General features: G+C 45.1%; 1 protein-coding gene and 1 long non-coding RNA gene across 2 annotated transcripts; one reads left to right on the forward strand and one right to left on the reverse strand.

The window, feature by feature from the left end:
- STK35 (serine/threonine kinase 35) lies at positions 17205-59293 on the reverse strand. The gene is made up of 4 exons (XM_018057448.1): positions 58574-59293; positions 57382-57982; positions 45364-46113; positions 17205-21672 (listed from the first exon to the last, which is right to left on the reverse strand). The coding sequence occupies exons 1-3, from the start codon at positions 58877-58879 to the stop codon at positions 45401-45403; spliced, it is 1620 nt and encodes a 539-aa protein (XP_017912937.1). The 5' UTR covers positions 58880-59293; the 3' UTR covers positions 17205-21672; positions 45364-45400.
- LOC108637399 lies at positions 57648-98346 on the forward strand. Its single transcript, XR_001919029.1, has 3 exons — positions 57648-57718; positions 84294-84484; positions 98256-98346. It is a non-coding gene; the product is annotated as an uncharacterized LOC108637399 (long non-coding RNA).

The following is a 143400-nucleotide window of genomic DNA, read 5'->3' on the forward strand; positions in this document are numbered from 1 at the left end:
ATGTGTGGGGCAGCAAGTCAGCTAATACCTGGCAAGTGCTGAGGCAGAGACTGGCTCCTCGCCCTGGGGGTGGGAAGAGGATGGGCGGGAGAGGGCGTTGGCTCCACTGCAGCACCAGCCTCCCACCTACCCAGACACCCCATTCAGAGCCTGGGCACTTGCTGCTCCCCTCCCCAGCCACCCACCCGGCTCGCCCCTCACTCCAGCCGGGCCTCTGCTCAACGATCACCTCTGCACGGAACCTGTCCTGCTGCCCTGACCCCTCCACCTCATTGTTCTGATTGCTCTCCTTCCCAGCACTCACTCCTGCTGCCTGCTTGTGTTTGTTCATTTATATCTGTCTCCCTGAGCTGGGCTCTAAGAGCCAAGAAGGCAGATGAGGGTGGGATGCACAGATGACTCTGGTCCCCAGCTGCTGACCTTGGCCTGGTTTGGAGTGGCCCTCGCTCTGAGAGGGAGCCTGGCCCTTGACGTGTGTGCATGGTGCTATGAGGCCAGTCACCACTACCATTCCCTAGTAGCAGAAGAGGATGACAAGGCTGGCCTGGGTCACACTGTGGGCAATAGAAGCCTGAGCCTGGGCTGTGCCTCACCCAGCAGCTCAGGCTGTGAGCCCCAGTGCAGGAAAAGTCAGTGGGCAGACAGGCAGAGTCTCAAGTGAGGCCTGCAGCCCAGAAGTATGTGGGCAGGGGTTATAGGCGACCTCTCAGCATCCCCACTGCCCAGGTTGGGCGAGGCCGGGGACATACCAGTGCCCCAGTTCCTCCCATGCCCCGGGTGTCTGTGCAGCCTCCCTTCAGGGCCAGTGGGCACAGTGAATGGGCGGTGGGGCCTGTCGAGGCGATTAGGGAGCACAAAGCTGAAGGGTTGGCAGCTCGGGATGTGGCTGGGGAAGCTTCTCCAGGCAAATGCATAACAAAGGCCCTGCCTGCCCCTCTCGCTCTGCCTGGTGCCAGATTACGTAATGTGTTGATGCCGCAGGTGGCACCCACCCAACCCTCTGAGAATTCTGCCTACACCCAGGAGATGGGTCTCAGGAGGGTACCCAGCTGGCCCAACAGGCATGGACACATTCGCACACACACGCCACTGTCCAAAGGGAAGCAGGGACTGGCTTTGGCATCAGTGACTCCAGAAGTCTTTATTGAGCACATGCTCTGTCGCAGGCACCCTTCTAAGTGCTGAGAATACAGCAGTGACGGGACAGACAAACTGACTGCCCTGCGGACGTGGCATTATGGTGGGAGAGATGGGCAAAAACAGGACAGATGGCAGGTGAGGTGGTGAGAAGTGCTCCGGAGAAAGACAAGACAAAGCCAGATGGGAGGGGAGCGGAGGGAGGACCCTGGGAGCTGGCCCAGAGTGGAGAGGGGAGACATTCCCAGAGAGAAACCGTGCAAAGCCCTGAGGGGGCGTGGCCCTGCTGTGTGTTCTCAAAACCGCCCAGAGGCTGGTGGGACTGGAGCAGTGTGAGTGAGGCCAGGAGGAGAAGAGACTGGCAGTGTGGGGATGGTGGTAGACCCAGGGCCTGTGTGCCACGGTAGGACCTGAGCTGGCACGCAGGGTTTCTGAGGGCGAGCTGGGCTGTAGGCACACGATTTCCCAACTACGAGAACTGGTGGTCTGGCACCTCTTGAGGCCATGGCCGGGGCCGGAGACGACATCCTCAGCCACTGGGCTGCTTCTCCACACCTGCCCCCTTCCTGAGACCTACCCAGGCTTTATTCTGAGCTCCACAGGGGGTGAGGGGCTCCAGGAGTACAGGGGCAGCAAGAGGAGCTGAGCAGGAAGTGACAAGTACCCTGCCACCAGTGGCCCAGGCCGGACAAGCCAGGTGGGGCTATGGCTGAGAAGAGAAAGAATTGCCAGGGACTCCTGGTGCTCAGAGGTCTGTGCCCTAAGCTGGCTCGCCCAGCTGGAAAGACCCCTCTGGGCCAGCTACCCCTAACCTGCCCATTCTCCTTCAACTTTTAACTCTAGCTTCAACTTTACACTGACAGAAAAGTTAAGAAACATGCTACAAACACCCATATACCCTTCAGCTAAACTCACCAGTTGTTAGTATTTGCCGCAGTGCACACACTCTCTCTCCACCTCCCCTCTTTGCTTCCCTTTCTTCTTCCTTCTCTCCTTGAAGGGGGCTGAGGACAACTAGGATGGAGGTACATAGAAGGAGCTATCATACCATTTCACCTCTAAATACTTCAGCGTGTACCCATGTATGGCCCAGAAACAAGGGCATTCTTCTGTACAACCAAAACACCAAACACCAAAATAACCAAAATATTTCATGTTCTTACAATACATTGACACCATCCATTGTTAACAATAAAATCAGCATGTATAATAACTTCATAGAGCCCAATTCTGAATTCCCCAAATGTCTTTGATAATATCCTTTATAGCTGTTTTATTTGGACTTTTTTTCAATCCTAGATTCCATCAAGATTAGGAACATCACTTGCTTGTTTAGCCCCTTTAGCGCCTGACCTAGAACGGATCCTGTCCACTTCAACTCCCACGCTGCCTATTTTTTCTTTCATGACGTTGATAGTTTTAAAGAGACAGCCCAGTTGTCACGTTGAATGTCTCTCCATTTGAGTGCATCTGATTGTTTCCTCGTGATTAGATTCGGGTGGCACATTTTGGGCAATAACACTACAGAGGTGAGGTCGTGTCCTCCCCAGCACGTTATGTAAGGATAGAGTCACGCCAGTTGTCCTGTCAACAGTGATGTTAAATGTAGATCTCTGCACTTTAAACTTAATTTTCCACTTTGTAAACAATTAACCTGGGTAATGGATGATGATATTTGATACTGTGAATCTCCTGTGCAAATTTTCCCCAAATTTTCACCCAATGATTTCAGCAGCTATCGATATCTCGCCTGAATAAATTATTGCACTGGTGGCTGCAACATGGGAATTTTCCTATATTGGAGTATAATTGCTTTACAGTGTTAATTTCTGCTGTACAACTAAGTGAATCAGCTAGATATATACATATATCCCCTCTCTCGGACTTCCCTCCACCCTGATCATCCTGTCCATGTAAGTCAGCACAAAGCACCGAGCTGAGCTATTGCTCTTTGTACATTTTTCTGTAAAGAAAAGTGTTCCTCTCCTTCTTCTCCTCTCCCTCTTTTCAAACAACATTTTGTAGTATTACCCCACATTTATGGATCCTTTTATTATTACTACTGTTCAATGTATTAAAAATCCAGTACCATCATTGTTCTTTTTGATGTTCAAATTGTTCCAAGTTTGACCTGTGGGAGTCCTTTCAAGCTGACTCTTATATCCCCCAACTTCTTTAAATAGCAATTTTATTGAGGCATAGTTGACACAGAGTAAATTGTACATATTCAAAATGTGCAATATAATAATTGCTGATGTATGTACACAGCCATGAAACCATGTTTATAGTCAAGATAGAGAGTGCATACACCACTCCCAAAGCCACCTGCTGCAGCCCCATTTTCATTTCATAGCCATCCCTCCAGCCCTCCACCATCCCCAGGCAACCACTGATCCTGCTTTCAATTCCTATTGCTGAGTTTGCATTATCTAGAGCTTTATAGATCCTTTGGGTAATAGAAAAAGCAAGAGAGTCCCAGAAAAACATCTACTTCTGCTTTATTGATTACGCCAAAGCCTTTGACTGTGGATCACAACAAACTGTGGAAAATTCTGAAAGAGATGGGAATACCAGACCACCTTATTTGCCTCCTGGGGAAGCTGTATGTAGGTCAAGAAGTAACAGTTAGAACTGGACAAGGAACAACGGACTGGTTCCAAATTGGGGAAGGAGTAAGTCAAGGCTCTATATGGTCACTATGTATATTTAACTTATATGCAGAGTACATCATGTGAAATGCAGGGCTGGATGAAGCACAAGCTGGAGTTAAGATTGCTGGGAGAAACATTAATAACCTTAGATAAGCAGGTGACACCACCCTTATGGCAGAAAGCGAAGAACTAAAGAGCCTCTTGATGACGGTGAAAGGGGAGATGAAAAAGCTGGCTGAAAGCTCAACATTCAAAAAATGAAGATCATGGCATCCGATCCCATCACTTCATGGGAAATAGATGGGGAAACAGTGGAAACTGTCAGACTTTATATTTTGGGGCTCCAAAATCACTGCAGATGGTGATTGCAGCCATGAAATTAAAAGACACTTACTCCTTGGAAGGAAAGTTATGACCAACTTAGACAGCATATTCAAAAGCAGAGACAATACTTTGCCAACAAATGTCCATCTAGTCAAGGCTATGGTTTTTCCAGTGGTCATGTATGGATGTGAGAGTTGGACTATAAAGAAAGCTGAGCGCCAAAGAATTGATGCTTTTGAACTGTGGTGTTGGAGAAGACTCTTGAGAGGAGTCCCTTGGACTGCAAGGAGATCCAACCAGTCCATCCTAAAGGAGATCAGTCCTGGGTGTTCATTGGAGGGACTGATGCTGAAGCTGAAACTCCAATACTTTGGCCATTTCATGCGAAGAGTTGACTCATTGGAAAAGACTCTGATGCTGGGAGGGATTGGGGGCAGGAGGAGAAGGGGATGACAGAGGATGAGATGGCTGGATGGCATCACTGACTCGATGGACATGATTTTGAGTGAACTCTGGGAGTTGGTGATGAACAGGGAGGCCTGGCGCGCTGTGATTCATGGGGTCGCAAAGAGTCGGACATGACTGAGTGACTGAACTGAACTGAACTGAAAATCAGTGTAGATGGTGACTGCAGCCATGAAATTAAAAAACTCTTGCTCCCTGGAAGAAAAGCTCTGACAAACCTAGACAGCATATTAAAAAGCAGAGACATTACTTTGCCAAAAATGTCCATCTAGTCAAAGCTTTAGTTTTTCCAGTAGTCATGTACGAATGTGAGACTTGGAACATAAAGAAAGCTGAGGGCTGAAGAACTGATGCTTTTGAACTGTGGTGTTGAGAAGACTCTTAAGAGTCCCTTGGACTGCAAAGAGATCCAACCAATCTATCCTAAAGGAGATCAGCCCTGGGTGTTCATTGGAAGGACTGATGTTGAAGCTGAAACTCCAAACCTTTGGCCACCTGATGCAAAGAACCGACTCATTGGAAAAGACCCTGATGCTGGGAAAGATTGAAGGCAGGAGGAGAAGGGGACAACAGAGGATGAGATGGTTGGATGGTATCACTGACTCGATGGACATGAGTTTGAGCAAGCTCTGGGAGAAGGTGAAGGACAGGGAAGCCTGGCATGCTGCAGTCCGTGGGGCTGCAAAGAGTCAGCCACAATTGAGAGACTGAACTGAACTGAGAGCTTTATATATGAGAAATAAAATACTGCCTGCCATATCAGAAAACAAAGAATGTTGCAGCCATTGAGCCATCACATTACAGCTGCCCAAGTGGTGAGCCCTGAGGGAACTCAGAATGGAGACAAACAGGGGCTGCCCACTGCCACGCCCATCTGGCAGTCAGCCACAGAGGCCACCCCAAGTGGTGCACCCAGAGGAAACTCAGGATGACAGCCCCAGACAGCTGAGATGAAAGTGAAAGTCGCTCAGTCATGTCCGACTCTTTGCGACCCCACGGACGATACAGTCCATGGAATTCTCCAGGCCAGAATACTGGAGTGAGTAGCCTTTCCCTTCTCCAGGAGATCTTTTCAACCCGGGGGCTGAACCCAGGTCTCCCACTTTGCAGGCAGATTCTTTACCAGCTAAGCCACGAGGGATACTGCAGTGGGTAGCCTAACCCTTCTCCAGGGGATCTTTCCGACCCAGGAATCAACCCAGGGTCTCCTGAATTGCAGGCTGATTCTTTACCAACTGAGGTATCAGGGAAGAACTGAGGTGTACATCAAAGGAGTGATTTCAGCGAGCCCAGGCTGTTGTATCTACTCATACACAAAAAAGCACTACATCCCTTAACTTGAGATGTCTGTTTTCTCTTATTAAACAGTAATTCTTTGATGTTCCTGCTACCTGGTCTTTTGTTGAAAAAACTTCTGTATCTCCCAACTCCTCACCTAGCCTCTCCGGAACAGTTTTCTCAGTGTTATCTGAGATGCTGGGTCCTGGGCTTAAGTCTTCAGAAAGTCTGCCAAATAAAATGTAACTCTCATCTTTTAGGTTGTGTATTTTTTCAATCCACATTATATAGAAAATCACTCTTTTGAATGACTTAAAAAAAATGTCTGGTTGTTTTTATGTCTAGTTCCTTTTACTCAGCATGGTACTAGGAGATTCATCCATGTTATTGTGTGTATTGAATTCATTCGTTTTTGTTGCTGAGTAGAACCCCATTGCGTGGATATATCAAAATTTGCTTATCTGTAAGTTGATAATGTTGATGGGGATTTGGGTTATTTCCAGTTTGTGGCTATTACAAATAAAACGTTTATGAACATTCACTTATGTCTGTCTTCGTACAGACATGTATTTCTTCTTCTCTTGGGTAAATATCCAGGAGTGGAATAGCTTAATCTTATAGGAAGTTTATGTTTAATTCTTAAGTAACTATCAAAAGCATTTCCAAGGAGGTGATACCATTTTCCATTCCTTTCAGCAGTGTATACGACTTCCAGTTCCTCCACATACCCACCGAGATGGCTATGGTCAGGCTTTAATTTTAGCCACTGTGTTAGATGTGTAGTGATTATCTCATTGGACTTTTATTAATGACAAGTGATGTTGTGTATCTTTTCATGTGCTATTTGTCACTTATTTTCTCTTGTTAAATGTCTTTTCAAATCTCTGGCCAATTTTTTATTAGACTGTTCGCTTTCTTATTGTTCAGTTTTGAGAGTTCTTAAAATATTCCAGATACCAGTCCTTTATTAAATATATGCTTTGTAAAAATTTTCTCCCCAGTCTGTTTTGTCTTCTTTCTCTTGTGTCTCTTAAAATACAGAAGTTTTATCTTTTGATATAGTTCAATTCATCCATTTGGTCTTCTATGAATTGCACTTTTGGAGGCATTTTTTTTTTAATTGGAGGATAATTGCTTTACAATATTGTGTTGGCTCTTGCCGTACAATAACCCAAATCAGCCATAAATATACTTATACCCCTCCCTCTTGAGCCTCCCTCCGACCCCTCCATTCCACCCCTCTAGGTCATCGCAGAACGCAGGCTGAGCTCCCTGTGTCATACAGCAACTTTCCACTAGCTTTCTATTTTACACATGGTAGTGTATAGGTTTTAATGCTACTTTCCCAATTCATCTCACTCTCTACTTTCCCCTCTGGGTCCATACGCCCATGGACTTGTAGCAGTCAGCCACAGCAGCCACCCCCAGTCTCTATTCCTGTCCTGCAAATAGGTTCATCAGTACCATTTTTCTAGATTCTGTGTATAGTTGGTGGCATGTCTTTTAAGAGATATTTCCCTAGCCTACTGTAGATCACAAAGATATTCCTGTTTTCTACCAGAATTTTTATCATTTCATATTTCACCTTTAAGGTTATGATTTATTTCGAGTTAAATTTTGTACATAGTGTGAGGAATACATGGAAGTTTTTTTTCAATTTGTTTTTGATGTTTATCCAGTTCTTCCAGCACCATTTGTTTAAAAGGCTATCCTTTCTCCATGGCACTGACTTCATAACTTTGTCAGAAATCAGTTGTTCAAATATGTGTGGGTCTATGTTTGGACTCTATTCTGTTAATACTTATCTACATGTCTGTTTTTTTACCAGTACCATACTGTTCTGATTACTGTAGCTTCATAATAATTCTTGAAATCACATAGTGTTAGCCTTCTAACTTTGTTTTTTGTCAAATCTCTTTAGACCATTTTATGTCTTTCCATATGAATTTTAAAATCAGCTTGTCAGTTTCTATAGAGAATTCTGCTGGGATTTTTATTGGAATTGCCTTGAATCTATAAATCAATGTGGGGCAAATTGCCATCTTAATATTGAGTGCTTGACCCATGTGCCAACCAATACAGTTGAGTCTCTTTATTCCCAGTAGTTATTGTCTATACAATCTCCATGAACACTAAATTGGTGAATCTGAGCCATTGCTCCCAGGGGAAATACAGGGTTAGGTCCTGTGAGTGTCTAATCACATTTTTGTCAACTGATCAATAAGTAAACTTGCTGTATGTGTGTTTCTGTTAAAAGATGTCTTTTGTCATATCTTCTGATGATTTATTAACAATGAATTCACAGCCAACATTATAACTCAGGCCTGAATGAAGTTTATCTGACATAGCAAGTTTTTGCAAAAAGGCACCTCCCAGACTTCTTGCACAGAAAAGCACCAGACAGCCTTTCCCCACTATGCGTGGGGGATTATTTTAAAATTACCAACAAAAAGTACAAATGGGAAAACATAGCTTCATATAGGCTGTGAAAAGGACAGTTATTGAGGGTCTGCAACAAGAAGGCAGAGCGTCACCTCGTTGACCTCAGCTGGGAACATGCATGTCATGCAGTCCTGGGCAGCCTGCAAATCTGCAGCAGCACTGGCCCACTGACGTGGAGTCACAAATGAACTTACTGAACATGTGAATCCGCAAATGTAGAATCTACACATACAGAAAAGCGGCGTATATCTCTCCACTTGTAGATCTTCTTTCATTTCTTTCGGCAATGTTTTCTAGAGTTCACTGTACAAGTCTTTCTTGTGTTTTATCCCTAAGTCATTCATATTTTTTGATGATGCTGTAGACGGCATACTTTTCTATTTCAATTTTCAATTATTCATTGCTAGTATACAGAAATACAATTGATTGTTGTATATCGACCTTGTATCCTGGAACTTTGCTAAACTCAATTTTAGATTCCATTGGATTTTCTATATACATGTCACATGCTAATTAAGAGTTTTACTTCTTTCTAATCTTATGCCTTTTTTTTTTTTTAAGTTTTAAAGAACCTCTTTGCACTGACTAAAAACTCCAGTACAGTGTTGAATGGTAAGAGTGGATATCTTTTCTTGTTCTGATCTTAGGGGGAAAGCAATCTGTCCTGTACCATTAAGAATGATGTTAGTGGCAGTTTTTTCATAAATTCCCAAGGAAGGACAAACTTGGATGGTGTTTAGACAGTGTTGGAAAAGGTGTAGTTCAGTCACCAGAGAGCAGAGAAGTTTGATGGTTTAGCCAGCTGGAGCTGGTCTGAAATTTCTGGGCAAGTCATAGGCATCGCTCCAGAGTGGATACATGTGGGGGAAGGGAAAAGTCAAGCTGCTCGGCCGTGTCTGACTCTTTGTGACCCCATGGCCTATACAGTCCATAGAATTCTCCAGGCCAGAATACTGGAGTGGGTAGCCTTTCCCCCCTCCAGGGGATCTTCCCAACTCAGGAATCGAACCCAGGTCTCTGTATTGCAGGCAGATTCTTTACCAGCTGAGTCACCAGGGAAGCCCAAGAAGACTGGAGTGGGTAAAAGCCTATCCCTTCTCCAGCAGATCTTCCTGACCCAGGATTTGAATGGGGTGGACATCAGGCCTTTAGCCAACAGTATCATGGGCCGTGGGAGACTGGGCACCAGCAGGGCAGATGGCCTTCGGACCACCTGGGCTGTACATAGGCTTGTGGAAGGGCCACTACTGGGTCTGTAAAATCCAGGCCAGAGGCAAATGTGCACAGACCATGAAGGGGCCGTGGTTTCAAGAGGGCTCTGGACAGGATATCGATGGGCCGAGGCTGCAGTCACATGCGGACTGCATTCTGTGCCCTCGGCTGGAGTTGGAATTCACCTCCTGCCCTGAGCTGGGAATTGTAGGAAGACTTTTCCTCCTGCCATGTCCCTGCAGAGTCTTCTACTGAGAGCTTAAATTCACGGTAACCTTAAAAGAGAAGTACTTAAAGGAATTCTGTTGCTTACCATAGAGCACATACTGAAGGAACATTTAGAACCGAGAGGCAATCAATTAATACCTGACAAAGGTGGTCAGAGCTCACTGTTTTAACCACTCCCCGAAGCTGGCTGTGAGGGTGTGTGACAGTCTCAAGAATAGGGTTGGGTGGAGAGAAATGGTCATAGAAACTGCCCTGGGAATTGAGTCTGGAGTCCTGAGAAAAGGAAACTGGCAAAGCTCTGAGGTGAAGGCAAACTAGCTCTGCTCCACAGCATCCACGGCTGATCACCTTTTGTCCTCAGATTACTGCTTATCTGATAACCTAGGAAAACAGAGGATTACTTTTCTGTGTTGGAATTGGGTGACCTTGTCCCCTGGGTCCTGTCCACAGGCCTGACTGCCTGCCTAGAACTATGAGACACAGACATGGACAGGCTGCATCCCACCTGGGTCTGGGGCCAACCCTAAGTCTCTTAGCCCTTTGGATCCATCTTGCCTGGACCAAAGTTCTCAGAATATGTCCTCTGTGCACCCCTCCCCTGACCCCACACCTCTGCCTAGCCACCGTCAGGACAGTCAGTGTGGTGCACAGTTGGAGGCACAGGAACATCCCTGTGATGAGGGAATCAGGTTGAGATGGATTTCATCTTTGAATCTGCAGTGCCCAGCAGAGTGGCTGTTCAATGAATGATCTGATCTAGGCAGCAGGAAGGAAGCCAAGTAGGTGCTGAGGCGCTTCACGACCCACTCAAGAGATCCCAGTGCTTCTTATTCAGTGTTCAAAGAACTTTATTTGTATTAATTCATTGAACTCTCAGAATAATCTTGCGATGGTGTTTATTATATTCTCTAACTTAAAGGTGAAGGCAATGAAGCTCAGAGAGGTTAAGTAAGTTGCCCAGGATCACACAGGAAGTGGCAGACCTGGGACTCTACCCAGAAAGCATATTTCAGACCCCATTCTTAATTATCATAAAATACTGCCTCTTCAGCCATTTCTTCTCTATTCTCAGTCCCAGAATAGCAGTGGATACGTAACTATTGACTAAATACCCAGCACTGGATAGTTCCCCTGATTACACCACACAGGTGGCCACTCTCCCAGCTCTGAATAAGGTGCCCTGTATCTCTTCTGGCTAATTTGTTTTTTCTCTTCTTTTTGAACCCAGATCTGCAGCACTGTTATTGATAATGATAATGTGTGTGTGTGTTTGTGTGTGTGTTAGTCGCTCACTCGGTCTGACTCTTTGCAACCCCATGGACTGTAACCCACCAAGCTCCCCTGTCTGTGGAATTCTCCAGGTAAGAATACTGGAGTGGGTTGCCATTTCCTTCTCCAGAAGATCTTCCCCATCCTGGGACTGAACCCATGTCTCTTATGTCTCCTGCACTGCAGGTGAATTCTTTACCATCTGAGCCACCAAGGAAGCCCAATAATGATAATACCTTACCTTTATTAGATGAGCCAGAGGCATCCTCAGTACTTGCCTACCCAGGACCCAGTATTCCCTCAACCTTAGTGACAGGTCCACTGCCTGCCTCTTGTCCCAGCCTCCTTGGCAGCAGATGTGGCCCTGTGCTAAGTTGCCAAGTCAGGGAGATGTAAGTCGTGACGTGGGACTTCAGGGAAGCCTCCAGAGAAGGAAGGGCGAGCTCTTTTCCTCCCTCCCTCTTTGCTATCTCTTGGGATGAGGAGACAATGCCTGAAGCTCCAGCCAGCTTCCTGGACTGGAAAGTGACCTTAAAGATGAACCTGACTGGGAAGCTACTTGTGGAAGGTGTTGCAGCAGGAAGTCAACAGGAGACGGGAACCCTAATGACTTCATATCATCAGCACCATAGCCCTGGACTGCACATCCCCCGTTGTTTGTTTCAGCTGCCTGGGGTCTCCTGTTTAGGCAGCCATACTGAAACCTCTGAGACACAGGTGCAGCTGTCACCTCCAGTTACTCATGGGGAAATTGAGTCCTTAAGGAGGCAGAGCCAGCTGGTTTGAACTAGCCGGTCTCATGGCAGGGCCTGTGTGCAGCCCCAAGAACTACAGGTGCCTCCCAGCAGAACGCTAAATGCTCATCAAACTGGGTAAACACTAGCTGGAGGGCGGCGGGGCTTTGCCAACATGGGGAGCAGGAATTTGAGGGCTTTGGCAGTGGCTTTGGTCTGCTGGCGGGGGGTGGGGGGAACTGTTCTCTGTGTTCTCACCACATTTGAGTTGTCTGAGCTGGGGGCCTGCAGCATTTTGGCAGGGTATCCAGACCATGGTTATTAAATTCCTCATATTCTGATCTGCCCTCAAGGAACCAGTAGACCAAGCAGAAGCAATTATTGGAGTCTTTTGCAAGAGGGAAGTGATTCTGGCCCCATGTGAAACAGGATGGGATGGCTAAAGTGCCTGGACAGGGAATTAGGATCTAAGAGCTGCAAAGATACTCTTGTTTAGCATCTCTCAAAGTGGGCTTCAAAGCATTTTCCCAGAACACTGGTGTCAGGAGATGTTATCGGCATTCGATGCGGAAGCACTGATGATCTGCGAAGCTTGAGAAACAGGACTTCTCAGAGCCTTTACGATGCATTAGGACATGGAGGGGAGCATTGCTTACTGGCATTTGAACTTTGAGCCCCCTCCCTTTTTTTCTGAGAGGCACCTTAGAGGATGTTTCTCCTCTTTAAAAAATATTATCAATATATATTATTTATGGCTAATTTACTGCATGCCAGGCACTATACTACGGAGTATACATGCACTATCATTAATCCTCAGAAAAATCTATGAAATGGGTAATAATACTATTGCCATTTTAGAGATGAGAAAACAGAGGCTCAGAGAATGATACATCATGGTCACAAGACTGTCAGCGCTAAAGTGATTATCCTAATGTTTCTGTTTGGCTCCAGAATCCACCATACTATTCAACCCAGAGAGGAGAGAATTGGCCACATCCTGCTGCTGGCAAGAGGCCACGCTGGATGTGGGTGCAGGTTTCTGGACTCCTGTTCCAATTGTATTTCATACTTTTCTAGATTCGAGAACATATGTTCATCGCTCACTCTCCTTTTCTCCACACCCAGAGCTGCAGTCAACAGACCAGCTAGTGATGAAGCAGAGCCTCTGGGCCTGGTTCTCCCCCATCACCCTACATGACCTCTCACTCACCCTTGTGGACATAACACGTGACCCAGGGACACAAGTCTGAGCTGGACCCATCAGTTCCAGGCCATGCAGTCTGCTGCATGTCCAGCTGTAGACTGCTCTGGATATGCGGTTTTACATTTTTAAATAGTTGAAGAAAAATAATATTTTGTGACACTGTAGTGGAAATCATGTGAAATCCAAATTTCAGTGTCCATGACCAAAGTCTGATTGATTCAGAGCCACACTCACCTGATTACATACTGTGTGTGGCTGCTTGTGCAGGAAGATGGTGAAGCTGAGTGGCAGTGATAGGGCCCAGGGCCTGCAAAGCCTAAAGTATTTACCTCTTGGCCTTTGACAGAAAAAGCTTAAGATTAAATTAGTATCCACAACTGGTGATTCCTTCTCAAATAGCGTTTTTTCCCCCTACTTCTCAGGCCCTGGTGGGAATGGGTGGACTGTGACTAAACCTCAGGAGCAGACAGGAGTTGCAGGCCAAGCCACAAGGGTGGCCAGGCTCAGGAGCCTTGGTTCATGTGCTGGGGCCTGCCCTACCCTGCAGGCCCCTGAGCAGGTTCCTCCCATGGGGCCATGTTCCTGCAGGTACAATGTGCCCTCATCCATCTACTTCATAAACATGTGCATGCTAAGTTGCTTCTGTCATGTCCCACTCTTTCTGACCCCATGGACTGTGTAGCCCACCAGGCTCCTCTGTCTATGGGTTCTCCAGGCAAGAATACTGGAGTGGGTTGCCATGCCCTCCTCCAGGGGATCTTCCTGACCCAGGGTTCGAACTTACGTCTCTTACGTCTCTTGCATTGGGGTTACCACTAGTGCCACTTGGGAAGCCTAATAAACATGTAGTGAACACCAACTATGGGCCGTGTTGGGTCCTGTTTAATGTATTTATATACATTCACACACACGCTTGTAATATTATACATGTGTGTAACACATAAAACTTTCTGCTAGTGGTTAAGTTCTATAAGGAAAAAGCAAGCAGGTTAAAGGGCTTGAGATAGTGATGGGGTTTTTCTTTAGATAAGGGGACCAGGAGAGCTCTCTCAAGGGCATGAGCAGAGACCTAACTAGAGCAATGAAGCGATGCCTTCCAGGCAGCAGGAATAGCAAGTTAAAGGCCTTGAAATGGAAATGTCCTGTGTGTGCTTCTAGAGCAGTGAGGCTGAGATGGCTAGACAGGAGAGCCTGAGGGGTGCTGGTAGCAAAAGGGTCTAGGGAGGATGATGGAGAAGGGCCTGACAGGCCAAGGAGAGGGTCTGGGTGATCTCATGAGTGCAGTGGGAGCTCAGAGGGTTTGTGCCATGACCTATTTTGATGATTTAAAGGGAAATCTGCCGTGCAAAGGCTGGATCAAGCAGTGGGTCTCAATGCCACAATCTCTCCTTTGGGTCCTCAGGGTGGGATATGATGCAAAGACCTCCTGGGTAGCAGGAAGATGCTGCAACTCTCCAAGATGAAAGGCTAACAAAGGCTGGGTGCTCTGCCCGCTGCAGCCTGTCAGGGCACTGCGGGCTGGGGACTGCAGTGTGGCCTGGAGAGACCTGTGGGCTTGGGTCAGACCACAGGTTGGACCAAGTGTGGCATCAGGCCTTACCTCGTCCAGCATGTCTCCACCACAAACACTCCATAGCCCCAGAATGTCCATCTGTCTCAGGCCAGGCATGCCACGACGCACCTGTCTTCTCTAAGTCCTTCCTCCCCTGGATGTGAGGCTCCTGGCCCACAGGCCCCACTTGGTTCACAAGCAACAAGCTGGTGGCTGGAGCATCTATTTACCGAATGACTGAGCCAGAGGCTGGAGTTGGAGGGACATGTGGAAGCAGGGCAGAAGGGGATGGGCAGTGCGGGCGTGGATGTGAGACCTCTCCTTCATGGGTGAAGGGCACCCAGATCCACCCCCTCCAGAGACCCCATGTCCTAGTGGTGTGCCCAGGTTCAGCACTCACACCCACACCCGACACACAGTGAGCCTCTCAAAGCCCCTCCACTTTGATCCTAGTTCTAATGAACCCACAGTGCCTGGGAGATGGGTAGAGAAAGAAATGCTCTGGAGTGACCACCATGAAAACTTTCAGGCTTGCCAACTCTCACATGAAGGGGATGTTTACTACTTTGCAGATGAGAAAGTCAAGTCAGAAAGGTGATCTGCCTCAGGGTCAAGGAGCCAACAAACAGCAGAGCCAGTTAGTGTTCTCTGAACTCTGGCCCCCATGCCTGCTGCAGCAGTGACTGGATAGGAATCTAAAGTAGCTATTCACTATTCTCCCTTGTCCGCCGTTAGCAGTATAGGGGTGTAGACATCTCTTAACACCCAAGATGACTGCGAAATAGACAGTAACAAGTGTGGGAAAGGAAGTGGAGAAAGTGAAACCCTCTGATATCACTGGTGGGAATGTAAAATGGTGCACCTTCTTTTTAAAAAACTGATTTAGTGTTGTGTTAGTACATCCTTTTGGAGAACAGTTAGGCAGATCCTCAAAAACCGTGCTGTTACCACTGGGTGCAGTCTACTGCCAGATGTGTATGTGCCCAAGAGTATTAAAAACACAGGTCCATGTAAAAACCTTGTACACGAATCTTCATTGTATCATTATGTGTAATAGCCAAGATACTGGAAACACTCCAAACGTCAACCAATTGGTGAGTGGATAGATAAAATCTAAAATGTGGTATTTCCATACCATGGAATACTATGGAGCAATAAAGAGGAAGGAAACCCCGGTATATGCAAATAACAGGGATGAGCCTTGAAAACATTATGAAGTGAAACAAGCCAGACACAAGAGGCCACCTAATACATGATCCTATTTATATGGAATATCCAGAGAGGCAAATCCACAGACACAAAGGCAGACTGGTGGTTGCCTAGGGCTGGAGGGGGTGTGTGTGTGTGTGGTGGTGGTGGGGGGCAGTGTGAGGAGTGTGCTTGGAAAGGATGACAGCAGGTGGGTATGGGTTTCTTCTTCGAGGTGATAAAAATGTTCTGAAATTAAGAGGTGATGGCTGCATAACTGAATATACTAAAAACCACAGCCATGTACCCTTCAAAAGGGTGAATTATCTCAGTAGTTATTTAAAACAAAAACAAAAACAGAACGCTTGAGGGTTCTTCTTCAAGCTCCAGGGTAAGCACAGAAGTGTCCTTTGCTAGAAGCTTCATCCCCAGCAGCTGCTGGACACCAAGGCTTGGGCCTGGAATGCAGCCCGCTCACTTTCAGATTAGGTGGGGAGCCTGTCTTATCTCTTCCTCTAAACCCACATTCCAGAGTCCTGACTCTGTCCTGCAGCTCTGTGACTCCTGGGCTTACCAGATCTCCTCAGGAAAAGTCTGAGTGGTGGGTCCCATATCACACACCAATTCTTTCCAGATTTTTAAGCTTTACAGACACTGCAGTACCAGGAGTCAGGGTCCGGAGTTCAACAGACTCCCAGAGAATCCCAACTCTGTCTCTTTGGGAAAAGGAAACTATAGAACCATTTTTTGAGAGCCTTCTAAATGCCAGGCCCAGGACTATGTTCTTACGGAGCCCTTAGCTGCTCTGAAGGTAGTTTATCACCACTGTCACTGAAGAGGAAGGGACACGCAGCCCGGCTGACACCTGTCCCAGCCAACACATGGCATGTGGCTTTTCCTGTTCACCAAGCATTCAGCCCGCAGCCTGGATTTCTCTGGGCTTTAGTTTTCTCAACAGAGGGGCACACACACCATGCTGGTAACCAAGCACCTGACTTTTAATGCCAGTCCTCACTCTTTGTGGAACGGCTCTTTGCTGGCCAGGCAGAAGGCGATGGGCTGTATGCTCATTCTCCCCTTCCCCAGAACTGCCAAGGCCAACCAATGCTCTCCACATAGGGGTGCTACCCCCACAGGGCTGTTCTGCCCTGCTCCTCTGAGTGGCCAGCTCCCAGCTGAGCTTTCCAAGAAAGTCCTCTTCCCCTTGTAGCCAGGGTTGGGAGACTCCTCTCATTTCTACACTAAAAGTTCCTAGGGGCAGAACTTGCGGAATCACAGAGCTGGGGCTGGAAGGAAGGGCCTCTTGATGTCTGGGCAGCTGGCAAAGCCTCGGATCCCTGGGGAGAGAACAGCAAGCCTGGTGTGGCTTCTGGGCCCATGTGTGGAGTGGGAGGAGGACCACTCAAGGCCACCAGGCATTTTCTCACCAAGCAGCCGAGCATCCTTTTCTCTTGCTGCTCACCCACCAGGACCCACACAAGCTCCTCTGCACAGGAGATGACAAAACCACAAAGCACACCTTTTCAAATCACATATGGCTTCTTTGACCCCATCAAATAACTTTATTCACACAAACGTCCCTTAATTTACAAAGCCTCAGTCATTCATACACATTAGGGGGATCCACAGTGTTCAAGGAACTTAAATATAATGTATCATACCAACCCAAGTAAACCAAGTACAAAAAATATTCATATATAAAGTTGTTCACACGTAGGTCCTAGATTACCAGCTTCTGTGCAAAAAAAAAAAAAAAAAAAGAAAACAAAGAAAATAGATTAACTAGTCTTTGAAACTAACCTTGTGCCTGGGTTAAAACCTCCCTTGCACCCAAGCTGGCCCCACACGAATGTAAATCACTCCAACATCCTCCCTGCTCTGATGGAAAGAGGCACCTGGAGAACAAAGGCTTCTTTAAAACGTCCCTAAATGGACTCCCTTCCTCCTGAGGCCTCTCAGGGAAAAAGATGCAGGGGTCTCCTTCCTGTTCACCTCCCAATCTTAGGGACTCCGGGAGCCACTGGCAGTGGACTCAGCCCTCGACTATGCATGCTGACATTAGCCAACCTCATGACACATCCTGGTGCTCCACTCCCAACGCCTTCTCTCCAGATGGCTTGGCCATTGAAGCCTGGCAGGGCAGGATCGGAAATGGCCCACACTGCCCCTAAGGCTGCGCCTCAGCCCCAAGCCAGGGGTCTGGAGCCTGGAGCCACACAACTCAGCTCTTCTCAGGTCACCAGATCTTAGAGACTCCAGCAGCTGGGCCCCCTGCCCAGGCCCAGGATGGGGAAGGGGCAAGAACCTAAAAACCCCACTGAGAGGCACAGCCCAGACAGGCAGGGAGAGGTCGGCACAGAGGAGCAAAGGTGGGCGTGCACTTGGTGGGCAGGTCTGGGAGCCTGGGCAGCAGGAGCAGAGAGTTAGGGGGTGGAGGCCTGATCCTACCTCTCCAAGCTTCCTAAGGATAACCTGAGGCTGAAACCCAGATATCCATCCAAGTTAGAGCTGTCTTCTAAAAAGGTAAACAGCAACAGCAGAAAGAGAAAGAAGATTCCCACAATGTCTGCTCTTTTCCTTTTTTTAGAAAAGGGCTCAAGCAAAAAAAAAAAAAAAAAAAAAATCTTATTGCTCCAAACACTGGTTTTCTAGGAAATAACTGATATGTTAAAGAGAGAGATCTTGGAGGAAGGGAATGAGAGGCGGGGAATGAAGGCTGTGAGGAAGGTGGCAAGTGGTCTTAGCACCGCAGGGTCAGGGGCAGAGGGGTTGTGGGGCCTGTGCCCCGGCCCGGCCCCCTGCCTTAATTCGCTCTGGGGTCACCATGGGCAGTGCCACAAAGGAGGCCAGGAGCCGTACAGAGAGTCAAATCTCCACCCAGCAACGGGCACGTTTCTCCTCCAGCTGTAAACACGTTATTTCTTAAGTAAACATTGAATACACTCCCTCAGAAAGACAACCACGGGGGCACGAATCACAGCGGGTTAGGGGAAAGAATTCCGCTTTTGACCCAGTGCCTCTGGATGAGAGGAGGCTAAGGTCCGTGGCCTTAGTCCCCATGCCCAGGAGGGGGTCAGATGGAGCTGGCCTTGAAGGCCTAGAAGAAAGAGACACACATCCTCCTGGCTGGAGGGAAGAGGCGGGGACCTGCTGGGGAGGAGGGCAGAGCACACACCCATCTGCAGCACAGCTCTGCCCTTGGCGAAGCTGCTAGTGGTGCCCTGTGGTGGGTGGGGGACACATGGCTGGCTACAGCTCTGAGGAAGGGATGGGGAGGTTGCGGGGAAGCCATCCTCCCATGTGGCTATCTGTGTGCGGGAGTGAGTTTAAGGGACAGATGGACACGGATAGGGAGACAGAAGCCATGTACTAAGCCAGACGGCCTGGCGGAGAGGGCAATGGAATAAGGCACTATGATCTGTCTTGTCGATTCCTCTCACTGAGGGAGAATGACGCTCAGATCCTCCCTCCAAAGGCTCTCCTTTCCACCGATCCCAGGAGAACAACCGACTGTTATTTTAAGGACTGGAGATTTCTACAACTTGCACAGGACTAATAAACTGGTGGTGCTGAGATGATGTGCCCCAGGGCAGCTGCCAAGCCCGAGACCCAGGTGAAAAGGCAGGAAGAGACAGGTGGCTGACCCCAGCGAGAAGAGATGCAGAGCGGCGGAGGGACGGGCAACTACCCAGGGAGAGCCAGCCTTGACTTCGGGCTGCCTTCCACTGGCTGCTGGGTGCCCGAGGCAGATGAAGTGGAGAGCGGGGGAAGGGGAAAGACAGGCACTTGGGGCTAACAAGCTGGGCCTCAGGAGCTAGGGAAGGAGGTCCTGCCACCAAGCGAGGATGGGCTTGGAGTCCTGCAAGACAAAGGTACGTGGACGCTGCTACCTGACCAAGGCCACCCACCTCACCCAAAAGGAATGGCCACCTGGGACCTTACTCAGAGCGAAGACACCTGGGGAGGGCAGAAGGGAAAGATAAGCAAAAGGTAAATATCCGGTTAGACTTGAACCCTCACTAGGATTTCAGAGTGTGGGCTATGGCCAGGGAGAGGTGGGGGTGCCGAGTCTAGGGACTGCTTCCCCATGTGCTCGTGGACAGACAGCTGCCCCCAAGGGAGGGCAGGGAGGTGGGGTGGAGAAGGGGGCACTGACTGCAATTAGGGGATGCGCTCTTCCAGCTGCAGCTCAGCATATCCCCAGGGGAGTGAGGGGCCTGGTCACCACCTGCCTCCTTGCCGGATCCTGCTAACCACAGCCAGCCAGCCATCTGCCCAGGAGGAGGAAGAAGCCTTGAGAAAAGGCGGAAAGAATGTGAGCAAACATACTGCTGAGTTTGCAAATCTGGGCTGATGCTGTGCTGGTCTCTTCCAAACTCCCAGGGTGGAAGGACTGTGGCTCTGGGGGGAAGCCCCCCTTGGTCACATACCAACTTAAAATGCCCTCCAACATCTCCACCTATCCATTCTACACTGGTTTAGAGAAAACAACAACAAAGATAAACACAAAAGAAGAATTCCTTTTCCCTTCCTCGCCTTGCTGTTCTGGGGTGAGAAGCCTGTGGAGCAGCTGAAGGGGCTTCTGGGTACGGGGCAAGAGGAACAGCTCTCCTCCTGGCAAGGGAAGAGGACATGCCTCTTCAAAAGACACGCCTCTTCCAAAGCCTCTTCAAGAGGGAGGCTGCGAGAGCGTCGATGGAGAGCAGAAGAAAGGCTATACAGACACTGGAGGTGGGGTCGGAAGTCACAGCCACCAAGCCCACAGACACCTGATGGCTGTGGTCCACCCGCTCAGCCAGGTCCATCCTTTCCCATCAGACACATTTACATGGAGGGCGGGCACCTAACAGGAAGTCTCTGCGGGGAGGGAGACGACGCTCGGTATTGTCACCATATATGACAGCACGGGCCTGGCTCACAGGGCACCCGCTGCACTGTGAGGAGATAACAGCCGGTTTAGGACACCCTGTTCTTACAGCAATGCTCACAACTGGGTCGCAGGGAGCTCTGACACCCTGGACATCTGGCGGCCACATCGGGGTAGATGATGATCCTGGAGGCAGGAGGTGGTAGGTGCTGACTTCACAGGAGTGACAGATGCCCGCTGAAGACCCTGCTGTATCCTAGGCAGAGGTTTGGCACGACATTTTTTCCCAGGGAATCATCATCTGGGAGGAAGATCACTGACAGAAAGGTAGGCTTGTAGAGCTGGGTTGGGCTGGCAGCTCAATTACCGGGGAGTAAGCGATGGTCACCTTCTGGCCCTCCCCCGTCAGAACCCCCTGGTTATGAAGGGCAGTAGTAAGTCCTGGTGTGACTCTGGATTTCCAACCGCTTAAAGAAGACAAACTCCAAAGAGGGATCTTCTTTCTTGAGTTCTCCTGGCCAAGCTCGGGTCTTCCCCTCCTAGGTGGTTCTTGGCCTCTGATCATCTCCAAGGCCCAAGGGCCAACCAGGAGCAGCCCACCAGGGAGTCCAGCAGTTCCTGCACCTGGTGGGGAGGCGGCACAGAGGCCTCCTTCTGTCCTTATGCCCCCTGATCCAGGAGAGGTCCCCAAATTCTCCACGGAGGGGTAGGCCTTCTCTGGGGAAGTGAGGTGTTATAAGCAGAACTAAGAGATGGGTAAAAGAAAGAAGACAGGGAAAATAAAGGACAAAAACAAAATACCTCCCTAACCCCTTGTAAAAATTAAAAGTGAAATTTATACATATGCTTTGTCCATATTGAGTTTCTTTAAAGAAAGTGGTGCCTGTCCACAGCATAACTTCCTGCTCTTCTGAAGTCTTAATCGTTTAAATTAAAAAAAAAAAAGGGGGGGTGGGACAAAAAAATAAAGCAAAAGTAAGAGGAAGGGGAAAACCCAAATGAAAGCTTCACATTGCTGGAGACCCGGCTGTCAGGAGATCACCAACCGGCCAAGCCACCACCTGTGCCCTCTGCTGAATTCTGTGCGAGACACGATGAGACTGTGGGTCCCGAGGGTCAACCTGAAAGACAGAAGGCAGGGAGAGTGGACGTGGGTCAGTAGGTGTGGGTGCCCTCCAAGCTCCAGATGCCTCCCTAGGTGCCAACACCCAACCCAGATGAATTCAGGAGCTGTGCAGGGGCGGGGTGCGGGAGTTGGTTTCACTCTCGGGAGTGAATCCAGCCTCACTACAGCCACCAGGTCCCGGACACACTACCCCCACCTTTCCAGATCAGCTGTGATGCAGGCTAAGCATCACACGTTGGGTCGCCTCACTGCCTGAGGGGCAGGCTCCGGCTGGAAATCCACATGTGAGGCCCTGGCTACAAATATGAGCCCCTCTCTCCTGGCTTCCCCACCCTGTCCAGAGAAGATGAACAGCATCCTAGTCATCTGTCCCTGAACCGTGGCAGCCAAGATCCCTCATCCCCCCCACCCCCTCCTTCCCTCTGTGACTAATCAGGCTGCCCTGAACGTTCACAGCAACCCTCTCATCCCATTTCAGAGACAAGAAAAGTGAGGCTCAGGGCTCTGAGAACCTGCACTAGGCTACCCGCCCGGGTCATAAGGAAGGCCAGAGTCCCACAGGCAGCGGCAGTGTTTGTCTCCCAGCCACCCGCTGGGCCCTGTGCTCAGGACACTGCCGTGCTTAGGAAGGAGGCTGGAGCCAGAACTGCAGCCCAGTCCACAGGCTCTGCCACTTGACTGTGAGCAAATCTGAGTCGTCTGGTTCTTTGGTCTGGTCACTGTACCACATCACAGGTTATTACAAGATCCAAATAAACTAATACATGGAAAGCTTACAACAGTGCCTAGCCGTACTATTACTACCTATCTGGGAATGGCAAGACCAGAGGCCTATGCTTCAGGAACCTGTTCTAGGGGAGGCCTAGAATACAACACCCTGCAGAGACTATCTCTGGGCGATCCCCACCCTGCCCAGTGCTACTTTCCCAGTCTGAGCCTTAAAAGAGCTAAGCATAGCCTAAGCCTGGCAGGCAGGCCACCCAGGTCAGTAGTGTTCCGTGGCAACCCATGGTCTCATCAGTTTTAAGTGCCCATTTGAACGACCGAATCAGACCAGCCTTACCCAGGGTGCTTGACTCCTCCACTGGCTTCAAGGCTCCATGAGCTGCTGCAGTCTGACAACACGGCGTGCCATCCCAGCCCCACCGCCTCCCCCCGTTACCTGACATCTGTACACTCAGAGCACACTGTAATCCTCAGGTCCCGGGGAGATGCCTGGCTAGTCCTCACTGGAGGCGGCAGGATATGGTGATATTGGACAATTTACTTCTCCAGGTCGGCCTTCCTTTCCTCTTCTGTGAAATGGGGGCTCTTTTTTGAGGTTTGAGTGGAATAACGACTGTGAAGTACCTGGCCTATGGCAGGACCCGACTCCTTGACGAGCCCATCCTCTCCCGGCCATGTGCCCCCAGCCAGAAATTACGAATGTGTCAGGCTTAAGAGGCCATGGCCCTCGGCCACTGAACCATCCTTACTGCCTCCAGCCAGGCGAACCACGGCAAGGACACGCATGCCACTGGAAGAGTATGACAAAGCCTTCTAGAAAGCAATTTGGCAACGTTTTCAGAGCTTCAAATGTATTTAGACCCTATAATTCCACTTCTGGAAATCAAATTTAACTGAATATACTAAATATGAAAAAGCCTTTATGAATAAAGATGTCCACAGAAGCAGTATTTAAATTGAAGCAATAACCGCAAATCCAAAAATGAGAGATGGAAGCAAACGATCCATCTATGCAATGACACATTACAGAGGAAATGAGAAAACTGTGTGGCATTCTAAACAAAGTGTGGCAGAAGCATTTCCATGGGTTAAGTGGGAAGAAAAAGGCTACGAAGTTCTATAATGCACAGTGTGATCACAGCTACGTAAAAGACAAAAACCTCCAAGTATAAGAAATCTGGCAAGAAAACACATCAAAATACACCGAAACGCACTTGTCATGGGTGGATTTTCCTCTTCCTCCTCTCTCCCTCTGTATTTTTGATACTGAGTACACATCACACTGTCACACTGTACTTTTTAGTGGGAAAAACCATGTCCTTGGATGAATAAGAAAGATCCCTGGGAAAGGTCCCTAGAGTAGTGAGGGATCCCGGAGCCCAGACCCAGGCTCTTCTCTGAGCTCCTCCACACACCGTGGATGGTGGAGAACCTTCCACACCTTCAAATGAGAGACCAGACTGTGGGACCCTTCCTCCATTGCACAGGGGAGGCGTGACCTGAGGTCCCTGTGTGGAGTCAAGTGAGAATGGATGATAAAGGCACTGGAGAAGTATCTGATCTCGGAAGGAGACGCTGGGACCTCTCCACCCCAGCCTTCTTTTCTGCTGCTTCTGTTGCTTTGCCTATTAATCCCCCTCAACAAACCTCCACTGGTGGGTCTTGAAGGCCAGTTTTTGACTTGGAAAAACATAGTCATCACGAGCACATCCTGGGATGGTCCTGCAGCCATCCCCAGTTCTAGCTCCACTCAGCAGGCCGAGTGCCTTCTCCCTGCTGCTGCCAGTAGATGAAGCAGAGCAACCAGAAGATGGGGGAGGGAAGGCTTAGGGGGAACTTCACCATCTAAGACATTAAGCCCTTGTGAGATACAAGAAAGGCCTGGGAAGCGGTATGGTCATGCTGACACAATCTTTGGAATCAGTGATGTCCTTTTCAACACTGCTCTCCTCCCTCCCCTGGCTGGACCCAAGCTGAGGACAACCTCAAATGGATGACCGTCAGTCACAACAGGAAGGTGGCCCACAGCAGCTGAAAAGCAGTGCCGGCAGGGAAATTCAGAAGCCAGAAGTCTCTTTTACATAAGAAACTAGCAGAACACAGTGTGCCTGAAGAAGGTCAAACCATGTGCCCAGCACTTTGTGAGAGTGCCGGCGACACCGGCATAATGACTGCTGTAACCGCTGGGTCCCTTGCCAGGACACGGCTGACATTTCCACAGGCTCCTCCATGCTCCCTCCAGCTTTGGCACTGGCCCTCCTGGTAGGACATCTCAGGACAATCCACAGGTCTGCCTGCTTCTGCCCACTGGGCAGGGACAAGAAAAATATGACCCTTTCTTCCAGAGAGAATGCTGGCTTTGCATTCTTCTCCATCTCCCATGAGAGAAGGTGTACCTTCCCCAGGGAGCCCATGGCTGCAACCTCCCTGGAAGAGAGCAGGGGTGGGGTTCCCTACAGCCTGGAGTGGGAAGAGCTCAGACCACATGGGTTGAGGTAAAGCAGCAGCAGGCCCTCCCGGAACAGGAATGGTTTGGCCCCAGCCAGGAGCAGCCCAGAGGTGGGCCCTCGGCATTCCTCCTAGCAGGTGCCACACCTCCGCTCCGAGTGCCTGGTTCTCGGCATCAGTCACGGCTTGCCTTGGCCGTTTCAGCTGGAACACTGACTTCTGACCATAGCAGAGCCCTCCGAGTAGGCGAAGCCACCCCCCTGAGCACAGTGGAAACTGGTGACGTGGCCGGCCTGCAGGTGAGGTGCCAATGGCAGTGTACGCCCGTCTCCCACCTGCCTGATGAGCTCACCTGTGAGGAGTTAACAAGGCTACAGACCCAGAGACGGGACCACCTGCCCCACAGCAGAGCAGCAGGACCAGCCCTCAGCCCCTCTTCTCCAGCCTCACAGCCCAGAGCCTTTCTGCTACGAGCCTCCTTTTAGTGCTTCCGGAGCTGGCTCCATCAGTGGCTCTAACAGTCTGTATTTGAGATGTCTCCTGGGGGTAAGGGGCCCAGGAAGGTGATGGCAAATTCTTCCCTTTTTTATGTTAGCTCTAGAACTAAGTTCCCCCAGCACATCCGACTTCCTTATTTCTCTATAATGATCGTAACAGCAATCGCTTGGTCAGCATTGATTATGTACCAGGCATGTTCTATGTAGGCCACTTTCATAGGTAACAACTTAGTAAGGCTGTCAACCCTCTTACACTGCTTCCCACTCACTGGACACACATGTTTTACATCTATTGCCTCTTCTCACTCAACCACCATACTACATGGGAGCTGTTGTGGCCCCAGTTTCAGAGACAGGGAAATGAAAGTTCAGAGAGAAGACCTGCATGGCTAATAAGTGGCGGAGAAAAGGGTTGAACCTAGGTCTGTCTCACTCCAAAGCTCCTGCTTTTTATTACATGTGGAATCCCTCCCTAGAGAGACAAGAAGAGCTTAAGTAGAGTTTAAACGCCATTTAATCCCTTCACCTATAAACAGATTCACTCAGAAAAGGCTTGTGGAAGGCTTGGCTGAAGTACCTCTGCATGGGTCTGAGGTCCAGAGCACAAAGGGGATGTGGTGCCAGCCAGGCAGCGAGCAGCCTTCTGACAGGCTTCTCTGCCAGCCAAGCAGTTGTCTGGTCTGTCCAAGGAAGTTGAGGAACCAAACTGCTCCCATGAAGGCCATCAGCAGGCTGGAGAACAAAAGCTGGGTAAAGGAGAGATGGGAGCAGGCAGCCATGGGGCTGGGGACAGAACGGGCTCACACAGCCAATGCCCTCCCCTAGTCCTCAGCTCACAGACTGGGAACAGCCGGGTAAACAGACGATTACCCTTTATCCTAAAAGGTATGGCCTTCCTACTTTGGTCAAAATGTCACTTCTTTGATGAAATGATAATGAAAAGTTAAGTGGGAGTGGTTAAAAAAGTTGTCTTCCATCTCCTACCTCCACTTCTCAGCTTTTAAACTCTACTCTCCTTCAAAACATCTAAGTCTGGCAATCACAGGATTGAAAACTATCTGGGAGCCACAGCTACACTTTCACTCGGCACTTTCACCTTAGTCACTTACATTATCCAAATCTTTTTTTCCCTCCTAACAAACGGGGAAGCTATTTGCCCTCTGCGGTCAGCTGTGAGGGGTGAGTGGGGCATGCCCCCAGCAGTGGGGCATGGAGGAAGCTCTCTACCTTATTAGTTATCTTTCTCTCTATAACTCATCTGGAGTCAAAGCTTAATTTGGGAACTTTCTATGTTTTCAAAACGGAGATTTAAGAATAAGGGCAGGCAGGGTGGTGGTTGAGGGGGTGGGGGCTAGCTTTCCATGGCCACGCCTTTGCCCCAAGGGCAGCCAGATGGTGGCAAAGGTATCCTCAGCACCTTTCAACCTGCTCAGGCCTAAAGGTGGATTTTTGAAGTCCAGGGACCTAGAAATCTGAAACACAAGAGTCCTTGCTCTGGGCTGCTAAGGTGAGCGGGGAACACTGAGCCACAGTCCTCACAATACTCTACAGACACATCTATCCATGAAAAAGGCTCTCCCTACAGACGAGGGATTTTAGTCTCAAGAGGTTACATACCAAGTTGTAAAAGGTGAAACGGTTGGTGAAGGGTGGTTGTTGTTCAGTTGCTCAGTTGTGTCCAACTCTTTGTGACCCCATGGACAGCAGCACGCCAGGCTTCCCTGTCCTCCACCATTCCCAGAGTTTGATCAAACTCATGTCCATCGAGTCGGTGAGGCCACCCAACCATCTCATCCTCTGTCATCCCCTTCTCCTCCTGCCTTTAATCTTCCCCAGTATCAGGGTCTTTTCCAATGTGTTAGCTCTTCCATTAGGTAGCCAAAGTGTTGGAGCTTCAGCTTCAGCATCAGTCCTTGCAATGAATACTGAGTTGATCTCCTCTAGGGTTGACTGGTTTGATCTTCTTTCTAGCTAAGGGACTCTCAAGAGTCTTCTCCAGCACCAAGGTTCGAAGGCATCAGTTCTTCGGTGCTCAGTCTTTATTAATGGCCAGCTCTCACACCCGTCCATGACTCCTGGAAAACCGCAGCTTTGACTGTATGGACCTTCGTAGGGAAAGTAATGGCTCTGCTTTTTAATATGCTGTCTAGGTTTGTCATTGCATTTCTTTCAAGGAACAAGCATCTTTTAATCTCATGGCTCCAGTCACTGTCCACAGTGATTCTGGAGCCCAAGAAAATAAAGTCTGTCACTGCTTCCATTTTCTCCCCATCTATTTGCCACGAAGTGATGGGACCGGATGCCATGATCTTCATTTTTTGAACACTGAGTTTTAAGCCAGGCTTTTCACTCTCCTCTTTCACTTTCATCAAGAGGCTCTTTAGTTCCTCTTCGCTTTCTGCCAGACGGGTGGTGTCATCTGTGTATCTAAGGTTATTGATATTTCCTCTGGCAATCTTGATTCCAGCTTGTGCTTCATCCAGCCCAGCATTTCGCATGATGTACTCTGCATATAAGTTAATAAGCAGGGTAACAATATACAGCCTTGACATACTCCTTTCCCATTTTTGAACCAGTGTGTTGTTCCATGTCCAGTCCTAATTGTTTTTTCTTGACCTGCACACAGGCTTCGCAGGAGGCAGGTAAGGTGGTCTGGTATTCCCATCTTTTTAAGAATTTTTCACAGTTGGTTGTGATCTACATAGTCAAAGGCTTTAATGTAGTCAATGAAGCAGAAGTAGATGTTTTTCTGGAATTCTCTAGCTTTTTCTATGATCCAATAGATGCTGGCAATTTGATCTCTGGTTCCTCTGCCTTTTCTAAATCCATCTGCAAGTTCTCAGTTCACGTACTATTGAAGCCTAGCCTGAAGGATTGTGAGCACTTTGCTAGTGTGTGAAGTGAGTGCAACTGTGCAGTAGTTTGAGCATTCTTTGGCATTGCCCTTCTTTGGGACTGGAGAGAAAACTTACCTTTTCCAGTCCTGTGACCAATGCTGAGTTTTCCAAAACTTGCTGGCATATTGAGTGCAGCACTTTAACAGAATCACCTTTTAGGATTTGAAATAAAATCCAAAAAGATGTAAAGGGTTGACTGGGATTCAAATAGAAACTCTGGTTCTCTCTATTCCTCTCTGCCTCTCATGTATTTATCAGAAAATAGTCACCTGACTGGCATACTCAAATCGTGGTGTCATTGATCCAAGAATTCACCCTTACCTAAGCTCTCCCAACGTCCTAGCTGGTGGTCTTAGCACTGCAGTTAATGATGTTTGTGAAAAAACTAGACATCGTGCAAGGCCTGATATGCAAAGCTTCCTTTTGTTCAGGCAAAGGACCATGTAGGAATTATCTCCATTTTATGGATAAGCGCATCGAGGTTCAGGTTATTCATTTCCAGCATATCATTCTGGGGAAGCTCAGAGGCAGGGTAATCTCAGGGTCACAGAGGGCTAGCCTCTCGTTCTAAGCAGGATTAGCTTCGAAATGAGTCATTTTCATTTGTTTTACATACTAGACAGCTGGCTTTTCATTAAAGATATCAACATGCCAGCCCTGGCAGGGGTGGGGGGGCAGGTGGGTGGAATGGGGCGGGGGCAGATGGGGGGCTGTCAGCGGCTCTAGGACTACTGTCTAATCTGTCAGAGGGACTGAGGCCAGGGAGCCAAGCTTTCTGGCGTATCACTTCTCTAAGGCTTGGCTAAGCCAACAGTGGTGCTCAGCATAGAGCAAATGCAGGGACGACTGTGCTGTGGACACCTCACTGCACAGCATATGAGGTCCTATTGTCAGGGTAGAAGAAAATGAAGCAGACACTACAAATGGGATAACAATGTCTCCAGGTACCCAGAAAGGGCACGGTGTCAAGGAAAGGGAGAGTTCAGAGAGCACCGAAGCCTACCCAGCAGGAGCTTCACAGCAGGTTTAGACAACCTGGAAGGCCTTGGTGCTGGGCTCTGTGGTCTCTGAGTCCTGACCAGGGGACCAAAACAAGGCAGAAGCCCAGCAGCGGGTCCCCAGTGTGGCAGGAGCACCGTTCACAGAGCACAGGTTACAGAATGGCACAGTTAGCGCTCTGTCAAGGGCCTGGGGTTTAGAGTAGAAAGATCTGAAGTTTGCACCCCAGCTCAGTCAAGTCTCAGTTTTCTCAGCTGACAATGCGGAAACGTCTACTTTGCAGGTGTGAAGCCCTGTGATGGGCTCGGTGAGACACACACGAGATACCTAATCAAGCCTCAGAGACATCCCCCAAACCAACACCTCTCATCCACTCAGGCAAAAACTCCAGACAAGACGGACTGGCCTCGTGTCAGTCTTCTCTGGAGGCAACAGCGTCTGTCCTGCTCTGACGGTCCATCTTCCTTTGGGCCTCAAGAACGGCAGGTCTGGTTGCGCTGCTCCCGGCCCTGCCCCTTGCTGTCAGCTCAGATGGCGCCTGCCTCCTCCAGGAAGCAGTCCCAGGGGCCCAGCCACCTCAGGGACTCTTCTCTGTTCTCTGGTGAGCAGGCACAGGATGACCAGAGAGAACCCCCAATAACCACGCTCCACATCTTCTCATCACAGCTAACAACAAGCTTCCTGGGGGACAGGGACAGTCCCGTGCTTCCCTGGAGCCTCTCAGGTTGCCAAGTGCAAAAGGAGCTGGAATACTGCATGACTGATAGGAACTGGGAGTTAGCACATGGCAATAAAAAATTAATTTACGAGCTTCATGGAACCATTCATTCAACACGACAGGAGTTTAACATAAAAATATGGCTTTGAAACCCCTGCCTCTGGTTGAGTTCTGACTGAACATCCAGCAAGCCAGGTGCTGGCCACCTCTCCATACTCCAGTGGCTGCAAAGGGACAAGCTGGGGTTTGGCTGGTGCTGTTTTTCTCCCATGCTACACTGTGCTCCCCCAGTCTGGTACCCCCACACCCTCAGAACCAAGTGAGAGAAATGGGCACACGGGGAGGAAGGGCTTTCCTGACATAACAGCCTGTCAGTGACAGAACCAGGAGGCTCCTCCATGACTACCCCTCTTACTGACTTCGCCACAGAACGCCGGTTCTCATGGGGAAGACGACAGCCCAGTCTGCAAACCAGTCTGCTTCAACTGAGAGGGAGCTTGAAACCTGGCTGTGGCTAGCTGGAGCAGCCTGGCTTCAGAGAATGTCCCCCGTCTAAGTCAGTCATGGTAAAGGGTTAATGAGAAGGACCGGAAGACTTGGATTTGGCCTCAACTCTGCAGATTTCCTAGATCTTAAAGTTCCACTGTAGCCTTCTTCCAGGCCCAGCCATCTGCCAAAAAATGTCCATAAGTCCCCTTAGCTCACGCGGCTCCAGGGGCTGGGGGTTCATCCCTAGCGCTCCCATTCTCCACACTGGGAGGACATGGATGGTGGACACAAGGCGGCGGGACAGGGCAGCCCCGTGAGGAACTAAGCAGCAGCCCCTGTGCAGCCAGAGGTCTTCACTTTGCCTGAGAAACCATCCCTCCCATTTTCACATCCTCCTCACCTACTGACGCACATCCAGTGCAAGTGCCCCGTGAGTTCTCGAAAGGCAGACTGTCACCCAGGCTGTGACAGCACAAACGCAACCGGAGGTGTGTACCCCCATGTGGCGGTCTATGGAGACACTGACCCGCCTGGTGGCCAGAGTACAGGGGGAACCTGGCTCCCAGGCTCATCAAACACCCCCTACTCTTTTCTCGGGACACAGTTTCTCCATGTGCTGAGGGGCTTGGGAACAGGGGTCCTTCTAACCTCAAGAATGGGCAGAAATCCTCCTGAAGGCACAGGACACATCTCAATGCATGTGCTGCTGCTAAGTCGCTTCAGTCGTGTCCGACTCTGTGTGACCCCATAGATGGCAGCCCACCAGGCTCCCCCGTCCCTGGGATTCTCCAGGCAAGAACACTGGCGTGGGTTGCCATTTCCTTCTCCAATGCACGAAAGTGAAAAGTGAAAGTGAAGTCGCTCAGTTGTGTCCGACTCTCAGCAACCTCATGGACTGCAGCCTTCTAGGCTTCTCTGTCCATGGGATTTTCCAGGCAAGAGTACTGCAGTGGGGTGCCACTGCCTTCTCCACAATGTATGTGAGTCACGTCAATTTTTCTGGGGAAATATCCTCAACATGCAGAGTCTGAGGAGTCCAGGACCCAAGGAGTACTGAGCTTTGCAGGCTCCGTTTCCACTGAGGAAACCCTCTAGCTAGAAGGCAGCATGGGGGCATCTCAGGCAAAGGAGGACTGGGCACTGTGCGCTGGGGGTCAGGGTCGGGGGGCAACTCCAGCTTCTACACCGGGGCCCCTCCACACAGAGCGGTGGGATGGCGAGGCCCGTCTCCTACAGGCTTTCAAGTGGAACCCAAGATGCCCTTGAAGGGGACAAATGTCACTAAGAGGAGGTGGGCTCTACGCATGCCAGCTGAGCTCAAGCAGTGCCCCACGCAGCACAAGGGCCCATGCTCTCATGGCAGCAGTGGCAGGCCCAGTATACAGCCGGGCACGGCTACAGGGGGACAAGAGTGAGCAGAGCTTAAAGCCAGGGTGGTGTGTGCATGCGACACAAGGCGTCGTCATCTCAAGAACACCCCGAATTCAGGCAGGGCAGCCAACAGCACCGCGCAACTGCAGCACGGAGCCTCGTTCCTGTTACAGCAGTGTCTGTGGTGTGGCCACTGCTGACCGGCTCAATACTGTCTTAAACCTTCTCACTCCCTGAAGCATGCTGATAGTATTTATAAGTTTGCCAAATGTACGAAAAGAAGAACCATGGGGCAAGACCTAAGAGTCTGCGATTTGGAGGTCTCTAGGGATCTGCATGTAGTCATTCACCTGGGTCTGAGGACGCAGATCCAATTAAACCCAGTCTTTTTGGCCTGGAGAAGTCACTGGGCTGTCAGGGTCTGGGGGTTGGGGATTTCCCTAAACCAGCTCAGGTGGTGAACAGGTCCAGGTGGAACTCATTCCAGACAAACTAAGGGGGAACTTTTTTGTCTCCAGAAACAGGCCTGGTAATTGGCAGTCAGCTAGGGAGATACCCCAATTCCGCCCCCCTCAACTTATTAAATAAGTGAGAGGATGAAATGAAAGCTGCCGACAGCCTCAATTGGCCCCTAAAGAGACTGGGGTTCAGCTGTGGCTGCTGTGATTAGCAGAGAAAGGGCTCAGGGGAGAGGGTGGGCTCCCGGGAGAGTTCTCCTCACCTCTTGGGCCCTTAGCCAGGAAGAAGATGTCTAAGGAGCTGTCAGAGCTACAGGGGAGAGGAGGCTCACCATATGGGGATGGAACAATTTGTGGTTGTGAAAATCACAGCTCAAACAAGGTCATACCCAGAGTGGTCTGGGCCAAAGGAGACCATATGGACTCTGGTTACAGCAAGAAGTCTGAAGCCCAGTGTGTCGAGAGGAACTCACGAGGGGCACTTGCTAAAGGCTTGGCACTCTCTTAGGGAAAAGAAGGGCACTGCAAATTGTTAGTGAGAAATGAAGCAAAAACGAATGATTAGCCTAAGAGATTTGGCAAAAACAAACAGAACGAGGAACTATACAGAGGCAGCCACCACTTACTGAACTCCTGCTGTGAGCGAGGAACTGCACTGGGCCCTTTGTTTCTTGTGCATTTAGTCCTCCCAACAGTATACAGTAAGCATCAGTGTTCAACGGGCATCATTTAATGGGTAAGGAAACAGGGGCCTAGAGAAGTTAGGTGACTTGCCCAAAGCACTTCATTGGTAAGAGACAGAGCTGTGATTCAAACCTAGGTGTATCAGCGTATCAGATTCAAAAGCAAAAACGGGAGCGCAGGGTCTCTGCTCGCAGGGCAGGCCTCGTACCTTCTGAAGACAGGCACTTTTGGGTGCAGCATCCCATCTCCCTCTCTATCTCTGCGACAGACTCATCTGTCAAAACCTGAGCAGTGCACACCACTGCCACCTTTCCTGCAGGATGAGGTTGACTCTCCTTAGACTAACATTCAAGGCTCCTGGCAAACTGGTGTTACTTTCCTCTCCAACTTGAGCCTCTGCATGGACCAACCCAAAGATCTGCCCCTTCCACAGATCCCCAGTGGTCTGTCTTTGCTCACACTCCTGCTCAGAAGACCTTGCCTGCTCTCCTTTCTCCAAGGGCCACCTGAAGTCACACATTCTACTGTTGCCACTACTTCAACAAAAAGCCAGCACATGGTCCTCTGAGTTCCTGGGAGCTATGAGACACCACTGTGTTGCCACATCTTTGGAAATCCGATGGAAAAGAGCATGGCTGCCCAAGCTGTAACCTGGAGCTGGCGGGCACTAGCCATGTGCCCTGTGGGAGAAGGGTGGACACAGCACCTAGGAAGCCACCCATGTGAGGATTTAACAAGACAGTAAACGGGGAGGGGATGAATCCGGCAAACAGCCTGTGCTCAGTAAGTTTAGGTGAGAGGAGGCGCTCCCTGGCACCTCCCCCACCATGCCTGACAGATGATAAAGGCTCCAGGCTGCAGCAGGCCTGACGCTATACAGAAACAAACACAGTGCATATAAGAACCACCACCAAGCTGCAAAAGCTCTGCTTAAGCATTTGCTAAACAAGTGCAAAAAAGGACTCAGGCTCTCGTGGGTTCCAGAAAGGAGATCTGTGGAAGGCAGGTGGGGCCATTCTCCACCCCAAGGCCTATAAAGAGTTCAAACCAAGGTGTGACAGGACAGCTGAAGGGCCGAACTTAAGTGCCACCCCTCTGCTTCTGGTATTTGCACTTAGAAGCCTGAAGGCAACAGACTAGACTTTCTCTCTTCACCTCCTTCCTCAGTATTCCGTTCCTTAACTCCCAATACAAAGTATTGCCCGGTTTACAAATCGGGTGGCTCCCAAAATCAATTTCATAGCCAACAATCATGATTCTGATGTACAACTATCAAAAAAAGGAAAAAAGTGATGCCAGAGCTAGAAAGATGCTCTTTGTCAGAACAACCAGCCTACCCATGTGACAGGACACTGCACAAGTTTTCAGCTCTAAAAAGCAAAAATCAATACAAAAACAAAATGCTGTCTTCTTGAGACATAATTACAGCAGAGTGAAAATGCAAATAAAGACCCAGAAGAGCCAGACCCATCAGTCAACTAATCAGAAGCTGATTACAAAGAGGAAGAATACAATATAGCAAGACTCAGTCATCAAATAAAGGCTGTGAAGGGGACCCTGGGTCTATGGAGGTCACCTTGAGCCCAAAAGGTGTTTCATTTTCAGTGTTTTTTTGGGCAGGGGGCGGAGAGGGGGACAAGAACCTGCACACATTCTGAGATACTTCTCTGTTACTGTATTATGCATGCCAAGAGCTGGTATGAAAGAACAGCAGGACTCGACAGCTGTGGAGTACCTACTGCATGCCCAGCACCCCTAGGCTAGTTTTACATGAATTTTTCAATTTACTCCTCCTGAAAAACCTATGGGCAAGTGCTGGCAACCTCACTTTATAAGTGAGGACTCCCAGACTCAGATGTCTAAGGTTTAGATGGACTGAGGCCAGGAAAAATTTTCATCTCCACGGCCCATGCCAGGCACACAGCAGGTGCTTAATACATGCCTGTGGAACAAGTAAGTGCAATTTCCTAGTCTGGTTCAAAGCTATGTCTAAGATTCCACTCAAGAGACAGAAGCCTGTCTCCAACCCCATCACTTCTCCCTGTCCTGCGCCTGCTGGCCCTCAACTTCCCCTTCCTCTTCTAAGAGCAACCTCCTGTCCCACAGTGGCCTCACATGATCTGTTATTCCCCCGAAGGACTCTCGCTCACTGTTACTATGGCGTAGAAGCCCATTTTCCCAGGGTCTGGGAAGCCTGAGGAAAAGTTCAATTGCTTTCCTTCCCCCTCTCTGACAGAAGGCCACAGGGCCTCACCTCAGTCCCAAGACACACGCACAAGGAAGAAACTGTGCCAGAATCTGGAGTCCCCCTCCTAGGACTTCACCCACTGTGGAGCTCTGAACATCCCGGGGCTGAGGCAGGAGGGGAAAGGGGGCTGGGCCGAGTGGTCCTTTCATACTACTGGTTTTCTGGATGAGGCATCCAGGACCCACTGTGTGTGACCTGTCCAAAGTCCCACGCTAGGTAAGTATATTAGACAGAGCCCGACTGGAACCCAGCAGCCCCTCCTAGTTCTCAGGCCTCCATCCAAGCTTCCTGTGGGGCCATGGCGGGGGTGGGGAGGAGGAGCAGGGAGGTGTCACAGGATAGATTCTGGGTCTGTTAAGCAGAAAACTTCTTAGCCCCAACACTCTCAGTTCCTGCCACTGAACTCTACCTGGGCCGTGCAGAATGAGGCTGTGGATTCTGAAGATGCACCTGGGTCTGCCTACGCTGTTACTACTGTAACGGCATTTCATTTCATCTCAGTGAAATTCTAAAGAGTAGGTGGGAAACTGGAGTTCTGGGGACTGCTGTCCTCCTGCTATAGGGCTTCCTAAACATCAGGCTGGAGTGATGTACTTCTGAAGGCTCTCTGTGATACGCCTGGTAGGTGCCCGTGCCCCGAGATGCTCAGGGTGGGGGGACGGAGGATGATCCCTGGATCACCTCAGTGGTGACATCTGGATTTCAGGTTAGGCAACTGGCCTAAACTCCCAAGCAACTTTTTTTTTTTTTTGCAGGGGGAAGGTAAAAGTCACCCTGTTGTTTGGTCTTGGGTGTGGTATATTCACACTCATTTCTGCTGTCCCATACAAACCAACGATTCCATCCAAACATTCATCACATCCAAGCCTGCAATCTGGTTACTAACAACAAATAAGTCTTTGGCTGTGACTTCCAGCTCTCCTTACGTCTGGTACAAGGCTGGGCTGGGCTGGAAAGGCCATGCATTCTGCCAAGATCTGACAGCCCTCCCCTCTTTCTGTCCATGCCTTAGCTCTGCCCTAGACTGGAACTCTCTGGGAAGACATGTCTTAGACATGTCTGAAAAAAGCAGAAAGGAAAAACACAAAAGGGTGCTGTACACGATATTTAAGAGCTTCCTTTTTGCAAAAGGATGGAAGTAAACACAGACTGAGTCAACTGGCTCACATCATCTGTGACTCTTCCATTGGAATAGAAGGTTAATACCAAAATCCAACATGATATACCATATACCCCGCCTGCTTTCCACTACTTCTCCAGGGCCAGGTCTCAGAATGACAAAAAGCCAAGGTTATCTACCATTCATAAGATTACCTGCCCAGGCCCCACATCTGGCTCCTCTGTGCAGTCTGGGGAAATAGAAGCATTTTCATCTTCCTCATTATGCCCTAAGGGGTGCCTGGGTGGCTCTAATCCATTCCTCCCGAGTCCCCAGACATCACTTTCTTTTACAAAGAAACAAAATACAGAATTCTGACCTGTGTATGATGCAGGCTGAGTTATAGCTTTCCCCTGGCACCTCTAACTGAAAGTGAAATTCCTTTAAAGTTAGGAAATTCATTGCAGTATTTTATGGTATTGATTTATTTTAAACTCAGCTGGCAGTTTTAAGGCCTGCCATGCCTCTGAATCCTAGAAATGCTGGAGGAGGTCTCCATTTCCTTTGATTCTGTAAAATCATAGAAGACTCACTAGCGGAAGTGAAAAGAGGGGCTGAGAGCTTAAATGCTACTGCCCTAGTTTATCAAGACAGACCTTGGGCATTCTCTCCAGGCCCTGGTCACGAAAGCCCCTCCAGTTGGGGATTTCACTACAACAGTCCTCTCCCCCCTCACCAGCCAAGTTCCTATACTCAACAAGGCCACCGTGTGCCAGGGCGAGTTTCAGACAAACCCTGAGATGTGATCACCTCACTTACCACCTGGCTTACAAAGTGCCCCTAAACCTGCCTTCAAGAACCAGCCCAAGGCACCACCTTCTCCAGCAAGCTTTCCCTTCACTCTCTGCAGGCTTCCTATATTTCTCCCCAGCCACGCCTACTACAATTAAGTTGTTCTCAAGTCCGTGGAGAACTTGGGAGTCGTAGAGGACAACAGCGGGGTCTATGCTATCAAGACCACTGCTAGGCAAGTGTCTGCCGTAAGAGGGCTCTTGCTCACCAATCTGACTTGGCCTCAGAATCACTCAACACAGGGCTGCAGACAGCTGGATCAACAACAGGGACGAAATTCATGAAAGCCCTCCACTCTGGTCAGTAAAGGAGCTGGAAGATGGGTCAGGGAGAAACCCAGCAACCCCTGCCATTTTGCTTTAGATCCTCATCAACCTTTACTTAAGCTCACTCAGAATGGGCTTCTTCCAGGCCCCGGGGATCAGAGACAGCAGGATGCCTGTGTCATGTCAGAGCCCTTCCCTGTCCTGGTGTGTGGACTGTCCTGTCCCCGCGGTGCCTGTGCTCTCCTGCTGCCCCACCTGGGGTGTGCTTTGGGCCCCCTGCTTTCCAATTTTAACCTCTGTCTGCTTGTGTGGCTTCTGCCTACCCTTGCCTGGCCCCTGGTTATACGGGCGCCTCACCATCCCAGTCTTGCCTCGCCTGCCTATGTTTGAGGCTGTGTCACGGTGACGGAAGAGGAATCAACACACAGGTGACCTCACCTGAAGGAGGGGGTGGCCCTGCTGCAGTGTGCTGTGCCAAGACCGTCGGACTATGAAGGATGCCCACGGGCAGCGCTGACACTAATACCTGGGGGCCTCTCGTGTGGAGCTGACAGGACAGGGACCCAGCATCTGCCTCAAAATAGAAACACACCAACGATGCTTTGAAAGAGACTCTAGGAGGCAGGATGGAACAGTGGAATTTCCAGTCAGGTACCTGGTTTCAAATCCTGACTCTCAGAACTGTGGTGAGTTCTCAGCTTCCTCATCTGCAGAATGATGGCAGAGAACAGAATAGTTGCCCAGATGATGTGATAAATAAGATACTGTAGGTGAAGTGCTTAATTCAGGGCTGGCGATAAAAGGACGGGGCCTCTGCCCTGCACAAGTCAGAGGGCCCCTGGAAAAAAAGCTTTTATAACCAGGAGCTGCTATTGCTGGGGGAGTATCTGTGTCCCTGGGCTAAGAGGAAATGGGAGCTGAAAGGACCTCAACCATCAGGAGCTTGGCTCACAGCTGGAGGATTATAAGATTTATTTTGATTTGCCCAAAGGGATGCTGCCTAGCCTAGGAGGAGCCAAGGATGCCAGGGAGGAGGAGAAAGTGAGCAACAACAGCCCTGGGGCAGGCCTGTCCCCTCATGGATGCTTTGATGTCCTGCAGAGCTTCAAGGGACAGATTATCCTTGGGGGCAACCAATCCCGTTACATAACAGACAGCTCAGCTTCTCATGTTGATACAGCAGGAGCAACAGACAGAGAGGGCAACAGCAGGGGCAAAAGCTGGCACCCAGGGAGCGGCCTGGCCTTACTACCACCAGCCTTCCCCAACTGAAACTCCCAGAAAACACCAGCAGACAGACCCAGAGCAAGGGACAGCCTGCACACTGCATACTGGCAGTACCTGGTCCTTCAGTGAACACCAAGCTTGATGTTCCCGAGAAAAAGAGAAACAAACCACATCCCTCTGCTCTCACAGCTCTGTAAAGGCTAGTGAGACAGGGCAGAACAAGGCTGGGGCCCCCACTGATAGACAGGGACTCAAAAGAGGCTCAGCAGTTCCAGTTCTGCTTGGGTCTAAGATTAACAGTCACTGTCTAAATACCCTTGCCTCCATCTCTCTACTTTAACTAAAGCTTCCATTCTTTCCAAGGGCCTAATCATCTACTTCAACTTCCCTGGTGGCTCAGATGGTAAAGCATCTGCCTACAATGTGGGAGAGAGCCGGGTTCGATCCCTGGGTCGGGAAGGTCCCCTGGAGAAGGCAATGGCAACCCACTCCAGTATTCTTGCCTGGAGAATCCCATGGACAGAGGAGCCTGGCGGACTACAGTCCATGGGGTTACAAAGAGTAGGACATGACTGAAGAGACTTAGCACACGCACACATCACTTCAAGAAATTAGGCTCAATTTCTTTCTGATGTGGAGCAGCCACCAAGACAGCATATGGTACAAAGAACGTTTTCTATGACCCCTCAGATCTACCAACATCTGAGCTCCTTCCTCAGGCCTGAACTGCCCACACAACGTCATTCAAGGCCCTGGCTTCAAAAGGCCCTAGTCACTGAGGTCTGTGTAACAGACAGCAACTTGGCCGTGAATGCAGAGTCTCTTATCCCTCAACACCCTCCCTGGTAACATGTGGGCAGTGGCACCTGGAACATCAGTTTGGCTGGCTTCCTGCTTTCGGTAAGGCTTTTGGCTGGCTGGTAGGCACCATTAGGAATTATTAAATATTTTCAAAAAGTGACAAATAAGGGAGTAGTAGGGCCCATCATTGAATAACCTTTAAAAAATAGATACATTTTTCTGGAACAAGCTGTTAAACCGAGTTGCCTTGATTATAGTTGGTAATCCCCAGAAGCAAGGCAACTGAAGGCCACTGTCTTCAGAGAAAAGACAATGCTTCCACCTCAAGCCCAAGCGGGTATCTAAAACTTTACCGTTTAGTATTTCATTTAGACAGTTTACACAAGGCACTTTCACAGCCTCTTGCAATTCCCCCAACAGCCTCACTCAGATAAATATGATCTACTCCATTTCACAGACGATAAAACCCAGAGAGGTAAATAACTTGCCTGAGGTCACACAGCCTAAAAAGCACAGATGGGACTCAACTCTAGACAATCCACGAGGCAACACTCCTTTAAGAGGAATCCCGTGTTTCCAATCCAAAGTGCATTTCCATTCAAGCTTTGCAAAACACCGAAACCATTTAGCCCCAATTTAAACACTACTCTGAAATCTACAGTCCTAGATTGCTGAGGCATTCTTTCATCATGCGGATACTCGGGACAACTGGGTTTCCTTTATGCAGCTAGAATGTGATCCGTGACCACAGGCATGGTACGAAAGCTGGCCAGGAATCAGGTCACACAAGTTCTGCCCATTCATTTGGAACTCTGAATAATTTCTTCTAAGTCTCTCCTACTTCTCAGCTCCCCATCATGGTAACAGGAAGAGGCATCAAAATGTGGTCTGCTGCTTGGCAACACATGGAGACAAAACTTTTCAGTTATCTGTCTTTTTCACTTTCATTCTAAGTGTATGGTGAAGTTTTCCAGAAGTTACACGAAGAGTGATGTAGCACCAGGGTACACAGCGGAAGCAAATGAGAATTCAGCTGACTATCAGAGCAGATGCTGATTTGCAAAAACATAAAACAATGCCACCCTACTGACTAAACATGGGCTTTCCCCAGTGGCTCATAAAGAATAAAGAATCTGCCTGCGATACAGGAGATGCAGGTTCTATCCCTGGGTTGGGAAGATCCTCTGAAGAAAAGGCAACCCACTCCAGTATTCTCGACTGGGAAATCCCATGCACAGAGGAGCCTGGTGGGCTACCGTCCATGGGGTCACCAAAGTTGGACAGAATTTAGCAACTGAACAACTCACTAAATGTTTTTGGAAAGTTGTTTTTCATAAATTATGTGCAATAGCATGGAACTAAATTATTCATTTGAAAGAAACATTTAAAACATCCTTGGCCATCTCCACACTTGTACTTCTAGACCATTCTCTCCCTTGAACTTCAGACTCCTCCACCTGCCTACTCAACTTCTGTACTTGGATTCTGAACAGGCATTCCAAACTTTGATGACCAAGACCTAAATTCCTCCAGCCAAACCTGTTCTTCCCCATCTCATTTGATCCTCTCTATGCTTCCAATGGTTTACAAAGCCAAGAACTTAGAGTCATCCTTAATTCCTTTCTCTCACATCTTATGTTCAATCTAGCATGAAATCCTATCGGTTGACTTCAAAATTCACCCCAAATCCAATCATTATCTTCCCTCCACTGTTCAAAGCCATCTTTATCTCTCACCTGTGTTATCAGAGTAACCTCCCATCCTATCCCCTCACTTGCCCCCTCCAGTTTACTTTTAGCACAGTAGTTACAGTGATCCTTTCAAAAGATCAGATATCACACAGCTGAAAACACATCAATGACCTTTCATCTTACTGAAGATTGAAAGCCAAAATCTTTACAGTGGCCTACAATGTCTCTTCTGTCGTTCAGTCTGAGTCTTTGTGACCCCACTGCTGCTGCTAACTCGCTTCAGTCGTGTCCAACTCTGTGCAACCCCATAGACGGACTTCCGCCAGGCTCCCCCCGTCCCTGGGATTCTCCAGGTAAGAACACTGTGACCCCACAGACTGCAACAAACCAGGCTTCCCTGTCCTGGAGCATGCTCAAACTCATGCCCATTGAGTCGGTGATGCCATCCAATCATCTCATCCTCTGTTGTCCCCTTCTCTTCTTGCCTTCAATCTTTTCCAGCATCAGGGTCTTTTCTAATGAGTTGGCGCTTCACTTCAGGTGGCCAAGGAGTTGGAGCTTCAGCTTCAATCCTTCCAGTGAATATTCAGGGTTGATTTCTTTAGGATTGACTGGTTTGATCTCCTTGTAGTCCAAGCACTCTCAGTTGACTCCTAATTACCTCTCTAGCTTCTTTTCCTATACTCATGTCCCTGATCACTCTGTCTAGCCTTCAAGCTGTTATAATGGTTACTGCCTCTGAGATTTTCTTCCTCCAGAAATCCTACTACCTCACTCCCTCAACTTCTTCTAACCTTTGATCAAAAGTCACCATCTTTAAGGAGACCCACCCCGATCTCTTCCACTTAGAAGTACACCCCCATCCCTCACCTCTCTGCATTCTAATTTCACTTATCTTGGTCTATACCACCACCATCCCCCACCCTGCCCTGCCAACCCATAGCTAACAGTTATGTTTGTTCATCTCTCCAGGAAATATAAGTTCTACAGTTGCAAGAATTTGTTGGTTTTGTTTACAAATTATCTTCTGTGTCTGAAATAGTCCCTGGCAAATAGTTTCTCAATAAATATGTTGAATGAATATACAGAACTAGTTTCTCCATCTATACATAAAGCTTGATTGGCAGAAAGGGGAGTTTAGACTCCACAGATCCTCCCAGCCCAAGCCTCTGATTCTCTAACCAGCCAGACACTCATTTATACCACAAGTGATTTGAACCTTTGGCACAACAAGGTTCAGCTCCCGGTCACAAAGACTTGGGCCCTGAATTCGGGCCAAATTCTAAGTGTTCAGCTGGAACAGAGCAGGACAGGCGCCACTGACCAACCCCTGTCCTCATTAGCTGTCAAGAGTGTGGGACACTTGGCCATACCAGGTTCCCAATCTCTTCTCAAGGTCACTTATTTCTCCTACCTGAAACAGTACTCCTATTATAGCTTTAACTTTGCCCTGCAACACAGCACAGATCCCAAGGGTGGGTGTCCAAATGGGAGCCACAATTTCAACTAGTTAGGACAACCCCATAACCCTAACCCAAATTCAGGTCCCTTTTCCAATGATGACCTTCTTCGTACCCCAGGGCAAACTTGAATTCTAAGAAGTTTTTTAAAAGTAGAAAAGATGAGATGGGAATTGTCAGCATGAAATACAATTAAAATACTGTCCAGCCAACTCTTTTTAGGCTTGAACATGGTACTACCCCAAACCTAGCTTTAAGAATGCTGTTCTCTTACTGGGCAGTAGGAGAAAGTGGCCTGGCACCTGGAAGATAATAAATGTTTGTGGAATGGAAGAATTAAACCTGGAGTGACTCATTTGAGACGTTCACTGACTCAGCATTAACCAACTCCAACCAGAAATCTAAGGGTGACCAAGGGAAAGCAGGGACTAAGAACCCACCCAGGTAAGGGAGAGTTCTGTGCCCCAGGTGCTGAAGCTCCTTGCTCATGACCACAGGGATCGGCTTCTACTACCTATCACCTCCTCTCAAGGCTTCAGCAAAATCTAAGACTAGCTTATTTTCAGCTTGCCATCTTGATACTAAGAAAAAAAGGAGCTGGGGAGGAGGGGGCATGAGGAAGACATCGCTGTTGCTGTTTAGTTGCTAAATAGTGTCTGACGCTTTTTGCAGCCGCCCATGGACTGTAACCCACCAGGCTCTTCTCTGACCATGGGCTTTCCCAGGCAGGAATACTGGAGTGGGCTGCCATTTCCTTCTCCAAGGGGATCTTCCCGACCCAGGGTTCGCACCTGCATCTCCTGCATCGGCAGGCGGGCTCTGTACCACTGAGTCGCCAAGGAAGCCCCTATTTTTAAATTAGTAGGATCTTGGGTAAATGACTTAACCTTCTGCAGGGCTGCAAATATGAAACAAAACAGTACATGTGAAAATACCTAGCATTCGAGGTGATCAATGTCCTTTTCTTTTCCCTTTAAGGAAAATAAATCTAATCTGACCAATACACTAGCCAGCAAGTGCATCAATCCCCCAGTATTTATTATTTCCACACTGGCCAGCTGCCTTGCTAATTCTGCCCCAAAGATCCAGGGCATTTCTCTACCCTCAGTGCTATCCATTTAGGTTCAACATCTTCTTACTAGTATGAATCAAACAATTGGTCCAACTGGTCCTCTAAACTCCAGTTCAAACCAGCATGCACAGGCTGAAGTTGTTAATGCACTGTTCTGCTCCAGCTTATAGATGGCTCCCAAATGCCTACTAAGTCAAGGTCAGATTCCAGGGTCCCATATTTCATCTTATTTCTAACCTTTTTTTCCTTTGCTCACATCTCAGACTCTGGTCCAACTGAACTACCACTGCTGTTCCTGGTATACACCTTCGTATGCTTTTACCTCAGCTCTATTCACGCTCTTGCAGGTCCTCCTCAACTACTACCTGTCTTCATCTTTCACTACCCCAAACTGCTAGGCTGCCGCTGGCTTCAGCTCCCTTGCAGAGACTAGGCCTTCTACCCGAACACTCCCTGCTGCTTCCAGTTCCCTACTCTTGTTTCTGGGCACCATTCTCTGGAAGGTCAATTTCCTTACATTGTAAAGCAACTATGATAAATAATGATTTAATGATTCTCTCCTTGACTAAGCTGCAGAAGTCCCAAGGATGGGGCATGTTTCTGATTTTGCTTATTATCATTTTTCCAAAGCCTAGCATAGTACTTGACAAATTAAAGTCCACCACCAATCTGTTAAATAAGCAAAGATTTCTCTATAAGAATTCACTCACCCACTGTTTATAGTATCTAAAATGGAGAAACCATCTGCTATCTGAAGGGGGAGAATAATTAATTATGGCACCTATAATGGAACATCAATTATTTTCCAGTAGTCATGTATGGATGTGAGAGTTGGACTATAAAGAAAGCTGAGTGCTGAAGGATTGATGCTTTCGAACTGTGGTATTGGAGAAGACTCTTGAGAGTCCCTTGGACTGCAAGGATATCAAACCAGTCAATCCTAAAGGAAATCAGTCCTGAATATTCATTGGAAGGACTGAAGCTGAAGCTCCAATACTCTGGGCACCTGACATGAAGAACTGACTCATTGGAAAAGACCCTGATGCTGGGAAAGATTGACGGCAGGAGGACAAGAGGATGAGATGGTTGGACGGCATAACCAACTAGATGGACATGAGTCTGAGGAAGCTCTGGGATTTGGTGATGGGTAGGGAAGCCTGGTGTGCTGCAGTCCATGGGGTTGCAAAGAGTCGGACACGACTGACTGAACTGAACGGAACTGATGCTTTCAAGGAATGACCTGGGGAAATGTGCAGGTTAGAACTGAATGGAAGAACAGGAAACTAAACCTAAAACAGCATGATCTAAACTACACAGAACTGGATGTGCACCTAGAAGGATACAAATTGGGGACAGTGTTTATTCTGAAAAAAATTGTCTGTACTTTCGCACATTTTCTATAGTAAGCATTTATTGAGAAAAAGTGTTTCTAAAAATCTTAAGAGACTCAGTTCAAATGCAGTGTCCACTCAAAACTTCTCTAGACTTTCTAATTTGTACCCAAATAATCCCATGCCTCCTCATCGAGACTTGGGAGGAACATGTGGTAACGAGCACTTCGTTTCTCTTCCACCCTGCATTTCCCCCAACTCCATCCCCAAGTCCCCTCCCATCCCGGGGCCAAGTCTGAGGAATCCAGCAGTCCAGGAAGTGCACATGCAGAGCAAACAGAGGGACACTCACCTAGTTGAAAAACACCCAAGATGCTTTGCCCTGAATTTTAAGCAGCACATGTGACCTGGTCCATTCTGGTTTCAAGTTCAAAGGCATCAGGCCGGTCCTGTGGGTTAGCAGCTAACATATCTTTCAAGAGCTGCTTGATCCCCTCAGACATGGAAGTCCTGCGTTTCTGGGGGATGTGCAACTCCATCTTTGGGTTTTCTAGCAGCGCCTCACCAACAGGGACGATCTCAGTCCCCTGTTTGATATAGGTCCCCAGGAGCTCCTTCTTGGTCTCAGAGTCAATGAAAGTGATTCTTTCTATCATTGCCCAGATGATAATGCCCAGGGCAAAGATGTCAGCCTTGGCTGTGTAGTGTCCCTCCCAGACTTCAGGGGCCATGTAGAAGTCTGAGCCACAGGCTGAGGACAGCCAGTATTTATTCACATTCACATTTTTGTTGTCTGGATTGCCCTCTTTACCTCGGGGGGCCAGACCAGCACAGACCTTGCTTAGTCCAAAGTCTGCCACCTTGAGGATGGGCGTGCCAGACCGCTCTGTGATGAGGATGTTGTCTGGCTTTAGGTCCCTGTGCACGATGTGGTTTTTGTGCAGGAAGGCAATGGCGCTTGTGAGCTGCAGCATGAAGCTCTTGTTGGTGGCTGGGTCCGGCCTCCGGGATAGGACATACTGATTCAGGTCTCCACCTTCACAGAACTCCATGACAAACCAGAGATAGCAGGGTTCCTCAGCATAACCCAGGATCCTTTCTCCTAAATCAAGGGAAGACCAGAAAGAGCCTGAGTGAGATGGACGCAGTCACACCACTTACGGACTACAGAGATGCGGCACGTGGGAGAAGGAACGATGGTGCTGACGACTGCTTCGATCCAGGAGGACCGGCAAAACTGGCGCGGAGCTAACTGCACTAGAAGACCCACCTCCACTCACTCAGGGGAGTCAAGGGACAGCATGAGAAGGGAGCCCGGGCTCACCGCTCTTCAGCCAGGAGGAGCGCGCCCTGCCCAGTTTCCGCTTCTGCGTCTTTACCTGCCAGTGGCCGTGTGTGAGACACAGTACCAATGCAGGCACCTGACATTCCATTTAAAATTTACCAGCACCGCAGAAGGAAAACAATAGCCCCATCTAATGAAATGAACCCAAGGCTCACGGAGACTTAAGAGTTCACGGGCTCAAATCTATGACTGCAGAGCCATTGTGTTTCATTATACTGTGTCCAAATAGGTAGCACACTTCCCAGGGCTGCTGCTGCGATGAGTGAAAACATGTGAGAAGACCGTCAAATGTCTGTTACCCCGTGAGAGGCCAAAGACCTTGCCTCCATCCCTCCCTGCTTTGTACAGGATTCTCGTCGTCGACGTATCTAGAATGGCACTACAATTTTATTTCAGCCATCTTTCACTCAGTGTGTTCTGGTAGCTCCCCCAACACCAGTTAGATACGTGATAGGCCCATCTCTATGAAGTTTAGTTTGAAGAAGAGAACAGATCTTTACAACAGCAAGCATCGTAAGTTGTGCATCGGCATCAAGGTCAAGTTTTATGAACAATGAAGAGCGGGCAGGAATCACCAGATCTAAAAAAGTCCAAAGGGGCAGGACTTGAGTGACCCTAAGAGACAGGCAGTGAATCAGCAGGGGACAGCCAGATGGGAACTCTAGGCTGAGATGGGATGGATAATGAAGCCCAGGAACAAAAGGACCAGAGAGGTGTCAAGAGGAAGTCTGAAGTGGGTATAAGATACAATCAAGTTGTGTGGGCTTGAAACTCTAGCTCTGCCTTCTCCAGAAAGTCTTTCCTTTTGAAGCACAGAAACTGCAGGAAAGCTGGTGACTGGCACCCAAACAAATCCCAATATCCTTTATAAAGCAATAACTGTTCACGGAAACCTTGGCAGGAAGCTATCTGACGACTGCAAGAGCCCAAATAGCTTGAGCCCAAATAGCTTGAGCCTAAGTAGGCAGGTGTCTCATCCTGCTGATGAGGCTGGGCCTGCCCTGGGTGGTCACACGGATCTTTCATGACAAGTCCTCTGACCCCTAACACAATGTCTTCATTCTACCAAAAATGAAGGCTGCACCCCATCACACAAGTCTCTGCCAGAAGGTTCCTTTTACCATTTACTTTATTACAAGGAGAACAGGTGACTCAGATGAGACCCCACTAAGCCCCCAAATCACCAAGGCACACAGTCAACAAAAAGCCAGTGGTTTGGGAATTTCAGGTTGATGCAAGAAGTGACTAGATGCACAAGGCAAATGCTTTAGGTTTTTGACCATCATCTGACAACCACATTGCCCCTGTAATTATATAATGTGTTTATATTGCTCACAATCAAAAGCAATACAGGTAGAACCAGTTTAGGGCAGATGGTTTTTAAAAAAAAAAAACAAAAAACAAAAAACCCAGTTGTTTCCCGTCTCCTAATCCTCTTTCTAGGTCATCAGCTCTAGCGGGTTGAGGCTCTATCTAAAAAGACTGCAAAATAAAGCAATGATTTGAGCCCCGATCAATCTAGACTTCAGAGTAAAGATCCATAAAAAGGAGACCACGAAATGTTTGCTGATGGTAGAGCCAGAAAGGAAACTATTAAAAAGCCATCAGATTCCTTCTGCAAAGGCCACATCAGAAAACAGTGAGACTTCTGGTGGGGTAACAGAGGGCGGGGATGATTATTTTATATACAAAGTTGGTAACTATGGCAACTGAAGTAAAAAGAAAACAACTCTACAAAAATGACTACATAACTGTTAAGTTCAGGTTATGAGAATCCAGGCAAAGAAAAAAAAAAGGTGAAAAAGTGCCCTCAGTTAGTGAGTGGGTGGGTGGGTGGAGACACCCAAGACTGAGGGACTTGCTCTGGAGAATAAGCTAAGGTCAGGAGACACCTGAGGAGGGGGCTCTGTGTTAAGATGCCAGTGCTGGACAGGAGGCAGACACATCAGTGAGCGTGACGGAATGGAAGGTGGGGGGACATGGCAACATGTCCCAGGGACAAAAAGCACTTCTCTGCACAGGCAAGGGCCTTGGGCTTATTTTATGAGAAGCTGCAGCATATGTTTTCATGCAGGAATCCTGGCTGCCCACAAAAACTGGGAGAGGCATGTCAGAATTCTGGTCCCTTCCTTCAGGCAGATTGCCTCCCTAGACCTCTTTTCAGTGACCTCGCATCACAGCAAGGTAGAGGGAGGGCACTGGACGCACTGGGTGCATTTCTGTCGAGAAGCCAGCAGGAGAACAGTGAGAGAGGGCCAGAAGTCAGGTCCAGGTTTAGACCCCAATTCTGCTCCGTGGTTTACTGGGTGACTTTGAGACCGAGTATGATGGGAAGTTGGCTAGAACGTGGGGTGAGTCCCTGAACCCCTCAGCCTCCATCTTCTCATCCATTTCATGAGAATGACACGCCACATATTCCTGAGGGAAGCCACAGTCAGCAGAGCTTACGGTGCTTTGGGGGAATCCCATCCTTGCCATCCCCTACACCATCATTCCCAGCGGACCTCAGCCAAGGCCCAGCAAGTCACTGATTTCAGTACTCCCAAGTGCGGGAGGCCAGAGAATTCACCTCTCACATGTTAGGCAAAGATGAAACAGAGACCAGAAAATGAAAGTGGGTGATTACATCACATTTCTCAGGCTGTAACAGCTAAAACTCACATGCTACCTAGAGCAGGCCACTTTCACAGGCATTTTATTACCTTCTCCAAGTCCAGTGGCCAGAAGACCACAAGATAAACTCTGTACTTCAAAACATAACCTGTGCCACCGTTCACAGAGATATAATTAACAACAACAAAATTAAGCAGGTGTCTCACATCTCATTACTCATGGGCATAAGTAGTGTTGAAATCGTCCGACAAAATGGGCTCTATCGAGAAACTTGAGGCCAGCAGACTTGGCATAGGGATGAATCAATATGAGCGATGGAAAGGCTGGCACTTCCTGGAAAGGGATACAAAATACCCAGAATTTTATAAGCCTGTTTCCAAGCATCCTCCAGAACTTAAGACTTTTTTAAAAAAATTGAAATATAGTTGATTTACAATATATGCCAATCTCTGCTATATAGCAAAGTGACTCAGTTATACACATACATTATTTTAATATTCTTTTCCATTATAGTTTATCATAGGATACTGAATATAATTCCCTGTTCTATACAGTAGGAACTTGTTTATCCATCCTACATATAATAATTTATTTACATCTGCTATGCTCTAGTATAAGCACATGGTCATACTAGAGTACCACCTGCTTCTCTGACACTAGAGATGTGATAAGTGGCAGTCTCTGCCCTTATGAAGGCTTCCAGTCCCTAGAAGCAGAATGACTGCAGCTATGTGAATACAGAACAGGAGGCAGTCCTGCCTGAGGAGTAGGGTAAGGTGGTTAGGATAAGAGAAAGGCAGGCTGACAGTATAAGTGGCTCACGTATTGTGTCTCCCAGGATGAAGAGAGTGAGCGCACTCAGCTCAGGGGGCTGCATACTTGCAGCGAGGGACCCACGTTACTGGGGTAATCACAGAAGAAATGTGGTAGGAGACGGGGAGAAATGAGGCTGGAGATGTCCTGGAGTCAAGTCAAAAGAAACGGCGTCTGGCAGACAAAGAATGTGAACTCTAAGAAACGGCAAGTGACTAAAAGTCCTTGAAGTACTTTAGAAAAATAAGCTGCTTATTGAAATTAAGAAGTCACTAATGTTAAGTAAGGCATACCATTTAGGCAAGACATCCAAGCTGACAACACTCTGGCTTGCCACTTAGTGCTGATTTCAGAGATGTCAACACGTGGAAGAACACATCTGAGAACCAGGTTCCCTCTGGAGGCAGGAGTTAGAAATGGAAGACAGACTCGTGGCCAAGAGACGCGTCAAAAGACGCGAGAGCAAGGGAGGAGGCAAGAAGGGGATGGGAAAGGTCTTGGAGATGTAGAATCAACAAAACTTAGCAATGTATCACGTGTCTGTCCCATGTGGCAGGAAGGAAGAAGGCAATCCTCTCCTCACTCCAAACTCACTCTACTCACACGACCCTTCCACAAGTGAGGAAACAGAGGCTACGGCCTCCCTGCAGTCTCACAGAGGCAGACCTGAGAGCCTCCACAGCCTGGGGTTCTAACTGTGATGCTTTCCTGCCACCTCTTGCTGCCAGCAGGAGAAGTTAACACCTGGATGTTCCATTTCCCACTTGGATGCAGCTCCTTAAGTACTCTTATGTATGCCCTACAAGGAGTTTAATATTCATCAAGGCCAATCACACAACATGCTGATGCATTTTTCATAAAGGATTAATTGTGATTTTGATAAGTGTGCTGAGATAATTCAGCAATATTCATCACAAGTCTTCAAAATGCTCAGTCAATGTGACATAAAAATCCCATTCCCGGAATTTAAGAGAACCAAAAAGACAAAACAAAAACCTACCAGCATCAAAAAAGCAGCACACCAAGCACTCACACACGCAGCGCTGATCTCCACCCAGCACAGTCAAGCGGGCAGGCAGAACGGCCGTCCACGAGTACGCAACCGTTAGTAATGGCCTTGCCAGCTTAGCTGAATGCTCACAGGGTCATGCTTCACTCAACAAAATTTACTTAGCCAACAGAGAAAGGTCACGTGACACATCACAAGCATAGCTAATGTGAAATAGGAAATAAGGCACAAAATTTTTAAGTTACGTTCAAAAAACATTATAAAGGAAGCCAGAATTGAGGTTTGAAAATTTGTTATAACCATAGCCATCCCTATTTTGTATTAAATAAAAAATTTAATATATAACTTTTAACCGAAGAAGTGGTTGAGAAGATCAGTCCCAAGAAGATACCAAAGACGAGGACCACCCAGCACGTTCTCCCAAGATGAGCTCATAGACCAAGCCCTGGTCCCGGCCTCAATGACTTTGACCTGTGTCACTATAAAGAGGCTGGGTCCAGTGTCAACACCACAGGCTGTGTTCAATTCAAAGTACTTCATTAATCAAATGTCACTGTGCACTAGAGAACAGACCCCCTCCGAGTGGCTGCCAGAGCAAGATACAGTGTCCAACAGAGGCCATGAGGCCAACGTTGAAGTCTCTGGCCCAGTGGCCCCCCTGGGGCCAAATCACCCACTCTGACACTTTCATGGCTATGTCACCCTAGGCCAACTTCTAAAAAAGACCCCATGAATGGTTCATTTCTCATAAACTTGGAAGACACGTACCCCAATAGGCTGGAATAAGGCTTAATTGTGACACAGAAAGCATCTTGCAAGGTGCCTGGACACCAGAGCAGATAACTATCCAATGTTAATCATGGTAATGTGTCATAAAGAAGGATAGTCATAAAGCAGCAGGTCAAGAACTGGGAAGAACATCTGGATATAAACCTAGACCCTGACCCTACACCGCTACAAGTTACTACTAGTATAACAAGTTACTCAAGCAATGCTACAACACTGTAAGTTACTCAGCTTGATGGATCTTGATTTTCTTGTGTGTAAAACTAGGTAACAGAAACTCTAACCTAAAGAGGAAAGGATTAAATAAGAGGATGAACCATGAAAATCTAAGGTTAGTTATTAGGACTTGGAACATTCCAGAGATCTTGTTAAAAATGCAGATCCCACTGGCCAGGCAGATGGGCCAGGGCAGTCCTGGTTGTTTCTCTCTCCATGTGCAATGGGCCTTGCCAGGCCGACTTCTGATTTGCCCTTTAATAACTCACCCTTCCCTCCGCTCAACTTAGTCCACATTCCTGCCAGCTGTCCCCCTAGAGCGCCTCTCACAGGCTGCAGCCAAGTATCACCAGCTGTGCTGTGCCCGTCTGATTCCTCCCTTAGACTGGGCACCACCGTGAAACAAGGCCAAGTCTCTGAGCTCCCATGATGTACCTCACACACACTGAGTAGGTGATCAATAACTGGGTGAAATAAATCAAGATGAGAGCTGTTAGATGAAAAGGCGTAAAACAGAAATAACACAACGTTCTAGTATAGGGCCTGCAGAATATGTAGATTAAGACAACTAAGCAAGCATCCAGAATTTGTGAGCCCATGAGGAGGGCCACTGGTTAAATACCACTGAAAGCCAAGTTCAAGTTGAAAATAAACTGATGTTCTATTGGGACCCTAAGCTCTCCTTGACAGTTTATTTATGCCATAAAAGGCCCAACCCAACACGATCCCAATTAATCAAAGCTCTCAAGTAAGGGCTGCTTCTATCTCCTGGGGCTGGCATCTAAAACCCCCACTGCACAGAAGGAAGGCAGTCTGCCAGTAGCAAGAGAAAATAAAAGTCTGTGTGGCTGTCCCAAGACAATCAAGGGAACAGAAGGGAAGTAGAGGGTCCCTCGCAGCTGAGACATAGGGGAGGCACCAGCAGAAATAAGCAGTGCCACGAGTACTGGTTAGTACAGAATCTAGAATACACAGTGGTCATTAGTTTGTGAGTAAAGTATCATTACACCCATTTAACCACCAAGAGAAATAGGAGAGCTCAGACATAAGCCACCTGTCTCAAAGTGCAGCACAGCTTTGCGAAGGAAATCAGGCTTGATCCAAAACGCCAGGGCTTTGAGCCTGACTTGGCTATCTGCTTAGCTGCTTTATATCGGGCAATCTCACTAACCTCAGTGCCTCAACTGTCCTACCTGTAAAATAGGGATAATCACAGTATACACTTCAAAAGGTACTTGTGAGGACTAAATCAGTTAACTGGTAAGCCTTCAGAACAGCTCTGGGCACACAGCAATCAGTGAGGTTTAGCGTTTTGTTGAACAGGGTGAAAAACTGGGACTAACAACCTCTGACAATGCCAATGTTCTAATGTATCCCATTTATTTCCAGGGCCCCTAATGCCGCCTTTTTATCTCTGTCAGGGTAGCCAAAGATTACCAGTCAGCTCTCCGCCTCTACCTGGGGGACTCGCTATACTCTGAGGCCCCAAAGCTGCAGTAGAGAATTCAGAGTTGCTTTCTAGGGGCCTGGAAGGGGGGCAACCCAGCTCTGAACCCAAGGTTTCCCTGGGTTCTCAACACCTGAGAGGAGTCTGCAGGCCGACAACATATCCACTAAGATCCTGGGCCCTCCCCACACTGGCTCCCCCTCAGCTTACTGAGGTCCACCTCCTTCCCTTGCTTCCTCAGGCCTCTCTGCTCCCAGAGGGAACCTCTACTATTTTCCAGGAAACCCACCACTTGTGACTTTTCACCTTTCACCCTTAAGAGTAAGATCTTATAGGGAAGTCTTCTGCATGCCTCGTGGAGGAAACTGCATAGCTTTCTCTAGAATAATATGTGGCTCACAGTCATCACTAGGCATCAGTGTGCAGACAAGACTACCTCCCAGGGACCAAGATTCTCACCCACCTGAAGACCCTCAAGGTATCTCGAGTACAATAAACATCAAATAATCAGTCAAACGGAACAAGTTTTACCAAGCTGGGATAAGCTAGGTTCCTAGCTTTTCCAAACTTCTAATTATTCAGTTTTATGAATCTTGAGGGTTTGTCCTGGATTTTCTTTTTGTTCCTTTTTGTTGTTATTTCTTAGAAGGATCAGTGTGTACCTTAGAGTATCAGAATTTCTGAGTTTGGCAGTGAGCTCAGGTTTGGTTGACATCTTTTAAGTGGCAGTAACCTTAAATTTAGTTTTAGGTGCAAAAGACAGGGTGCTTTGGCAATGAAAACAAGGGGATAAAAAGCAAACTGTAAACTCCTTTTTAACGAAAAGTTCTTAAAAGCTAAACAAAGCCACCAACCCATCAACCAAATAATTTACGAGACTATTGTTTTTTTTTTTTTTTAAAGAAAAAGCCTGACAGACTGGTTTGAATACTACCACTCACTCACTTGGGGTAAGTCCTGTCCCTTTTCTGGGCTTCAGTTTCCTCCCCTGTGAAACAGAAGGCCAGATGAGACATCTAGGACGGCTCACTACTGACTGTCAAACTTCTGTTCTCTATATAATGCTCTGGGTAGGACCTTTTGGTCTATATTCAGAGGGAAAAGAAGGACATAAAACACAGAAGTCTGCCAAAGTTGGATAAGATGAAGAACTGTATTAAGAAGTCCTCTACCCCTTTTCTGACACTGGTTTATTCATACATAACTTTTAAAAACTATAGAAATGTCTTCGGGTAGAGTTGACACTGAAGTAGGGCTCGGGGACAGGGACGAACCAGTCTCTATTCAGCTGAATTATGAAATAAAATTCACTTTCTCTCTACCTATCCATGTGTTCTCAGGCTGGCTCCCTTCTTTCAAAGCCCACCTTCCCTGCTACCTCCTGGTTCTCATTCTTGCTAATTTGCACAACACAGTACAGAGCGGTTGTTAATGAGCCAACCTGCCTTTTCCTCCTGTGACCCTGATTGGCCTTTGAGTTTTCTACAGCTTCTCAAACTTTTCAAATTAAGTTCCCTTGGGGCTAAGAATTGTGCTTTTTTTTCTTCCCCCCTCTGCAAATACCACTATACGGACCTCAGTAAGTTTGTGGGTTTGGTTCATTGAGACTTTAAGGGAGATTAACACTTTTTAGTCTGTTATTTATTCTAAATTACAGGAGACTGGTCAAGAGGCGACCGCAAAGGACATTCTGTTTACAGACAGAGCTGAACCAGATTATCTGCAAACTGAAGCAATCTGCCCCAGGGTATATCAGGACTGCTAAATTTTGGAAGCTGAAGTCAGGGAAACTTAATTTGGGGTAATCTGGATACTTACTGTTCTCCACTTTAATACTGACAGTAAAAAACACGCGTATTAACTGCTTGTTAAATTAACACTCTGAGCATCAGCCTATAAGCAGAGGCAATATACACTGCCTTTACTGTTCTTTCCCTGGGCCCAGAACATTAACTGACCCATAGCAGAGGCTCATATATTTAAGACTTCAAATAACTGAAAGAGATGCATTAAGTGTGTGGCCTAAAGCAAAATATTTCATTTCTTTTAGGTCTCCGTTTTAGTCACAAAGGGAGGAAGAAACTATCACTGTTTCTGTCAACTTGGCGCCACAGACAACACAGGAAAGAGAAGGTGTTCCACAGTCCAGTTTGGGAAACTTGTACAGAAACTTTGTGAATCCTGAAGGGGATGACACTGGAAGGCTCACAATGTAGCCTGAACTTAACTGAAGCAGCGACTCTGGAGCACTTGTGGACATTCCCAGGCTGCGCGGCAACCCTATGACAGAGGAACCCTCACCCTATGAATAAAGGACTGCTCCCCACAGATTCGAAACAACTTGTCCCATGTTTCATGCAGTCAGCTTAGACAAGAGATGTCTAAAAGCAAATCTAAACCCCAAAGCCCATGCTAGGCTGCCACTGTTTACTGTGGAGTTGACAAATTCTACAAGCGAGGGAAAAAACAGTACTTGTAGGGAGACAAAGCCAAGACTTCCAACCCATGTTGAAGTTTCAAGACTGACATAGGGGACCCTTTGGCAATGCAAATTGCTACATCCCAAGGAGTGGTGTAAGATGAAGTCCAGACCATTCATTAACCACAGAGAAGACAATTTAAGAGTGAACTGAAGAGCTTGTAGGATACAGGGAAACTGGAAGAATCTCCTGGAAAGGCTTTTCAAAACAAATAGATTCACCATGGAGAGAGGGTGGGCTTTTCAGGACAGATGGGGCAGAGATGGGCATAAAAAGTGGAAGCCTATTTTGAAAAAGGACCCCAGGTGATATTGAGCATGTTCTCAATCCACTATCAAACTGATCTGAAGTGGGCCAAGAAGTTCTCTTGAGACGGGCCTTGCAGAATCTTGAGATCAGGCAAAAGCTCCAAACAAAATGCACTAGCTGACTCCACCCTACCCCAGACCCTATCCATCCTTACTAAGGTCAGATCTAGTGCATCTTCAGGGGAGAAGAGGAAATTGTTACCCCTCTTAAAAGGATTGAGACCTTGAATCAAGACAAATCTGGGATCACATCCCTTAAGCTATGAAAAATTGTAAAGAAAACAGGAGGACAACCCTACATCCCTTACAAGCTGATTAACCTTCATCAACTTACCTTCAAGTTCATCTCTAATCCTTAGTTTCTCTGTTTATAGAAAGAGGAGAGGATTTACTTTTAAAGTTATTACCTCCAGTCACTGTAAGAGATCTAGGGCAGAGCTGGGGCTCAGATTAGCAACCTCTCCCGAGAACACTCCTCAGGCCTTCCTAGCCCACTGGCTAGGAAGAGACCCCCAGCTACTTGTAGTCTGAACAAGACACGTGAGCACTCAGGACGCACACACCCCCTGACTGCAGTTAAAACCCCCAAACGAGGACTTGCCTTCCCCAGGACTGCAAAACCCCTTTGCCTCACTAAGCCCTACCTTTTCTAGAAATAAAACCACTTACAAGTCAGCCTCAGAAAGTTAAGAACGTGTAAAACAAGAGGAAAAAGATATTCGATGTTGTTGTGTGACAGTTCTGGCCCACCTGTGGGGTTATTATGCTGCGGGTCCCAAGAGGACCTAGCCTAAAAACTATCAGTCAGCTTGAGTGCCCTGGGGAAGAAGAGCTGGGGGGGTCTCAGAGGAAAAAGACGAACCAGAGTCTGCAGGGTGGAGCCTGATGGTTCGGGAATTTTTGGAACCAGACAAGGAGTGGGTGTGGGTGGGTCCGGCTGAGTTTTTTCCTTTCTGTTTGCTTTGGGAGGGAAAGAGAAGGGCCCAAGCCTGTGAGGGGGCTCGGGAGTTCTTCCACTAACTCTGAGCCCAACCCCCTCCACTTCCAAATCCGACCTTCAAAGTGCTAGACGTTTCATAATAATGGCTCACTTAAGGAGCACTAGTACCACAATGGTTAGCACTTAATGAGCCCTTGTTATGAAAATACCAGCTAACATTAGGGCTGGGAACTGATTCCGGATCGGGAGAGGGGAGGGCGGACTTTTTGCCTGGCGCAGAAAGGAGGGTGTGTCGGGTCCAGGGTTGACAGGACTGGGACTAGATTCTAGGGGTCCAGGGGTCAGTTCGGGTCTGGCCACCAGACTCTTGGGCCCAGGCCCGGCGTGGCCAGGGCGGCCCTCGGCGCTCCTACCTTTAAGCGAGGTCTCCACCAGGCGCAGGTAAAGCTGCGAGCTCTTGTTGCCGTGGCTCATGCGCTGGGCGAGCCCGTTGCGCTGCAGGACGCACTCTTCAAACTGCACGACATTCTGGTGGCGCCGCTTGAGGCTGGTCAGGGCCCAGAATTCGGCCAGCGCCAGCTCCACGTTCTCGGGGGCGTCGCAGCGGATCTTCTTGACCGCCACCCGGGCCCCGCTGCGCCCGGCCACTGCCTCGTACACCACGCCGTAGCTGCCGCGCCCGATCTCCGCCAACAGGCTGTAGCGCGGCCGCGCCGACCCGCCGCCGCCCTCCGGCCGCCGCCGCGCCAGGTAGGCCTCGCCCGGGGCCTCAGCCGCCACCGGATCCATGGCCTGGGCCGCCGCCGCCGGCCTCAGCTTCGCGCTGAGCGCCCGCGGCACTGGGCTTCGCCTTTTCCGCTCGGGGCTTTGTGTACCTCTGCGAGCGCCGTCCTCCTCCCCCGTTTCCATGGCTGCGGGCGGCGGGGGGAGCAGCAACGGCGCTGCCCGGGACCCCCCTGCCTCATCCCTCCGTCCGGCCCCGGGACGCGGAAGAGCGGGACCTTGGATTGTGACCTGCGGGCGAAAAAGTCGGTTAAACGACTAGGCCGAGGCGGGGAGGCCTGGAGCGTAAGCCTCAGGGCGTCCCACCTCCTCCTCCGGCCGTTGCGGCCCCTTTAAGACGGAAGCCACGGCTGCAGAGCGAACGGGGGAGGGGAGGGGAAAGCGGGAAAGACGAAACCACGGGGCACTGGCTTAGAGGGGGGAGCCGGAGAAAAGAGCAAAAAGTCCCCGCCTTTTCAGTTAATTTATCGTGTAGCAGTACGAAAAACAAGGACCCTCAGTTTCCATGACTGATGAAAATCGCCTTCAGAAGCAATTCAGACTGTAGAAATCTTTTTCCGCTGCTTGGCTCCCTCTGGGATGCCCCTCCCCGCGTCCCGCCCTGAGTTCTCCCGGGTGTAAACAGTCCATTGAATTAAGCCCGAGCAGAGCCCTGCGGACCGACCCAAGTCCCGCCGGACTGCGGGTGTAAGGGGTTGGCCTAAAAGTTCGGCGTCCCTGAGCGCGCCCAACCTGGGGCCCAACTGCCCTCACAGACGCCCGAGGCGGCAGCCGTAGTTCCAGCTTCGGTGCTAGCTTTTACGCCGCGGACAGCGCGCTTACCTGGCCGGCGCCCTTCCACTTCCGGGCAGCGCGTTTCCCTCCTAAGGCCCCCGGCTGGGGATGGTCCGCCCCGGGACAGGGCTGCCTCGGGTACGGAGCCGCGCGGGAGGCCGCGGCCCGAGTCGGGCGGGCGACGGCGCCTGCTACTGCACGAGTGACGGCAGCAGTGCTCTCGGGGGACAGCTGGGCGTCCGGGCTCCCGCGGCTCTCCACGTGTTCGCGCCAGCTGAGCCCTTTACGTAACCTTTTTATATAAGCCGCACGTCCGGCCCTCAGTCGGGCCAGCGAAGGCTCCTGGTGGCCCATCCCCCGGAAGGCCGGTTGAGTGCTGCGCCGCCGGCGTCTTGCCAGGGTCGGCCGACCAGCCGCAGCCCGGCGCACCCACGCAGGGCGGGGGCCCAATCACAGGCGAGAACACCCAACCAACAAAAAATAGGCGCCAAATTCCCGCGATTCGGCTATGGCCTCTAGTTTTCGCAGCCGCCTGTGCACCGCAACCTCCTCTCTTCGCCCGCGCCGCGAGAAGAGCTGCACGCAGTAGGCCCTAATAAATACTGATTGGTCGATTGGATTGGTCGGTTTAATTGATTCATGGGTCTTGCCTGGGAACCGCCCGGACTGGGTTGGACTCCATACCCTGTCTCCCTACTAAACCTGTTGATCTTGGGCAAACCATTGCCTCCACTTGGAGCCTCAGTTTCTTCTTCTGCAAAATGGGTAGACTGGTCCTTACCTCCCAGGATTGATAGTCCCAAATTAAATACGTATATTTTATATAAAATGTTAATATGTAAATATTTAGATGTAAATAGAAAGTGGCTAATTGGGTGCAGGGCTGAGAGCGCTGAATGTAAGCTCCGTTTAGGCAGGAATTTTAAAATATCTTGTTCACTGCTGCTGCTGCTGCTAAGTCACTTCAGTCGTGTCCGACCCTGTGTGACCCCATAGACGGCAGCCCACCAGGCTCCCCCGTCCCTAGGATTCTCCAGGCAAAACACTGGAGTGGTTTGCCATTTCCTTCTCCAATGCATGAAAGTGAAAAGTCAAAGGGAAGTCGCTCAGTCGTGTCCGACTCTGTGCGATCCCATAGATGGCAGCCCACCAGGCTCCCCCGTCCCTGGGATTCTCCAGACAAGAACACTGGAGTGGGTATCAAATCATATGGGTGTCTGCAAATTAGTTAACACACTTTCTTGTGTCTCTCCTCCTTATCTGTAAAATGGGAAGAGCAGTATGTGAGAATTCACTGAGTTTAGAAGGTTAAAGCACTTAGGACAGGGCCTTCACACACATTAAATGTTAGGTATTATTAAATAAATTCATACACAGAATCATTTTTACAATGTAAGTGTGATAGATGAAAAGAATGAGCTAAAGAGTGCCAGGGGGCTGGGGACAGGCCACTTTTGTTGGTGTGATCACTAAAATAAATTTTGGGGGTAAAATGTCAAATTTATAGATAAATTTCAAGCATGGTAAAGATTCTCATACCTTTTTTAACCAGGATAATAGTTTGCTATATTTTACTACATTTGCACTGTCGTATTCTCTTGTGTATTTGTGTATGTATTATATATAGACGTGGGTGTACTTCCCCCCCACCACTACTTTATGTTTCAGACATCGTGCCTCTTTAATCCCGAATACGTCTGTGTGTATTTCCTAAGAACATGAATCTTGTCTTGCAAAACCTTGGTACAACTATCAAAATCAAGAATTTTGACAATAACACAATTTTTAATACATCTTCCATACTTAAATGTTGCCCCTTGTCCCAATAATATAGCTATTGTCATGATCCAATCAGGATCACATATTTACGTTTAGTTGTCATGCCTCTTTGGTGGTGGTGGTTTAGTTGCTAAGTCGTATTAGACTCTTTGTAACCTGCATGGACTGTAGCCTGCCGGGCTCTTCTGACCATGGGGATTCTCCAGGCAAAAACTGGAGTGGGTTGCCATTTCCTCCTCCTGTGGATCTTCCCGACCCAGGGATCGAACCTGAGTCTCTAACATTGCTGGCAGATTACCACTGAGCCACCAGGGATTCCCCATGCCTCTTCAGTTTCTTCAGAAAAGCAGTTAATTACTCAGCTTTTCTTTGTCTTTGTGACCTTAACGTTTTTGAAGAGTACTGGTGAGTTATTTTCTAGATGTCCTCTAAATTTAGATATGTCTGATCTTTTCTCATGATCAGAATCAGGTTATGCATTTTTGGTAGGAATGGCACCAAAAGAAGTCGAGTCCTCCGTGGACCATATTAGGAGGCACATGACGTCGTTTTATCCCAGAACTGATGATGTCCACTTTGATCACTTGGTCAGGTGACGTCATTTTATCCCAGTACTGGTGACGTCCACTTTGATCACTTGGTCAGGTGACGTCGTTTTATCCCAGAACTGGTGATGTCCACTTTGATCACTTGGTCAGGTGACGTCGTTTTATCCCAGTACTGGTGACGTCCACTTTGATCCGTTGGTCCTTCACTGGAAAGTTACTGTTTCCCCTTCTTGGTTATTAAGTATCTCATGGGAAGATACCCTGAGACTATCTTGCTCTGCCTCAGACCCTCACCCAGCTTTTTACATTCATTGAGGATTCTTGTCCGGGTCAGTTTTTCCAATGATCACAAATTGGTGGTGGGAGAGCCTCTGGTTTAGTTTGCTAGGGCTGCCATAACAAAATACCACTGACTGGGTAGCTTAATAAATTTATTTTCTCACAGTTGTGGATACTGGAAGTCCAAGATCAAAGTGTTGGCATTTTGGCTTCTCCTGAAACCTCTGTCCTTAGTTTGTAGCTGCTGCCTTCTGGCTGTAAGGCCTAAGACCATCCCTCTGTGTTGGTTATCTTTCCCTCCTCTAGAAAGGACACAGTCATACTGCGTTTGGGCCTACCCTAACTAGCTCATTTAGCTTAATCACCCCATTAAAGACTTTATCTCCGAATATTCTAAGGTACTGGGGGATTGTGAATTCCATGGTGAAGTACAGGGAAACCTGGCATGCTGCAGTCCATGGGGTCACAAAGAGTTGGACACGACTGAATGACTGAACAACGAAGGTACTGGGAGACTGTAAATTCCACACGTGAGTTTGGCAAGGGTGTGGAGGGAGAGTGACACGATTAAGTCTTTGACAGTGACATGAACTGGAACCTCAAGGTAGCTGTGCTGGTGGAAAGGCATTTCAGGAAGAGGGAATAAGTACAGAAGCTGTGAGACAGGAACATGACTGATGTCAAATGTAAGTCAGTGGGTGAGAATGTGAAATGGTACAACCACTTGGGAGATAAAAGTTTAGCAGTTTCTTATATTTACACTGTAGCCCAGTAAGAATTCATTATTACACTTACATAAGAGTGTTTATAGTGGCTTTTTCTTTAAGAGTCCCAAACTGGAAAACACTCCAATGTTCAACAATATTTGAATGAATAACCGGATTGTTGTATTCTTGTACCAAGAAATGCTGTTCATTGGGTGCAAAAAAGGAATCAAATATTGATGCAACAACATGGCTGAACCAAAATAATTATGCCAAGTGAAAGAAGTCAGGTACAAAAGCGTATATACTGGATACCTCTATATATAATTCTTGAAAATGCAAACTAATTTATGGTGACTAAGAAAGCAGATTAGTGGTTGGGGTAGGGAGGAGGAGATGGAATATAAAGGGACTTGATAAACTTTTTGAGGGGGTGGATATGTTCGTGACCATGAAATTATCTTACTATACTTTCAAGAGGGGAATATGTAAAAAAAAAAAAAAAAAAAAAACTGTCCGCTTTAAATAAGTGCAGTTTTTGTACATCAAGTTTACACCTTTACCTAAATAAAGCTACTTTATAAATGGGGGCGGAGGGGAAGAGTACATACTGTGTAATTCCATTAATGTAAACACAAGCCGCACTGATCTATGGTAGCAGAAATCATATCAGTGGTCATCTTTGGGTGGGAATTGACTGCTTAGGGGCACAAGGGGATTTTCTGGGTGATGGAGTTTTACTGTATGTAAATTACATTGCAGTAAAGTTGATTTGAAAGATGAGAAAACAAACCATACTGTGCCACCATGAACACCCATATCTTTACTTAGAGCTTCTTTTTCATTAAATAATTTATTATTATTTTAAAAATTATTTTATTTTTGGCTGCACTGGTTCCTTGTTGCTCCCGGCAGGCTTTCTCTGGCTGCGGCACACAGGCGTCTCACTGCACTGGCTTCTCCTGTTGCAGAGCGTGGGCTCTGGGGCATGCTGGCTTCAGTGGTTGCAATATGTGGGCTCAGTAGTTGTGTTGCCCAGGCTAGGTTGCCCTGCAGCATGTGGAATCTTCCTGGGCCAGGGACCGAACCTGAGTCCCCTGCATTGGCTGGCAAATTCTTAGCCACTGGACCGCCAGAAAAGTCCTGCCTGGAGTTTCTAAGGGCAGACGGCGGCATCGCGCTCAGGCACAGCTCTGGCTCCACTCCCGTCCTCACTGGCCTCGTGTTGAACAAGCCCGGGGGAGTCGTCCTTCCTGTAGTTTTCCTACCCGAACTTTAGGAGAGATCAGACCTGAAGCTCTGGGAGAACCGTAATGAGCGTGTAAACTCTTTTTCATGCTGTGAGAAGGGCCAGGCTACTTGAAAAATTGTTGATGGCTTGATGTTTTTTCCCTGCACTTTGGTTTAAGTTACAGAAATAACCTATTCTTATTATTATGACCAATAGCCAATATGTATTAAAGTTTTCTGTCCAGCACAGAAATTAACAGAGAATTCTCATGCCCATCCTGCGAGGTAGTTACTGTCATTAGCCCCATTTTACAGGTGAAGAGACTGAGAGAGGAGTTTGATTAACTGGGATTTGAACTGACACCTCAGGCTCTTCACACCACCTTACCCTGCTCGGCCTCCCCACAGTAAGCATTTACTTGAACAATTATGGCAAACCTTCTTTCACGCCTTTCTCTGTCGACAAACAGCCCTACCTCCAGTTCCCTGGAGCCTCGCACAGTGCCAGATATGACTAGAGCTCAATATTTAGTGACAGAAGAGACGAAAGAAAAGGGAGGCGAAGCAGGGAGGCTTTAGGTCCTTCCAGTAGAACCCTGCCTTTGAGGGTTTGACATAGAAAGTAAGACATAGTGGGATTATGTGATTCCAAATAACATTAGCCTTACAAAGGACAATAAAGCCGGTGAAGGAAGAGCAAAGGGTGGTGTAGGTTCTATGTTAGAATGGAGGGTTCAGGAAAGGAATTGACGATTGAGCAGAGCCTAGTAGAAGCGAAAGAATCAGCCAAATGCATGCTGACTAGAAGAACGTTCTGTGTCAGGGGGAAGAGCAGGTGCAAAGGCCCTGAGACTGTAGCAGGTGAAGAGGCTGGTGTGACTGGAGCACGGGAATAGAGAAGAGTAGTGGGAAGCAGGATGATGATGCTCCCTTCTCATCACTGGTACTTCAGGGGGCGAGAATACCCAAGGGGCAGCTGACCCTGGGTTGGTGGGGAGTGATTCTGTGAGAAGAGCATTAGGCTCTGGCCTGAGAAGGAAAGGTTGGGTGAGTGGAGAAGTGTAGAAGGGATGGAAGCTGACAGAAGGCTGAGGCTGCTCCAGTGGGCTGTGTGAGAGGGTAGTGAGAATGAAGAGAAAGCTTGGGGGTTGAGGGTTGGGGGCAGGAGGTGGCAGGGGGCCATGGTGGAGAATTATCTGAAATAACAATTTTAACAGGGCAGCTCAGGGGGGTTCCTAAGGGGGGAGAAGCTGATACAGGGTATGGGAGGGGACCGTGGAGGTGCTGAAGGACAGAAGCTTGAGGTGGATGCCTCAGGTAGACGGTGTACTCTGAGCCGGGGACACTGGGAAGAGCTGGGGGGAAGGCTATGTTGTTGGCTTGAATTCCCCTCCCTTGACAGAACTGTATTTCTGAGGCTCCAGGAGCTCTGTCTCCAAGAAAAACTGGAGCCTGTCATGCTTTCTAACTAGTCTCTCGAAACTACAGGGAGAGACGGTTGACTCCGTTTTATGAATGGGAAGACAGAGCCTCAGAAGCTATCACATCACAAACAAGCTGAATGGCTGAAATCTGATACCCAGCAGCTTTGTGTTTTGGTATCCAAACTCTTAGTTAGTTAGTTCAGTTGCTCAGTCCTGTCCAACTCTTTGCCCCCCATGGACTGTAGCATACTAGGCTTCCCTGCCCATCACCAACTCTTGGAACTTACTCAAACTCATGTCTATCGAGTTGCTGATGCCATCCAACCATCTCATCCTCTATCATCCCCTTCTCCCCCTGCCTGCAATCTTTCTCAGCATCAGGGTCTTTTCTAATGAGTCGGCTCTTCGCATCAGGTAGCCCAGGTATTGGAGCTTCACCTTTAGAGTCAGTCCTTCCAGTGAATATTCAGGGTTGATTTCCTTTAGGATTGACTGGTTTGATCTGCTTGCAGTCCAGGGGACTCTCAAGAGTCCCTTCTCTAACACCACACTTCGAAAGCATCAATTCTTTGGCACTCAGCTTTCCTTATAGTCCAACTCTCACATCCATATATGAATACTGGAAAAACCATGGCTTTGACTAAACAGACCTTTGTAGGCAGAGTAACGTCTCTGGTTTTTAATATGCTGTCTAGGTTGGTCAAAGCTTTTCTTCTAAAGAGCAAGAGTCTTTTAATTTCATGGCTGTAGTCACCATCTGCAGTGATTTTGGAGCCCAAGAAAATAAAGGCTGTCACTGTTTCCATCTAAACTCTTAACTGTTATACAAACCAAGGTTCTCCAGCTTGAGTGCACCTCAGTATCACCTAGATTGTTGGGCCCCACCCCCAGAGCCGCTAACCAGTGAGTCCTAGATTGGGCTTGATTATTTACATCTCACTGGTCCCAGGTGATGCTGATGTTGATGTTGCTGGCCCAGGAGCCACACTTCGAAAACTAATGCACACGCTAGACTGCCCCTGGACTGAGCACAACAATGATACAGTTGTAGAGGACTGGAGTTCTGGCAGAGAATCGGGATGGATTGGGGCTATTACATTGAAAACTTAAGCAAATAAGTCACGAGGTGATTATTGAAGCCAAGAAAATAAAAACAATTTTTAAGGAAAAAATTGTAATCATCATAAACTATAACACTCAGCTGGAAATAATATTACATTGTCATTATAGTGTAAAAACAGTACATTGATTTAACCAGAAATTATGATATAATTATTTGGGGAAAATTGGAGTGGGAGCATGTGTATGTGCGAGAGTGTGTGTGTGTGTGTGTGTGTGTGTGGAGAGAAAGAGAAAAACTGTATCCTTATTCTTTATAGCTGTAAGAAATAGGAAAAGTCTAAAATTTTAAAATCTTAGCATGACACCATAATCAGGTATAAAGAAGTAAGTGGGCATTTCCCAGGTGGCAGGTGGATACCCTGCAATGCAGGGGACTTGGGTTTGATCCCTGGTCAGGCAACTAAGATTCCACATGCCACGGGGCAACTAAGCCGAGCACTGAAACTATTGAGCCCACGCACCTTGACTCGAGAGTGTGTGCACCTCAACAAAAGATACTACCCCCAAGCACCACAACTAAGACCTAACGCAGCTCCTCGCCTCCAGAAAGTAACCACAGAATGAGTTGTTGCTTCATAGAATGGGTCTCAGTGGCGAGAAAGGGATTTTTGTTTTGAGCCTTGTAGTACTATCTAGGAGAAGGCGATGGCACCCCACTCCAGTACTCTTGCCTGGAAAATCCCATGGATGGAGGAGCCTGGTAGGCTGCAGTCCATGGGGTCGCTAAGAGTTGGACACGACTGAGCGACTTCCCTTTGACTTTTCACTTTCATGCATTGGAGAAGGAAATGGCAGCCCACTCCAGTGTTCTTGCCTGGAGAATCCCAGGGATGGGGGAGCCTGGTGGGCTGTGGTCTACGGGGTTGCACAGACTCAGATACGACTGAAGCAACTTAGCAGCAGCAGCAGTACTATCTAACTTGTAGCGGTAACTGACTCTTAAACATTATATATATATATTTATTACCAAGATTAAAATTGAAATTAAAAATAAAAGAGGATTTAGCCATCACTGAAACAGCCTGTCAGCTTGGTGGCGCTGTTCAGCTTCTGGCCACAATACCCACCTCTTGTCCTTGAATTGCCTAGAAGCATCTGGAGGGCTACAAGCAGTAAGTATCCAAATCACACCCTGGGGACACTACACTGGAGACTTTACATCCAGTGAGACTCAACAGAGGAGGCCTCTTGTCTATTTATTAAGGACCTGAGTCAGAAAACAAAGATGGAAGCAGATACAGCCACTCTGTTTCCCAAACTTAATGGATTGTTCTCATTTCAAATGTTCTTCCTATCAGCCACTTCAGTGCTCAGATTTTCCACTTCTCTCTTTTGGGAATGGCATAGAAATTCTTTGTTCAGCTCTCATCTGAGTATTTGCTGCAGAAAATTTGCTGTTAATTTCTCAGGAGTTGTTTTTGATTCTTCGAAGGTAAAGGAATACAATGAGCTAGCAGGGCAAAGTCCTTGATTCTATAACTACTATGGGACATTCAAAATAAACTATTGAGGAGTCTAGTTGAAATGTACATGACTGGAAGGCAGCAAAGTACACAAAATGATCAAAGTGTGAGGCATACAGACTTTTAGAAAGGGAATTTGAAAATTCATTGTTTATTAATATATTTAAAAATTCATACACTTTGATCCAGGGATTTCATTTCTAGGATTTATCCTATAGAAATACATGCCCACGCATGGAAAAGTATGTATGCTACAAGGATTTTTATTCTGGTCATTTGTAATAGTAAAATATTAGAAATATTCAAGGGCCAGAGACAGGGAATTAGTTACATATAGCCACACATTTGAATATAATGTAGCCCAAAATGAAGGAGTTATCTCCTGTATGCTACCACAGAATAAGAATTCACAACAAATAGCTGAACAATTTCAAATCCTAAAAGATGATGCTGTGAAAGTGCTGCACTCAATATGCCAGCAAATTTGGAAAACACAGCAGTGGCCACAGGACTGGAAAAGGTCAGTTTCCATTCCAATCCCAAAGAAAGGAGATGCCAAGGAATGTTCAAACTACTGCACAATTGCACTCATCTCATACACTAGCAAAGTAATGCTTAAAATTCTCCAAGCCAGGCTTCAATAGTACATGAACTGAGAACTTCCAGATGTTCAAGCTGGATTTTGAAAAGGCAGAAGAACCAGAGATCAAATTGCCAACATCCAGTGGATCATAGCAAAAGCAAGAGAGTTCCAGAAAACCATCTCAGTTCAGTTCAGTTCAGGCAGTCAGTCGTGTCCGACTCTTTGCGACCCCATGAATCGCAGCATGCCAGGCCTCCCTGTCCATCACCATCTCCCGGAGTTCACTCAGACTCACGTCCATCAAGTCCGTGATGCCATCCAGCCATCTCATCCTCTGTCATTCCCTTCTCCTCCTGCCCCCAATCCCTCCCAGCATCAGAGTCTTTTCCAATGAGTCAACTCTTCGCATGAGGTGGCCGGAGTACTGGAGCTTCAGCTTTAGCATCATTCCTTCCGAAGAAATCCCAGGGCTGATCTCCTTCAGAACGGACTGGTTGGACCTCCTTGCAGTCCAAGGGACTCTCAAGAGTCTTCTCCAACACCACAGTTCAAACGCATCAATTCTTCGGCGCTCAGCCTTCTTCACAGTCCAACGCACATCCATACATGACCACAGGAAAAACCATAGCCTTGACTAGACGGACCTTTGTCGGCAAAGTAATGTCTCTGCTTTTGAATATGCTATCTAGGTTGGTCATAACTTTTCTTCCAAGGAGTAAGCGTCTTTTAATTTCATGGCTGCAGTCACCATCTGCAGTGATTTTGAAGCCCCCCAAAATAAAGTCTGACACTGTTTCCACTGTTTCCCCATCTATTTCCCATGAAGTGATGGGACCAGATGCCATGATCTTTGTTTTCTGAATGTTGAGCTTTAAGCCAACTTTTTCGCTCTCCTCTTTCACTTTCATCAAGAGGCTTTTTAGCTCCTCTTCACTTTCTGCCATAAGGGTGGTGTCATCTGCATGTCTGAGGTTATTGATATTTCTCCCGGCAATCTTGATTCCAGCTTGTGTTTCTTCCAGTCCATCTACTTCTGCTTTTATTGACTATGTCAAAGCCTTTGACTGTGTGGTCCACAACAAACTGTGAAACATTCTTCAAGAGGTGGAAATACCAGACCACCTTCCCTGCCTCCTGAGAAACCTGTATGCAGGTCAAGAAGCAACAGTTAGAACAGGAAGTGGAACAACAGACTGGTTCCAAATTGGGAAAGGAGTATGTCAAGGCTGTGTATTGTCACTCTGCTTATTTAACTTATATGCAGAGTACATCATGCAAAACGCTGGGCTGGATAAAGCATGAGCTGGAATCAATACTGCTAGGAGAAATATCAGTAACCTCAGACGTGCAGATAACACCACCCTTATGGCAGAAAGTGAAGAGGAACTAAAGAGCCTCTTGATGAAAGTGAAAGAAGAGTGAAAAAGCTGACTTAAAACTCAACATTCAGAAAACAAAGATCATGGCATCTGGTCCCATCACTTCATGCTAAATAAATGGGGGAATAATGGAAACAGTAAGAGACTATTTTTCTTGGGCTGCAAAATCACTGCAGATGGTGACTGCAGCCATGAAATTAAAAGACACTTGCTCCTTGGAAGAAAATTCTATGACCAACCTAGACATTATATCAAAGACACATTACTTTGCCTATGAAGGTCCGTCTAATCAAAGCTATGGTTTTTCCAGTAGTCATGTATGGATGTTGGATGATAAAGAAAGTTGAGTGCTAAAGAATTGATGCTTTTGAAATGTGGTATTGGAGGAGACTCTTGAGAGTCCCTTGGACTGCAAGGAGATCCAAGCAGTCAATCCTAAAGGAAATCAACCCTGAATATTCACTGGATGGACTGATGCTGAAGCTGAAGCTCCAGTACTTGGGCCACCTGATGTGAAGAACTGACTCACCTGATGAAGGGAAAGATTGAAGGCAGGAGGAGAAGGGGGCGACAGAGGATGAGATGGTTAGATGGCATCACCGACTCGATGGACATGAGTTTGAGTAAGCTCTGGGAGTTGGTGATGGACAGGGAGGCCTGGTGTGCTGCGGTCCATGGGGTCGCAAAGAGTTGGACAGGACTGAGCAGTTGAACTGAACATAGAAGAAAAGTCAGTCAGTCGTGTCTGACTCTTTGCGACCCCTTGCACTATACAGTCCATGGAATTCTCCAGGCCAGAATACTTGAGTGGGTAGACTTTCCCTTCTCCAGAGGATCTTCCCATCCCAGGGATAGAACCCAGGTCTCCCGCATTGCAGGCAGATTCTTTACCAACTGAGCTATCAGGAAACTGAACATATTGTTACATAAAATGCAAATATAAACTGGAAACTAACATAACCTCAAATTTTGTGAAATATATATACATAGCTTCTAGCCTTCACTGAGTTGTTTCTCTGTATTTGGGACTGTCCTAGGTGCTATAAATAAATACTAAATAAATAAGTACTAATTTATTCCAATACACCTATAGGTTTTTTCATTATTATCTCCATTTTCCATAGAAACTGAGGCTCAGAGAGGTTAGGTTACTTTCTCAAAGCCATAGCACTACGAAGTGATGGAGCTTGGTTTCAAACTGAGGTATATCTGATTCCAAAGCTGGTGGTACTTATATGTACTCATGTTAGTTTCTACATACATAAAGGAAACATTTGGATAAATAATACTCTACATGCCAAAAAGAATTCTCTCTAGGTGATTCTTTCAACATTTCTGTATTGTTTGAAGTTTTTATGTATTTAATCTTTGGTATTAGTTTTTAAGTACTTTTTGGTAGATATAAAAAGAAATAAAATTCAGTTTATAAGAATGTGCAATAATGTAGACTGCACTTCCTTGCTCACTTGCTTAGTGAGTATTGATTAAGCTCCTACTGTCTGCTGGATTAGGGACTGAGATGAATGAAACCCAGTTCCTGTCATAGCGGAACATAGGATCTCGGGAGGACCAGAAAGAAGCACTGGGTCCTCAGTCTTTTCCGGCTGTATTGCACTGTGACTTTCCTGGAGACTTTGGTTGGCCAGAGAGAAATGAGGTTGCGGCATTGGTATCAACATTCAAAATGTTGCCTCTTTCAACTTACGTTACCAGGTACTGTGCAGAGACCTGAGCATAATACACTTTTAAGATCTCGTTATGAATAAGACACACTTTCTGCTGGCAGAATCTGGTATTGTGAGGAAAACTATTTTTCTAAATAGTTACAGTTCCCCACTGGTGAAAATAATAATAACTAACACTTAAGAAGTACTCACTAGGCACTGGTTCATATGCATTTTTAAGTGTTTTTTTAAAAATTGTAGAAGTATAGTTGATTTACAATGTTGTGCTAATTTCTGTTGCATAGCCCAGTGACTCAGTTATATCTGCATTCTATTTTGTAGTCTTTTACACTATGGTTTGTCCCATGACACTGAATATAGTTCTCTGTAGGACCTATAGTTCCCAGCAGGACCTTGTTGTCCATCCATTTTATATGTAATAACTTGCACCTATACTCCATACTCCCCATGCATTTCTTACATATACTAATTTGTTGAATTCTTAACCCTCTGAGATACTGTCTTTATCTCTATTTTACGGATGAGGAAACTAAGGCAGAAAGAGTTTAGGCAACTTGCCCAAGATCACACAACTAAGAAATTCCACTGAAGACCAGGAAATTCCAATTCAGGTAGATGCTTAGAAGTGCACAACTAAAGAACCCAATGTGTGGGAGAATAATCATGATAAAAAAAAATTGTATTAACAACCCTAACAGTACCTGTCACAACCACACAGAGCTTTGTGAGTTTTAAGTGCTTGTGAATACATGTCTCCATGATAGGTGATCCCCAATATAAAATGACCCTCCGATTTTTCACAATGAGAAGTTTGCAAAAAAGAAAATATTTGGAGGCCCATCTTGAATGTATAAATTCTTAAATTATCAAATGTCTAATATTTATTATTTTAGGTACATGTTTTAAATATTGTTAATATACTTAAATGTTGTTTAAATATATTATATATTAATGACTAATATATTAATTTAGAAATACTGTTTTTTCCCCCTAATCTGACACTTTACAAAACATCTTTATTGCATCTCATCCTGTGCATCTTTGACCTCATATCTTTCTTACCCCTGGAATAGGAAATAGCAACCCACTCCAGTATTCTTACCTGGAAAATTTCATGGGCAGATGGTTTCTGAATCACCCAACTCACTTTCTAGATGACATACATTTCACTCCTATATAATTTGTTATCCAGAACTTTCTGAGCTTTATATGATGTTGTCACTGAGATATTTTATACTTAAAGTCCCAGTTCACTTAATCTTAGGACAGTATTGTTTTTTTGTGTGTGTCTTTTTGGTTTATATTTGTGATCACAACATCCTTTTTAAAGTCCTCTTTATGAGGCTTGCATCTTTGCTAAGTCATTTCAGTCATGTCCGACTCTGTGTGACCCCATAGACGGCAGCCCACTAGGGTTACCCCCGTCCTTGGGATTCTCCAGGCAGGAAAACTGGAGTGGGTTGCCATTTCCTTCTCCAATGCATGCAAGTGAAAAGTGAAAGTGAAGTCACTCAGTTGTGTCCTACTCTTAGTGAACCCATGGACTGCAGCCCACCAGGCTCCTCCATCCATGGGATTTTCCAGGCAAGAGTACCAGAGTGGGTTGCATTGCCTTCTCCAGTATAATGACTACATCTGTGTCAAAAACTTTTTTAAACCCCTTTGTCAGGTGACTTCTGTAAATTGGTCTTTTGCAAACAACACTTTGTTGTTTAAAGTAATTGAAGAGGGACTTCCTTGATGGTCCAATGGCTGAGACTTGCTGGTCAGGGAAATAGCTCCCACCTGCCACAGAGTTCGCATGCTGCAGCTAAAGATTCTGCATGCCACAACTAAGGCCTGGTGAAGCTGAACAAACAAATACATAGGAAATAACTTAAAAAAATAGTAATTGAGATAGTCTAGGTAATACAAAAGGCTCTGTGAGGCTTTGTAAAAACTGAAATACAAAACAATTCGCACTTTCGTCTGAGGGATAGTTTATGGGGAAAACCACCTGCCTTATATCCAGGTGTAGACCACACATTAACCTTATCTCTTAAACTTGGCGCACTTGCCTGTACAAATCTGTACAATGGGCCCTATCCTCACATAACACATGGGTAATCTGAGACTCAGAGGTGAGGTGACTTGCCCGAGACAGCTCACAAATGGCAGAACTGGAACACAACTCAAACCAGAGTCTGTCTGATCCTCTCACTCACCCTCTCCCATTAAAGCCACTGGGGGGAAAAAAAAATAAAGCCACCGGGAGAGTTTCTAAACCAACTTCCTAATTTAGATGGCTGGCCCTGGTAAGAATGTGGGGCTGTTTTGACAGAATACTAACACTGATTTATTTATTGTTCTCTTATTGCCTTATGTTTGTATAGCTGTGTGCAGTATTTCATAAAGAGAATGGCAAAGCAATTTGCGAATATAAAACCCAGATGCTTAATTTTAATTTCTGGGTTTCTGTTTCAAATTTAGTGCAAGGCAGGTTGTTTATACTGTAAGTAAATGCCCTAGTGTCTATAAAGATCCCTGGAAGCTGCTCTTAGGTCCTGAAATGGTTTATTTGCTTACATTTGTTTTGTTGTTGTAAACTAATCACTTCAGGTATAAAGTGGGAAGAGTCAATGGTGCCTGGTTTGGGGGTGCAAGTTCCCCTACAAGGCTGTGCTGGAGCTGTTTCCTCAAGGCTCATGAGAGCTGTTCGTGCACATCTCTCCCAAGCTCTGCTCAGTGACGTCAGGGTGGCAGCTGGAAATCAGCCAGGGGGAGTATTTACACCGTGGAAATTAGTAAAACTTACAAAGGAAGTCCTTCCATTCCCCCTCTGCCCCTTCCCCAAATGATTTAACCTCCCTGTATATGTGAATAGTAAGAGTACTTTCTTTCCAGGTTTTCTGAAGATTTAGTGAAATAAAACATGGCAATGCTTCTATGTTTATTTATTTAGATAAATAATGCATATGCAGGGTTGAAATAATCAAACAAAAAAGGTTACAGTGAAAAGTAAGTTTCCTTCCCAACCTGGACTTCCATTCCAATTCCTATCCTGAGAGGCAGACTGTTTCTTGAAATCCTTTCAGAAATGTACTCTGCATTTATAAGCATATAGTGAAAAAGGAAAGTGAAGTCGCTGAGTTGTGTTCAGCTCTTTGCAACCCTATGGACTGTAGCCTACCAGGTTCCTCCATCCATGGAATTTTCCAGGCAAGAGTACTGGAGTGGGTTGCCATTTCTTTCTCTAGGGGATCTTCCCAACCCAGCGATCGAACCCAGGTCTCCTGCATTGCAGGCAGATGCTTTACCATCTGAGCCACCAGGGAAGTCCATAAGCATATAGGTATACAAATGTAGATCTACAAGCCAGTTTAGAAAATCACAGACAGAGACAAAACATATGTCTCAGTGTGTGTGTTCTGCCCCTTGACACTCACACTGAGACATATATTTTATCTCTGTCTATCTGTGATTATTCTAAACTGGCTTCTAAGATCTGTGGGTTTTTTTTTTTAATTATTTTTTTATTTGGGGCTTCACTGCTGCTCCGGCTTTTCTATAGTTTCGTTGAGGAGGGGAGACGACTCTCTAATTGCAGTGCGTGAGCTTCTAGTTGCAGTGGCTCCTCTTGTTTCAGCTCACGGGCTCTAGACCACAGGATCAGTAGTTATGGCACACAGGCTTAGATGCCGCATGGCTTGTGGGGTCTTCCCAGAGCAGGGATTGAACCCATGTCTCCTGCATTGATAGGCGGATTCTTTATCACTGAGCCACCAGGGAAGCCCTAACTTGTTATTATTAAGGGCTGCCATTATTCCATTTTTAGATGCACCATGGGTTATTTAACCAACCTTCTGTGGGTGATATTCAGATTGTTTCCCATCTCTTGCCAGTACGATGAGCATTGAATAACCTGTCTTTTGAACATAAACATGAGTGTATCTATATGCTCAATTCCTGGAAATGGAACCATTGGGTCAAAGAATGTAGGCATTTAGAATTCTGGTTTGATTGTCAACTGCCTTTCAAGAGTTATACTGATTTTCTCTCCGACCTATGGGATAGGTGAGTGCGAATCCCTACACCCTCGGGACATTGTCCAACTATTTAATCTGTCTCATCTGGCAACCTGGGTACATAAATGGTCCTCATTATTATTATTGATGAAAAAACTTCGGTGTGGGATTGGCACCTGGGCACTGGAGCTCCATGAACTCTGTTTTGCAGGCTCTTTATCATCTCCATTTTTCTTAAATGAAATTTCTCAGGAACATTAAGGATCAAGAGGGTGAGAAGCTCTAGTGTGCTGGGAAGTTCTGGTACAGTTTGTTCCCTGTCACTGTAACAGAATCAGCTTTCTGAAATACAGACTTGCTCTTCTTGCTTTTCTCTCTAAACTTACCGTGGCTCCACATTTACCAAAGTTCTTGAACCAGCAGTGCCAGCATCCCCTTGAACTGGTTGGAAATGTACATTTTCAGACACCTTTGCAGACCTACTAAATCAGACACTCTCGAAGAGGGGCTAAGCTCCAACAACGGTGATGCTGCTGTGAGCTCAAGTTTGAAACCCCTGACTTACAGAATGAAGTGGCCCCTTTCCAACTTGTGACTCAAACCTACCTTTCCTACTGTGTTTCCTTCTCTGTCCTACAACTTCTAAACACACCTAGTTATTGGCTTCTCAAACCTCCCTCCACTTTCTCACCTCTGTGCTTGTGGCAGGAACCTCTAGTTGTCTCCCAATTTCTTATATAGTAATAGACGCTTGCATTTTAAAATTGCATTTCCCAGCCTCCCTTGCAACTATGCTTTGGCAAATGGGAAGTAAAGTGTGCAACTTCTGAATTGTGCCTTCAGAAGGAAGGAGCATGCCTAGCCTTCGGGTTGTGCACTCAAACTGGCTGACTTGATGGTTCTGAACCACAAAACAGATGAGGGCCAGGCCTCAGGTGTTGGGGGCATCAGGAGGGATAGGCCTGGGTCCCTGATTCTGTGGGGTCACTATTGGGGCCAGAGGACCACGTAAGCCTAGACTGTGATGACAGAAAGAGATAGACTTTCATTTTACTTACAACACTGTTCCCTGAGGTTGGCTTGATCACCGTTGACCATCTTCCCTAATACAGTGCTTTCTGGTGTGCCGTTCCTCCACCTGCCTGGCAACAGTCTTCTTTTTCCTTTCAAGGACACAATCCACCTCTCTCCTGGATCCTATGAGAGGTGATTTCTCCTCACCAGGAACTCGTTTCACTTCAGAGTCCCTGTTCCCAGCCACTGTGGAATCAAATCATTTCCCTACTAGAGCAGGGGCTTCTTGAAGTGGGGGCAAGTGTCATCATCCAAAACTATCCCACCATCTAACTGAGTGTCCGCAAAGCAGATACCAAAAAACATTTTTTAGAGGCAGTTTTAAGCCAGCCTCTGCCTTTTCTACGTTCCCTGATAAACTGTGCTTTGGTGAATACCTTGAATGAAACTGAGAATAATTGGCAGCCTGGTGACTAGAAGCTGTCTTCCTCTCCCCAGAGCAGCTGTGTGGTCACTGAGGATGCTGGGGGGCGGGGGCGGGGATGGTGACCTAGGGAGTCAGGGGCACGAGGGGAAGAAAGAAGTCAAGAGAGAAGTGTTTACTGTGTCTCTGCATGGCCCATTTAGCCATTTCCTCACCATGCTTGGGCTAAGCGGCGTGGAGAGACCTCAAGTTCAAGACTGTGACAAACTGACACTGCGAGACCTTTCTCAAAAGGCCAATCAGTCATTGCAGACCCAGGTTTCATGCTCCGGGAGCCAACTGATTTCTCGGAGAAACGTTTGTTCCTTGGGGGCAAGCTACACCAGAACATGCTGACCTTTACTCTGACTCAGCTGAACGTCTGAAGTAGTACACTGTCAACCAGATTGGTGATATCTGTCCCCTGCCCCCTCCTCTCTCCTTCCCCGCCTGTCTTCCCCACCCCCTCATCCCCCGCCCTGCAGGGTTAACAAATTGTTACCATTCCATTGGTTCATCAAACAGTCATTCAGTGCCAGCCTTGTGCCAGTCGCCATTGGATTCATCAAACAGTCGTTCAGTGTCAGCCTTGTGCCAGTCGCCGTGCAAGGCGCTTGGACACAGAGATGAAGATGTTCTCTGACCCTCACTCCGTGCAGGAACACATGTGTCACACAAGGGCAGGGGTTTCTCAGCTGTGGTCCCTGAGACCCTTTTAGGGGATCTGTATTATTTTCATAAGGACACTGACTCTGTTTGCCCCTTTTACTCTCAATTTTCCATGTGTGTACAGTGGAATTTTTCAGAAGCTGCATGATGTGCGATATCACAGCATATAGAAATGGACATGAGAATCCAGTTGTCTCTGAAGTCAGACTTTTAAGTGGTTTGTCAGCTTGTAAAATATGGTCATTCTTCTCAATATTTTTGAAAATAGACTTGTTTTTTACAAGAATGTTTTGTTATGTATTTATACATTTTAAATTTATGCATATTATTGTTTCAAAGATAAGTCACTAAATAAGTACTGTTAAATATCCCCATTTTAATTTCAAATTTGGTAATATAGCCTAAATAGTGCTTCCCTGGTGGCTCAGACAGTAAAGAATCTGCCTGCAATGTAGGAGACCTAGGTTGGATCCCTGGGTTGGGAAAATCCCCTGGAGGAGGAAATGGCAACCCACTCCAGTATTCTTGCCTGGAGAATCCCCATGGACAGAGAAACCTGGCGGGCTACAGTCCACAGGGTCACACAAAGTCAGACACGATTAAGCACAGCAGAGCAGAGCCTAAATAAACAAAAGTCTCTTATGGCCTTCAGTTCTTTTTTTAAACTTTTCATTTTGAGATCATTGTAGGTTCACATGCAATCACAAGGAATAATATGGCGAGATCTGAGTACCCTTCCTCCAGTTTCCCTGAATGGTAATGTCTTGCATAACTTTAGTACAATATCACAAACGGGAAACTGGCCCCTGCACTGACCTTTTCCAGATTTCACCCATTTTCCTTGTATTTGAGAGCGTGTTCAGTATTGTGCGGCTCTATCATGTGTGTAGGTTTGTGTGATCACCCCCAGAGGCAAGATACAGAACGGTTCCGTGACAGGGTGCCTCAGTGCCCTTTTGCAGACACAGCCACCTCCTTCCCTCCCCTCCCTAACCCCCATTCTCCCACTCTATAATTTTGTCAGTTCAAGAATATTATACAAGTGGAATAATTCATTTACATTATGTAACATTTCGAGGTTGGGCTTCTCGGTATAATTCCTTTGCAACCTATTCATGTTGTTGCAAGTGTTAATAGTGTGTTTCCTGCTACAGCTTAGGACTGTTCCAGGCACAGATGTGCCACTGTTTGTTTAATTGTTCTACATTAGGGTTCTTTCTGATTTCTGGCTAGTATGAATAAAGTTGCTTTGTGAATAAAGTCACTTTATTATGAATAAAGTCACTTTATTATGAATAAAGTCACTTTATTATGAATAAAGTACCTGAATGTTCATAATTCATGTACAGACTTTTGTATGAACATAAGTTCTCTTCTCTGCGATAAATGCCCCAGAGTACAGTTACTGGGTGGTATGGTAAGCACATGCTTACTTTTGTAACAAGTCACCACAACTTTTCCTGAGTGGCTGTACCATTTACATTCCTACCAGGAATTTATGAGTGATCTGATTTCTCTGCATCCTTACCAGCATATAGTGTCATCAGTATTTTTTATTTTAGCCATTCTGATAGTTGTGTAGGGATATTTCATTGTGGTATCAATCTGTATTTCCTGATGGTAATAATGTTGAAAATACTTTCACATGTTTTTCCTTCCCTAAGTTATATCCGGCTCCTTGCCACCCCATAGATTGCAGCACACCAGGCTTTCCTGTCCTTCACTATCTTCCAAAGTTTGCTCAAATTCATGTCCATTGAGTCAGTGATGCTATCCAAGCATCTCTTTCTCTGCCACCCCCTTCTCCTTTTGCCTTCAGTCCTTCTCAGCATTGATGTAGGAGATAGATGGGCCCCTGGGCCAGGCAGCTGATGTTTGTCAAATGGAGCAAAACTGAAGTTTTTGTCTGCAGCCAGACAAGAACAATGCCTGTTTCCTTTCTTCCACTGATACAGAGGCAATAACTAATGGGGAGAATTTGTTGCAGCAAAACAGAAATGAGTGAACAATCTTTGGCACATACAAGTCAAACAGGCCTACGAGAGTTAAACAATCTTGGGTATTCTTTAACTGTTACTACAAACAAATACTTGTAGTTGGACTTGTCCTTCACAAAGCTAATTACTCTCTGACTCCATATAGATTATACTCTGCCCCTGGCATACTTTCCCCCCTACACTCTCTTGTAGCATTCTGCATTTTGGAAAGGTCATGGGCCAATAACTTCAGGGACACAAGAACCAGTTGCTGAGTTGCCTGATGCCAGCTGTGGCCGTTCAGAAATTTTGCAGGAGAGAAAATTAAGCAAGACCTTCAAGAGGATATAAAACCTCTTCCTTTTCCTGAGAAAGGAGGGCACAGTTCTTGAGGTGTTAGCCTGCTATGTTTCCCTTTTGCCTGATAAAAATAATAAAGCTATTCTTTTCTATTTCCTCCAAACTCTGTCTCCATATTTCAATTTGGCTTTGGTGGACAGGGAGCCAAGATTTTGGCAACAGCATCAGGGTCTTTTCCAGTGAGGCTGCTCTTCGCATCAGGTGGCCAAAGTATTGGAGCTTCAGCTTTAGTGTCACTCCTTCCAATGAATATTCAGGATTAATTTCCTTTAGGGCTGACTGATTTGATCTCCTTGCTGTCCAAAAGACTCTCAAGAGTCTTCCCCAGGACCACAATTTGAAAACATCAGTTCTTTAGTGCTCAGCCTTTACATTCAGTTCTTACATCCATATGTGACTACTGGAAAAATCATAGCTTTGACTATAGGGACCTTTGTCAGCAAAGTGATGTCTCTGCTTTTTAATATTCTGCCTAGGTTGGTCATTGCTTTTCTTCCAAGGAGCAAGAGTTGTTTTTCATGCCTGCAATCCCTGTCTGCAGTGATTTTGGAGCCCAATAAAATGTTACTGCTTCCACTTTTTCCCCCTCTGTTTGCCATGAAACGATGGGACTGGATGCCATGATCTTAGATTTTTGAATGTTGAGTTTTAAGCCAGCTTTTTCTCTCCTCTTTCACCTTCATCAAAAGGCTCTAGTTACTCTTCACTTTCTGCCATTAGGGTGGTATCATCTGCATATCTGAGGTTGTTGATATTTCTCCTGGCAATCTTGATTCCAGTTTGTGATTCATCCAGTCCAGCATTTCAAGTGATGTACTCTACATATGAGTTAAATAATTAGGATGACAATATATACCCTTCTCGTGCTTCTTTCTCAATTTTGAACTAGTCTGTTGTTCCGTATCCGGTTCTAACTGTTGCTCCTTGTCCTGCATGTAGGTTTCTCAGGACACGGGTAAGGTGGTCTGGTATTGTCTTGGGTGGCCCTGCACGGCATGGCTCATAGCTTCATTGAGTTATGCAAGCCCCTTTGCCACAAGGCTATGATCCAGGAAGGAGTTTATTTGCCAACTGTATATCCTTTTCATTGCTATATCTGTTCATGTGTTTTGCCCATTTTCTAATTGGTTGGATTATTTGTTTTCACTCTTGAGTTTTGAGAGTTCTTTATGTATTCTAGATACCAGGCCTTTTCAGTTATGTGATCAGCAAATATTTTCTCCTAGTGTTTTTATCCCCTTCACAGTCTCTTTCTCAGAACAAAAGGTTTTCATTTTGAATGATCCAATTTATCTTTTTTTTTTTTTTCTTTATGGATCATGCTTTTGGTGTTAAATCTAAGAACTCTTTACTCAGCCCTAGGTCTTCAAGATTTTCTCTTTTTTTCTCTAAAAGTTTTGTAGTATAACATTTTACATCCAATCTTTCATACATTTTGAGTTAATTTTTGCATAAGTTGTGGGGGTTTGGTAAAGGTTCATTTGCTATGAATGTCAATAATTCATAAGGGATCCTGGGACCAAAGATTTGAGAACTCCTACAATAAGGTTCATAAGACTCTGAAACAGGTAAGTGCAAAGAGCTATGGGCAGGTTAACTTTGAGCAAGGTAGTATTGGAAGACTTCCCCAAAGAGGTGATATTTGAATTTTACCTTGAAGGATGGATAGGGTTATTGCTTTTCTCTGTCTCCCATATCCAGAGATATTCTCAGTGTTGGGGTTAATTTTAAAAGAGGGAGATGTGGAAAATAAAGAGAAGGACCTAAAAATCAGGCAGATCTTCATTGAAATCCTTCTTAAGTAGCTGAGTTACCTTCTCTAAGCCTCAGTTTTCTTATCTGCAAAATGGAGGAATAATTCTTTTCAAGGAAGCTGAACATTAAATAAGTATGTAAATGGGCAAGCATGAGACACATGGTTGCCACTCATGAATTACCTGCTACCCCACTTCCATGATTTCCTTTATGTTTTCTCCATGTGATGGAGTTAGATCCTCCCTTTAATGTTCAACCTATGCTTAATTTCATTCTTTCCTCCCATATTGCTCTAAAGGAGTCATTCTCACAATTTAACTATGTATCAGCAGTCACAAATCCAACACTCAATATTTAGTTGTGGAGAGGCTTTTACAACACAGATTGTAGAATTTCTGATTTAGCAGGTCTACAGTAGAACCAGAGAATTTGCGTTTCAACAAATTTCTAGGTGATGCTGATATAGCTGGTCTGAAGACCACACTTTGAGAACCACAGCTTTAGATATTCCCTGTAATTATCTCAATAAATTGTATAGAAGGAATAAAAATATCCATACTCTACATGTAAGTCGATGTTCAAGGAAATGGCTTGTTTTTGTTTTTCAAAATTCATAGAAAACTGAACAGGGAGACTTCTGTTTTTAGGATGGCTGAGTTTTGTTTTGTTTTTAATTTTGGCAAAAGAACACATAACATTAAATTTAGCATCTTCACCATTCTTCAGTGTGCAGTTCAGTATTGTTAAGCATATTTAAGAGTAGCTGAGTCTTATGTCTATGCTGTTCTCTTTTTATAAAGTATAAAATATAAAAGCCACTCCAGACCACAGGGAGAACGTGCAAGCACCCTCTCTATCTTTGATGAAACCAGGAGACAGCTCCAACCCTGAGACAGCAAATGGAGACAGTAACTTGGCTGGGGAGTGGCAAACGATTTGGCAAAATGGAGGAGAGTCAACCGTCCCACCTAAGGAGGGGTGTGTATCCAGGAACAGCCCATTCACCCCAGAACTCCGGAAAGCTCAGGCACTGGGAGAACCAGGTTGTGGAGGAAGTGAAGGGGAGGCAGAGGATTGACCCCAAGTCTCTGTGGTATTTTGACCCATTGCAGTCAGGCACTCACCCCTCAGAGGATACCCGGGATTGAATACTCTACAGAAACTGTATCTGCGAGGGCCCAGATTTAGTGGCCACGGTATAGGGGAAAGGTGAGGCATGGTAGAGGCTGGACTGGGACTTAGGGATTGACTGGAAATCTGCACCCTGAATGATGACACCCTGAGTTCATTCCCAGACAAGCTCCAGAATATTTACTCCTAAGCTTATTCAGCAACATGCCCTGCCCACCCCCACCCCCTTGCCACAAGGAGGGGATTTGAGCTTCCCTATATGAAGAAAACCAACTGCCTGAGAGAAAAGACTGGCTATTGTGGTGTTTGGGGCTTCTCAGAAAAATCTGACTTGGCACTTAATTACCCTGCAGTGAAGCACATCAGTTGTCAAGCTGTCTCCATGCTCGCCAAGCTTGCAGTCAGCTTTCACCTGCTTCGCTTTGAAGTAAAGATCATTAGTCACTTAAGGTGAGTTTCTAGTCTGAATAAGAGAGACCAAAGAAAATACTGCTGCAGAGGCAATGCTTTGCTGAGACTGCCACCTTGACATTCTCTTGGCCTGTTTGGGCGTCTGTGAATGAAGAATTGACTTACATAAAGAATTCTTAACTGGAGACCCTTGAACAGTGGATGTCAGTTTCTGTGTGTGTGCATATGAGCTCAAATCTAAGGTAGCACTCTCCAGATCCCCAGGGGGTCTGAGATGCACTAAGAAGTGATAAGCCACTTATTGACTGTATTTCTGAGCTCTCTCCCAGCACTTATTCCTTGAGTATATTTTTCCCTCTCACACCTGGGAAACTCTGCACACATGGGTACTTTGATTGGAGTACCTTTTCCTTCACAATGGAGTTAATTCCTCCTCTTTTTTCTAGACTTATCAGAAATATTGGGTTTTCTAGGAAGTCTTCCTTGACCTCAGCCTCCCTTCTGGGTTGGGTGACCTACCCCTCGGGTTTCCTCAGATCTCTGTACACCCTCCTCATCTCCCTTAGAGAGATGTGTCAGCTGCCTCTGGATGCAAAGGCCGCTCTTCTCTCAAGAGCCTGGCTGGAGAGCTGAGTAATAATATCCTAGCAGCACCCGCCTGCCCAGTCCCAGGGCAAAGCACTTGTTAATTGGGTTGAGAGCTGGACAGGATGGATGCTCAGGAGTAAATCAGCTCCGGCCTTTGTGATACACTTCAAAGCTCGACAGAAGGCAGAGTGAGCTGACTGGAAAAAGGAACAGGGAAAGATAGGGCAATTATAAAAACTCTTTTTGCCTCTGTCCTTAGGTTACCTACTAGGCTGGGCTTACTGAGCCTCTTCTGAATACTGTGAACATGAACTTAAACTTGGTGAAGGAAACTCAAGGTCAAGGCAATACCTCCGTCCTCTGATTCAGCCCTTCTAGCATCTGTCAGGAGAAGGGTGAGAAGTGTCTGAGTTGGTCCAGCCTGAACCCACCTGATATGTGGAACAGGCATTTTATTTGGGGGTTGACCTCTATCTGAACCCTTTTGCTGTATTTGGAGAGTTTCTCATGTTATGAGTCTTCATGGAGGGCAGAGACCACTTCATTTCTGTTACAGACTTTTTAATCTCTAACATTTCTATTTCGTTCGTTCTTAGAATTTCCATCTCTTTGCTTACATTGCCCATCTATTCTTGCGGGTTGTCTACTTTTCCTATTAGAATCCTTAGCATACGAATCAAAGTTATTTTGTGTTTCCAGTCTGGTCATTCCAACATCCCTGCTCTTTCTGAGTCTGGTTCTGATGTTTTGCCTGTCTCATCAAACTGTGTTTTTGCCTTTTAGTATGCCTTGTGTTTTTTTTGGTTGAAAGCCAAGCTGCATAAAAGGAACTCTGGTAAACAGGTTTTTAGCGAAGTGGTGATAAGGTGTAGGGTGAGGGGAAGCATTCCACAGTCTTATGAATGGGTCTCAGTCTTCTAGTGAGCCTGTGTCTCTGGGCCGTGAGCTTCATAAGCATGTCTCAGTTTATCCCTCCCTTAGATGGGGCAGAATGGGTAGAGAGGACTGGAGTTGGGTATTTTCCTTCCCTCAGGCCAATTAGGCTCTGATAAAACTCCAATAGGTTAGGCTCTGGTAAAATAGTTTCTCTTGAAGGCAGGTCTTTTTAAGAAGAACAGAATGCTCTAGCATATTTAAAAATACCATATATTTCCTCTTCCTCTCTCAGAGGCATTAACGGATTTCTCTCTTACATTCACAGAAATTCCAGTATTCACTGGAAGAGCTTGGTCAAGCTCCCAGAGGTGAAGTTTACAAAAGTGAGGGGTCTCCTAATCACTAGATTCCACTGGAGTTTGTATCGCTCAGTCTTATCCCCGTGGAGTCTCCAGCTATCTGTCGATTACAGTTCAGGTTTTCCTACCCAAGGTTTCTGCGGAGGTTTCTGCTCCGGTAAGTCTAAACTCTGTATCTGCCTGTCTCTTCAATTCTAGGGGCTGAAAATTTCCCTGTGACCTCATTTCTCTTACAGACCTAAGAAGACATGTTGATTTTTTGGCTTTTTACTTTCTGTTAGGACAGTGACAACTTCTGAGTCTCTTGCGTGCTAGACTGGGAACTGGAAGTCGGTGATTTTTTCTTTTTTTTTACATTATTTTCATTGTGGTAAAAAACACATAGCATAAAACTTATCATTTGAACTGTTCTCAAGTGAACCATTCAGAGGCATTCAGTACATTCACAGGGTTGTGCAACCATCACCACCATTCATCCTCAGAACTTTCTCATCACCCCAAACTGAAACCCTGTTTTCATTAAGCAATAACTCCCTGTTATATAAAGTGCTAGCTTTTATATTACTCTTGATGCTATTGTTGTTATTATGTAGTGTTGTTGTTCAGTTGCTCAGTCGTGTCTGAGCGTGACCTTTGTGACCCCATGGACTGCAGCATGCCAGGCTTCCCTGTCCATCACCATCTCCTGGAGCTTGCTCAAACTCATGTTCTTCGAGTCGGTAATGCCACGCAACCATCTCATCCTCTGTCATTCCCTTCTCCTCCTGCCCTCAATCTTTCCCAGCATCAGGGTCTTTTCCAATGAGTCAGCTCTTTGCATCAGGTGGCCAAAGTATTGGAGCTTCAGCTTCAGCATCAGTGCTTCCATGAATATTTAGGGTTGATTTCCTTTAGGATTGACTGGTTTGATCTGCTTGCAGTCCAAGGGACTCTCAGGAGTCTTCTCTAACACCACAGTTCAAAAGCATCAATTTTTCAGTGCTCAGCCTTTTTTAGGGTCCAATTCTCACATCCATACATGACTACTGGAAAATCCATAGCTTTAACTATATGGACCTTTGTCAGCAATGTCTCTGCTTTTTAATATGCTGTCTAGGTTTGTCATAGCTTTTCTTCCAAGGAGTGAGTGTCTTCTAATTTCATAGCTGCAGTCACCATCTGCAGTGATTTTGGAGCCCAGAGAATAAAGTCTGTCACTTTACAATGTTTCCATTGTTTCCCCACCTATTTTCCATAAAGCAATGGGACCGGATGCCATGATCTTAGTTTTTTGAATGTCGAGCTCTAAGCCAGCTTTTTCACTCTCCTCTTTCACCTTCATCAGATTATGTAGTGAAACAGAAATTGTTCTATTAGGTTGCTAGGCATCGTTCTCAAGAACATTTGGAGTGGGGCATCATAACTTAAAGAAATGGGAGTACCAAACCACCTTACCTGCCTCCTGAGAAATCTGTATGCAGGTCAAGAAGCAACATTTAGAACCGGACATGGAACAACAGACTGGTTCCAAATAGAGAAAGGAGTAAGTCAAGGCTGTATATTGTCACCCTGCTTATTTAACTTATATGCAGAGTACATATGCAAAATGCTGGGCTAGATGAAGCACAAGCTGGACTCAAGTTTGCAGAGAGAAATATCAATAATCTCAGATATGCAGATGACACCACTCTTACGGCAGAAAGCAAAGAGGAACTAAAGAGCCTCTTGATGAAGGTGAAAGAGGAGAGTGAGAAAGCTGGCTTTTGACTCAACATTCAGAAAACTAAGATCATGGCATCCAGTCCCATCACTTTATGGAAAAGCTTGAAAGAAAAGCTATGACAAAGCTAGACAGCATATTAGAAAGCTGAGACATGACATTACCGACAAAGGTCCATCTAGTATGGATGTGAGAGTTGGACCATAAAGAAAGCTGAGCACCAAAGAATAGATCACTTTTGAACTATGGTGTTGAAGAAGACTCTTGAGATTTCCTTGGACTGCAAGCAGATCAAACCAGTCAATCCTAAAGGAAATCAACCCTGAATATTCATTGGAAGGACTGATGCTGAAGCTGAAGCTCCGATTCCTTGGCCACCTGATGTGAAGATCTGACTCACTGGAAAAGACTGATGCTGGGAAAGATTAAGGGCAGGAGGAGAAGGGGATGGCAGAGGATGAGATGGTTGGATGGCATCACCAACTCAATGGACATGAGTTTGAGCAAGCTCCAGGAGATGGTGATGGACAGGGAAGCCTGGCATGCTGCAGTCCATGGGGTCAACAAGAGTGGGACATGACTGAGACACTGAACTGAACTGAACTGATCATAACATATTTTTTGAAGGGAGCTGATGGGATCAACATGTATTAAGAAGGAAGGGTCAGTGATGAAAACCTGGGGACTGTGATGTTGATGCTTCTTCAAGTCAGAGCTGAGGAAGCTGCCCTGAAAGTCTGTCCTAAATGGAAACATTTATCAGTGTAAATGTGGTAGGTTCACATTAACTTCATTCCAGCAGTTTTGTTTTATTGTTTCATCTGCCCAGGAATGGAACCTTGAAACTCCAGAGAGATGAGTGGGAAGATTCCATGTACTAATCTCATTTCCAAATGTAGTTGACAAGTAACTAGGAAGCTCTCTGCTTCCAAATGCTGTGTTAACAGAGCCATCCCTCCTCTTGCCCATCTAGGTGGGCCAGCCTGCCACTGTGATGCACGTTCATTGCTCCAGCAGTGGAGATGTAGTGGAGTTGGTACAACCTGTCTGGAGGACAGTTTGGCAATATGGATCAAAAATATTAATTTGCAGAAACTTCAGCCCAGCCACTTCATTTCAAGGATTTAATTTATCTCAAAGAAGTAACTGGATAAATGGGTAAGGATGTTTGCACAGAGATGTTCAAATGAGGTTGTGTTTATAATTGTAAAAAATTGGAAACATTCTAAATGTCCAGCAATAGAGAACAGTTTATATCCATTATGCCATAAACAATGACATATTTACTCTGGAACTGTTGCCAAAGATGAGGAAAGCCTTGACATACTGGAAACATGTATGTAAGGGGAAACCTCCACAGTATTAAGGCTTATCCTGCAGAACATTTTCCGAGTTAATGTTTGCCCAGTAGAATGACTGTTCATTTGTAGCACACAAACTTAGTGTTTATGTGTCTCTTCATAGCAACTTTTTTTGGCAAATGCTTTTATAGGAAAGCATATCTATTGACATCCTTCTAACTCAATAGAGCATTTTAAACCAAATTAATTGGGAGAAAAATGTCTCATGTTTTATCCCAAATAAAATTGATAGCTCAGAATTACATGTAGAAGTATTGAAAAATTAAACAAGTGACCAGAACCTCTAGTACTGATAGATTCTGGTTGATGAGTGCAAAGGTCACTGGGTGAGACTCCCAGGAAGGCCTTTGAAGAGGAATAGACCCCACTTTCTTGAGCCCTTTGGCCATTCTTCCTGCCTGGAACACTGACATGATGTCAAGAGGTACAGCAAACATCGAATAATTCTGAGGCTACAATGCTGAAGATGAAAGTCTTTGCACTCTGACAGAGGGGAAAGAAGGAAAGAGGAGGCATGCCCAGGGCTCCCTGTTACATGAGAGATACAAGCCTGCAGTTGTTCAGTCCTCTTTTTTTCTTTTTTAAAACTCTTCACCTTTATTTATTTACTTTCTAATATTTATTTATTTGGTTGAGCTGGGTCTTAGCTGTGGCTTGTGGGATCTAGTTCCCTGACCAAGGATTGAACTCCAGCCCCCTGCATTGGGGGCCAAGAGTCTTAGCCACTGCACCACCGAGGAAATCCCTCTTCCTCTTTTTTCTTATCTTCTGTCATATACTTCCAAACACAGTCCCGAAACAGTTGTTTTCAGTTCCCTCTTTCTCTTTCTAACAACAGATGATAAAAATCATGTACCAATAAATATATCTGGCTAAAGAAATAAAAGAAGATATAATTTAAAACGTCAGCAGAGTCATTTTTTGCACGTTGGCTGTCATTAGCAGAGAGAGAGGCCGTGTTACCGTACCCTTAGCAAATGTCTAACAGCAAGTTTGTTGATGATCTGGAAGTAATGCTAAGCATCTTACAACCTAATGTGTATAGTTTTAAAAAAACATGTGTCACTGTTCACCTGAAATCATCACGTTTGGTTAATCAGCTATACCCAATACGAAATAAGTTTCAAAAAAATGTATGTGTGGTGTCTGCGTGTGTGTGTGTGTGTGTGTATACATTTTACTGAGTTTTAGTAAAATTTCAGGCAATTGGTTGAGGATTTTAAGCTAATATGTGTACAATTTTTCCTATTCAATGTAATGGGAATAGGTTTCCTTTCAGCATTTTCATTAAGAATACCTGTTTTTTTAGGACCTGATTGCTGATACTAAGTGAGACATGCCAGGTCTGGAGGGGACCCTGCTGCCCTGAAGCTAGTTCCTATCTGCATAGGCTCTCTTGTCCCCAGTTCCAGTTTCACCTTTTCCCTCCCTCAGGGCCCTGAATCTGCCTACCTGCTGGCCTTTGCAGGTGCTCTCTAGACCTTGACCTCATCTGGCACTTGCTCCTGCAGCTGTGCGGGGCCTTGCCCTTTCTAGGATCTCTCCCTTCTGCCCTCCAGTGGACGTAATCTGGGGAGAGTAGCTACTTTCCAGATTCCCTGCTGGAGCCCGGCAACTGCCTGACCAGTTTTTTCTTTTTAATTAATTAGTTTATTTGGCTGTGCCAGGCCTTAGTTATACGACGCAGGATCTTTAGTTGCACCATGTGATATCCAGTTCCTTGACCAGGGAAGGAACCGAGGCTCCCTGCATTGGGAGTGTGGAGTTTTAGTCACTGGAACCCAGGGAAGTCACTACCTGACCAGTTATTAATCCTCCCTTCTAATGGATGATCCCCAGAATGGGGAGCTGGGAGCAAAGGAGCAAGAAATGCAAAGCTGCAATAACAGTTTTTTTTAAACTAAGTTAAAAAGCAGGTTATAAACAACTTTTATGCTGTACTAGTCAGGAAGCTTTTGGCTGTTCAGTTCAGTTTAGTTCAGCCTCTCGGTCGAGTCTGACTTTGCGACCCCATGAATCACAGCACATGAGGCCTCCCTGTCCATCACCATCTCCTGGAGTTTACCCAAACTCATGTCCATTGAGTCGGTGATGCCATCCAACCATCTCATCCTCTCTCGTCTCCTTCTCCTCCCGCCCTCAATCTTTCCCACCATCAGGGTCTTTTCAAATGAGTCAGTTTTTCCCATCAGGTGGCCAAAATGTTGGAGTTTAAGCTTCAACATCAGTCCTTCCAATGAATATTCAGGACCGATTTCCTGTAGGATGGACTGGTTGGATCTCCTTGCAGTCCAAGGGACTCTCAAGAGTCTTCTCCAACACCACAGTTCAAAAGCATCAGTTCTACAGAACTCAGCTTTCTTTATAGTCCAACTCTCACATCCATACATGACTACTGGAAAAACCATAGCCTTGACTAGATGGACCTTTGTTGGCAAAGTAATGTCTCTGCTTTTTAATATGCTATCTAGGTTGGTCATAACTTTCCTTCCAAGGAGTAAGCATCTTTTCATTTCATGGGTGCAATCACCATCTGCAGTGATTTTGGAGTCCCCCAAAACAAGGTCTCCCACTGTTTCCACTGTTTCCCCATCTATTTGCCATGAAGTGATGGGACCGGATGCCATGATCTTTGTTTTCTGAATGTTGAGCTTTAAGCCAACATTTTCACTCTCCTCTTTCACTTTCATCAAGAGGCTTTTTAGTTCCTCTTCACTTTCTGCTATAAGGGTGGTGTCATCTGCACATCTGAGGTTATTGATATTTCTCCCGGCAATCTTAATTCCAGCTTGTGCTTCCTCCAGCCCAGCATTTCTCATGATGTACTCTGCATAGAAGTTAAATAAGCAGGGTGACAATATACAGCCTTGACGTACTCCTTTTCCTATTTGGAACCAGTCTGTTGTTCCATGTCCAATTCTAACTGTTGCTTCCTGACCTGCATACAGATTTCTCAAGAGGCAGGTCAGGTGGTCTGGTATTCCCATCTCTTTCAGAATTTTCCACAGTTTATTGTGATCCACACAGTCAAAGGCTTTGGCATAATCAATAAAGCAGAAATAGATGTTTTTCTGGTATTCTCTTGCTTTTTCAATGATCCAGTGGCTGTATGGCTATATGGACTTTTGGCTGTATATAATTTAAAATGGTAGAAACATTAATGAAATCTTATTATCTCACTTCATAGCAGAGGCGCGGGTCAGTGCTGACCTGTTGCAGGGTTGGGGCACTGAGTGTAGCAGTACATGCATAGGATCTTTTGAAGGAGGTTCTCTTCATTACCTCCATCATAGGTTGGCCCCAGGTAGATAGCAGGGAGGGAACACAGCTCCACTGATCAACAGGAAATTGGATTAAAGGTTTACTGAGCATGGCTCCACCCATCAGAACAAGACCCAGTTACCCCCTCAGTCAGTCTCACCCATCAGGAAGCTTCCATAAGCCTCTTATCCTTCTCCATCAGAGGGCAGACAGACTGAAAACCACCATCACAGAAAACTAACCAATCTGATCACATGGCCCACAGCCTTGTCTAACTCAATGAAACTATGAGCCATGCCATGTAGGGCCCCCCAAGGTGGACAGGTCATGGTGGAGAGTTCTAACAAAATGTGGTCCACAGGATAAGGGAATGGCAAGCCACTTCAGTATTCTTGCCTTGAGAACCCCATGAATAGTATGAAAAGGCAAAAGGATAAGACACTGAAAGATGAACTGCCCAGGTCAGTAGGTGCCCAATATGCTACTGAAGATCAGTGGAGAAATAACTCCAGAAAGAATGAAGAGGCAGAGCCAAAGCAAAAACAACACCCAGCCATGGATGTGACTGGTGATGGAAGTAAATTCTGATGCTGTAAAGAACAATATTGCATAGGAACCTGTTAGGTCCATGAATCAGGGCAAATTGGAAGTGGTCAAACAGGAGATGGCAAGAGTGAACGTCGACATTTTAGGAATCAGCGAACTAAAATGGAGTGGAATGGGTGAATTTAACTCAGATGACCATTATTTCTACTACTGTGGACAAGAATCCCTCAGAAGAAATGGAGTAACCATAACAAAAGAGTCTGAGATGCAGTACTTGGATGCAGTCTCAAAAACGACAATGATCTCTGTTCATTTCCAAGGCAAACTGTTCAATATCATGGTAATCCCAGTATATGTCCTGACCAGTAATGCTGAAGAAGCTGAAGTTGAACAGTTCTATGAAGACCTGCAAGACCTTCTAGAACTAACACCCAAAAAATGTCCTTTTCATTATAGGGGACTGGAATGCAAAAGTAGGAAGTCAAGAAACACCTGGAGTAACAGGCAAATTTGGCCTTGGAATGCAGAATGAAGCAGGGCAAAGACTAATAAGAGTTTTGCCAAGAGAACACATTGGTCATAGTAAACACCCTCTTCCAACAACATAAGAGGAGACTCTACATATGGACATCACCAGAAGGTCAACACTGAAATCAGATTGATTATATTCTTTGCAGCCAAAGATGGAGAAGCTCTATACAGTGAGCAAAAATAAGACCAGGAGCTGACTGTGGCTCAGAACATGAACTTATTGTCAAATTCAGACTTAAATTGAAGAAAGTAGGGAAGGCCACTAGACCATTCAGGTTTGACCTAAATCAAATACCTTACGATTATACCATGGAAGTGAGAAATAGATTTATGGGATTAGATCTAATAGAGTGCCTGGAGAAGGCAATGGCACCCCACTCCAGGACTCTTGCCTGGAAAATCCCATGGATGGAGGAGCCTGGAAGGATGCAGTCCATGGGGTCCCTGAGGGTCAGACACGACTGAGCGACTTCACTTTCACTTTCACTTTTCACTTTCATGTATTGGAGAAGGAAATGGCAACCCACTCCAGTGTTCTTGCCTGGAGAATCCCAGGGGCAGGGGAGCCTGGTGGGCTGCCGTCTATGGGGTTGCACAGAATTGGACACGACTGAGGTGACTTAGCAGCAGCAGCAGCAGCAGCAGCAGATAGAGTGCCTGATGAACTATGGAATGAGGTTCATGACATTGTACAGGAGACAGGGATCAAGACCATCCTCAAGAAAAAGAAATGCAAAAGATAAAAATGGCTGTCGGAGGAGGCCTTACAAATAGCTGTGAAGAGAAGAGAAGTGAAAAGCAAAGGAGAAAAAGAAAGATATACCCATTTGAATAAAGAGTTCCAAAGAATAGCAAGGAGAGGTAAGCAAGCCTTCCTCAGTGACCAGTGCAAAGAAATAGAGGAAAACAATAGAATGTGAAAGACCAGAGATCTCTTCAAGAAAATTAGAGATACCAAGGGAACATTTCCTGCAAAGCTGGGCTCAATAAAGGATAGAATTTTATGGACCTAAAAAGTGGAGAGTGAAAAAGTTGGCTTAAAGCTCAACATTCAGAAAATGAAGATCATGGCATCCGGTCCCATCACTTCATGGGAAATAGATGGGGAAACAGTGGAAACAGTGTCAGATTTTATTTTGGGGGGCTCCAAAATCACTGCAGATGGTGATTGCAGCCATGATATTAAAAGACGCTTACTCCTTGGAAGAAAAGTTATGACCAACCTAGATAGCATATTCAAAATCAGAGACATTACTTTGCCGACTAAGGTCCGTCTAGTCAAGGCTATGGTTTTTCCTGTGGTCATGTATGGATGTGAGAGTTGGACTGTGAAGAAGGCTGAGCGCCGAAGAATTGATGCTTTTGAACTGTGGTGTTGGAGAAGACTCTTGAGAGTCCCTTGGACTGCAAGGAGATACAACCAGTCCATTCTGAAGGAGATCAGCCCTGGGATTTCTTTGGAAGGAATGATGCTAAAGCTGAAACTCCAGTACTTTGCAAAGAGTTGACTCATTGGAAAAGACTCTGATGCTGGGAAGGATTGGGGGCAGAAGGAGAAGGGAACGACAGAGGATGAGATGGCTGGATAGCATCACTGACTTGATGGACATGAGTCTGAGTGAACTCCGGGAGTTGGTGATGGACAGGGAGGCCTAGCATGCTGCGATTCATGGGGTCGCAAAGAGTGAGACATGACTGAGCGACTGAACTGAACTGACTGAACAGAAGCAGAGGATATTAAGATAGCTGGCAAGAATAGACAAAAGAACTGTACAAAAAAGATCTTTATGACCCAGATAATCATGATGGTGTGATCACTCACCTAGAGCCAGACATCCTGGAATGTGAAGTCAAGTGGGCCTTAGGAAGCATCACTACAAACAAAGCTAATGGCAGTGATGGAATTCCAGTTGAGCTATTTCAAATCTTAGACGATGATGCTGTGAAAGTGCTGCACTTGATATGCCAGAAAATTTGGAAAATGCAGCAGTGGCCTCAGGACTGGAAAAGGTCAGTTTTCATTCTAATCCCAAAGAAAGGCAATGCCAAAGAATGCTCAAACTACTGCACAATTGCACTCATCTCACACACTAGCAAAGTAATGCTCAAAATTCTCCAAACCAGGCTTCAACAGTACATGAACCATGAACTTCCAGATGTTCAAGCTGGTTTTAGAAAAGGCAAAGGAACCAGAGATCAAATTGCAAATATCTGTTGGATCATCAAAAAAGAAAGAGAGTTCTAGGAAAAACATCTATTTCTGCTTTATTGACTATGCCAAAGCCTTTGACTGTGTTGATCACGACAAACTGGAAAATTCTGAAAGAGATGGGAATACCAGACCACCTGACCTGCCTCTTGAGAAATCTGTATGCAGGTCAGGAAGCAACAGTTAGAATTGGACATGGAACAACAGACTGGTTCCAAATAGGGAAAGGAGTACGTCAAGGCTGTATATTGTCACCCTGCTTATTTAACTTATATGCAGAGTACATTATGAGAAACGCTGGGCTGGAAGAAGCACAAGCTGGAATCAAGATTGCCGGGAGAAATATTAATAACCTCAGATATGCAGATGACACCACCCTTATGGCAGAAAGTGAAGAGGAACTAAAAAGCCTCTTGATGAAAGTGAAAGAGGAGAGTGAAAAAGTTGGCTTAAAGCTCAACATTCAGAAAAGGAAGATCATGGCATCTGGTCCCATCACTTCACAGCAAATAGATGGGGCAACAGTGGAAACAGTGGGAGACCTTGTTTTGGGGGACTCCAAAATCACTGCAGATGGTGATTGCACCCATGAAATGAAAAGATGCTTACTCCTTGGAAGGAAAGTTATGGCCAACCTAGATAGCATAGACATTACTTTGCCAACAAAGGTCCGTCTAGTCAAGACTATGGTTTTTCCAGTAATCATGTATGGATGTGAGAGTTGGACTATAAAGAAAGCTGAGTTCCGTAGAACTGATGCTTTTGAATTGTGGTGTTGGAGAAGACTGTTGAGAGTTCCTTGGACTGCAAGGAGATCCAACCAGTCCATCCTACAGGAAATCGGTCCTGAATATTCATTGGAAGGACTGATGTTGAAGCTAAACTCCAATACTATGGCCACCTGATATGAAAAACTGACTCATTTGAAAAGACCCTGATGCTGGGAAAGATTGAAGGTAGGAGGGGAAGGAGACGAGAGAGGATGAGATGGTTGGATGGCATCACCAACTCAATGGACATGAGTTTGAGTAAGCTCTGGGAGTTGGTGATGGACAGGGACTCCTGGCATGCTGCAGTCCATGGGGTCTCAGGGAGTCTGACATGACTGAGTGTCTGAACTGAACTGAACTGAACTGATTATCTCACTTAAGATGTTGAGAAGTAGAGTATTTCCGCAGTTGGCTGAGCTGGCACCACAAAATGACATCATAAAGAACTAAAATCCTTTCCATATTCCTGCTCTGCTGTCTCCGGGTCATTGCCTCATCCTCTTAGTTTCATTCCCCTCATGATCTCAGGATGACTGTCATTGTACAAGGACTGTCATTCTGCTGTTAGTGTGTAGAGGCAACGAAAACCTTAAGCATGTCCTTCTCTGAGATTGAGGAAAACTTCCCCAGAGCCTCCATCAGCTTTCCCGTCATTGCTCATGGCAAGAACTGGGTCGTGTTCCCACTCAAGCCAATCAGTGGCAAGGGGAATGAGTCCAGCAGTTCTCAATGCCTGGGGCATATCAGCAGTACCCTGAGCTCCTAGCAGCCCAGTTTTGAGTAGTATCTCTGAGGACTGGACCTGGGGCTTTGTATATATTAGTATTTTTAATTCCCTAGGTATTTTTGATGGGCAGCAGGGGTCAGAACTATCCTTTTACACTAAACATAATTCACCTTCTGGAGCTAGGGAAGGGGCTATTTTCCGTAAAGCACGTGGCCATTAGACACCTGGAGAATAGTAAGGTTGTTAGCAAGGAAAATGATGGAAAGTGTTTGTTGTGTAGGTAATTGATAGTGTTTTACATTTAGGGTGTGCTCCTATTTCATGTATAATATGACATATATGCCACGGAAAAATTGTGGAAGACCATGGATCAAACTTTTAATAGTTACTATCATGGTGTGATGAAGGAGAGAATTAATTATAGCTGATTTCCATTTAGTTGAATTTTTATCATGAACATTAATCACACTCAGAAAAACAATGAAGATATGTGCATTTGGGGAAAAAAATTTTTTTTAAGGAAAAAAAAAAAAAGCCATTGTAAGGAATGAAATGCTGATTTTTCCTCTGTAGGGTAACCACTATGGAGCAAGCCCTGTTTCTTGTTCAGCAACTTGTTGCTAGGAGCTTAGAATTTATTACTGACCCAGTAAGGATGCTTCTCTTTCCCACCTGACCAGGAGAAAAATAAACTCTCATCTGGACAGTCTAATTGCCCTTGCCAGTGATTGGGTTAAGCCAGGACCAGTGATGCAGTTGTAGCCAGTAAAATGTTAGGAGGCATCAGCTGGGGGTATGGTGTATGTTTCTAGGAAATATTTCTTTACTTTTCAAAAAGACTCAGGAGAAAAGGATCTCTTCTTCCCCCAAACATATTCTTGACTATATATGATGCCTGGATATTGCAGCCATCATCTTATGATTATGTGGGGACAAAGTCTGCATGCTAGGGGTGACAGGGTGAAAATCCTTGGTAACGTTTTTAAACCTTAAATATAATTTCATACAATAAATTACAAAAATCTTAAGTGTACAGCTTGGTGAAATTTTATGTTTGTACACATCCATGTAACCACTACAAGATTAAGATTCAGAACATTTCTAGCACTCCAGAGAGCTCTCTCCTGCCCCTTCCCAGACAATAGTAAATAGCCAACACCTACTGTACTGATTGCTATCTTCATACATTATTTAACTGTTCTTGAACTTCACATGAATGGATTCATACAGTACATATTATTCTGTACAGGGCTTCTTTGCTCAATGTTTTCCTTGAGCTTCATTCATGTTTTTAAAATGTATGTCAATAGCTTATCAAACCACTGTGTGATATTCCATTGGTACCACAATTTATCCAGTTCCTGTGGATGGGCATTTATTTCCAGGTTTTGGCTGTTATTTTTGTCTTAAAGGTGCTATGAACATCTATGAGAAGGCAATGGCACCCCACTCCAGTACTCTTGCCTGGAGAATCCCAGAGATGGGGGAGCCTGGTAGGCTGCCGTCTATGGGGTTGCACAGAATCGGACACGACTGAAGCGATTTAGCAGCAGCAGCAGCATGAACATCTATGCTCCTGTCTTTGAGTGAATATATGTCCTTGTTTCTCTTGTGCATATACCTAGCAGTGAAATTGCTAGGACTTGGGGTAAACAGCTATTTATTTAGCTTTAGTTAGATACAGCCAAATAGTTTTCCAGAGTCGTTTAACCAATTTACGTTTCCACCAGTTGCGTGAGATTTTCAATTGTTCTACTATCTCAGCAACACTTGGTATAGTCAGTCTTTGATTTTGTCCGTTCTGGTGGATGAGTAGTAGTATCTGATTGTAGTTTTAGTTTGCATTTCTCTGAAGATCTTTTCAAGTGCCTTTTGGTCATTTCCTCTCCTAAGAGGCGCCTGTTTAAGTCTTTTCCTCTTCTTAAAATTGGGTTGTTTTGTCTTCTGCTATCAATTTGTAGGAGTTTGTTTACATTCTGCATATAAGTCTTTGGTCATATATATGAAATGCAAGTATCTTCTCTCAGTCTGTAGATTGCTTCTTCAGTTGCTTAGTAATGTGTTCTGATGAGTATAAGTTCTTATATTTAATGAAGTTCAAATGATCAATGTTTTTAGTATGGTGTTTTTTGTACTTTGTTTTGGAGGTATTTGCTTATTCTTAGGATAATCAAGATAGTTTCCTCTTTTCCTCTGCAAGCCTGATACGTTTTAACATTTATATTTAGGTTGGTGATCCATACCACATTAATTTTTAGGTACAGTGTTGGGTAAAGATTAATTTTTCTAATACATATTATATTCTGTGTGGGTACCCAGTTTCTCTAGCACCACTAATTGCAGTGGCACCCTTGCTGTAAATCAAATGAACATGCATGTTTTGCTCTATTCCTGGACTCCCAATTCTGTTCCATTGGTCTATTTATCTATCCTTGTATCAATACCACTCTGGTTTAATTATAGCTTGATATTAAGCATTCATATCTGGTGATGTATGTTCTTCTTCAAGATTGTATAGGTTGCTCTAGGTCCTTTGTATTCCCCAAAAGTTTTAGAATTGACTTGATAATTTCTAACATAAACTTAGGAAATTTGATTGGAACTGTAATAAATCTGTAAGTCAATGTAAGGAGGATTGATCTAACAATATTGTCTTCCAATCCATTTATTTAGATCTTCTTGATGGCTTTGTTGAACATCTGATTTTATTTACTCAACCATGGAGTTACCTTACCTTTTTCTTGTTATTATAAACAAGATTATATAAATGTAATGTATATATATTTTCATTACTGCTTAAGGCATTTTTTCTGGTTACTTGCAGCTGAAACCATCCCAAGTGATATAACATTCTTGCTCCGTGGTGTGATGGATTGATTAAGTAGAAGGCTTGAATCAGCACTACTGCCTGTGTGGCCATGGTAAGTCACCTAACCTCTCTGGGCCTATTTCCTTATCCATGGAAATCTCATAGGGTTGGAAAGCTCTTCTTTTTTTCACACACTAGTGAACTCTGACTCATATTTTTTGTCTCAACTTAAGTATCATTTTCTTTGGGATGTCTCTTTTGATTCTTCCAGTAAAACTTCCTAGATATTTTTTTCTATGCATGCCTTTCAAAGCAATCAGTACACTGTAATATCATTGTTTATATACTTGTCTCCATCAGTACCTTATTAATCAGGGAACAGAGGGTGCGCTTAAAGGGCTTAATTGAAGAGAGCTTAATGAAGGGACAATTCTAGAGGAATAGACAGGATTAAGGAAATCCGCACAGGATGATGAGGAACCACAGGGACTAGCCACAGAGGCAAGTCATTACCATTCTTGGGTCTGAAGGATTGAGATAAAGGAAGTATTATTGGAACACAGTGAGACCTGTAGCTATGGGGGAGGGGCTGTCTGACAGATGCTATGAGCTATAGGGGAACATAGCCATTGGGAGAACCATGGGCAGTTAGAGAGGGGAGAATAAATACCCCATTCCCTCTGTCATCCTCCGATTTCCTTCAGCTCTCATTTGGTCAACCCAACCAGAGGGAGAAGGCAAAAGAGTCCAAGTGATAGTTGTAGAGATCAGCCTCCTGGGGCACAAAATAAAGCAGCAAGAGGCAGAGAATGGATATAGGAGAAGAAATAATGATTAGTATACTCATCTTCAGCATAAGCTTCTTGAGAAAGGACTGAAAAATAATGTTGCATAGTTTTTCATACACCTGTTAACAAAAATCTGAACATACAGAAAGTAAAAGGCCCTTACTTCCTGCGTAGCTCAGTTGGTAAAGTATCTGCCTGCAATGCTAGAGACCTGGGTTTAATTCCTGGGTCAGGAAGTTCCCCTGGAGAAGGAAATGGCAACCCACTCCAGTGTTCTTGCCTGGAGAATCCCACGGACAGAGGGGCCTGGCAGACTAGAGTCCATAGGGTCACAAAGACTCAGGCACGACTTAGTGCCCTTTCTTTCTTTATAATGCTGAGAAATAACAATAGCTACCTATTTGTTATATACCATTGCAGACTTAATGCACATACGCACTTCCCAGGCGGCCCTAGTAAAGAACCCGCCTGCCAGTGCAGGAGACGTGAGAGACGTGGGTTCGATCCCTGGGTGGGGAAGCTCCCCTGGCGAAGGGAATGGCAACCCACTCCAGTATTCTTGCCTGGAGAATCCCATGGACAGAGAAGACTGGCGGGCTACAGTCCGTGGGGTCTCAAAGGGTTGGACTTGACTGAAGTGACTTAGCATGCACACTGAATATGTGGGTCTGTGGAAGATTGTATTTTCAACAATTACCACAGCAATATTTCTGATCTTGTGTGGTCTTTCTGATACTGGCACTCCCCATCACGAAGTCAATGTGTATGCTGTCTCTTTGAGCCTGGGGAGGGCCTTGTGATGGACCTGACAGATGGGATGAGGCAGAAATGATGCTGAATGGCTTCCAAGGCCAGGTCATAGAAGGCAAAATGGATTCGCCTGGAAATCTCTCTCTCTCAGGCTGCTTACCACGTGAACACACCACCACATTGTGAGGAAGCCCAGGGCACATGAAATGCCACGTGCAAGTATTCTGGCTGGTTGCCAGCTGAGGCCCCAGCTGACATTCAGCATTAACTGCTGGATGAGCGAAAGGATAGGCCTCAAGATGACCCCAGCTTCCAGGCTTTGAGCAACTTCAGCTGATGCTGCATGGAGTCAAGACATGTATCCCCATCAAGCCCAGCTCAGATGGAAGGTTTGTGAGCACAGTAAATGTTGTGTGTGTTTTCTAAGCCACTGAGATTTTGAGTGCATTGTTACATAGTAATAATAACTAGAATAGAGGCAATATTAGAAAGTTCTGATCTCAGGCTGTGACACTAGACTTCTCGGTTTCAATGTGACCTCTGTCACTTATTCCCTGGGTAATATTTGGCAAGTTGCTCGAATTTAAATCCTCTGTTTCTTCATCTGTAAAATGGGAATAATATTAAAAGTCTTACAGAGTTGGATTGGTCTACAAAACAATCAGCTTAGTTCTCAGCACATATTAAATTATTATAATTACTGATCACCAATTCCCTCAAAGACCACCAGAAAAACTTGATGATCGAACAAAACTAAGTATATTAAACTTCCCACAGAAAGGGAAATTAACATCTTGAAAAAAGTCTCAGTAGTATCTCCAAGTGAATATTTAAGGAATGATACTTACAGGGTTTTGAAGGCTGCACTGGATGGTTTTAAGGCGGGTCATACAAGGCAAGTAACTGGTTGGGATTGGGCAGAATGTGTAACATAAGAGCTTCAGATTGGTGAACACAGAAGGGCAAGGGCCTTAAAGTGAGTCTAGATGAGCAAGTTTTCTGTTTTGATAAGTAAAGCGTTTAATTTTTCTCTGTCTTATCTTCAAAGAATGGGTACTTCTTGGAGCAAACCCCTAACCTATTACTTGGTCTTAGTATTATTTAACAGTGGAACAGAAACGTGTGTTGCTTTCAGTTCTCATTAATTAATTACTTTTTTTCATGGAAAAGGGCTCATAGTCTTCCCAACTCATTACATTGAAACGTTCCTTTTCATTGAACAACATATCTTGGATATCTTTCCTTGTTGCTGCTGCTGCTGCTAAGTCGCTTCAGTCGTGTCTAACTCTGTGCAACCCCATAGACGGCAGCCCACCAGGCACCCCCGTCCCTGGGATTCTCCAGGCAACAACTCTGGAGTGGGTTGCCATTTCCTTCTCCAATGCATGAAAGTGAAAAGTGAAAGTGAAGTCGCTCAGTTGTGTCCAACTCTTAGCAACCCCATGGACTGCAGGCTACCAGGCTCCTCCGCCCGTGGGATTTTCCAGGCAAGAGAACTGGAGTGGGTTGCCATTGCCTTCTCCTTATCTTTCCTTAGAACATATCAATCAATTTCATTCTGTTAAACATCTGCTTGATATTCACTGGTACAGCTGCACTGTGACTTGTTTGCCCTTTCATATATCAGCAGATACTTGGTGTGTATGTGTAGTAGGGTGGGGGAGTCCCGGACCCTCAGAACAGTGTCTGGCATAGAGTAGGCATCGGAAAGAGTTTGGTATTGAAAGGAGAGTGTACCTGAAGTCTGTAAAATGCCATATAAATGCAAGGTAAGGATGGACGGTTGGACTCCCCCGTTATTGCATCTTATCCCATCCCACTTTTATCACCTGTGTTAAGGATCATCTCAGGTTGCACACAGCATGAAAGAGGTCTGGAAGTCCTTATATGCTCATAGTGAGGAATGAGGGAGATTGCTGAGAGGCATAAGCAACAGTGAGTGTGAAGAGCTACTGTATGGTAGCCAGCCAAGGCAGAGCTGGATGGAGGAGACTCAGAGGTGCTCAGGTGCCCAGGAGAGAGGCGGTGGCATTGAGTCAAGGTCAGTGAGAACGGATCACGAGTTTTAGTGGCTGTGGGCTTTAACAACTCATGACAAGCAGGCAGGGCAAGGGGTACCTCATGAAACCAGCAAGGACTCAAAAGCAATAGGAGGGCCACCTCTCCCCATTGCCATGAGGACATTTCCCTACATCCAGATGTTGTCTTCAGGAGAAGGAAGCCAAAGAGGAAACAATTGGAAGAAAAAATAGCAGCCCCATAGCAGTTTAAAATTAAAAAACCAGACACAACAACATTTATGAAAATGAAGCTGATTCAAAATAAAAATATAGGTTTTCAACCAGAGGTGTTAACACACCAATAAGGGACATTTGGAAATAGGTGGGGCATTCCCACCCCCCACAACTTTTTGTCCTGAAAATTTTCAAACAGAAATGTAAAAAGAATAATTGAGCAAATACACATACATCCATCACTTAGATCTCTCAATTGTTATGGGGGGTTTGGGGGCCATGATTGTTTTATCTATTTTCTCTGCAGTAGTTTACAGTAAATTACAAACAGTCTGACATTTCACCCCAAATACGTCTCTGAAAAATAAGGACATTTTTCTGCATAATGTGGGGGTATTCTTGGATGACGGTGGGGAGTGCTCCTGGAGGCAATATGGACAAGGGGCAGTGCTGGGCTCACCTCAGCTCGGGGAAGAATTGCCTACCCAAAACTCTGACAGCATCACCTTGTGGAAAGCCTGCTCCACAGAAAGACACACTTGTGTCTCAGTGCGTGTGGGAGGGGGCAGTGCAAGGAGGACAGGTGCTATCCTGTATTTATTCATTAAAGTCACACACAAACTGATAAAATATTAGGTGTGTGTGTATGTTTGTGTGTGTGTGTTAGTTGCTCAGTAATGCCTGACTCTTTGTGACCCCATGGACCATAGCGCCATGGACCAGGAGCCCTCCAGGCTCCTCTCTCCATGGAATTCTCCAGGCAAGAACACTGGAGTGGGTTGTCATTCCCTTCTCCAGGGGACCCTCCCAACCCAGGGATCGAACCCAGGTCTCCTGCATTGCAGACAGATTCTTTACCAAGAAGAGCCACCAAGGAAGGTGCTCTAAGATATGAGGACATACATTCAACAAGATTATAAAGCAACAGCAGGAAAAACATCACCTATAATCCTACCCTCCAGGATCAACCACTGTGAACACTTTGCCTTATTTCCTTCTAGCCTCTATCTTTTTACATAGTTGAGATCAAACCATGTTTGATGAGATCATACATATTCAGTTTCTATCTTAGACTTCTATCAAAAGTCTCTTGACTCCTGTCCACTCATACCACCTAGTAGGTTGAGGGCCTGGAGAGTAAGAGAGAGATCTGTTTCTGAAATGAATAATATGCCACATTTTAAATAATGAGCCTGATTGTGCTTAGTCGCTCAGTCATGTCCTACTTTTTGTGACCCCAGGGACCATAGCCTGCCAGGCTCTTCTGACCATGGGGATTCTCCAGGCAAAAATACTGGAGTGGGTTGCCATTTCCTCCTCCAGGAGGTCTTTCAAACCCAGGGATCAAACCCAGGTCTTCTGCATTGCAGGCAGATTCTTTACCACCTGAGCTACCAGGCAAGCCCCGATGAGCCTGATTGGTGGCTTGTTAATTTACCCTACTGTAACTATTTGTGACTTCAATTAATCCTCAGGGAGACTTTATGATGTAGAGTTTATCATGCTCATTTTCCAGGTGAGACATCTAAGGCTGAGGGAGTGCAGGAAGCTAGCTAGAGGTTCCATAAACTATGAGCTTCTCTACTCTGATGTACAGCCCCTAATACAATGATCAGCTCCCTGACCAGCTCTGAGGAGGGGGAGACAGGGATACTGGGGATGCAGAGCAGACTCCTCACCCAGGGTTCTTAGAAAATGAGAGATTCACAGACTCTCTTCTGGGGAATCCTAAAGAGCAAGTAGGACTTACCCAGTTTTTTGGGTGTGTGTGTGTCTCTCTCTCTCTTTCCCCTTTTGGTCACTACATCTCTGTTGGAGCATGGTTTAGGGAAGAAGAGTTCACCCGTTTATGTCTGTGTACGTGTGCCTGGGGCCAGTACTGGAGTGAAAACACAAACTATTTGTAATAAATTAAAGATGGCTGCAAATTCTTTGACATATTTTCCATTCAAGAGGAGGGATCTATGTGCCTCCCCTTGAGTCTGGCAGGTTCAATGATTGCTTGACTAACAGAATGCAGTAGAAGTGAAATTGTGCCTGTTTGTGGGCTGAGACCGCAAGAGACTGGAAGCTCCATATTTGTTTGCACTTGCTCTTAGAACGCAGCTGCCATGCTGTGAGGAAGCCCAAGCAGTTGTGTAGAGAGACCCAGGTAGAGATAATGTGGGCCACTGGTCTGTAGCCCCAGCTGAACTCCTAACCATCAGCCAGCACCAACCTGCTACCTGCGGGAGTGAGGCCTCTTGGAAGTCAGTCCCTCAGTTCTGTTCTCACCACTCCAGCTCATGCTTCATGAAGCAGAGATGAGCCAACTCTGCTAATCCCTGCCCAAATCACAGATTTGTGGGCAAAGTAATTGACTATTGTTATTTTAAGCCACTACATTTGAAATGGTTTATTATGCAGTATTAGATAACCAGAATACCATTGTTTTCTGAGCTGATCTAATAAGCCAAATTATATGTGAAACCTTTTACACATGCTGTCTCCTTTAATCCTCACACTTCCCTCCAAGGTAAGAAAGACAATAGCTAACATTTACTGAGTGCATGCTATATGCCTACTGCAATTCAAAATCCTTTTGCAATTCACTTAATTTCATTGTTCTAATAACGCATTTTTTATAGGTATTCTTATCCTCCTTTTACAGAAACAGGAATAGAGAAATGGAAGAACTTGCCCCAAACCATGCAGAAGGTGGTAGAGCCAGGGACTCAATAACCTGATTTGAAAGCCAGCAACCCAATCACTGTAATCGTTTGCCTGTGACAGAAGGTTGATGAGAAGACCCCTCATAGAGGTGAAGTGACTTCCCCAAGGTTGCACAGCTAATGGGAGATTTTGAACCTCTTATTCTCTGGGTTCCTCCATTGAAGCTACAATGGCCCCGGCAGCACTGCCTGCCCTTTGGGGCTTATGTCTGTGTGAGACACGGCTGTCTCTCAATCTTCGTTGGCATCCCTCAGCTTGATCTGCGTCCTTGCTCTGCAGCTGTGGTCCCCAGTGACCTTTGGCTGTTCCCACACATTTAATTCCATCCTGAAAGCACAGGATTCTTCCAATCAAGAAAATTCTTTAGAAGAATGTGCCTCAGGCTCAGAAGGACTTTCCAGTAGAACTTTCCAACATTCCAAAGATACTCTGTGCTTTGAGCACAGCCTGGCTCTAGACCTCTCGCCCTTCCTGCTGGTCCCTTGCCTTTCCTGCACCTTCCTCCATCTGCTTTGCAAATGAGGAATGGGGGCGGGCTGGGCAGAATGTCAGGGATAATAGAAAGTGACCATGAGCTCTACTGTCACACAGGCATGTGCCCTAGGGCAACTACTTAACCTCTCTGAACCCCTACTTACTTACCTGTAAAATGGGGTTTTGAATAATCTTTTCTTCGTCTGGTTGTTGTGAGGATTAAATGAGGCAGTGTATGTGTTTCTTGGGACTCCCTTCAGTGTAAGCCTTGTTGCCTGTTTGCCTGTCACTCCACAACTGCCCATAGCTCCCACACTTGTGAGAGAAAGTCTGGAGGCTGCTGCAAGCCCCTGTGAGGCCATCACTGGGGCCCACGTGTCTGTCCACTAGTGCAGAGGAGCACGTGCCTTCTGCTTCTCTTCCGCCTCCCAGCGCTGCTGTGAGTGCCTTTTGTTGGCACATCCAACCTACAAACCTGCTGGCCAGGGAGTCCTGGGAATGTCCCTTCCACGCATCTAGTCCCTGCCACAGGGGAAAGCGTGGAAGCGGGGGAGCGGTGCTGAGTTGCCAACAGGAAATCTAGCATATTTTCATTTCTAAAGAACCAACAGGCAAGGGCAGTGCTTAACCCAGATGGGAACCAACAGTCCTCATTGAATGAAGATACACGAGGCACTGTAGAGTGGAAGAGAGCAAAGGGGAGCAGGGCTTACTTTGTGAATAGCCTAGGAAGCCAGAAAGCCTGGTATCTGGGTCTCAGGCACTTTGGAGCTCAGTTTGAACATGTGTACTGGCTCAGAAATAAGATTTGTGCTATGCTTCGAATCAGGGGCTAGGAGCACAGATATGAGGGAGGGGTGGAGGACTTGCTGAGGGGCAGAAGCAGCAATGACTACAGTGCATGTTTCTGGGGAAAAGCGGAGCATTCCAAGACTGCAGTGTGTCCTGTGAGCAGTTCCATCAGGTGCAGTGGTGTGCAGGACAGGGAACCACATGGAAGCAGTGTTCTCATTTGACTGGTTCTATGGCACAATTTTTGGCTGCAGTTTCCAAGCCTCGTTCTCTAGGCTTCCCCTTCCCACTGACTTCACTGAGTTAATCAATATCTTTTTAGTAAGTTCATTTTCTGCTTAAATTAGTCAAAGTTGGATCTTGTGCTTGCCACTAAGTCCTGGGCTATAGTGAACTCAGGCCATTGTGAAGATTAAATGCAAAGACTTAGCACAGGTGGGGTATATCACAAGCACCCAGTGTTAGTCAGATTCTGTTGCAGAAACTCAGACTAGGTTAAGCTGAAAGAGACTTAATACAGGGGATTAGGTGCTTGCAGGATTGTTGGACGAACAAGTTCTAGGAAGAACTTTCAGGAATGTCTCCCAGAATACATCAACAAGATTGGTGCACCAAGGGAGCTTCTAAATCTTCTATGATGAGGAGGATGGATTTCAAGAGGTCCCTGTCCCCATTGCTGGCTCTATGACCATGTTGCCTCAGCTGAGAGGCACAGATCAGGATATTGTGTTACTGCTGTTGTTTCCAGGGCCACACTGCCTCTGCCTTGGTTGATGGCAAGATAGCATATGTCCATGACCTTCCTCTCAATAATACAGAATGAAATATCCACCGCTGGACCTCTGCTATCACCACTACAGGAAAAAACAAATGCTCGCAGCATATGCTTGCCAAAGCGGAGAATGGAAATACATTCTCTACTGCACTTCTGGCTTTCCAACAGTGCATCCATTTTGGAAGAGAGATGTATCAAGCACCCAGTCTGTAGACTTGAACTTGCCAGGTTTTTGGTCTGCAGTAAAGCATGTACTCTGTCCAAGGAGCGGCGGCTGCAGGGGTGCAGGAGGGCTGAGAGGAGCTACTCCATATTCAAGGTCAGGAGGGGTGACCTCGTCCAAGGTAAGGAGCAGTGGCTGCGCTTTGCTGGAGCAGCTGTGAAGAGATACCCCATGTCCAAGGTAAGAGAAACCCAAGAAAGACAGTAGGTGTTGTGAGAGGGCATCAGAGGGCAGACACACTGAAACCATAATCACAGAAAACTAGCCAATCTGATCACATGGACCACAGCCTTGTCTAACAGAGTGAAACTAAGCCATGCCGTGTGGGGCCACCCAAGATGGACAGGTCATGGTGGAGAGGTCTGACAGAATGTGGTCCACTGGAGAAGGGAATGGCAAACCACTTCAGTATTCTTGCCTTGAGAACCCCATGAACAGTATGAAAAGGCAAAATGATAGGACACGGAAAGAGGAACTCCCAAGGTTGGTAGGTGCCTAATATGCTATAGGAGATCAGTGGAGAAATAACTCCAGAAAGAATGAAGGGATGGAGCCAAAGCAAGAACAATGTGACTGGTGATAGAAGCAAGGTTGGATGCTGTAAAGAGCAATATTGCATAGGGACCTGGAATGTCAGGTCCATGAATCAAGGCAAATTGGAAGTGGTCAAACAGGAGATGGCAAGAGTGAACGTCGACATTCTAGGAATCAGTGAACTAAAATGGACTGGAATGGGTGAATTTAACTCAGATGACCATTATATCTACTACTGTGGGCAGGAATCTCTCAGAAGAAATGGAGTAGCCATTATGGTCAACAAAAGAGTCTGAAATGCAGTACTTGGATGCAATCTCAAAAATGACAGAATGATCTCTGTTCGTTTCCAAGGCAAACCATTCAATATTACAGGGATCCAAGCCTATGCCCCAACCGGTAACACTGAAGAAGCTGAATTTGAATGGTTCTATGAAGAACTACAAGAGCTTTTAGAACTAACACCCAAAAAAGATATCCTTTTCATTATAGGGGACTGGAATGCAAAAGGAGGAAGTCAAGAAACACCTGGAGTAACAGGCGAATTTGGCCTTGGACTACCGAATAAAGCAGGGCAAAGGTGAATAGAGTTTTGCCAAGAGAACACACTCGTCATAGCAAACACCCTCTCCAACAACACAAGAGAAGACTCTACACATGGACATCACCAGATGGTCAACACCGAAATCAGATTGATTATGTTCTTTGCAGCCAATGATGGAGAAGCTCTATACAGTCAGCAAAAACAAGACTGGAAGCGGACTGTGGCTCAGATCATGAACTCCTTATTGTCCAAGTCAGACTTAAATTGAAGAAAGCAGAGAAAACCATTAGACCATTCAGGTTTGACCTAAATCAGATCCCTTATGATTATACAGTGGAAGTGAGAAATAGATTTAAGGGACTAGATCTGATAGAGTACCTGATGAACTCTGGACGGAGGTTTGTGACATTGTACAGGAGACAGGGATCAAGACCATCCCCATGGAAAAGAAATGCAAAATAGCAAAATGGCTGTCCGAGGAAGCGTTACAAATAGCTGTGAAAAGAAGAGAAACAAAAAGCAAAGGAGAAAGGAAAGATATTCCCATTTGAATGCAGAGTTCCAAAGAATAACAAGGAGAGATAAGAAAGCCTTCCTCAGCTATCAATGCAAAGAAATAGAGGGAAACAACAGAATGGGCAAGACTAGAGATCTCTTCAAGAAAATTAGAGATACCAAGGGAACATTTCATGCAAAGATGGGCTCAATAAAGGACAGAAATGGTATGGACCTAACAGAAGCAGAAGATATTAAGAAGAGGTGGCAAGAATACACAGAAGAACCATACAAAAAAGATCTTCATGACCAAGATAACCACAATGGTGTGATCACTCACCTAGAGCCAGACATCCTGGAATGTGAAGTCAAGTGAGCCTTAGAAAGCATCACTATGAACAAAGCTAGTGGAGGAGATGGAATTCCAGTTGAGCTATTTCAAATCCTGAAAGATGATGCTGTGAAAGTGCTGCACTCAATATGCCAGCAAATTTGGAAAACTAAGCAGTGGCCACAGGACTGGAAAAGGTCAGTTTTCATTCCAGTCCCAAAGAAAGGCAATGCCAAAGAATGCTCAAACTACTGCACAATTGCACTCATCTCACACGCTGCTGCTAAGTCACTTCAGTCATGTCCGACTCTGTGTGACCCCAGAGACGGCAGCCCACCAGGCTCCCCCATCCCTGGGCTTCTCCAGGCAAGAACACTGGAGTGGGTTGCCATTTCCTTCTCCAGTGCATGAAAGTGAAAAGTGAAAGTGAAGTCGCTCAGTCGTATCTGACTCTTTGTGACCCCATGGACTGCAGCCTACCAGGCTCCTCCATCCATAGGATTTTTCAGGCAAGAGTACTGGAGTGGGGTGCCATTGCCTTCTCCATCTCACAAGCTAGTAATGCTCAAAATTCTCCAAGCCAGGCTTCAGTAATATGTGAATCATGAATTTCCAGATATTCAAGCTGGTTTTAGAAAAGGCAGAGGAACCAGAGATCAAATTGCCAACATCTGCTGGATCATCGAAAAAGCAAAAGAGTTCCAGAAAAACATCTATTTCTGCTTTATTCACTATGCCAAACCTTTGACTATGTGGATCACAATAAACTGTGGAAAATTCTTGAAAGAGATGAGAATACCAGACCACCTGACCTGCCTCTTGAGAAACCTATATGCAGGTCAGGAAGCAACAGTTAGAATTGGACATGGAACAACAGACTGGTTCCAAATAGGAAAAGGAGTACGTCAAGGCTGTATATTGTCACCCTGCTTATTTAACTTCTATGCAGAGTACATCATGAGAAACGCTGGGCTGGAGGAAGCACAAGCTGGAATCAAGATTGCCGGGAGAAATATCAATAACCTCAGATGTGCAGATGACACCACCCTTATGGCAGAAAGTGAAGAGGAACTAAAGAGCCTCTTGATGAAAGTGAAAGAAGAGAGTGAAAAAATTGGCTTAAACCTCAACTTTCAGAAAACTAAGATCATGGCATCTGGTCCCATCACTTCATGGGAAATAGATGGGGAAACAGTGGAAACCATGTCAGACTTTATCTGGGGGGGTCCAAAATCACTGCAGATGGTGATTGCAGCCATGAAATTAAAAGGCACTTACTCCTTGGAAGGAAAGCTATGACCAACCTAGATAGCATATTCAAAAGCAGAGATATTACTTTGCCAACAAAGGTCTGTCTAGTCAAGGCTATGGTTTTTCCAGTAGTCATGTATGGATGTGAGAGTTGGAGTGTGAAGAAAGCTGAGCGCAGAAGAATTGATGCTTTTGAACTGTGGTGTTGAAGAAGACTCTTGAGAGTCCCTTGGACTGCAAGGAGATCCAACCATCCATCCTAAAGGAGACCAGTCCTGAGTGTTCACTGGAAGGAGTGATGCTGAGACTGAAACTCCAGTACTTTGGCCACCTCATGCGAAGAGTTGACTCATTGGAAAAGACTCTGATACTAGGAGGGATTGGGGGCAGGAGGAGAAGGGGATGACAGAGGATGAGATGGCTGGATGGCATCACCGACTCAATGTACATGAGTTTCAGTGAACTCCGGGAGTTGGTGATGGACAGGGAGGCCTGGTGTGCTGCAATTCATGGGGTCACAAAGAGTCAGACACAACTGAGCAACTGAACTGAACTGAAAGCATGTACCAGTGGAGATGAGTGAGCCAGACTGTGATGTCAGAAACACACCAAATATAGGAATCACTTTTCCTGCTTAGTGCCCGTGCTTTGCACCTATTTACTGTCTTTTTGGTGCCCCGCTTTGCTGGTACCCTAAGCATGTCTGCTCCTGCTAGACCAAGAACCCAAAGAGGAGAAGATGAGCAGCCACGGGTTGGGTCTTCCAAGGCAGAGAGACAGAAAGTGGGCCGGATGTCTATTCCTTCTGTGTTTGGATGAACTAATTTGACAGAACAAAGAGCCTTGGCATGTCGCTTGTCTCTGCAAGCCTTGAGGCCTAGATTCAAAATTCATTCCCCAAAGGACGTGCTTCGAGATGCCCCTGCCTCTAGGACATGTGTGGGCCAAAGAGGCAAAGCCCAAGGCAGAAGGGAGGAAGACTTTCTCCCACCCACCTGAGCTATCTTGGTGGGACACCAATTAAGAAGGCAGAGCAGCAGCAGACGTGCCAGTTCCTGGCAGCCGCTTCTCCCGAAGCTAATCTGGGTCATGTCTGACAAGGGAGGGTGCTGACTGAGACATCTGGCATCCATGTTCTGAAATAAGTGCAACTGAGCAGCGTGTCACAATCAGCCCTTGGCAGCGTGGGGCAAGGTAGAGCTTAAGAGCAGGGGCCCTGGAGTCAGGCAGACACGGTGCTTATGTGCTCAGGGAGGGGACAAAGTGACTTAAGCTCTCTGAGCCTTAGTTTCTCTTCTGTATAAGGTGGTTAATACTGCATCGTGGGTGTGGGTAGCATTGATATAGTGCATGGCACCAAGTAAGTCCTCCATAGGGTAAAAGTGAAAGTCATGTCTGATTCTTTGTGGCCCCATGGACTGTAGCCCAAGGCTCCTCTGTCCGTGGAATTCTCCAGGCAAGAATACTGGAGTGGGTTGCCATTCCCTTCTTCAGGGGATGTTTCCCCCCCCAGGGGAACATTGCAGGCAGATTCTTTACCATCTGAGCCACTAGATATGCTGAAACAATTATTCAATGAAGAAGGGGAAGGAGTGGACTCATACTGAGGGCCTACTCTGTGTCAGCTATTTGTTTGTCCTACACCATCTCCTTTAACCTTCACAGCAACTCAGGGCCTCCAAGTCATCAACAGTAACCCCTGGAGTTTGCAGTTCAGCAGCACAGAGGCAACTCTGTGAGGTAGAAATTCTCCTCACCTTTTGTAGAGAGGGAAACTTCGGTGTAGTGGACAATTTCAGGGCCTCACCTGTATCCTTTTGCTCTCACTACCTCACTGACTTCTGATGGTTGGCACCTGCAGTTCTTTGCCCAAGGATTTCCTGTTGCTGTCAGGCTGATTGTCTGGGAGGACGAGGATATTAACAAGCCCCTTCCCAGCAGCTTTCAACCACTGACTGATGGGAATTTGTGCAGAAATACCCTGAGGCATGAGGGCTGCACTGTCTCCCAAAAATTCCCAATAGGATTAAGCTTTTCATCTAATCAGATATAGTTATCCTTGTTACAAGTGAAGAAGTTCGCACCTTCTCCCTAAGGTGAGGAGGAGCACCAGCCTTGTGCTCATAGTATCCATTGTTAGTTTGGTTTTTTAAATTTTTATATTGGAGTGTAGTTGATTAACAGTCTTGTGTTAGTTTCAGGTGTACAGCAAGACAATTCAGTTATACGTATACATGTATCAATTCTTTTCCCATTTTCATTATTATAGAATACTGAGCAGAGTTCCACGTCCATTGTTAGTTACATTAATTGTTCTTCACAATCCCACTGAAAAGTCTGTTACCTAAAGACCAAAGGTAAAATTAAAGTTACATTTTTGTACATAGGAATAAAAATAAGAAAGCAGCACATAGAAGCAAGCACAGGCATGTAATAAGCAAAGAGAATACATGCAGAGTTGCATATATTACAACCTTTCACTCTGTATTTGGTCGGGGGCTCATGGTTGATGTCTGTGGCTTCCTTCTTTGCTACACACTCAGTGTTTTCCTTACTCTCCGACAGAGACTGAGCTAATTAAAGTTCTTTTATTTAATGGAGTGACCCACACCATCCCTCTCAAAGGGTCTGGGTCCCCAATTATACTACTTTTTGTTTGTTCATTTGCTATAGTTTTTTCTTAGCATCGACTATTGGGCATGGACACAGTAAGTGATGATCTAGAAAATCCGCTGCATTGCAGACATAGTTCTTCTTGTCCCCATTTTTTAGCTGCAATCTACTTTCCTCTTGGTAATTGAGATCAATCATTCCATCCTGTAAATAACCTCCTTTCTGTTGACTGCTTCAGTGCCGTAAGGAGCTCAAAACTGCCGGGTTGACAGTCTCATCTTCCATTTCAGTGGAGCTGTTCTTGTGTCCTCTGGTTGAAGTATTCCCACCTCGAGACTGAGACCTCCAACCCAGCAGAGTTCAAGTTTCCTCAGATGGGAAGTGGGTTGCTGGATATAATAGTGAGAGGAGACACTTCTGTGTCTATCCCTTTATTATTATGGTTCTTCATAACCAGGATCAGTGGTCTCTGATTCAAAGCACATACAGTATCCTGTAAGACAGAACCCAGACCTTTCAGGATGTTGACTCACAATGGGTGCGGTAAGTGAGCCCTCAGCAAGTTATTCCACATTCTGATTAGTCCAGCCATTTGCAGGAGATAGGATGTGTGGCAAGAACAATTAATTCCATGGGTATGAATCCATTTCTGCACTTTCTTTGCTGTGAAATGAGTTCCTTGATCAGAATTAATATTACAGGGAATGCCAAAATGGTAGCTAAAGCCCTCGGTGAGTCCACAGATGATGGTTCTAGCAGATGCAGTATAGCTAGAGAAGGCACACGTGTCTTCAGAAAATGTGCCTTTTCCAGGGAGGCTGGATCTCTGCTCCCTCCAAGATCAAAGAGACTCAATGTAGTCAACCTGCTACCAGCTGTTTGGCTGGTTTCCCCGGGGGTGATGCTTATTGGGAACGCAGTGTTGATCCCTTCTCTTGATAGATCAGGCACTCAGCAGGAGCTTTAGCCAAGTTGACCTTGTGGGGAAATTCAAGTTGTTGATCCCATGTATAGCCTCCATTTCTGTTGCCATGGCAATGTTGTTAATGGACTCGTTAAGCATGCACAGGATGCGTTGGGAAAGGGAATGACTGACATTCACTGAGCGCATCATTTGGTCTACCCGATTATTAAGAACCTCCTCTGCAGTGGATCCTCTTTGTGGAGGGATTCCTATGGGCATGAATGTCCTTATAATGTGTGCCCATTCTGAGGGGGTCTATTCATATGTTCCTTCCTCAGACTTCTTTGTCACCAATCTTCCAATTATGTTCCTTCCAAGTTCATGACCATATGGCCAAACCATATGGTCTACCTTCTCTCACTCTAGACATAATAGACAACCAGATGTACTACTGGAAATTTTGCCCATTGGGAAGATTATTCTTTATTATTGCTGTTCAGGATCACTCATGAGTAGGGCTGTAGTGCTGTGATGGTCTACATTCAGGTAGTACCAGAGTTTTGTTCATACTCCCTGTAAAACAGACTTGGGTTTTTCTTCCTTAGTCAACTGATTATAAAAAAACAAAACACCCAAGAAGCCAAAGGCGTTGATTAAGAGAGGAGAGGTGACTCAATAAAAGTTTATGTCAAAGGAGTCTGAGCCATCTGCTCATGCACCTTACTTGTACCTTCTGGACATGTGTGAGTTTGGCTTCATATATGCCATTTCCATTTTATGATAGATTTATATTGCATATGCACAATTTTATGTTTACATGGGTTAGGCAACACCCAGTTCATGATGAGAAGCTCAGCTTCTCATGTCCTGCAATTAAATGTTCAGTCTCTACTAAGGCTCAGTGGCAAGTCAGAAGCTATTTCTAAAAGGAGAATAGTTATCTATGGAAAAGGTCATAGCTTTGCTCCATAATCCTAGGGGTCTGGGCTGTGATTCTCCTGTTGGTACTTTCCAGAGGCTCCACAGAGCATCCCTATTTGCGCTTCAGATATTATTGGATATGCTAGATCACAAGGCCACAGTGGGTGAGTGGCTTGTACTGCAGCCCAGACTTGCGGTAGAGCCTTGTGCTCTGGCTTTCACTTGAAGCTGATTTACAGGCAACTCTTAGGGGGGTCTAATCTCATACTTCAGTGTGATATATTCTGTGCTGTGCTTAGTCGCTCAGTCATGTCTGACCCTGAAATATGATATATATCACCTCCAAAATCCAAAAAAGGCCTACTAAATATTGTATCTATTTTCATTGTAAGAGGTAAGGTAGTGTAACCCGTTTTTCACTTTAGAGGAGATAATCTTCTTGACTCCTTGATAATCTATTGAGTCCTCGACACTTTATCTCCCACTCTTTATTCATATATGTCTTTCTAAGGCATCTAAAGTACCTGCTACTTTCTGTTCATGAGATCCAGTGAGCAAAATGGAGTAGCCCAGTGTGATGTTTCATAGAATGTCAAGACAAATAAAGATCTCTATAGTTGGTTATGTGATCATGGCAGAGAACAGGAAAACTGATGCATTTTTGAAGCTTGACTGAGAAGACTGTTTTCCCTACTAGGTAAAAGCAAGCTGCTTCTGATTGTCCTTGTACTTTGGTATGGGGGGTACGGAGGCATTAGGCAATTCAGTAGCTGCTTATTGAGTGCCAGGGCCATGTTGGTTTGTTCCAGTAAAGCTACTACATCTGAAACAGCAACTTCAATGGGGATCACAACCTGATTAGGTTTATAATAGTTCACACTCATTTTTTTCCAGATCCATATGACTTCTGCATAGGACAAACTGGAGAGCTAAATGGGAGACAAAATAAGTAACAGTATTCCTACTTTTTCGAAGGCATTCATCTTTGCAGTTTCCTCAGTGATGTGATACTGCTTCAGGTTCACCACAGTAATAAAAGGGAAAGTTGCAAGAACTCCTTTGTAGTCTTCCCTTTCATAATGATCCTCACCCCATTACTCAGAGAGCCAATATGCGGGTTCTGTGAGTTTTCAAGTGTGTCAACTTAAATGATAAATTTAGAAACCGAGGACATAACTCAGGGTGGAGATGTGAACAAGCTGGGTCTCCTACGAGTCTGACTTGAGCTGAATGGCTATCACTTGACACTACAACCCCCATTTGAGGCCACAGGAACATTTTGGAACCCCAGGAATTAGCATCAGTTCAGAGCTCATGTAATCTCTGAAGATTTCTTTTTCCTCCCAACATAGTCACTCTAGCAAATGGCTGCAGGTCCTTTTGGGGAATGCTTAGAGGAAGATTTACTGTGTGCACTTGAAAGAATGGCACAGAACAATTCTTCAATAATACCATGCCTCCCTTACAATTAAAGCACCATTGGTGTGTAAAATGATGTAGGTTTCAAAACTGAGTGAAAGCCATGATTCTTTGTGTTGGAGACTGTCAGATTTTTGGCTACTGGATCTAGAATTTTTCCAGTTACAGAAATCAAATAGTTTTCTAGTAGGGTACCCATCTGTTTCATTCCTAGGGCTCTATGATCAATTAAACATTATCAAAGCCCTCTGTGGACCAAGAGATTCTAATAACTGGGACATTCCCTACTTCCCTTTAAGATAGATGTGTCCACCTGGTCCTCATTAAGTCTTACCGTTTGTCTTCTGCTACTTTAGGATTCCATCATTTTGACTGAAATCAAGGAGGCTGTATCAATAGTGACATTCCCCATGATTCAACCTATTAAAATCAATTGCAGAGCTTTCAGGGTCACAGGTGCTCCCATCTCAAGGCCTTAGTCAAGGCAGTGTCTCCTAGGCCTTCTCATGGACACAGATGGGGGGTGGGTGTGGTAGCTGCACATGGTAAATCCAGTCAAACTTCCTGTGTCCCTGTGTCTTTGAATTTCCTCCTCCATGTAATTCAGGCATATGAACCCAGCTCTGGCATCCCAGTCTCATTCAGTGACACTCACTGGTGGTTCAAGTTTTAGTCAATCACCAAGTAAGCAGAGACGTCTCCTGCGGCATGAGATGACACATTATATCTGGAGTCTCTATTAAGATTAACTATGTCAATGAATTTGCTCACTATGGCATTATATTTCACCATTCTTGGGGTCCTTACTCATGGACAGGGGCTGGTTGTCCCTCTCTAGCTATTACTCAGGACCCTGTTCATACCCTAGGTGTGTCTCTTAAAAAATAGTTATTTTATTGAGGTATAATTGACACACAACATATATTGTGTATAACTGACATACAACATATAATTGACATACAACATATATTGTGTGCAATATAGTTACTCACTATTTATATATATTGTGAAATGATTACCATTTCAATTCCACATACAAGTGAGATCATATGTAAATTTCTGTTCCACTGGGTTCCCAATGATGCCTCTGCCCACTCACCAGGGCCCTGTCTCCTTCCCCTTGTGAACCTATCTGGCCTTCAGTTCAGTTCAGTTCAGTCATTCAGTTGTTTCTGACTGTTTGTGATGCCATGAATTGCAGCACGCCAGGCCTCCCTGTCCATCACCAACTCCCGGAGTTCGCTCAAACTCAAGTCCATCAAGTCGGTGATGCCATGCAGCCATCTCATCCTCTGTCGTCGCCTTCTCCTCCTGCCCCCAATCCCTCCCAGCATCAGAGTCTTTTCCAATGAGTCAACTCTTTGCATGAGGTGGACAAAGTACTGGAGTTTCAGCTTTAGCATCAGTCCTTCCAAAGAACACCCAGGACTAATCTCCTTCAGAATGGACTGGTTGTATCTCCTTGCAGTCCAAGGGACTCTCAAGAGTCTTCTTCAACACCACAGTTCAAAAGCATCAATTCTTCAGCACTCAGCCTTCTTCACAGTCCAACTCTCACATCCATACATGACTACTGGAAAAACCATAGCCTTGACTAGACGGACCTTTGTTGGCAAGGTAATGTCTCTGCTTTTTAATATGCTGTCTAGGTTGGTCATAACTTTTCTTCCAAGGAGTAAGCGTCTTTTAATTTCATGGCTGTAATCACCATCTGCAGTGATTTTGGAGTCCCCCAAAATAAAGTCTGACACTGTTTCCCCATCTATTTCCCATGAAGTGATGGGACCAGATGTCATGATCTTCCTTTTCTGAATGTTGAGCTTTAAGCCAACTTTTTCACTCTCCTCTTTCACTTTCATCAAGAGGCTTTTTAGTTCCTCTTCACTTTCTGCCATAAGGGTGGTATCATCTGCATATCTGAGGCTATTAATATTTCTCCCGGCAATCTTGATTCCAGCTTGTGCTTCTTCCAGCCCAGCATTTCTCATGATATACTCTGCATATAAGTTAAATAAGCAGGGTGACAATATACAGCCTTGACGTACTGCTTTTTCTATTTGGAACCACTCTGTTTTTCCATGTCCAGTTCTAACTGTTGCTTCCTGACCTGCATACAGATTTCTCAAGAGGCAGGTCAGGTGGTCTGGTATTCCCATCTCTTTCAGAATTTTCCACAGTTTGTTGTGATCCACACAGTCAAAGGCTTTGGCATAGTCAATAAAGCAGAAGTAGATGTTTTTCTGGAACTCTCTTGCTTTTTTGATAATCCAACAGATGTTGGCAATTTGATCTCTGGTTCCTCTGCCTTTTCTAAAACCAGCTTGAACATCTGGAATTTCACAGTTCACATATTGCTAAAGCCTGGCTTGGAGAATTTTGAGCATTACTTTGCTAGTGTGTGAGATGAGTGCAATTGTGTGGTAGTATGAGCGTTTTTTGGCATTGCCCTTCTTTGGGATTGGAATGAAAACTGACCTTTTCCAGTCTTGTGGCCACTGCTGAGTTTTCCAAATTTGCTGGCATATTGAGTGCAGCACTTTCACAGCATCATCTTTCAGGATTTGAAACAGCATGAGGCCTTCAGTTCAGTTCAGTTCAGTCGCTCAGTCATGTCCGACTCTTTGTGACCCCATGAATCGCAGCACGCCAGGCCTCCCTGTCCATCACCAACTCCCGGAGTTCACTTAGACTCATGTCCATCGAGTCAGTGATGCCATCCAGCCATCTCATCCTCTGTCGTCCCCTTCTCCTCCTGCCCCCAATCCCTCCCAGTATCAGAGTCTTTTCCAATGAGTCAACTCTTCGCATGAGGTAGCCAAAGTACTGAAGGTTCAGCTTTAGCATCATTCCTTCCAAAGAAATCCCAGGGTTGATCTCCTTCAGAATGGCCTGATTGGATCTCGTTGCAGTCCAAGGGACTCTCAAGAGTCTTCTCCAACACCACAGTTCAAAAGCATCAATTCTTTGGTGCTCAGCCTTCTTCACAGTCCAACTCTCACATCCATACATGACTACTGGAAAAACCATAGCCTTGACTAGATGGACCTTAGTCAGCAAAGTAATGTGTCTGCTTTTGAATATGCTATCTAGGTTGGTCATAACTTTTCTTCCAAGGAGTAAGCGTCTTTTAATTTCATGGCTACAGTCACCATCTGCAGTGATTTTGGAACCCAAAAAAATAAAGTCTGACACTGTTTCCACTGTTTCCCCATCTATTTCCCATGAAGTGATGGGACCGGATGCCTTAGCATGCTCTAAATTGCAGGAATTGTAAGTATACATTTGGAAGTTGTGTTTGTTTACTTATGGGCTCCCTGGTGGCTCAGTGGTAATGAATTCACCTGCCAAGCAGGAGATGCAGGTTTGATCCCTGGGTCATAAAGATCTGGAGAAGGAAAAGGCAATCCACTCCAGTATTCTTGCCTGGGAAATCCCATGGATGGAGGAGACTGGCAGGGCTAGAGTCTATGGGGTCAAAAAGAGTCAGACGTGACTTAGCAACTAAACAACAACTCTGTATGCATATGGCTCATATAAATGATGCAAAGACGGCAACAAAAATGAGCCTGCAAGATGCCAGCCTTCAGCTGCCTCCCCTTCTCTCTTTTTTTTAATTAACATTAGTATGATACATCCATTATAGTCAATGAACCAATACTGATATGTTATTATCATCAAGTCAGTTTATTTCTCTCCCTCAGTTCTTACCTCATTGTAACAAAGATTTGGAATGATGGACTAATTACAGCTCAGGCAGGATTCCTAGGCTCCTGTGTTATCATAGCGAGGATTCGAAACAGCAGACTAGTTACAGCTCAGTTACAGCTCAAGCAGACAGACCTTTTATTAAAAAGAGCAGAGTACACTCCTGTGACATGGAAGTGGGCTGACCTGGAAGGAGTGACCTGAACTGGCCCTTAAATCTGCCTAGTTCTCTATCCTCACCACCACATGCCAAAATAGGCACCATCATCTCTTATCTTTTACCTCTAAAGGCCTTCTAATTGTCCTCCAACCCCAACTATTCCTTCTTGGTAGCAAATGTATTATTTTAAAAAGGTATTATTCATTAAAATATCGGGTTTCCCTTGTGACTCAGTGGTAAAGACTCTGCCTACCAATGCAGGAGACGCAGGTTTGATCCCTGGGTCGGGAAGATCCCCTGGAGAAGGAAATGGCAATCCACTCCAGTATTCTTGCCTGGAGAATCCCATGGACAGAGGAGCCTGGCGGGCTACAGTCCACGGGGTCGCAGGGTCAGACACAACTGAGTGACTGAGCACACACACATCCACAGAAAATAAAACTCACTGGACAGTAAATAGTGTGCAGTTCTGTGAATCTTCACAAACACACAGGGTCAGGTAACTGCCACTATAGTCAAGATATAAAACAGCTCTGTCAAGCCAATATGTTCCCCATGATCCTTTTCAGTCAACCCCACCCTCTTCCCTTACTCCCTGGCAGCCACTGATCCTTTGTCTATCTGATAGTTACGGCTTTTCTGAAGTATCCTGTAAATAGGATAATATAGTAGGTATTCTTCTGAGTCTGTTTCATTCAGTATAATTCTTATGAGATTCATCCATGTTGTGTGTATTTTTCCTGCTGAGGAGCATGCCATTGAAAGGCTGGCTGTGGTTGGTTAATCCCTTGATCAGTAAATGGGCATCTGGATTGCATCCAGTGTTTGGTGATTATGTATATATAAAACCACTGCAAACATTCCTCTCTTTTGTTTTTTTTGGTGTGTGTAAACATGTGTTTAATTTCACCTGGTAAATACCTAGAGGGATTTCTGGGCTACATAGTAAGAGTATTTTTATCTTCATATAAAACTGTCAAACTGCTTTTCTGATTTTTTATTTAATTATATTGAAGTATAATTTACATACACCATTATATTAATTTCAAGTGTACAGTATAATGATTTTCAAAGTATTAATAGTTGTGATCATTTGCACAGAGTTGTACGAGAGTTCAGTTGCTCCATATCTTTACCAGCTCTTGGAATGGTCAATTGTTTCTTTTTTTTTATTAAGAGGATTCTTTCAAAAATTCCAATTTGATCATTTCACACTCCTGCTGAAATCTTTTATTGCTTATCACTCAAAATTCTCAAAGAGGCCTTAAATATTCTATACTTTTGCTGTAGAATATTTTTGCTAACTAAAGCCAGGCTTGTTCTCAGACCAAACATTACTTCCTCATCTGCTGTTAACCCCATATATCAGACTGCTGCTGCTAAGTCGCTTCAGTCGTGTCTGACTCTGGTGACCCCATAGACGGCAGCCCACCAGGCTCCTCCGTCCATGGGATTTTCCAGGCAAGAACACTGGAGCGGGTTGCCATTGCCTTCTCCAGTATATCAGACTAGGTCCCTTTATGCCATCACTTATGTATCACAATTATAATAAGATAATTAACTTTGTAACTAGACGTGGAATATTCATCTTCTTCTTTAAAACATTAGCTCCATGAGGGCAGGTCATGATCACCGTCATTACTGTATCTGAAGGGCTAGAACAGAGCCTACACATAGTAGGTTCTTAATAAGAGTCTCTTGGGCAAGAGATCTCAGTTAGTTGTCTCCACAACCTTGAATGGGGAAGATGATGATAATCACTTTACAGAAAAGCTCAGAGAGGTGTGGTAAAGCTCCCAAGTCACTCACCTGGAGCCAAGATTTGAGTTCTGGTTTTGTGGAAGCCATTCCTCTCCCCTCAGTCATCTGGTTTGGAGGTCCTCTGCTCCCAGGTTTATAAATTGCTGGGAGGAACCGGAGCCGAGAGAGGAGGAAGCCACCTGCAGGAGTCACTCAGAGCCTTTCCTCTCTGGTGGAGTTCCCTTTACTATAAAGATATGCATGTTTCCAAAGCCAGTGAACTAAACTGTTAAACTAGCAGGGGACGGCCTTACATCCCCAGGGACATTTTCCTAAGGACTTCCAGGAAGACAAAGCAGGTAGAATGGGCCAACAAGCTTGTCATTTCCCTAACTTCAGAGGCTCTGCACAACAACCCTGTATTTTCACCCATTTCATCCGTTTTACACTTTACCAAGGCTCAGGCGAAGAGAAAGACCCACCTGAGTCATCGCCACCGCTACTATGTTTATCTGTCTTAGAGGAGTCACCATGAAGTGTGTTTTAGGAGGCATGCTTACAGCTCTCAGATTTTACCGTGTATCAGTGTCACCCAGAGGGTCTGTTAGAGCTCAAATCTGTGCCCCTCACCCCCAGAGCATCTAATTAGTGGGTCTGGGTAGGGCCTGAGAATCTGCATTTCTAACAAGTTGCCTTGTTAGAAACAAGTTTGGTAAAGCTGGGATTGGAGCACACTTTGAGGATCACAGTCTTATGGTATACTGATTTCTTTAGGCTAGTGGGGACTCTCATGGCCCCTGGAACCCCAGTAATAATAATAATCCAACATTTTATTTAGCAGTTACTATGTTGTTCAATTGCTCAGTTGTGTCTGACTCTTTACAACCGCATGGACTGCAGCACACCAGACTTCCCTGTCTTTCATCATCTCCCAGAGCTTGCCCAAACTCATGTCCACTGAGTTGGTGATGACACCCAACCATCTTATCCTCCTCTTGCCTTCAATCTTTCCCAGCATCAGGGTCTTTTCCAATGAGACAGATCTTTGCATCAGATGGCCAAAGTATTGGAGCTTCAGCTTCAGCATCAGTGCTTTCGAGAATATTTAGGGTTGATTTCCTTTAGGATAGACTGGTTTGATCTGCTTACAGTCCAAGGGACTCTCAAGAGTCTTCTCTAACACCACAGTTCAAAGCATCAATTTTTCAGAGCTCAGCCTTTTTTATGGTCCAACTCTCGCATTTATACATGACTACTGAAAAATCCATAGCTTTTTTTTTTTTTACTTTATTTTACTTTACAATACTGTATTAGTTTTGCCATACATTGACATGAATCCACCACGGGTGTACTTGCGTTCCCAAACATAAACCCCCCTCCCACCTTCCTCCCCATAACATCTCTCTGGGTCATCCCCATGCACCAGCCCCAAGCATCCTGTATCCTGCATCGGGCATAGACTGGCGATTCATTTCTTACATGATAGTATACATGTTTCAATGCCATTCTCCCAAATCATCCCATCCTCTCCCTCTCCCTCAGAGCTTTTATTATATGGACCTTTGTCAGCAACGTCTCTGCTTTTTAATATGCTGTCTAGGTTGGTCATAGCTTTTCTTCCAAGGAGGAAGCATCTTTTAATTTCATAGCTGCAGTCACCATCTGCAGTGATTTTGGAGCCCAAGAGAATAAAATCTGTCATTGCTTCCATTGTTTCCTTATGTATTTGTCATGAAGTGATGGGACCAGATGCCATGATCTTAGGTTTTTGAATGTTGAATTTTAATTACTATATACTTTTACTATTGTACTGTACTATGTACAATACTATGTACTATGTACTATGTACTAAGTACTGTTGTTATGACCTCACACACAATGACTCACTCAAACACACCACATCCATATGGGGAAACCAAGGCACAGCTATGTTAGGTAACTTGCACAAGGTTGTATCACCTGTAAGAACTGGAAGCAAGCTTGGGATACAGGCAGTCTGACTCCAAAGTCCACATCCATGAGGCCCACACTCTAGTCCCACACTCATTAGCACCTGTCTTTCCACTAAGACTGAGGAGTTAGTCCTACTCAAATATTCTTCAGGGCACAAGCCAGAGGCCATGTTCATTATTTGGTTTACAAATATCCCCCCACCCTGCTTAGTTCCTGCTGCTGCTGCTAAGTCGCTTCAGTGGTGTCTGACTCTGTGTGACCCCATAGAGCCCACTAGGCTCCCCCATCCCTGGGATTCTCCAGGCAAGAACACTGGAGTGCGGTGCCATTTCCTTCTCCAATGCATGAAAGTGAAAAGTGAAAGTGAAGTCACTCAGTCGTGTCCGACCCTCAGCGATCCCGTGGACGGCAGCCTACCAGGCTCCTCCGTCCATGGGAGTTTCCAGGCAAGAGTACTGGAGTGGGTCGCCAGTGCCTTCTCTGGCTTAGTTCCTAGACTGTGTTTAAATGGAGTGTGACTGTTGACACATCTAGGGGCATTTGGGTAGTCAATCTCTGGTCTAATGCTACTTGTTGACAACTCCTCAGCTAGATGCAGTTAGCAATTATACCCTGTCAGAAGTTTATAAATAGCTTCTTCCTTGGAGTTAGTGGGTCTGGAAGGCCAAGGTGTCTTGAAGAGGATTGTGTGGAGACAAGCTGGCAATGACACCAGAGGGCCAGGAGAACAAAGCTTTATATTGAGCAGTGACCAAAAATAACTCTTCAATGCTTTGGGACTTCAAGATAGTGCAGAAAAAAATTGCAGATGTCAGCTTTCCTGAGGTTGTTATGAGTGGCAAAACGTGGCACATTTAATCACATAATCCCAGAGCACAGAGGCAAGTGCAATGTCAGAGCTAGAGAGAGCCCTAAGAATCTATGAGCCAGCCGCTTCCTATCCTGTGAGAAATCTGAGGCCCAGTGAGGTCAGGTGCTCTCTAAGGTCACACAGCAAGTTAGTTGTCTTGGGTTTCCATCCAGTCAGTAAACAGACTCAGGGACCTGGGAGGTAAAATGCAGGTCTAGGCAAAGGCAGGCATGCAGAAAGGGTGGACTTACAGAAGAGACCAGTTTTGTCTTACTCTGTCCAACCTGCATAGTCATCAGAGGGGATATTTCTAATGTATACATTATCCAGGTTGTTTCCTGTTTAAAAGCTTTCAATGGCTTCCCATTGGACAGGATGAAAATCAAATTCTTATGGAATGGATAAAGTTCAAGTTCACACAGGGCAGTATAGCACGGTGGTTAAAAGCATGAACTCTATAGTTAGAGAGACCTGGGTTCAAGTCTTGACTTTGCCATTTTAGCTATGTAACCTTTAGTAAGTTATTAAATCACATGCTCAGCTTTCTCAGCTGCAAATTAGGGTAAAAGTAGCAATTAGTCTCACATATTTGAGAGGTTAAGATGAGAGGATACAAGTAAAAGCAGCTAGCAAAGAGCTTGACTCATAGCATTCATTGCTACTAATAGCACCATTAATCATTCTGGCTATGGCATTCAAAGACCCTCCATGACTTGGTCCTAGCCTACCTTTTCTGTCTTGTCTTTTTCCCTGCTTCCTTCTCACCTGTAGGAAGGAACTGATACACCTCCTGAGCACTAGGCTCTCTGTTCTGTCTTGAGAGCCCTTTATTCTCCTGGCCTTTAAGACTCAGCTCAAGTGTCTCCTTCCCTGGTAGGTATTTCCTGACTCCTAGACAGTGTTATGAGCTTCCTCTATGAAGAAAAAGCCTATCAGAAACTGACCACACAGGTTAAGAACAGGAGCTTGGAGTTTTTAGCAGCCTGAGTCTGAGTCCTGATTCTGCCAGCTACTTGCTGTGCATCTTGGAGCAGCTCTGTAAGCTCTAGTTCCTTTTCGAATAATATTAATGACCTCAGGACGTTTGTGAAATGATCTCTGTAAAGGGCTTAACACTGGCTTTGGGACATAGCAAGTACTGAACTATAGTATTTATCAACTACCATTAAGTAGATGATATTTTAACGAGGAACAACAGAGCTGTTAAGTACCTGGCTGCACTTTGTTGCACTTCACCCTGGGCTACTGTCATGAGCTTTTAAGTACAAAGCAAGTCTGTGCCTCTGTCCACTTATCTTCCATCCATCCCTCTGCTCACCATCAATGTATCTTTCAACTACCCTACTATTCATCCACCTACCATTCTCCCAGCTCCTATCCACCCATCATCTACTCTACATCTATCTAGCCACCATCCATCCATTCATCTACCATCCCTCTGTCTCTCCTCTACATCCTATTCATGTTCCATCCATCTCTTCACAATATACCCACCACACACCATCTATCCATCCTTCCATCATCTCCACCCATGTAGGATGTGCAGCTATTATGCTTCAGAACTTGTGAGTTTGTAGAGAGAAATCACTGAAGACAACGGGGTGTCATAAAAAGATTAGGAGCTTTGGCATCAGGTAGATCTGAATTCTAGACCAGGCCAGTTTCATGATCTCTAACATTACTTTCCTGCGAGAGTTCAGCAGGACACATCTCAAAACACGATGTCTGTAACAGATGTCTTTGTGTTCACGTGAGCATCAGCATGAGCTTGCTTCTAGGCTGATTCCCAGTTAGAGATGAACTAGTTTCCATTCTTACTCTGTGGAGCTCACTCCAGTGCCTACTATTTGCATGAGCATCAGTGCTACCTCAAAACGTCTTTTATAAGGGACTCCTTTTTAATTGCTTGCATTATTGTTTTGTTTCCCACTGCATTTTGCCCTAATTTGCATTTGCCCTTCCCCTAGTCTGAAGGTGAGATCCTTAAGAGCAGGACAGTTTTCTTGCCCCTTTGTGTCTGTCTCCATGTCTAACACCACATGCAGATCTCCCCGATTGCTTGTCTACATCTGTCACCCCAGAACTGTCTATAATAACAAAATAGTAATAGCTATTGTTTATTGAGCCCTTGCTGTGTGCCAGGTTTTGCTATTCCATTCATTATTTCATTTGAGCTTAGGACAACACTATGAAGAATGTACTTTTCACCTGATTTGATACTTCAGGGAACTGAGGCTCAAAGAAAGAGTCCCTGGCCCAAGATTACAAAGCTGCTACCTGTCAGCACCAAGAGTGATTACAGGCAGTCTGACGCCAGAGCCCACGCTTCCCTCTGTGACACTGCACTATCCTCCCTGCTTTCAGAGGGACGGATATGACTATATTTGTTCCACTTGCGTCAAAGGATGACCTGAACACAATAAAATGAAGAGTGCATTAAAAAAAGAAGAAATAAGGAGTTCAAAAGAAAAGCATTGCCATTAAACCTCAGGAATTTTCAGAAGTTATTTAATAGTGCATGTTCTCTGACATTATCACCTGGTACCATCTCCCCTTTAGTAATGCCTCCCAAGGGAATGGTGTTGATGAGAAACTCATGGTAATTGGGAGGAAATTACCTTCAAGGTCTTCTGGAGGGAACCTTAAATCTCTGCCTTGCCAATAAAGCCCGTTTCTGAGAAGTTCAAAATTCAGGTGCCTCGTTTGAAGAAATGACAGAGAAGTGAAAGCCATTGATCTTTTGGGGATTTGGGATTCTGGAGAGCTGGATCTGCAGCTTGTCAGTCTCCACTTCTGGACTTGAGGGGCTCCTGGGGCCAGGGCTGGGATATATCCACTTCTGTATTTCTGGATCACTGTAGGTGTTTTCCAGATCATGGTGGCAAAGGTTTCCCAGGAAGAACCCTGGGTAAGATGTTTCTTATCCTTAAAGTAAGCACTGTGGCTTGGAGGAGGGAGCTTTATGTGAACCTGGGTGGGTGGCTACTCTGGTAGCAGTAGAGGAAGCAGGGTTAACCCAACTCAAATGACATTGAGTTGATTCCCAGCTATAAACGGGTTTTTATTAATCAAAGCAGGTAGAGGAAGGGGCCCTAAACCACAGGTGTCCACCAGTCAGGCACCCAGATTCAACAGTCGGAGTGAGACCTCCTTCTGCTCCACCCCACAGCACAAACTGTGACCACCTTATCTTGTGCTGACAAGAAAGCAGCACTCTTTAACTGGGTGATGACTTTCCTGCTAAATCAAGAGAAACTCAAGACAATGGAATTATGTATCCATTAAAAAGAAGGAGGCAGATGATAATGACAGTTAACATTTACTATGTCAGGAACTCTGAAAAACACTTTGCAGGCATCATCTCATTTAACTCAACAGGCTCATGAGGTAGGTTTTATTATTATCACCCTGTGACAGAGAAGCTCTTGGAAAAGTTGAGTCACCTTCCCAAATGGATCATGTAGATCAGACTCCAGAGTCAACTCCCTTATCTACCAGCTTATTATTTTGAAAATTTTCAAGTCTACTAAAGACTTGAAAGAAAAGTATAATGAATGCCCATTCATCTTTTACCTAGTTTCACCAGTTGCTAATATTTTGCCATGTTTCTGCTACACTCAGAAAATTCGGCATTAATACATTCTATATTCAACTTTGCATTCCATATTCAAATTTCTCCAGTTGTCCCTCAGAGTTCCTTTTTAGCTAGTTTCTCCCCAGTCTAAAATTCCCCTACATTTAGTTGTCGAATCTCTTTAGTTGCCTTCAATCGGCAGCAGCTAAAGAGATTTCCAACTCCCCCCTGCCCCCTGCTCCCATAATATTGACTTTTTTGAAGTGTCAAGGAGACTTTCTCACATTCTGGATTTATCTGTTTCCTCTGGGTTAGGTTCAGGATGTGTGTTTTCAGTAGGAAAGACTTGGAAGTAATATTATGTCCTTGGTAGTGCAACACATTAAAAGATACGTGGTATCAGTGATGCCCAAATTGACCCTTTGCTTAAAGCAGGGTTCATCAGATTTCTTATTGGAAAAGATCCCCCCCCCCCCGAACTTTGTAAATAAGGAAACTGTGCAGTGAGATTTGGAGACTGCACGACTATCCTGTTCTTCATACATACAAGTCTATCGCACATAAATGCTTATGTGTACATACATAGGCTGTGTCCAAAGTATATAATTAGATTAAGAAAACAAGTGACAGAACAATGTGGATAATTACAACCTTCCCCACTTTGTAAGTATTATATATGTAAATAAGTGCATAGGAGAAAGGTGATGATTGGGAAAATCCTGATTGGCTGGGCTGTTTATTTGGGGGAAGCCTCAGCTCTGAGTACTTGGAGGCCTTTTCTCTTGGATTGCTCGTTTTTCCCATATTAGAAACCTTCCAGTTACCTGCTTGGTGGAGTAAATGCCTGATTCTCAGAGAAGAGAGGATAATGAGGCTTCTGCCTTCAGATTATACCTCTCTCTTAACTCAGCCTTTCCCTGATTTCCAGATGGAAATCCCAAGGCCAGAGTCTCTTGCTTCAAGCCAGAAAGACACCATCTGATCTGCTTGACTGCGGGGTCCTCACCCATAGCCCTAATCACTTCTTTTACGGACTTTGAACAAATCTGTTCCCTATTTTAAAAGGCACACGACATCTCCAATTCCTGAGCCTTTGGGAGGATCCAGAGCATAAATCTGATGGGTTTTCTGCTTCTCTGAGGCCTTGTACAGGGTTCAACTTTCTTAGACTGGCTGAGTTAGTCACTATTTGCCCACTGCTACATAGTGTCTAAGTTTTATCGCTGTCATCTTCATTCTCATTCTCCCCACCCTGTGGGCCACATCTTTTACCTCTTTAATTGTAGTGGGAATTTAGGAGGGTCAGAGGAAGCCCATGTGCTTCACTGGTTATGTGCATATAACCATAGAGTTGCTTAACCCCAACTCTATACCTTAAATAGTTCTGTATGATTTCAGTTTTTTAAATGAGCAATCTGTAAAACAAGAACTAAAATGTTATATATATAACATTTAGTGTATGTATATATATATATATGTATGTTGTTGTTTAGTTGCTCAGTCATGTCTGATTCTTTGCGACCCCATGGATTGTAGCCTGCCAGGCTCCTCTGTCCACGGGATATCCCAGGCAAGACTACTGCAGTGGGTTGCCATTTCCTTCTCCCAGGGATCAAACCCGTGTCTCCTGGTTGGCAGGCAAATTCTTTACCACTGAGTCATCTGGGAAGCCTTTTTCCTTCTTTTTAAAGACACCATATACAAGGGGCATAATAATCAGAAGACTTGTAATTTCAAGTGAGAGAAATTCAACTCAAGCTGGTTTAAGTAAAGGGGAGGATTTATTGAGTTACATATTTGAAATGCCCAAGGTGAAGTCCTGGGAACTCTCCAGTCACTGATAATGTCATTAGCCTGCTCTCTTTCCATCTTTGAATTTCTCTTCCATTTTTGGTTTCTTGTTACAGCCTTTCTCTACCGCTCTCCATCTGCATCTTTTCCCACCTGCAAAATGGAGCTGTCAGGAAGCATGAGTGAAGGAAAGGGCTGCAAATTAATGCATTCAGCAAACAGAGAAGGTTTCTGAAATCCTAACCAGTAATAAGCATAATTGCTTTTCAGAAATCTACCCAAAGCCCCCGCCCTCAAGAACAGGCACACAATGAGGTAGCGGAGAATTTTCAGCTCTGCATCAGAAACTGCCTGCCTTGAGAAAATGGGAGAGATCTGGGTGGATGAGTCAGTTGTCAGCCTTGGTACAGACTGCTCCTTGGCCCCAGGGAGCTGTGCCCCACTCAAAGGTGCTCAAGCCTCCTTGTTCTCAGGGCTGAGCTCTGGGAGGGCTCAAGGTCACGTTTTCCTACCTTTCAAGCTGACGTGGGTGTGTGTCTGTGCTGGAGCTCTCCAACCCTTACAGGCTGTGCACTGTTCTGCAGGTTGGAGGATGTGATAGGGTCTATTTGTGCAGCAGATACTGGGGGAATGAGAGAATGCTGTGCATACAGTCAGTGAGAAGCACAGAAAACAGCAGTAGGGAAGGCATGGGGGCAGGAAGATGTGCTGCAAGTTCAGGGTCAGTAGGTAGTTCCTGTTGCTGGGCAGCATCTTTTAGAGTCTCTGAGATGGTGAAAGGGTAGGACTGGAAACAAATTATTGCAGTTCTTCTACCCTCGGTTTTTTTTCACCTATAAAATGAAGCAGCACCAGCCCTCTACGTTATAGACGTTAAAAGCCTGGGAGAAAATTTTATTTTCCATTCCCCCCCTGTTATTTGTATGGAAATAAATACTTTGATAAGTCTATGGAGGATGATGGATACATACTCACCCTCACCAGGGCATATTTGAACCACTAAGGTGCTTCTATGCTGCTGTACAGACAGAGAGAGGAATGTATTCTGCTTCTCAGAGGGACAGAGAAAATAAGAACCAATGAGGTTGCCCAGACAGCATGCAATAAGCCTCTTGACTGCTTCCTGTGGCTCCTGTCTTTATTCATGTTGACAAAACTTAAAAAGTGCTCTGTGTGAGTAGAGATCTTGGACAAATAAGTAAAAAAGCAGAGTAGATAGAGGATGAAACCTAGACTTTTCTGCAGAGGGCACACTAAAGAAAATCCCTTTGCAGAAGTTTTGAGGGAGATTTGATAACCATGAAATTGGGGTCTCTGAGCAAAGCTCTGGGTCTTCAAGACCCTAATGGATGTGGTAATCAACAATCAACAGGGAGGCTAACCATGATGGTGCCTGGAGAGTGTTGGGCGCAAAGCTTGATCCTAGTAAATTGTCTCTGACAGTCGTTATGATTATTTCAATTATCATTACAATTAGCGGTCTTGTTACTCCCCACTGCCTCTCAGGGGTTGGGGGCTCTGAGACCGGCCACTGTGATGGGCATTTTGCTTCTCTCCAGGAAATGCAATTTGTACAGGAGGAATTGAAATTCACTGAGCCTCACTAGCAATGAAAGAAATGCAAATTAAAACCAGAAAATATCATTTTGTCTGTTTGGCAAAGATTTTGTTGCTAAAGTGTTAGTACCCAGTATTGGTGCGGGAAATCAGCGATCTTAACTCATGTAGGTAGGAGTATAAGTTGTTCCATTTTGTGAAGATGATTTGATGAAAAAGCATCAAGAACATTAACAACAGGCATGTCTTTTGACTTAGCAATTGCACATCTAGAAATAATATTTAGTGGATGTTTGCACAGATTTAGTTAAAAGGCATGCTGATGGTTGCAGTGAAAAATTGGAACTATCAGAATGCTCAACAACAGGGAACTAAATTAAATGATGGTGCATCCCCCTCATAGGGCTACAAAGCAGTTATTCCAAATGATGTTATTGGAAGCATATTCACAGGCATGAATATAAAGTCAATCAGGAAAAAAGCAGAGAACAAAGCTGCCTGTGGTGGACATGAGCTTTTCATCTCAGGATGCTCTTGGACAGGCTACTCATTAAAGGGTGCCCTCGGCTCATACCTCAAGCTGGGCCAAATGAAGGCCATCCCTAGAATGATGATACATCTCTCAGGAGAGAAGCAACTCTATTTCTGCAAGCATAAAGACTAAGGACCATGCATGCCAAGAGCTGCAGTGTCCCTTTTGGCACCATGTGGGCAAGTTTGCCTGAGATGAAACCAACTAAGAGAAAGAAGAACCAGGAGGTGCAGTAAGATAGATCCTGGTGACGCTCATCAAGCCTCAGGATCCACCATCTCTTGCAGTCAGCTCTGTGGGATTTTCACCTCTAGGAGCCAATACATTTCTTTTGTTGCTTTGTTGTTGTTCAGTTGCTCAGTCATGTCCAACTCTTTACAACCCCGTGGACTGCAGCACACTAGGCTTCCCTGTCCTTCACCATCTCCCAGAGCTTGCTCAAACTCATGTCCATTGAGTCAGTGATGCCATCCAATCATCTCATCCTCTGTCACCCCTCCTCATCCTCTTCAATCTTTCCCAGGATCAGGGTCTTTTCCAGTGAGTAAGGTCTTCGCATCAGGTAGCCAAATTATTGGAGCTTCAGCTTCAGCATCAGTCCTTCCAATGAATACTCAGGGTTGATTTCCTTTTGGATTGACTGGTTTGATCTTCTTGCAGTCCAAGGGACTCTCAAGAGTCTTCTCCAGCACCATAGTTCAAAAGCATCAATTCTTTATTGCTTACATTAGGTTTAAATTGGATTTCTTCCACCTTTAAGGCAAAGAGTATTGACTTAAAACTAAACCAGTGTTATAAAATCAATAACAGAAAAGTATCCCTAAAGGTAGCCACCAAGATGTTGATTGTGGTTTTCCCTGAGTGGGCACGGTTGAGTTGCTATGGTCTTTTTACATGAATATTATGGTAGTTTTAAATATGTCTGCAAATTTTCTGATTCCCTTGCTGGCGAAAGATGGGGTCTGTGGCCCCTCCCACTGAATCTGAAGTGACCCTAGTAGCGACTGAATGTCCATTGGAAGGTGGTAGAAGTGATGCTATGTGACTTCCAAAGATGAATCAGAAAAGGCTATAAAGTTTTGGTCTAGTTGTTTTAGGACATAAGCCTTGAGCTTCCATGTAAGAATTCTGAGGCAGCCATGCTACAAAGAAGTCCAGGCCACACAGACAGTCCATATGTATGTATTCCAGCCCCAGCTGAGGTCCCAGCTCACAGCTGCATCAAAGGCAAACATGTAAGTCTAGTTACCTCTAGATACACTTCTGCCTAGGGCTTCCCAGGCGGTGCTAGTGGTAAAGAACCTGCCTGCCAACGCAGGAGACGTAAGAGATGCAGGTTCAATCCAGGGTCAGGAAGATCCCCTGGAGGAGGACATGGCAACCCACTCCAGTATTTTTGCCTGGAGAATCCCATAGACCAAGGAGCCTGGTGGGCTACAGTCCATGGGGTCTCGAACAGTCAGACATGGCTGAAGTGACTTAGCACGCACGCATGCATACTTCTGCCCGAACAACCAAGTCAGTCCCAACATCTGGTCTTTCCAGTTGAATAAATACATGGTGGAGCAAATACATGCCATCCCCACTGTGCCTTTTCCAGATTCTTGACCCACAAAATGTGGTAGCTTAAAAAAATTATTATTTTAAGCTGCTCAGTTTTGGAATGGTTCCTTACAAAGCAGTAAATAGTTGAAATATAGTGTTTTCTGATTTTTCTGTAATGAGCAAGGGTTGTTTTATGTTTAAAAAAACAGAAAAGGTTATTCTTAAATTTTTTAGGCATTAAAAAAAATTCACAGCATCATCTGGGAACAAAATTTATCTTTCATCTACTTGTTCCTCCAGGTTAGGGGTGACAGACATCACTTGACTTTATACTCTACTGCTCACTGGGGTGGAGGAAGGGGGTGGCAGTGTGATTGAATCACTCCTAGAGTCTTTGTGACCCCTGATATCCTGAATTATTGAATTCTTAGAAGCAGCTGTCTTATCTAATAAGATAAAGACAATTTCAGCCTAGTTGCCAATGTTGACAACTCTTTGAAAAACAGTTTGGCAGTGGTGTAGTACATGAGTTAAGATGCTTTTGAAAGTAAATTTGAAAATAAGTACAAACAACAAAAAATCCATTTTAAAGTGTCTTAGACAAGAAAGGAAATTTATTGACTCACATAACTCAAAACCTGAGATGTAAGTTTCAGGTGAGTCTTAATCCAGCAGCAATGTGATCACAGCAGTTTCTTTTTCTGAATTTTTCTCCTCTGCTTCTTTGTAGGAGGCAGGGATATATGCTAATCCTTAGATTTCCCTTTTGGCCACAGGATTGGAGTCACCAACACCAGGGTCATTATATGCTTTTTGGCTCCTGTCATGAGAGTACATTTTCCTAATAGTGGGGGAAAAATAATTGGATCTGGTGATGATCCCTACATCCATCACTGTGTGTGGCAGTGCATGGGTGTAGGGAGTGGTAGGTTATCCTGATTGGGCTAAACCACAGATTTACTCGAGGGATTAGGCTTGGGTCAATCCCATCTAAACTCTATGAATGACACACTCTGGGTATTGTTGGTGAGACATATATACCTACAGAAATAGACGCAAGAATCTTTATGCGCTTATTCCAGCAGCCCTACTTTAAGGGAAATATTCTAAAACACAATAATGAACATATTTATGGGTATATTCACTATTATTTTTAAGAGCAGAAAGCCAGAAGCATCCTCACTGTTCCATCACTCATTTATTCCACAGTTACTGCAGCTTTTTTTACAATGGGGTAGACCTTTGTACTAGGCCCGGGAAATGTCTGGGGAGATGCCCACAATAAGATACAATATGGACGTTACCCTCAAGGTTCAGAGTGGAAGAGAAAGTAAGTGCACAGCTTCACCAAGATCATGAGTTTGAACGTAGTAGACACAGAATGTGCTATGGGAGTTCAGAGGAGATGTACCCAATTAGGAGTTGTGGGATATTAGCAGGGAGGCTTCCTGGAGGAAGTGAGACTGAAAAGGCCAGTGAGAGTGAACCACTCAAGGGGCGTGGAGATGGTTACGGGTAGTGGTGGTTGTGGTGGTGGGATTAAGAAAAATACCAACACCTGGGTCTTACCCCTACAGGTTTGGTTTGTATTGGACTGTGTGGGGCCTGGAGAGCCCTGTAATTGTTTAAAAGACTACGTTGATAAGCTCCTTAGGGTAGGTGGATAGAACATGGGACCCTTCAGACCAAGGCCTAAGGTCAGGAGGTGAGTGCTAAGGTGTGGACACTGAGACTAAGGGGAGAGTACATTCTGGTTCTGAAGTAAATTAGGAAAGGTGATGAGGTTGACCATCAGTGTTGATGGCCCTCTCTCTCTCCCTCCCTGCAAGAGTGCCTGCAGGATCAGGCAGTTCCCAGCTACCATCCAGCCCTCAGGACCCCTCCCTTCCCCATGAACTCAAGTTAGATTGTTCATCTGGTTACTTTTGTTACGAATCTTTTCTTCTACATAGGAGAAGAGCATGGATTCAGTCCATAACCACTGTACAGCACTATACCTTCTATATAAAAAAAGCTTGGCACTCAACAATAATTGATGATCAAAGAAGCAGTTTCCCTCCATCCTCAAGGTTGGGCCAGGGGGATCATTGCAGTTAAGAAAAGGGTACCAGAAGGGTGCTAAAGGAATCCTGGGGGTGGATCCATAACCCTCTGGATCTGGGGTTGTATTCTGAGTTTGAGCCCTGATTCCACTGGTTAGTAGAAGCGTGACCTTGGACAAATCACTTTACCTCTTTATGTCACACATTTTTTCATCTGAAAAATGGGGAGGCATGTGGGGAGGGGAATAATAATCTCTCTCTTCTAGGGCCTGTGGGATTATTAAGTGAGTTACTACACATAAATACCTCTTGTCCCTGGCACATACTGAAAACTGAAAAGGTGTTAGTTATGATGCTAACAATGATGATGATTCTTGAGTGTTTACTCTGTGCCAGGCTTTACAGTCATTGTCTTGTTCCAGACTCATGCAAACTCCAGAAGACAGAAAAAAAAAAAATATATATATATATATATATATATATGAAAGAAAGTGAAAGTGTTAGCCACTCAGTCGTGGCCAACTCTTTGTGAGTCCATGGACTAAATATATATATATATATATATACCCATAGAAGTGAGAGCTTGGGCTCAGAAACTTTAAATAACTTGCCAAGGTCATGCAGCAAGTACATGATGAAGCTGGCATTTGAATCTCCATCTATTTGATTTCAGAGTCTAAATTCTTAACCACCTACCATCCTTCCTCCTGTCAGTCAGCAGCCCCACCAGACTTTGAATAACACGGGGGCGAAAAGCACGTCGTATTAACTTTCATACCTTCCAACACCCCACTCTCATTCCCAAGTGCTCCTCCCAGAGTCAGAATCAGGAAACATTCGCTGAATGAATCCTTGATCTCTCCTCCCACTTCTGGCACTCCCAGTCCTTCAAGGGCCTTCATCTCCACATCCTTGAACCAGCTTTGTCTAAACACAAAAGGAGGAGTGATGAAAAAAGTCTTTCTCACCAAGGATACAATTAATCAGAACACTTCAGTTGCGCACATACCTCTGTATAGATACATATACTTGTATCTATATAAATAGTAGCGCTCGCAAAGGTTGCTGGCTTAGTGATGCAGTTGAATGGGAGACTGACAGCGTGATTCATGGCTCAGGTCAAATTTAACTCTAACCTGTTTGTGCAAGACAGATTTACTTTGAGAGCTCTTTCTGTTGCATAATTGCCTCGGGCCCACCTTCTCCCCAGGGAGAGGATATTTTCACACCAGCCCACAATGTCTTATCAGATCAAGTCAGATCTGGAGTCTCTTGGCTACTTGCCAAGCCGTGTGGGCCCAGGTAAGATCCAACCAGGAAGTTTTTGCCAGCAAAGGAAGGAGGAGTCATCAAAAGCTGTAGCAGGAGGCAGCCTGCCAAGAAACATGGGAATATGAGATGAGAAGCATCAGAAATAGTGGTCTAGAGAAAGCCTCTCATCTGTCCACCCATCCATCTATCCAACCATCCATAGCATCTGGCTGCTCATCTATAACATCCATCCGTCTGTTTACTCATCCATCCATCATATTCATCCATTCATTTAATTACCTATCCATCACATTCATTTATCTACCCTTTCAAGCATAAAATATGTACTGAGCATCTACTATGTGCCAGACACTGTGTTGAAGATTGGGGATTTATAGAGTGAAAGAGTCAGATACTTGCCCTTACATTCTAGCTTGAGTTTAGACAGATAATCATGCTAATATCTTTTTAGTCATAGGCTCAGAGAGGTGCTATAGAAAGGGATAGGTGGTGTTAAGGTACCCTAGGGCATCTGGGGAACTTGATCTAGTCTTACAACTGGGGGAAGCCTCTGAGAGCTGATGGATGAGAAAGAGTCATCCATCCACTTGGGAACCACTGAATGGAGCAAAGTGACCTGAGGGCAGCAAGATGGGGAGGGTGACAGGACACTGGATTGGGAGGTAGAGAGAAACCATCTCACACGGTGTGTGGGAAGCTATGGAAGGTGTTGGCCTCTGGAAAGGTTCCAGTTTTTCCAGTGGTTCCATTTTTTTCTGACAAAATGGGAGTTTCATAGCTTTATTTAAGAGAAAGATGATAGACCATGGTAGAAAAGCACAAAGCTGAGCCGAATTCTTGACTTTACCATTCTACAAATGTATGACTTCAGGTTAGGCAAGCCATTTAACTTCTCTGAACCTCAGATTTTTCACCTGTAAGATAATAATAATCCTGCTATTCTTTTTTCTTTTGTTCAATATTTTTAGAGCACCTACTATGTGTCATGTGCTTTTCTGGACACTGGTGAAATTCCAATGACTGAAACATACTAAACTCATTGATTGTTATAAAGATTAAATGAGATAATGCATATAAAACATTTGGTAATATGCCTAGTCCATTGTTCGTGCTTATTAATTTTTTTTTACATCAATTAAGGAACACTTTCTTAGTGTTCAATACATTGGGAGCTCTAATTAAATAGCAGGTAGCATTTTCCCCTGCAGTCCCGGCATCCCTATCCTCCTGTTCTACCAACTCAGAAACCTGAGAGGCTTCCTTCATTCCTGTTTCTTTCTCATACCTGATAGCCAGTCAGTCACCAGGGTCTGACCTTTCAGTCTTCTATGTAGCTCAGATGTATCTGCTCACTTTCAGTCCCCATTCACTGACATAATTTGGGGCTATTAAACTCATACCTATCTGATAAATATTGTTAATTGCTTACCCAACATATACTTCCCTCCATCTTCCATTCTAAAAACATCATGATTTTGTTTGCATCTATAATGTGCTTAATCTGAGATTAAGTACTCACTTTCTGAGCCTCTTTTGCACTTAAAAGTGACAGTTCTGACCAAGGAGATGAAAGCAAACATCTCCTGGATTAAAAGAAATAGATGTAGAACCTTATATATAGTTTGAATTTTTCTTTTTTTGAATATAGATGTGATGTTTGGAGCTGTGGCAGCCAACTTGGACTATGAAGTGACAACTGTGAAGATAACTTGTCTATGTAATAAAACAAAAAGACAAATAAGAAACAAAAACCACCTGGATCCGTGGTGAAATAGTTAACACCAGTAACTGCTATCCCTTGATTTTCTTGTGAGAAGAATAAACCTCTCTTTTGCATAAGCCACCATTATTTGGATTTTCTGTTACTTAGAGCCAAATGGATTCCTAAATAGTTTACCTATTTTTATTATAACAGCCTCTCAGCTTGCTTCCTCCAGACTTAGCCCTCTAACTCATCCTCTATACAGCAGCCACAGGTATATTGTGAATGATACAAATTCAGTAACTCCTCTGCTGAAAACTTTTCAAAGTTTTCCCATCACCTACAATTGTCCCTGGGCACTGTGTGGCTAGTAAAGATTAGATTTTCAGAAAACATCTCATCACCTTGATCAAGTTTTTTCCGAATGAATATTGATATATTAATCCTTCAACTCATGTGACACTGGTGTTATTACAATAGAGTTACTTGGTGTTTTAGATGAAAATATAATTTAGCTTTACCTGAATTTAAAGAAAAAAGAAACTGAAATGAAATGGAAGTAATTGCTAATTTTCAAGTAATTTTTCTTCACCTGAGGGTTATCATTTCTTAATGATTATGAGAATTATTTGGGAAATATAAGAGCAATTAAATACGAGGTGGGATCCTGGATTGGATTCTGAACTGAAAGTTTTCCCACATTAGTGGGAAAGTGGTGAGATTTTAATAAAGCCTGTAGTTTCATTAGTAGTGTTCTATCAGTGTTGACTTCCTGGTTTTGATCATGGTACTGTGGCCATGTACATTAATGAAGAGCATATCACATTCTCTGTATGATTGTTTTCAACCTTTCCGTAATTCTAAAATTGTTTCAAAATAAAAGACTTTAAAAAATCAGTTTAAGGTTAAAAAAATTATAAAATACAAGAGATGAGTTTTTAGTTACTATTTTCCTAGACAGTATGGAATTACTCCCTGTTATGAAACATGATAGCTGTAGCACCCTTAAAACTCTTTTCATTTTCTTTTCTCAAACTTGCAAATTTTTTTTATTTTTATATTGTTAAGATTTAGAATGTTGATATCTTGGCAATCATAATTATTACTGGAGCTGTTCAATTTTAATTACATATTTAAATAATTCTGTGCTCACCATTAGTCCTTTTGTTTCCTGAGTTTTTTATTTTGATTTATCTATGTTGGCTGGATTTAATAAATAAATTTTTTGTCAACAACATCTTCTTGCTCATGCATTACTCGGTTTCACACCTGAAAAATGTGTGTGTGTTGCCATTTCATCCGCACAAGTGAAAACAGCTGGGTATAAAAGTATAGGGTTATAGTTCAGAACTTCGTGATATTACTCTACAGTTTTCTGTCATTGAGACTAACAAATTTAGATACAACGGCACTGACTTTTTTGATATACTGTTTTTATAACATGTAATGTAATACATGTGATTTTTATATAACCACAACTAAAATCAGGCTGGATGCCAGGCTGGATGAATCAAAGCTGGAATCAAGATTGCTAGGAGAAACATCAACAACCTCAGATATGCAGACGATACTACTCTGATGGCAGAAAGTGAAGAGGAAATAGAGCATCTTGATGCTGAAAGAGGAGAATGAAAATGCTAACCTGAAACTCAACATTAAAAAAACTAAGATCATGACATCTTGTCCCATCACTTCAAGGTAAATAGAAGGGGGAAAAGTGGAAGCAGTGACAGATTTTATTTTTGGGGGCTCCAAAGTCATTGCAGATGGTAACTGCAGCCATGAAATTAAAAGATGCTTGCTCTTTGGAAGAAAAGCTCTGTTCAACCTAGACAGCATATTAAAAAGCAGAGACATTACTCTGCCAGCAAAGGTCCATCTAGTCAAAGCTATGTTTTTTCCAGTAGTCATGTATGGATGTGAGAGTTGGACTATAAAGAAAGCTGAGAGCTGAAGAATTTTTACTTTTGAACTGCAGTGTTGGAGAAGAATCTTGAGAGTCCCTTGGACTGCAAGGAGATCAAACCAGTCAGTCCTAAAGGAAATCAGTCCTGAATATTCATTGGAAGAACTGATGCTGAAGCTGAAACTCCAATACTTTGGCCACCTGATGTGAACAACTAACTTATTGGTAAAGATCCTGGTGCTGAGAAAGATTGAAGGCAGGAGGAGAAGGGGATGACAGAGGATGAGATGGTTGGAAGGCATCACTGACTCAATGGACATGAGTTTGAGTAATCTTCAGGAGCTGGTGATGGACAGGGAGGCCTGGCATGCTGCAGTCCATGGGGCTGCAAAGAGACACGACTGAGTGACTGAACTGAGCCGAACTGTTTCTTGGAAAGAAAGCTATGACGCACCTAGATAGCACATTAAAAAACAGATACATCACTTTGCCAACCAGGGTATGTATAGTCAAAGCTATGGTTTTTCCAGTAGTCATGTACAAATGTGAGACTTGGACCATAAAGAAGGCTGAAGGCTGAAAAATTGATGCTTTTGAATTGTGGTGCTGGAGAAGACTCTTGAGAGTCCCCTGAACTGCAAGTTCTAGTCAGTCAATCCTAAAGGAAATCAACCCTGAAAATTCATTGGAAGGACTGATGCCGAAGCTGAAGTTCCAGTACTTTGCCCACCTGATATGAAGAGCTGACCTGTTGCTGGGAGAGATTGTAGCCTCACTGACTCAACTGATGTGAATTTGAGTGAACTCTGGTGGAGGACAGAGGAGCCTGGTGTGCTGCAGTCCATGGGGTCACAGAGAGCCAGACGTGACTGAGCAACTAAACAACGATAACAAAAAATCAGAATACAGAATGGTTCCATCATCCCCTCAAGTGTCCACAAACCTTCCCTCAACCAGTAACCCCTGAAAACTGTGCATCTCTTGTTTGTTTCTATAATTTTGTCACATAGATGTCATATAAATGAGAGTATTAAGTATGTACCCTTTGGATCCTGACTTTTTTCAGTCAGCATAATTCTTCTGAAGTGGGTCTGTATTGTGATGTGTATCAACAGTTCATTCTTTTTTATTGTTTAGCAGTAGTATGTTTTGTTGATGATCCACTGTTGCTTATCAGTTGTTGAGGAACCGAATGGCTGTACCATTTTGTCCCACCATCAGTGTATGAGAGTTCCAGTTCTGAATCCTAATCAGTAGTTGGTATTGTTGGGTGTTTCCTTCCTTCATTGTAGCTATTCTAATAGGTATATAATGGTATCTCTATATAATTTTAATTTGCATTTCCATAAGGGCTAATGATGTTGAGTATCCTTTCATATGCTTTATTTACTATTCATAGGTCTTTTCTGGTAAAGTAGCTGTTCAATTATTTGGCTTATTTTTTTGTCTTATTGTTGAATTTTGAGGGTTCTTTGTACATTTTGAATACAAGCCCTTTACAAAATATATGTTTTTCCAAATATTTTCTCACCATATGTATCTTGCTTCTTCATTCTCTTGGCACAGCAAACATTTAAAATTGCATGAAGTCCAACTTATCAGTAATTTTTAATAGATCATGATTTTGGGATCATATAAATGAACGCTTTACTTAACTAAAGATCATGAAAATTTCTCCTATGGTTTCTTTGAAATGTTTTATATGTTTTGCATTCTTCTGTGGTTATTTTGAGTTAATTTTTGTGTAGGATGTGAGGTACAAGTTGAGGTTTATTATTATTATTATTATTTGCAGGTGAATATCTGATTGTTCCAATTCTATTTGTTGAAAAGACTATCTTTTCTCCATTGAATTGCTTTTATGACTTCATTGAAAAGCAGTTGACCATGTTTATTTGGCTCCCTTTTCTATACCCTCTGTTCTGTTCTATTGATATTGTCTGGGCTTTTGTTGGTACCACAATGTCTTTGTTACTGTAGCTTTATAATAAATATTAAAACTGGGTAGTGTGAGCCCTCCAACATTTTCTCTATCAAGACAGTTTTGGCTATACTAGTTCTTTTGCATACTCAAATAAATTTTAGAATCATCTTGTGTCCATCTGCAGAAAAATTCCTACTGCAATTAATTTGGGGATAATTGATATCTTAACCATGTTGTTTTAAAATCAGTAAACATGATATATCTTTTCATTTATTCAAGTCTTCAATGTTTTGGAATTTACATCTTATACATATTTTGCTAGGTTTATACCTAAATAGTTTACCTTTTGAGGACTTGTATACAGTACTATTTTTAAAACTTCAGTTTCTGATTGTTTATTGACAGTATCCAGAAGTATGATTAATAATAATCTACATATTGACCTTATACATTGTGACTTTGCAAAGCTCACCCATTAGTTCTAGAGACTTTTCTTTTTGTAGATGCTTCCTATATAGACAATTCTATTGTCTGTGAACAGTGATAGTTTTATTCCTTCCTTTCTAATTTACATGCCTTTTCTTTCTTTCACTTGCCTTTTTGCAGTGGCTAGGACTTACAGTACAATGTTGAATAGGAATAGTGAAAATGAACCCACTTGTTTTGTTCCCAGTCTTAGGGAAAGCATTTATCTTTCACCATTAAGTGTGACGTTAGCTGTAGGGTTTTATAGATGCCTTTTATCAGGTTAAGAAAGCTCCCTTCTAATCTTAATTTGTTGAGAGCCTTAAAAAAGTCAAATGGGTGTTGGGTGTGTCTTAACTGTTTTTTCTGCATTTGTTAATATGATCATGTGGTATTCCTCTTTTCTATGTTAATATGGTAGATTATGTTGATTTTCGAATGTTGAAGGAGCATTGCACTCCCAAAATAAATCCCACTTGATGAAAATCAGTTACGTGGTTGTGTGCCTCTGTGTGTGTACATATATATATTATATATAGATGCATATATGTGATTTGCTAATATTTTTTGAAACCATATGAGCCTGGAGTCATATTGTTCAGGATGTTTTTAACTACTTATTTGATTTCTTAGACATAAGGATATTAAGGTAATCTATCTCTTCTTGGGTGAGTTTTGATAT

This window comes from Capra hircus, chromosome 13 (genome assembly GCF_001704415.2).
Source record: "Capra hircus breed San Clemente chromosome 13, ASM170441v1, whole genome shotgun sequence".
NCBI classification, from domain to species: Eukaryota; Metazoa; Chordata; class Mammalia; order Artiodactyla; family Bovidae; genus Capra; species Capra hircus.

Excerpts from the sequence above, each read along its gene's own strand:
- STK35 (XM_018057448.1), bottom strand. The coding sequence starts at position 58,879 with ATGGGCCACCAGGAGCCTTCGCTGGCCCGACTGAGGGCCGGACGTGCG. Across the intron at positions 57,983-58,573 it reads AGTGGAAGGGCGCCGGCCAG|GTCACAATCCAAGGTCCCGC; the intron begins GTAAGCGCGCTG and ends TTTCGCCCGCAG. Across the intron at positions 46,114-57,381 it reads GGTGGAGACCTCGCTTAAAG|GAGAAAGGATCCTGGGTTAT; the intron begins GTAGGAGCGCCG and ends CCCTTGATTTAG.